A 129,931-nucleotide genomic window follows, 5' to 3' on the forward strand; every position below is an offset into this window, starting at 1 on the left:
TTCCCTTCCCCCACCCCCACAAAAGGCAATCTGGTAGTCTTTACTTTGTTTCCATGATATACATTGATCTAAGTTGAATGTGATGAGAGAGAAATCATATATATAAGGAAAAAAACTAAAGTATAAGAGATAGCAAAATTACATAAGATAATGGGGTTTTCCTAAATTAAAGGTAATAGTTTTTGGTCTTTGTTCAAACTCCAAGATTCTTTCTCTGGATACAGATGGTATTCTCCATCGCAGATACTCCAAAATTGTCCCTGATTGTTGCACTGATAGAATGAGCAAGTCCATCAAGTTTGATCATCATCCCCATATTGCTGTTAGGGTATACAATCTTTTTTCTGGTTCTGTTCACCTCCCTCAGCCTCAGTTCATGCAAATCCTTCCAGGGTTCCCATCCCTCCTGGTTTCTAATAGAACAATAGTGTTCCATAACATACATATACCACAATTTGCTAAACCATTCGCCTATTGAAGGACATTTACTTAATTTCCAATTCTTTGCCACCACAAAAAGAACTGCTATTAATATTTTTGTGTAAGCGATGTTTTTACCCTTTTTCATAATCTCTTTAGTATATAGCCCCAGTAGTGGTATTGCTGGATCAAAGGGTATGCGCATTTTTGTTGCCTTTTGGGAATAAATCTAAATTGCTCTCCAGAAAGTTTGGATGAGTTCACAGTTCTACCAACAATGTATTAGTGTTTCAGATTTCCCACATCCCTTCCAACATTGGTCATTGTCCTTTATGGTCATATTGGCCAGTCTTAGAGGTATGAGTGGATACCTCAGAGATGTTTTAATTTTTATTTCTCTAATAATTAATGATTTAGAGCAATTTTTCATATGACTATATGGATTACTTTGATTTCCTCTTCTGTAAATTGCCTTTGCATATCCTTTGACCATTTTTCAATTTGGGAATGGCTAGTTTTTTCTTTAAAAAGTTGACTCAGTTCTCTGTGTATTTTAGAGATGAGTCCTTTGTCAGAAATATTAGTTGTAAAAATTGTTTCCCAATTTACTACATTTCTTTTGATCTTGGTTACAGTGGCTTTGTCTGTGCAAAAGTGTTTTAATTTAATGTAATCAAAATCATCTAATTTGTTTTTAATGATGTTCTCCATCTCTTCTTTGGTCATTCCTTTTCCATAGATCTGACAGGTAAACTACTCCTTGATCTTCTGCAAACTAGACAATTTTGATTGCATTAATTGCATAATTTCTCATCATAAATGGCTCAGAGAGGAAATAACATACACACTTAATAGGGTATAGAAATCTATCTTGCCCTAGAGAAAAATGAGAAGGGAGGGATGGGATAAGGGGCAATGGGGGAAGGGAAGGGGGAATAGGTGATAGAAGAGAGGGAAGATTGTGGGAAGGGGTACTCATACACAACACACTTTTGGACAGGGCCAGGATGAAAGGAGAGAGAGAGAGAGAATAGAATAAATGAGAATGGGGAGGAATAGAGTGGAGGGAAATACAGCTAGCACTAGCAACTGTGGGGAAAGTATTGAAGCAACATCTTTGGTGGACTTAAGATAAAGAAGACAACTCACCCCAGAGACAGAGCCATTGGAATCTGAACATAGATTGAAGTACATTTTTTTCTTTCTCTCACTATTCTTGAGGTTTCTCATCTTCTTGTGGGGGTGGCAGGTTTATGTTTACTCTTATAAAAAAATTAGTGCAATAATATAAAATAAATAAACCAAAATCATACTTTAAAAAACACTATTGTGGCAGCTAGGTGGCATAGTGAATAGAGCACAGGCCCTAGAGTCAGGAGGATCTGAGTTCAAATTTGGCCTCAGACATTTAATAATTACCTATCTGTTTGATCTTGGGCAAGTCATTTAACCTCATTGCCTTGCAAAAAAAAGGAAAAGAAATCCTACTATGGAAGTGTTCAGTCCACCTCTCTAGGATCATGTTCCTATCATTAATTAATATGGATCCATCAGACCTGAAGAGTTGAGATGCATCATAGATCTTTTGCTCATAAATAGTCTTCAGGGCATCATGAAAACATTTTGGTTTGTTATTGACTGCATAAAACTGAATTTCATCTGCCTTCTTTTTTAATCATTTGATGAAAGATTGTATTGATTTTGAGTTTTACAAATTTACCCCTATTCTTCCTTCCCTCTCCCACCCCCCCACAGAAGGCACTAAAATATTCTTGCTTATGAGTAAACATAATGCCCATTCCCCCACAAAAATATAGAACCTCGTGAGAAATAAATGAAAAGAAAGAAAAAAATGTGTTTCAGTCTGTGTTCTGATACCATCAACTCTGTCTTGGTTGGCTCACGTTCTTTATCATGAGTCCATCACAGAAGTTACTTCCATATTTTTCCACAGTTGCTGTTGCTGATTGTAATTCACCTCCACTACCATTTATTATATTTTTTCTCTCCTTTCACTCTGTTCCTCTTCTAAAATGGGCTGTAGGGTAGCTGAGTGGTGCAACAGACAGAGCACAGGCCCTCAGGCTAAGAGGCCCCAAGCTCACATACCACCACAGAGACCCAGCAATCACCCAGCCCTGTGGTCCCAGACAGACCACCCAGTCCCAGCACCTTGCAAAAAGTAAAAAAAGAAAATCTGTTATGTCTGACTATTCTCTCCTATGATTTACCTTCTTCCCTATCACTCATATGCCCCCTGTTCCCCCCCTGACCCCCTTCTCTCCTTTATACTCTAGATGTCTATACCCTATTGAATGTGTATGCTGTTTGCACTCTGAGATACTTCTGATTAGAGTGAAGGTTCCTTCATTTCCCCTCACCTTCCCCCTCCCATATCATTGCAAAAAAAAAATCTTTTATATGAAATATCTTAGACTATTCCCCCTCTCTTTTCTCTTACAGTACATTTCCCTTTTAGCCATTGACTCCATTTTTACAATATATATTTTCAAATTCAGCTCTCTCCTGTGCCTCATCTATAAAAGCTCCTTCTACCTGCTCCATTAAATGAGAAGTTTCATATGATTATTATCAGTATCATTTTTCTATGCAGGAATACATGTAGTTCATCATCATTAAGTCCCTCATAATTTACCCTTCTCCTCCACTCTCTATGCCTCACCTGGGTCCTATACTTGAATGTCAAACTTTCTGTTCAGCTCTGGTTGTTTCAACAGGAACATTTGAAATTCTCCTGTTTCATTGAAAGTCCATCTTTTCCCCCTGGAAGAGGATATTCAGTTTTGCTGGGTAGTTGATTCTCGGTTACATTCCAAACTCTTTTTCTTTCTGGAATATTATATTCCAAGCCCTATGAACCCTTAATGTAGTTGCTGCTAAGTCCTGTGTGAGCCTGACTGCAGCTCCACAATATTTGAATTGTATCCTTCTGGCTGCTTGTAATATTGTCTCTTTGACTTGGGAGTTCTGGAACTTGGCTATAATATTTCTGGGGGTTGTTTATTTTGGCTCTCTTTCCAGGGGAGATTGGTGGATCCTCTCAATTTCTAGTTTGCCCTCTGCTTCTAGGATATCAGGGCAATTTTCCTGCAGAAATATTTTTTAAAATGGGGTCAAGGCTCTTTTTCTGATCATGACTTTCATGTGTCCCTTTAAAGTATCTTTCCTGAATCTGTTTTCCAGATCAATTGTTTTTTCAAGGAGATGTTTCATATTTTCTTCTAATTTTTCATTCCTTTGGTGTTGAAGTATTGTATCTTGATTTCTCATAAAATCACCAACTTCCTTTAGCTCCATTCTATATCTGAAGGATTTGTTTTACTCAGAAGGCTTTCTTATCTCCTTTTCCATCGGGCCAATTCTGCTATTTAAAGTATTCTTCTCCTCAATAACTTTTTGAACTGCTTTATCCATCTGACCTAAGTTGGTTTTTAGCATGTTATTTTCTTCAGCAATATTTGGATCTCTTTGACTAAGTTGTGGATTTCATTTTCATGTTTTTCCTGCATCTCTTTCATTTCTTTCCCCAGTTTTTCTTCTATCTCCCTTACTTCATTTTTGAAATCTTTTTTGAGCTCTGTCATAGCCTGAGCCCAACTTCCATTTTTCTTGGAGTCTTTAGATGCAGAAACTTGGACTTCCTCATCTTCAGAGTAAGTATTTTGATCCTCCTTGGGATCATATACAAAATATTTGACAATGGTCAGGTTCCTTTTTTTCCTCCCTCCTTACTCATTTCCCCAGCCTGTGCCTGGTTTTGGAGTGCTTCCTGAGCTTTTGAGTTTTATTGGGATACCCCCAAAGAGACCTCAATGTGTGAGGCTCTGACTGCTCTCCTGGTCTGTGAATGACCACAAGTCCACCCCTCTGTCAGGGGGCTGGGTGGGGTGGGGGGTGTCCCTGTTCTATGGAGGACCTAGACTGTGATCAGGATCTGAATGTGGTCAAAGTCCTGTTCCAGGGACAGAGGAAGTTTCCCTCCACTCCTTTACCTAACATGGGTTGAGCACTCAGGGCTCAACTGCCTGGAGGTTCCAGCTTGCAGGTTCCATGGGTACTTCCCTTTCCTTGATCTGACCACACTGACTGCTGTGACCACGGGCTTTGTGCTCACTCTGACAGATGTTTCCCTACTGATCTTCCAAGTTGTGCTTTGTGTTCCCTGGGGTGCAGGTCGGGAAACTGCTTCTGCTGCAGGGAGCCATGGCTCCTGGGAGCCCTAGGGCTTTTCCAGGAGACTGAGGTTTCTTCACTCTGAAGGGGCTCCCCCTCTAACCCTGTGGAAAAGCATTTTTCCACTATTTTCCAGGTTACCTTGGGCTGGAGAATTGCCTCACTGGATATTCCTGTGGGTTCTGTCTCTCGAAAATTAGTCAGTCATAATTTTAGGATTTTTGAAATATTTTGGAGAGAGCACCTAGGAAAGGCTCTTTTCTCTTGCTGCCATCTTGGCCCCACCCTCATCTACCTTCTTAACGCAGCCAAGAGTCCTGCATCTCACTAAGCTTCATTTATACTTTACTTTTGATAGAATTAAATACTACCTTCTTAGAAATGGATGAACCTGCTGAAAAACCCTGTGAAATTCTTGTTTTTCAATTAGCAGCTTCTGCATTTCCCCATCATTTTCATCAAATCAGTCTTGTTATTTGTGAGTATTCTTGTTCAGAGGAACAAATACAGTGCTGTGCACCATATCTCTGAAAGCTACCCACTCTTTTTCTGCCCCACTATTTCCAATTGTGTGGCTTAGTTTCTCCTCCAAGTTAGCAACAAACTGATGTGGCTCAGAGAGACACTCTAATCTCTTAACATTAATTCTTCTAATATTCATTTTGCCTTGGTTCCTCTTCTTTGGTTAAATGTGAATATTTAGTTTACAGAGAATGAGTCTGTAGTCAGTCAGGCACTCTGCACCACACATTGCCTTATTCACTCTCACATCCTCTCCATCTCTTTTCCTTATGTTCACATATTTTAGTAGTGATATGGCATTTTCCTGGAAGTGGCAATCTCATTGTCACGAACCTCTCTCATTCACTCTTTTTGGTAGGCATTCAAGAATGTTGAGTAGATTAGTTTTGATTATAAAACCTATTCCAGCTTCATGGCACTGCCCTTCACTGTGGCCACTCCAGAAAAATATGTATCCAGCTCCAATTTCAGTCAGTTGGCCTTCATTTGCCAGTCTCACTTCACTCTGGGCTGCTCTTTGGATATGATACCTAGTGAGTTCTCTCATAAGAGCTGTTCATCTTTCAGGTCTATTGGATCTTCTGTTATCTATGAGTGTGCACACATTCCATGTACCAAAGTTGAGTGGAATCTTCTTTGAAGAAGTTTTTGTAGATTTTTTTTTTCTGTCTTGACTATACTGTGGGATCCCTACCTGCTGTGGTAATAAGGCCAGGGTTGGGTAAGCAGACAATTTTTAGGACACATTTTCTAGCCCCTTCCTCACATCATGGGGTGAGCAGTGTGAACTTTAAAGGGGCTGCACCTGGGGTGTGGCCAGTGGGCATATTACTGCTTCTTGAAGCCATAGGTGAGAGAATTAGGTAGCTCAAGTGAATGTCAAAGGTGGAAATCAGCCTGAAAAGGACTTGGCAGTCCTCACACTAAAGGTCCTAGTCTTCCTTGAACACACCCTACACCCCAGAGGGTAAGAGCCAGGTTCACTAAGCTGCTCGACACAGTCACAGCAAGAAGACCCAAGGCAGTCACATCACCTGATGGAACAACATTCCTTTTTCAATATATATAGGGATTGCATGCATACCAATATTTATAGGTCTATTATTGATTGCAATACTTACTCATCCTAATAGTGGAATGACTATAAAGGAAGGATTTCAGAGAAATTCCTTGAATAAAACAGATTGTAAACTCTGTCCAACAGGACTGCCTCTTCCTGAGGCATACAAAAGGCTTCAACATTATGAAATCTCTGGAGAACCCAACACTGGGAATTCCAAGGAGATGTCAGAATATATACAGGGAAAACAGATACAAGATGGGTTAGATAGAATTCCAGGGAAATTAACAGCTTTGCCCCCCCCCTTACCATACACAGGAATATATGAAAAAGATGGTGAGAGAATAGTTAGTATAGGTGACCAATATGTGAATTCTAACAGCCTTAGTTTCATAGGAAAGAATAAAAAAATCATAGAAACCATGGCATCTACCAACAAAGGCTGAAAGGAAAATTGGTTATTGAAGGAGTCAACGGATGCGTGGACAAACATAACTGCCCTCACTATAGGTTGTCAAAGGAGACTATCTAAAAACATTACATATGCAGCACAAAAACATAAAAGCATTCCATTAAATGAATTATATCAAAGATTATTATCAGGAAAGTTCTGCTTAATTAATAACTTTACTATGCAGCAACAAACTAGGCAACAGACAGGTTGAGGTCATCACGGTCTGAGCAGGGACAAGAAAATTAACTACATGATTAATAATCAAACTTGTAACCACTACATGATTGATAATTAAATTTGTAACCACATGAATTGGATGATTGATAATGAAAATTGTCAATTTTTGTAACCAAGGAAATGAACTTAGCTTGCTTGCTTGATGCATACATGATTCTGAGACTATAAAAATAAATCCAAGAAGCTGACAGTCAGTCAACCTGCTCCTGCCTTTAACCCCTGTGTTGACTCAACTCATTTTGCTGACTCTATCCCTCCTGTCAGGTTCCAAGGACCCTGTGGAGGCTGGACCCCCACAAGATAGAAATGAAAAGAATCCACCAATCACCTCCTGAAAGAAATCCCAAAATGAAAACTGCCAAGAATATTATAGCAAAATTCCAGAACTTCCAAGAAAAGGAGAAAATGTCAGAAGTAGTCAGAAAGAAATTATTAAAATATTGTAGAACTACAATCAAGATAATATAACTTCTACATTAGGGGCTCATATGGTTTAGAATGTGATATTCCAGAAGGCAAAAGAGCTTGGATTACAACAAAGAATCAACTACTCAGAGAAACTAAACATGCTCTTTTAGGGTAAAAAATGGACATTTAATGAAATAGAGGACTTTCAAACTTTCCTGATAAAATGACTGGAACTGAACAGAGAGTTTGATTTAAGTAAAGAACTCAGGTGAAGCATAGAGAGGGTCAATGGGAAGGGCAAATTTATGAGCGACTTGATGCTGAATTTCTTGTATTCTTGCATGGAAAGATGATATTGATAACTCATATGAACCTTCTCATTTATTAGTTCAGTTAGAAGGAGTGTATATAGATAAAGCACAGGAGGGAGTTGAATTTGAAGGTATAATATATTAAGAATATGGAGTTAGTGAACCAGAAAGGAATTTACTGGGAGAATGGGAAAGAAGAAGTAGTAAGAGAAAATAGGGTAATTTATTTCACCGAAAAGAGGCAAGAAAAACCTTTGCTGTGGAGTGGAAAAGGGGGAAGGTGAGAGGGAGTGAGTGAGCCTTACTCTCATCTGAAGTGGCTCAGAGAGGGAATAACTTACACATTCAATTGGATATAGGAGTCTATCTTCCTTTAGAGGAAAATAGGAGAGGAAAGGGGTGGGAGAAAGGGGATGGGGAAGGGATGGGGGTACAGAAGAGAGGGAATATCATGGGTTAGGATAGTCATTTACAACAAATTTTGAGCAGGGACTGGGAAAAGGAGAGAGAGAATAGAATAAATGGGGTGGTGGAGAATAGGATGGAGAAATATAACTAACAGCAGTAACTGTGGGGAAAACATATTGAAGCAAGTTCTCTGATAGACTTATGATAAGGAATGCTGCCCATCCCAAAGACAGAGCTGATGATGTCTGAATACAGACTGAAGCACACTTTTTTTCTTTTTCTTTTATTTTTTGAGGTTTCTCTTTCTTTGTGGGAGGGGGATATGTTTACTTCTACAACATGATTATTGTAGTAATGTTTTTCATGGCTAAATATTTTTAACTAAACCAAATAACTTGCTTTCCTAATAGAGAGAGAAGGTTGGAGTAAGGGAGAGAATTTGGAACTCAAGGTTTTGGAAGCAAATACTACAACTTGCTTTTGCATGTAGCTGGGTTAAAAAAAAAAATGAAAAATAAATAAATAAATAAAATTTTAAAAATAAATTATCCAAGAAAAGTTTATAGATATCCTAGAAGCAGAGGGTAAAATAGACATTAAAATAATATTCCAATCACCCACTGAAAGAGATACCAAAATGGCAACTGGCAGGAATATTCTAGCCAAATTTCAGAACTTCCAAATCAAGAAGAAAATATTACAAGCACTGCACTCAGAAAGAAACAATTCAAATATACTGTAGCTGCTGTCAGGATAATACAAAATTTAGCAGCTTCTGCATTAAGGGATTACAGGTCATGGAATGTGATATTATAGAAGACAAAAGAGTTTAGATTATAACCAAGTATCAACTACCCAGCTAAAGTAAACATATTCTTTCAGGGTAAAGATAAGCATTCAGTGAAGAAGGGGACTTTCAAACGTTCCTGATGAAACAACCAGAATTGAACTGAAAGTTTAGTTTTCAAGTATAGACTCAGGTAGAGCATAGAGAGGGTGGATAGAAAGGACAAATCATGAAGGACTTAATGATGTTGAACTACTTTCATTCCTGCATGGGAATATGATATTGATAACTCATATGAGCCTTATCTATTAGGGCATTTAGAAGGAACATATATAAACAAAATGCATGAGGGAGTTGAATTTGGTAGTACAATAAATTAAAAAGATGAAGTTAGCAGGGGAGAAAAGAATGTACTGGGAGAAAAGAAGAGAAGTAGAAAGGGGTAAGTTATTTCACATAAAAGAGTCAAGAAAAAGTTTTTGCAGTGAAATGGAAGAGGGGTAATGTGAGGGGGAGTGAGTGAGCCTTACTTTCATCAGAATCGACTTAGAGAGGGAAAATATATATAAATTCAATTGGGTGTAGAAATCTATCTTATCCTAGAGGAAAATAGAAAAGGAAAGGCCTGGGAGAAAGGGGATAGGGTACAGTGGGTGGGTGGGTGGGGGGTATAGGAGCTAAAAGAGAGGGAAGATTGTGAGAGAGTGTTGTCAGATGCAACACACTTTTGAAGAGGGACAGGGTGAAGAGAGGGAGAATAGAATAAATGGAGATGGGGGCATTGAATGGAAATACAGCTAGCAATAGCTTCTATGTGAAAAAAATATTGAAAGAATTTCTCTCATAAAGACCTTATTTCTCAAACATTAAGAACTGAGCCAGATTTATGAAAAATAAGAGCTATTTCCCAATTGCTACATGATCAAGAATTATGAATAGTTTTCAGATATTATCAATGCAATCTAAGTATTTTTTTTAAAATGTCCTACCTCACTATTGTTAGGACAAATGAGGTTTAACTGTTGAAAGAGATATAGGGAAATTGAGACATTGATGTACTGTTTGAGGAGTTGTGAAATAATTTAACAGTTAAGTAAAGAAACTTGGGAACTATGTCCAAAGGGCTATAAAACCATATCTACCCTTTGACCTAGCAGTGTACTGCTTGGTCTATATTCTAGAAGAGATGAAATATGGAAAGAAAAGAATCTATATGTTCAAAGATATTTATAGTAGCTCTTTTCTGGTGGCAAGGAGCTGGAGATTGTGAGGATGTCTAGCATTTGGGGAATGACTGAACAGATTGTGATATGTGATTGAAATGAAATGCTCTTCAGTTATGGGAAATGATCAACAGGATGCTATAAGTAAAAAATTTACATAAGCAGATGCAAAAGGAAATGTACCTTATATAAAACAACAGGATTATTGCAAGATGGTCAGCTGTGAATGACCTACCTTTTCTCAGCAATGCCATGACCCAAGATTATCTCTGAAGAACTTATGATAAAGAGTGCGAACTTTCCAAAAGAAAGAGACAATGGTGTCTAAATATAGACTGAACCCTTTGAATCAGCAATACCACTACTGGGTCTATACACTGAAGAGATCATGAAAAAGGTAAAAACATTACTTGTACAAAAATATTCATAGCAGCTTTTTATGTGGTGGGAAAGAATTGAAAATTGAGTTAATTTCCATTAATTGAGGAATGGCTGAACAAATTGTAGTATATGTACGTTATGGAACACTATTGTTTTATTAGGAACCAGGAGGGATGGGAATACAGGGAAGCCTGAAAGGATTTGCATGAACTGATTCTGAACAAGATGAACAGAACCAGAAGACATTGTATACCCTAATAGCAATATGGAGATGATGATCAATCATAATGTACTTGCTCATTCCATCAGTGCAACAATCTGGGACAATTTTGGGGTATCTGCAAAGGAGAATACTATTTGTATATAGAGAAAGAATTGTGGAGTTTGAACAAAGACCAAGGTCTATTACCTTTAGTCTTAAAAAAAGTTATCTTATTATGTAATTTTACTATCTCTTATATTTTATTTTTTTCCTTAAGGATATTATTTCTCTCTTATCACATTCAACTTAGATCAATATATACCATGGAAACAATGTAAAGACTAACAGACTGCCTTCTGTGAGGGGATAGTGGGAGGGAAGTGAGATTAGAGGAAAAATTGTAAAATTCAAAATAAATAAATAAATTTAAAAAACACAGTTGAGGCAAAAATAGACTGTAACATTCTTTTCTTTTTTTTTACTTTATTTTTCTTGACGTTTCTCTTTCTTTGTGGGAAGGGTAGGTTATATTTACTTTCACAACATAATTGTGATAGTATTGTTTTTCATGACTACACATTTTTAACCTACACTAAGTAACTTGCTTTCTCAATGGGGGGAGTCAGGTGGGAGGAAGGAAGAAAATTTGGAACTCAAAAGTTTGGAAGTAATGTTGAAACTTGTTTTACATGTGGCTGAGAAAAAAGTTATTGAGGCAAAGAATGCCTCAAAAAGCTGATTTGGTCAAATAGAAAAAGAGACACCACATCCATTGAAAGAAAAAAAGTCATTAAAAAGTAGAATTGGTCAAATGGAAGAGGAAAGACACAGACTCACTGAAGAAAATAATTCCTTAAGAATTAGAATTGAGGGGGCAGCTAAGTGGAGGAGGACCTGAGTTCTAATCTGGTCCTTGATACTTGACAGTTGATACTTAACTGTGTGACCTTGGGCAAGTCACTTAACCCCATTGCCTCACCAAAAAAACAAACCAAACCATACCAAAAAAGATAAAAAAAATAATCACAGTAATGAAGAATTTCACATCTTTATAAGGTTTGCAAGGAAGAATTAGAATTGAGAAAATGACAGCTAATGACTTTATGAGACAGTAGCAAACAATAAAGCCAAACAAACAAATGAAAAAAATAGAAGATGATTTGAAATATCTCATTAAAAATACAACTAGAAGAGACAAAACTCTCACTCTTTGCAGATGACATGATGGTATACCTAGAGAATCCCCCCAAAATCTTAAAAAACTACTAGAAATAATTAGCAACTTTAGCAAAATCTCAGGATATAAAATAAACCCTCATAAATTCTCAACATTTCTACATATGACCAGCAAGATACAGTAGAAAAACTTCAGACAATATAAAATACTTGGGAGTCTACCTGTCAAGGCAGAAACTCTATGAAAACACCTACAAAACACTTCTCACACAAATGAAATTAGATTTAAATAACTGGGCAAATAGCAACTGCTCATGGATAGGCCAAGCTAATATAATAAAAATGACAATTCTACAAAAACTAAACTACCTCTTTAGTGCCCTACCAATCAAAATTCCAAAAAATTACTTTTAATGAGTTAGAAAAATTGTAAGTAAATTCATATGGAGAAATAAAGTCAAGAATTTCCAGGAATTTAATGAAAAAAGTACAAAAGAAGGTGGCTTAGCCCTACCAGATCTAAAATCATATTATAAAGCCATCAGTCATCAAAACTGTCTGGTATTACCTAAGAAATGTGGAATAAACTAGATGCAATAGCAGGAAATGATTATAGCTATCTGTTGTTTGATAAGCCCAAAGAGTTCAGCTATTGGGATAAAAACTCTCTCTTCAATAAAAACTGTTCAGAAAATTGGAAGTTAGTATGGAAGAACTTTGGATTAGACCAGCACCTCACAGCCTATACCCAGATAAGATGAAAATGGATACAGGATTTAGACATAAAAAACATTATAAGCAAACTAGGGGATCAAGGAATAGTATACCTGTCAGATCTATGGAAAGGGAAGCAGTTTATGACCAAGGAAGAGATGGAAAACATCATTAAAAACTAACTAGATAATTTTGATTATATTAAATTAAATTAAATTTGCACAAATTATATTAAATTAAATTTGCACAGACAAAACCACTGTAACCAAGATCAAAAGAAATGTAGTAAATTGGGAAACAATTTTTACAATTAATATTTCTGACAGAAGACTCATCTCTAAAATATACAGAGAACTGAGTCAACTTGAAAAAAACCAAGCCATTCCCCAATTGACAAAAGGTCAAAAAATATGTAAAGGCAATTTACAGATGAGAAAATCAAAGCAATCCATAGTCATATGAAAAATTGGTCTAAATCACTTATTAGAAAAATGAAAATTAAAGAATCTCTGAGGTACCACCTCACATCTCTCAGACTGACCAATGTGACCAGAAAGGACAATGATCAATGTTGGAAGGGATGTGGGAAATCTGAAACACTAATACATCGTTGGTGGAGCTGTGAACTCATCCAAACTTTCTGGAGAGCAATTTAGATTTATGCCAAAAAAGCAACAAAAATGTGCATACCCTTTGATTCAGCAATACTACTACTACTGGGTCTATATGCTGAAGAGATTATGAAAAAGGGTAAAACATCACTTGTACAAAAATATTCATAGCAGCCCTGTTTGTGGTGGCAAAGAATTGAAAATTGATTGAATGTCCATCAATTGGAGAATGGCTGACTAAACTGTGGTATATATACTTTATGGAACACTATTGTTCTATTAGATACCAGGAGGGATGGGAATTCAGGGAAACCTGGAAGAATTTGGATGAACTGAGGCTAAGAGAGATGAGCAGAACCAGAAGAACACTGTACACCATAACAGCAACATGGGGATGGTGATCAACCTTAATGGACTTGCTCATTCCATCAGTGCTACAATCAGGCACAATTTTGGAATATCTGCAATGGAAAATACAATCTGTATCCAGAGAAAGAATTGTGGAACTTGAGCAAAGACCAAAGATGATTACCTTTAATTTAAAAAAAAACATTATCTTATTATATAATTTTGCTATTTCTTATACTTTATTTTTCTTCCTTAAGGATATGATTTCTCTCTCATCACATGCTACTTAGATTAATGTGTACCATGGAAACAATGTAAAGACTAACAGACTGCCTTCTGTGGGGGGTGGGGGGAGGGAAGTGAGATTAGGGAGAGAAATTGTAAAATTCAAAATAAATAAATAAAATTAAAAGTTAAAAAACCTACTGATTTACTATAAAAAAATACAACAGATCTGGAAAATAGATTCAGGAGAAATAATTTAAAACCTATTGGACCACCTGAAAGTCATTATCAAAAAATAAAAAGAGCCTAGACATCGTCTCTCTAGAAATTATCAAGATATTCTAGAACTGGAGGGTAACACAGAACTTGAAAGAATCCACCTATCATTTCCTGAACCAGGTCTCAAAGTGAAAACTCACAGAAATATTATAGTCAAATTGCAGAACTCCCAGGACAAGATAAAAATTTTGCAAGCATATAGACAATATGGAAATAAAAATAATTCTTCTCTCCTCTCTTAGTCTCAATTTCTGACCTTGATAGGGTTGGAGAGGTAGTAATTGAATAAGGTTCATCTTTGACTCCTTTAAAGTAGATGAAAAGAATTCAAATCAATTAGTATTTTTAATAATTCACTGTATTCTTAGCTCCATTTTCTGAACTTAATAAAGAAGTTATTTTTAGGTAAGACCCTATACTTGTCTTCATGAAACTGATAATTTAAGAGGGAGTGAATTGTGGATACAAAAGTGAGATAAGTCCAAAAAGAAATCCAGGAAATATGCTGTGAGTAGTCTGAGGAGGGGGAAATCATTTTAACTAGTTTTTGGAAGGGGTCAAGAAAGACTCCTGAAATGAGTCTGGAAGGAAATATACACAGACAGAGAGAGAGAGAAAGGAATGGTATAGAAATATTGGGCACAAAACAAAGAAATAAACAGATAGGACAGAAAAGGAGTGAGAGCAACAACTAGTAAAATTTGGATGGAACATGACATGAATCAGTCAATCAATCAACAAGAAGCATTTGTTAAATATCCACTGTATGTCAGACCCTATCCTAGATACTGAGGATAAAAAGAAAAAAGGGAAGTAGTCCTTGCCCTTAAAGAGCTTACATTCTTCTTCTTTCTTTCTTTCTTTCTTTCTTTCTTTCTTTCTTTCTTTCTTTCTTTCTTTCTTTCTTTCTTTCTTTCTTTCTTTCTTTCCTTCTTCCTTCCTCCTGCCTCCCTTCTTCCTTCCTTCCTTCCTTTCTTCTTTCTTTCTTTCTTTCTTTCTTTCTTTCTTTCTTTCTTTCTTTCTTTCTTTCTTTCTTTCAATAGTTTTCAACAATGTAAAGAGTAACAGACTGCCTTCGGGGGGGGGTAGGAGGAGGGAAGTGAGGTTAGGGAAAAATTATCAATTCAAAATTAAATAAAATTTTAAAATAGTTTTCAACATTCATTTTTGTAAATTTTTCGCCCTTCCAGTCATTCCTTCCCCTATCCTAAAATAGCAAGTAATATGACATAGATTCTATATGTACAATCATGTTGGACATATTTCCATATTGTTGTTGGATTGTCATCATTTGTCCTTTGATCTTGAAGAAGACCACGACATAAGGGAGGTGGATGCCTTGACAATCACAGGAACTGGATTTGAGTGATGGTCCTGAATATGAGGCAATCAGGGTTAAATGATTTGCCCAAGGTCACACAGGAAGAGTCAAATGTCAGAATTTTCAATTCAGATTCTCCTGACCCCAGGTCTGGTGCTGTATCCACTTCACCATGCTTTGAAAGTCATGTTTTGAAAGAAGAATCATAACAAAAGGAAAAAAAAACATAAAAAAGACTTCTTTAAATTGAATAAATAATTATTAACCTATAAAAATATAAGGTTTCTTTAACTAAGGTTAACCTCATAACAGTATCTTAATATCTATTACAATTTTGCTTTACATGCTCATTTACCTTTTCTATTTTCAAAAAGAAAATGATTCTCCAAGAATTTACTCTTTTATATATATCATACTTTTGATCTGCATTCAGTCTCCATAGTATTTTTCAACACAAGACTTTTAGCTTGAAGGAGCTTATATTCTATTTGGGGAAATAACTCATGACTTCATAAACCTAAGAATTGCAAGATAATTCTACAAAGATGGTCATAACATCTGGAAGACATGATCTGGAAAAATGAACCTTGAGCTGAGATTTGAAAAAACTTGGAAATCTAAAAGGTAGAATCCAGAACAGAGAGCATTATAGGCAAAGGTGACAGTCCATGCAAAGACAACCCACAGATCTGTACCAAGTTTAATATATAGTTTAAAAATTTCAGAGATCCAAGAGTGAATCATAACTCTTGATATTCCCTCATTCCTTCAAAGTATTTAATCATTAATTCTAGGCTTCAGTACTGTTATAATAGGTCCGAATGGCTTATATTTTCACAACTGATAACCAAATGATTGTATGTACAATCTCTGCAGTTACAAAAGAATATCACATAACTGGTAAAGATGTCTCCACATCTTACTCGCCAATGTTACCCTATTTGGGGGTTACACAATTTTTTTTAATTGCCCAATCATACTTAACCTCCAACTAGCAGAAAGCATCCCCAAGGTCAGGACATGCCTTCCAGTTTCCTGTTCATTAATCCTCTGAATCTACAGTTACCATGAGGGAAGAAATCCATAATCTTGACTTCTTTAAAATCACAATATAATTATTAATCTATATTAAATATAAGACTTCTTTAACTAAAGTTAACATTATAACAATATCTTGATATCTTTTAATAATTTAAAAACATTTTATTTATTTAAGGCAATGAAGTTAAGTGACTTGCCCAAGGCCACACAGCTAGGCAATTATTAAATGTTTGAGGCCAAATTTGAACTCAGGTTTTCCTGACTCCAGGAAAGGTGCTCAACAATTTTATTTTACATGCTTGTTTACCTCTAATACTTATATTTTCAAAAAGAAACTGAGATTCTCCAAGAATTTAATCTTAGACTCATCATACTTTAAAAACCCCAATGTAATTCTTATTTATGCCATGGTTCACGGAACAAAGCTTTACAATGTGATGACAAAGGACTAATCAGGACAAACTAACAGGCCAAGCACTTCACAGTCACAGAGATGAAGCAATAAATTGGCCAGGCCAATTAACAAAAATTTCAAATAGATACATTTTTAAAACAAAGTTTTTCCAAACTTTCTTACTTCACAAATAAAAAGACCTTGTGAAATTGTTGTCAATATATTATCAATATTTGTTTAACATTTAAAACAAATTAACTCACAGATGAGAATTTAATAAACTCACTACATAAATACCTTTTATAAAGCTTTTTCTCTCCTAAAGGTTTTTCTCTTAACCAAATCAGTAAATATTCCTGAAAACATAATTATTATCTTTTTTTCTTCTTTCTAGGTAATATATATAGCTTCCCAAATTTACTTCACATGCAATAAATCCTAATTAACACAAAACTGCATGGCTGGTGACTCAGTGAGGGAGGGGCTGAGCTCCTAGAGGGAGACAGAGAAAAGCTACAGATCTTACTTTCTCCCACCATCCTCCAAAATTCCTCCAGATTACTTCCTAGCCCCCCCCAGTTTAAAACAAAAACAGGATCCCCAGATCTTGAAAAACCCCAAAGCAAGGACTAGCCCAGACATTTTGGAACACAGCTAATTACGGACACAACAGCACACATACAAGTCTAAGATACTGGAGGGAACACACACACACACACACACACACACACACACACACACACACACCCCATATACGGATCCCATCCATCTTCCTTCTGGCACTTCTGGCGCAGTCCTGAGGCTCACTGCTCTCCCAGGTCTGCTAGCAACTTCTTCCCATGGTGGGAGGAATTTGGGGAAAATTCCTGGAGGAGAACGCCTATTCCACTTCCCCATTTCAGGTACCCTATTTCCCATCCTCTGACCTCTCATTTGGGATAGTCCCCCCCCACACACACACTCCCTGGGGTCCTATCCAGCATGAAGACTTCTAAGCCAGTCTTTTAGGGTAAGGTTTTTTGATTTTTTTTTTTTTGCCACCTCACCACCTTGAGGGATCGTCCCTTACCTCTGACAATTTCTCTGGGAAAGGAAGCCAAGAATTTCCTTGAAATCAAGCAGATCTGACCATTCTTATCTCGTGTTCTTCCAGGAAAATCTCAAAAGATTTTGTATCATGATTTCAGACAAAGGCCCCAAAACTGTTGTCAATGGCTCGTAATTATAAATACTTAGTCTAGAGTTATTAAAATAGTTTTTTTTATTAACTTTTTTTTCACAGAAAAACCATTTCTCTTCACAAGAAAGGCAATGAATTATGACAATGTCTAGATTTATATGCAGTTTGAAAGGCTTATTGCTCCCCTTCATGCCAATCACTGTTCAGGTTTACAATGCAAATAAATACATTCTTCCCTATATGTTTTCCCTGCCCTGGTCATTATACTAAAGAGCATAGAGGAGTGGATTATAATATGTTGCTTGTAAAGGACTCTGGGTCACCTTGGAACCAAGATGGGGAAGGCCCTATCTAATCTCAAGTCTGATTAGGTTGGGGTCAATTCTTTTGTTTTATACTCCTGTAGCTGCCTGGAGGCACAACCAGAGGCAGACTTCAGTCTTTGTAATGCATGTATATTTAAACTAACACTCTCCTCTTATATTCTGGGTAAGTCAAACACCCTACATGCCTCACATGGGCCCCAGCCCTTTTCCCCCCAGGAGAACTGGGAAGGAATATTGTCTTTACCCTTAATATCAGCTCATAGGTCCTTTCTGGTTTATAGGGTTTCTTGACAATTGGCTATCGGTTTGCAAGACTGGATATATACACACATAAAATTTCAGGTGAGTTCTGCATTTGACTTAATTACAGGTGGGATATCCCAGGAGGTAGCTTATAAGAGACCTTGTTGAGCCTGGGGGATAGTTCAGGTAGGGGTGGAGATGGGGCTGGTGTAAAAGCAAAAAAGAATGCAAGGGAAGGGAAGAATCACCCTAAAGAAATCAGAGGGAAGCTTAGAAATAAGGTGTTGAGAGCTGCTCTAGGGAGTTTGGGTTAAAAAGTCAGTTACTGACTAAAAGGCCCAAGCTTTAGTGACCCTGGGGCTGAAAGCTTTCCACAGAATCCTGCTGTGATAACACAACTGGGTCATTCTAACCTCACTTGGTGATAGGCCTGTATCAGAACTTCTTTACCTGGGTTACATCCTGCTAGGTTATTTCCTGCATTAGTTTTAGAAACATCATTGTTTTCTCCTGTATGCTAATTTTGTGGTTTTTTGCTATAACTATTTGATACAGTCAATAAACGGCTCTGCTAGTTGTCCTGTTAGTACCCTCATCTGTGTGTATGCATTTCATTTCTCTCTTGAGTCAAACTAATCCTCCTGCTGGTAGGGGTTCTTATTAACAAGGAATAGTCTGAGGAAGACAGTAAACCTATCTCAGACTGGGCTAGGGTGAGACCAGTGTAAGGTGGGGTTTAAAGAGAGGTAAAGTTCCCTCTTCTCCCCATTTCCTACCCCCCTCTCACCTTTTTTTTCCTTTTATGTTGATCCTCAGACTACAGTACCTTATCTCACAGTGATAGCTCTGATTTTATCCATCTCTGGATGCACCTGCTTACCCATGTTAAATCTTTTACTATTTTAGTTCTGACTTTCCTCTATAACTGTGATAAGACCAGCAGTTCCCTGAAGTAGTTTCCCAAACTTCCCAACCTAGCTTCCTTTCCTCTATAAATCTTGAATGACCCAGCTTCCCTGATTCAGCTTCCTGGTCTTAGGGCACAAAAGGCCTCAATCAATGTATGGTTGGCACCTCTCAGACTTGGTGGGTGTCTGAAACCATATGAGTCACCATATCCTGACAACTGACTTCTCAAATGCATTACCAGAGGAGACAAAGGGGACTGAATCCAGAGGATCCAAACGCCACTGTGTCCTTATTGCATATCTTAGTTATATATTAAATGAGTAGTGTTAAATATTCGGTGACTTACAAATACTTCATTTTGTCCCAATATTGAACTTGAAGCCAAGAGAGTAAGTAGGCTGGAGTTAGAATTGTGCTTCTTAAGTGTAAGACTAATAAGCAATGATAAAAGATCTAAGAGGAGCATGATGTAGTGGCCTGGGGGCCAGTCTTGGACTCAGAAAGTCCTCTCTGACACACACCAGCTATGTAACCCTAGACAAATCATTTAACTTTGCATTGCCCCAAGTCACTAAGTTCATTGAATTAGCAAAGGGAGTTTCCATACCAGTTCATTCTCTAAATAGATGAAATCTTAATCAAGGCCAAAGAAGATTCTTCAGTTGACACATGAATAATCTATCTTATTCTTTACTATAAATTTGAAAGGTACCATGTTATAATGGAAAGAAGGTTATATTTTGGAGCAGGAATCTATTTAAGTAAGGTCCAGTGTCCTGAGAAGCGGAGGGATACAAAAAAAGGAACTCACAGTCTAATAAACAGACATAACAATGGAGAAGTACAGTCACTGTACTTAAACCCTGGAAGGAGTGTGTGTGGGTTGGTGAATGGAATAGGAGTAGTCTGAGTTACCTAATACTGACACCTAATGAAGTGTGAAGCAGGTTTCAGAAGGTGGAATGGGAATTGGAGAGCTATGGGATCTGTTGTAGGGGATCTCCAGTTTTGGAAATAAATATGAAGGTTCCTGACTTGCCTGGGGGAAAGTTGCAGATCATTGGGAGTGAACAAAGAAGACTTAAGTGAAATGATGGAGAAGAGATTTGTTTACATCTTGGCTACTAGTCCAGAGAGCAACTAAGAGAAATCCTTTTACTGTGTGAGAATACTTAAAAGAGACACTGCACACAGGTGAACATTCAGAGATATTCAACATTGTTCCTCAGCTTAGCTCAGTACAAGTTAGGAGGTAAGTGTGGCTTTTTTCCTTAGTCTCATTCTACCTCCTGCTTCACTACTACCACTTTTTACCATTCTCAGCTCACATTGGCTCCTTCTCTTTCTGGGTTCCAAAACCTGGGGAAAGGGGCAGGAAATCCCTTCCAGTTGGCATGCCAAGGATCAGTTAGAAATCCTGATCTGTATGGTCTCTGGGCCTGAACAGCTCTTCCAGACAATCAGGTTCTCATAGGTTGGATGAGGACTAAGGAGGCAGAGGTTGAACAGTTCATTAAAAGCTGGCATAATGAGTGGGGTGGCTGAGTGAGGAGTGAATGAAATGGGGGTGGAGCATATGGGGGGTATAGATGGGACAGACTAGAGGAAATACCATGAACATTATAAAATTCAGGGCATAAAGTAGTCAAAAAAGGATGGTGTGGGATAGAGCAAGCAAAATAGAGTGGATGGAGTGGAATCAGGCTGCATTGATCAGTATTGTGCCCAGAGGATAGGAAAGGATTAGGTCATTTTTTGTAAGCTGTCTGACTCAGACAACTTCTAGAGTAACATCACTGATTCTGGGTGCTATTTGCCAGGAAGGCCATAGCTAAGCTAAAAAAACATGCAGAGGAAGATTGGATTGGTGAATATTCTTGAAATTCAGGAATTGGCAATATTCAGTCTTCCCATCCCCAGGCCAGCAAAGAACCTTGCAAATACTACCACATGGGAGTTATATAGAAGAGGGGGTAACAAATAGAATGGAAGCTCCTTGAGGGAAGGAACTGTCTTTCTATTTGTATTTGTAATGCCAGTACTTAGCTGTGTCTGATTAAAAAAAATAAACAATAAATAAATGCTTATTATATGTGAATGAAAATACAAATTAGTTTAAAGCAAAATTGTCATTTTTATTATATTGGCCCTGAATACCCATAAATAATTAAAACTGATTTTATTTGTATAAAAAGTATTTGATAATTTGGTTTATGTAATTCCTTTTATTCTATCTAGATTTATTTTCCTGGAGTATCTGTTACTATCTTTTTTGTAGGGTTATATTTTTTGATATATAGAAATAATGATAATTTATGTGGATTTACTTGATATCTTGCGACTTTGCTAAAATTATTCATGGCTTCAAATAACATTTTAGTTAAGACATATTTTGTTTGACATATATATAGTATAATTTTGTCTGAAAAAAAGACACTTTTAGGGGTGGCTAGGTGGTGCAGTGGATAAAGCACCGGCCTTGGAGTCAGGAGTACCTGGGTTCAAATCTGGTCTCAGACACTTAATAATTACTTAGCTGTGTGGCCTTGGGCAAGCCACTTAACCCCATTTGCCATGCAAAAACCAAAAAAAAAAAAAGAAAAGATACTTTTTTTTATTACCTCATTCCCTATTCTAATTCCTGCTATTTCTTTTTCTTCTCTTATTGCTATTGCTATACTGACAATATTGAACAATATTGATGATAGTGGGCATTCTTATTTCATACCAAATCTTTATGGAAACATTTCTAACTTATCCCCATTACTGATAATACTTGCTGGCAGTTTTAAATAAATACTTTTATCAATTTAATAAAAATCCTTTTATGCATATACTTTCACATGTTTTTAATAAAATTGAGGGTTGAATTTTATTAAAAGCTTTTTTCTGTATCTATTGATATAATCATGATTTTAATAAAAAAAACTTTAACTGTTGATGTAATCTATTATATTAATAGTTTTCCTCATGATAATGCATCCCAGAATTCCTGGTATAAATTGCAGTTGAACATAATTTATAATATAATGTTGGAATCTTTTAGTTAGTATTTTATTTAGGATTTTTGTATCCATATTTACTAATGCAATTGACCTAAAATTTTCTTTCTCTGTTTTTATTCTCCCTAGGTAAGGAATCAGTATCATATTTGTTTCATAAAAGGAATTTAGTAGGATCCATTCTTTGTCTATGATTTCCAAAAGAATTATTTATTTTTTTTAATTTAAGATTATTTTTTAAAGTATTATACTTGATTAGAAAAAATAATAAAATTCACATAGAAGATCAAAAGTCAAGAATATCAAAGGAACTAGTGAAAAAATATAAAGAAAGAAACTTTAGATTACCAAATCTTAAACATAAGGCAGTAGTTATCAAGACTAGCTAATACAGAATAGGATATAGAAAGGTAGTTCAATGGAACAAAATAGACATACAAGTTACAGCAGCAAATAAATATAATAACCTTGTATTTGACAAGTGTTAAGACAAGATTTAGGGATAAGAATTCATTATTTGCTAAAAATTGTTGAGAAATCTGGAATGGCAGAAATCGGGCATAGATGAATATCTTAAATTATTTATCAAGATAAGGTCAAAATGGATATATGATATAAATAAAGAGATATTATAAGAAAATTAGAAGCACATGGAACATATTACCTATCAGGCTTATGGATGGGTGAGCAATTTATGAATATAGAAGATATAAGCAGACAAGTAAGGTATAAAATGGATAATTATGATTATATTAAATTTAAAAAATGAACAAATAAAACAAATGTAGCCAAGCTCAGAAAGAAACTACAGCATTGACAGGAGATGGAGGAGGGCAGGGAAGAAGCCGGGGGTGGGGTTTAGATAGTTTCTCTTTCCATCCTCCTTCACTTTATATTATCTGAGTATGTGTCCTATTTTGTACTAGCCACTTACACACTAGACTCTCCAGGAGCTCTACAGTCATGTATTTTTTGTTTTGCTTTGTTTTCTGTGTGTGTGTGTATGTGTGTGTGTGTGTGTGTGTGTGTGCTCTCTATAGTTTATTTGTTTTCATATTATTACAATAATCTTGTTGCGAAAGTAATCATAAACCCCCCCTCCCCCCAAAAAAAGATAGAGAAACCTCAAGAGAAATGAAGTGAGGGAATAAAAAAGTGTACTTCAGTCTGTGTTCAGATTCCATCTGCTCTGTCTTTGGGATGAATTGCATTCTTTATCATAAGTCCATCAGAGAAGTTGCTTCAATATCTTTTCCCACAGTCACTATGAATAGCTATATTTCCCTCCATTCTATTTTTCCTCACTCCCATTTATTCTCTTCTCTCTCCTTTCACCTGGTCCCTGCTCAGAAGTGTGTTGTTTCTGACTACCCTCTCGAGACTATATTCTTCCCTCCCTCTCTTCTATCATCTACTTCCCCCCTCCCCCTTCCCTGCCTCCTTATCCCATCCTTTTTTTCTCATTTTTCTCTAGGGTAAGATAGATTTCTATACCCTATTGAGTGTGTATGCTATTTCTTCATTGAGCCATTTCTGATGAGAATGAAGACTCACTCATTCCCTCTCACCTTCCCCTTCACTCCATTTCAAAAGCTTTTACTTGACTCTTTTATGTGAAATATCTTAGCCCATTCTACTTCTCCTTTCCCTTCCTCCCAGTATTTTCCTTTATCACTCCTTGACTCCATCTCTATACCATTTTATACCATTATATTCAACTCCCTCCAAGTTCTTTTGTCTTCCAGAATATCATATTCCAAGCCCCATGAGCCCTTAACATAGATGCTGCCAAATCCTATGTAATCCTGACTGTAGCACCATGGTAGTCGAATTGTTTGTTTCTGGCAGTTTGTAGTATTTTCTCTTTGACTTGGGAGTTTTGGAATTTGGCATAACATTCCTGGGAGTTTTCTTTTGGGATCTCTTTCAGGAGGTGATAGGTGGATTCCCTCAATTTCTATTTTACCCTCTGCTTCTAGAATCTCAGGGCAATTTTGCTATTTCTTGAAAGAGGAATCCTAGGCTCTTTTCCAGGTCATGATTTTCAGGTAGCTCAATCTCTCCTGGATCTGTTTTCTAGGTCGGTTGCTTTTCCAATGAGATAGTTCACATTTTCTTCTAATTTTTTTGTCCTTTGGTATTGTTTCATTGTTTCTTGATTTTTTGCAAAGTCATCAACTTCCTTTTAGCTCCACTCTATATTTGAAGGAATTATTTTCTTCCTGGAGCTTTTTATCTCTTTTTTCCAGCTGGCCAATTCTGCTTTATTTTAAGGGATTCTTCTCATTTGCCTTTTGGGTTGCTTTTTCCAATTGGCCTAAAGTGGTTTTTAACATGTTGTTTTCTTCAGAATTTTTTGTATTTCTTTTACCAAGCTGCTGACTTGGTTTTCATGATTTACCTGCTTCACTCTCATTTCTCTTCCCAGTTTTTCCTCTACCTCCCTACTTGCTTTTCTGAGCTTGTCCATAGCCTGAGCTCATTTTCTATTTCTCTTGGAGGCCTGGATACAGAAGTTTTGACTTTGTCATCTTCTGAGTGTATATTTTGATCCTCCATGGGACTAAAGTAATTTTCTATAGTCAGGTTCTTCTTTTTCTGCTGTTTGCTTATTTCTCAGCCTATGACTGATTTATCACACTTCCCAGGTTTTGGGGGTTTTGGGGGGATACCCCACAGGGACCTTAATTCCTTCAATGTCTTATGAGAGGCTCTCACTGCTCTATTGCCCATGCTCTGGTCTGTGGATGACCACAAGCCCTCCCCTCTGCCCTGGAGCTGTGAGGAGGATCCCTGCTCTTCTATGGTAGGAGGGGCCCCAGACTGCTACCTGGATCTGAGTGTGGGCAAACAGCAGAGTCCTGTCCCAGAGACAGTAGAGAAATCTCTGTAGTCTCTCCTCACCCCCATGCTGTCTGTGGGTTGAGAGTTCAGAAAGTGCTGGGTGGCTTCACAGGTTCCCACCAAAGGGCTGCTCTGAGGCCAGCACTGGCCCAGGGTTCTGAGCTCATTCTGGTGTGACAAAGTTCTCTCACCATCCCTTCAAGGCATCCTCGTGATTCCTGGGCCAAGAGGTCTAGAAACCACCCCTCTGCCACAGTCCTAGGCATCCTCAGGGACCCAGGTGCCTCACAGACTGTCCCTGGAAGGCCAGAGCTGGTTTTCTCTGACTGGGTTGCACTGTGTCCAGCTGCACTTCAGCTCTTCCCAATCCCAAGTCCCAGCGAAACAGACCTTTTCCTTGGATCATCTAAGTTGTCTTGGACTGGGAAACTGTATTGCCTAGTCTTTCTGTGGGTTCTACCCCTCTAAATCTTGACTAGAGTCATAATTTGATGGCTTTTGGAGTCTTTTGGGGATGAGTTTCCAGGAATTCCTGCCCTCAAGCCGCGATCTTCTTGTTTTGTTTTTCTCTAATCCTGGCCCACATCTTTCTCTGCTTCTTTCTCTCAGAAGTCTTTCCAACAATCTCTACATAGGCAGCATCACAGGACTATCCTTCAAGGGACTTCCAAACTCACCAAGAAGGAACTATATGGCTCTCTTGGGATGAAATTAAATGTTGAACTTTGGAAAAAATAAGACAGTCTAACTTTGTGACCTGTAACTCTACAGAAGAGACATAATGCCAGAGCATTAAACATAAGGGAAATTTCTGAGGTATCCTTGGATTCTACCAGTATTGTTGAAAGGGTATAAGAAAATAAATTTAAATTAACAGTACTTGCAATAGAATGGTACAAAGTAAAGCATCATAGAGAAATATAAGCAAAACATAATATATGCACCTTAAGAAAACATGAATATTCATATCATAGATTAAATAATCATAAACAATGAAGCAAAGAATGGCTAACAAAATAAACCTTGATTGGTGTAATAATAATGCTACCTGTATATCTATATATAATATATAAATGCACATATATATGTATGTATTTATACATATATACATAAAAATGTATCTTTCTATATTTATACAACTAGATAGATAGATAGATAGATAGATAGATAGATAGATAGATAAAATAAAGGTTGGATGGTATAGAGGACAGAACACTGTTTTTGGAATCATGAGGACCTGAATTTGAATCCTGTCTCAGATATTTGACTTGGGCAGGTCATAACCTCTTTCAGTCTAAATCCCTGATCATAATAATAGCACCTGCTTTACAACATTGTTATGAGAATCAAATGAGATAATAAATGTAAACTACCTACCAAAAACATAAATTGCAAAATATTTGCTAATTATTTTTATTGCTACTAATAATAATACTAAGCTGTAACATATATGCAAATAAAGAATGTTCACCACAACAAATAGTGCAATAGGAACATAACTCAGAAGTCACATTGAATGGAACAGCAAATAATAAGCATATTCAAGCATATAAGAATCAACATGTATAGCAATGAATATATGCATATATATATTATTTATATGTAAGACACATTTCTCATAGGCAATCTCTAATTCATACCTGAATAAGTGTGTAACCATTTCTTTAGGTATACTAGTAACTTAGTATCATGACTGCTGGATCTAGTTCTCTTCTAGTAACTGATCTTGATGCCCCTGTTCCTGAGCTAGCAGATTTTATAAGCTATCAATCATGATCATCACAGACTAGTTTGTCTATTCTCAGGTTAACAGGGGGCAGGTTAGCTGTCAGTGTTTGTATTCTGTAAGGCATTTCTATACCCAATATGTCTCTATAGTGTAGTTATTGCTAAGAAAGGTATTTATTGCCTTTGGAGTTCCCTTTAATTGTCCTATAATAGTATACTGTATAGTATATAGGAATTATATATAGCATAGTATAGTATAGAAATAGTATATAGGAATTGCCCTATAATAGTATATATCTTCTTCATTGGAGCATCAATTTCCCCAAAGAACAATAAAATTGTTCATATTCTTTGACTCAGTAATTCTAATTCTAGGTCTATATCCAGAAGAAATCATAAAAAATTAAGAAAAGTCCCACATGTTCCAAAATATTCATAGTAGCTCTTTTTGCAGTGGCAAATTGAGGGGATGCCCATCAATTGGGGAATGGCTAAACAAGTTATGGTATATGAATATTTTGGAATGTTATTGTTCCATAAGAAACCATAAATGATCAGACTCTAGAAAAGCACAGAATGAATTACAGGATCTGATGCTGAGTGAAAGGAGTAGAACTAAGAGAACAATGTACACATTAACAACAACATTGTGAGATGATCAACCTTGATAGAAGCAGCTCCTCTTAGCAGTTCAGAGAGCTAGGACAATTGTATTAGACTAGCTATGGACAATGTTAACCCCATTATCTGATGAACATTTTATAAAAATTAGCTCTTATGTATCACTTGTCCTTAATCCTAATTCCTCATACTGGAGATGACTGATCTGTAAACATGTTTATAAAAATATATATATGTACAGTGTTAATTTGACTGTTTACTGCTGAGGGGAGTGGGGTGGGAAGGGGGGGGAAGGAAATTTTATAACTTAAAAATATACATGTACATATGGATAAAAATATTTAAAAAAACATACATGCTAAAAAAAAAGAAACATCATTTTCATTCCCATATCTGTGCCAGGCAATCTTTGTACCATTGATGTATAATCTCTTTTGCTCAATGTTCAATGAAATAATTTTTCATCATTTTTCTCCTGCTCATTGAAAATTCAATTACTCTCCTATGGGCAATAGGTAGCTGTGGTCAAGTCTTGATTGTTCTCTATTTTCTGGAGCTATTCTTTTTTTCTGGGGGGAGGCATTCAGGGTTAAGTGACTTTTCCAGAGTCAAACAGCTAGCAAGGTCTACTGTCTGAGGTTGGATTTGTACTCAGGTCTTTCTAATTCCAGGTCCAATGTTCTATTCATTATGCCACCTAGCTACCCCTGAGGCTATCCTTTAAAAAAGTAAATTACCCAGATTCTCATCAACTTAGTATGTAGGAATCAACCTTCCATAAGTCAGCTAACTTGTGAGTCTCTGAAATGTCAAGGTTTTTCAACAGAACTCTCTCACTGTTGGAAGTTTTTCTATCACATATTTTCTGAGTTCCAGTTCATGCCTATTTGGGCATTTACCTTTTCTCTCAAATGAAAGATGTGCTGACTGTAAGTAGTGCAACATTTTTTTATCTAAGGTTCTAAATAAGTCAATAGGTAGGTGCAGTTATCACCTGAACATGAGCAAGGATAGCGTAAAGCCTATAGAATCATTCCTTGTGAAACAACATAGATGTCTAGAAATGATACATATTGATTCACTTAACCTTTCCTTTTGTCTAAGAGTTTCCAAAATTTGCATTGTTCCATAGGATAGAGTGAGTGACTCTACAACCAATAACAGAATGAATTTCCAGGAAATGGTATCATCAGAATGTATTTGGGTCTTAGTGAGAACATGTTGGGAAGAAAAGGAAAAGGTTTAAATGAAAACAAGTTGGGGCAGTTAGGTGGCACACTGGATAGAGAGCACTGGCCCGTGATTCAGGAGGGCTTGAGTTCAAATTTGGCCTCAGACACTTGATACTTACAAGCTGTGTGACCTTGGGTGAGTCATTTCACCCCATGACCCCACAAAAACTAAAAAAAAATAAATAAATGAAAGTAAGATATTAACTATGTTAACTATGGAGCAAGGAATCTAGAGAGCACAGTAGAAAGATATGGAAGATTTGAGGTAGGGCATCTAGGAAATAGAGTTGAAGACAATAGGAATAAGGGAATCAGCAATAAGGGACATGAAATAGAATTTGTATATTGACAGCGTTTCAGAATCACTAGAATGGAGAGAGAAAGGATAGGATTATGCTAATCATAGAAAAATGAGTCTCAGTTGAGTGTCAGCAGCTGAGAGAGATCTTCTGAGGCAGACAGATGATTGCATTTAAGAGCTTTCCTTTAAGTCTAGCCTTAAATAGGTGTAAAGTTTAAGGCTTGTGAGGCTCAGGAGGGATACTCAGAATAGGGAATAACAAGGGAAGGTATGACCTGACAGTCTAGACAGGAAAAAAAAGTTGAAAATATGAGCTGATGTAATCTGAGAAAATTCTCTAAAGCATTGATGAAGGGTTTGGAGAAAAGAATGAAATCACTGGTTTTGGTCTGGGTCCAAGGTTCATGCAGGAATTTTTTGGAGTGAATAATAACAGACAGGAAGACATGGATGAGATTAATAGAGGTCATTGACAATCATTATACTAATGATTCTTTGTGCTATTTTCATAGCTGCTGAAGCCCTGTGTCCTAGTCCAAGTCAATGATCTTCAATTTTCTTGTCAGTCACAGAGTCTTTCTGTGTCCCTATTAGAGATATTATTCACAATTACTAATTCGCTTCCTGTTTCCTTGCCATAAAAAATGTCTCCACTCTCGCTTTTATGGTCATATGCCATCACATGCCTGAATTCATAAGAATCACTAATACTTCCCCCTTTCCTGTATCCTCTTCTAGGTGTGATGGAGATTCTCAATCTCTCAGGCTCCTTTCTCTTTAATTTTGTGATTGTTGACATTCTCCTCAAGAAATCAACAGTGGCCTCAGGTAAAAGTATTTGTTTTTCTTTGACTCTCAGGGGCTAGGAAGAGGTACCTAAGCCCTGAGGATTGAACATATAGAGATTCTATCCCACCCTAATTTTACACTCCCAACCCCTTCCCTAATAATAGTCTCCTAGTCTCTTATGGAGATTTTCTCATTTTTCCCTTTTTTTTCTCTCTCTGCTATGGTCTCATCACTGTCTTGATATACTGTCCCCTCCATTAGTTATTTTCTTAACATTTTTCCCATCCTCCATTACTCTCTTCTGTCCTTGCTTTTTTCATCTCATTATCATGTTCTGTCCTTTACAACTTCTTGCATAAACCTCGTATATCCTGCCATCTTCTGTTTTTCTTTTCTCTCACCCTCTGTCTCTTTTTCCTGCTTGATTGAACAGGAGAGTTCTCAGTAACTGGACCTGCAAGAGCCATCCAGGTCTCATGTGGGGATGAAGCAGAGCTGCCATGTTACCTGTCCCCACCTCAGAGTGTTCAGCATATGGAGGTGGTCTGGTTGTAATCTACTCGGGTGGTACATCTCTATCGAGATGGAGAGGATCATTTTGGAGACCAAGATCCTAATTACCAAGGAAGGACAGTACTGGTGAGTGATGGTATCATAAATGGGAATGCCATCCTGAAGATTCGGAATGTGAGACTCTTAGATGCAGGAAGGTATACATGTCTCTTTGAGGATGGTTTTCATCAAAAGTAAGCTGATATGGAGCTGATGGTCTTAGGTGAGGAACTGGGACATGAATTGCACATGTTCATGCACATATATCTTTCAGAATGAAACTGACTACATCTCCTCTCAGGAGACTATGGTTCCTTCAAAGAACAGTGGGTTATCTTTCTCTAATGCTTTCAGAGCCACTATCCTGTTATATTTCCTGCATTATTATCTGCCAGTGATTAGCATCTCACTTCTATTTAATCAATACATACCATTCTGCTTTTACACAGCAATATTTACTAAAATATTACAAGAATAGAATTCCACACATTTCTTCCTTGGGACACACTCTTCCTCATACCACCTCATTTCGTGGGAACTTCAGGGAGAGTAGGGTCAAACCAATGGAAGTTTCTATGTAGCATTCATTGTTCCTACCAAATTGACATCCAAATGAATGGATGTAAATGTCTGTTTCCTTGCTTCCATTGGACTGAGTGGGAAGCTAGGTGGTGCATTGGATAGAACACTGACCTTGGAGTCAAGAGGACAGGAGTTTGAATACAGCCTCAAACAGTTGCCACTTACTAGCTGTGTGACTATGGACAAGTCACTTAACTCTTCACATCCAGGGCCATCTATACTCATCCTGATTTATATCTAGTCACTAAACTCAGATGGCTCTGGAGGAGAAAGAGAGACTGGTGACTTAGCAAAGAACACCTGTTGTGTCACATGTGTTCCAGGCTAAGAGCTACGAAGGGTCAACACAGAAATAATTATGTGCTTTAACCAGCAAGATGTACTTCAGAGCTTAGATAAGGGAGTAGCTGCATGTCTGAGCTAAGAAGGTATATTCCCAGGCTCAGATAGATAGCACATTCTGAGATAATTACCTTCTGCACTCTGTTTATCAAATCACTGTTTGGTTCTCAAAACAATCTTCTCTCTGTTTATCAGAACACTGTTTGGTTCTCAAAACAATCACCTAAGACATACACAAGGTATGCATGTGAAAAAAATGCTTGCTAAAATGCTTATGTAATTGGTTATGTAAATGTAGAGTATAAAAGTAAGTATCCTGTGATCAATAAACAAATCAGCTTATGCATCATATTGATGTCGGCCTGAGTTCCCTCCTCCGGACTCAACATATGGTGACCCCGACGTGAGGGAAGTGAGTTGAATGCGGAGAAGACATCCCGGTATGAGTTGGTAGGGAAGTGTTAGACACCCCCTCACTCAGTGCTAGAAGAAAAGTGGATGTGGCCATGGCTGACCTGTGAGTCAGGGAATTTGGGATGGGAATGGCTGTATCAGCCACGGAGCACACTGCGCTCAATGCCTTAGAGGACTTATCGAAAAAATATGACCTGCCTGTTAAGAGATCAGAAATTTCCTGGGTGCTACACTGGGGAGGAGATAAGGGCATAATTACTAAGACTGAAAAACTCTTCTCCTTGGAAAAATGGGATAAGCTGGGAAAAAGCTTATGGGAAGCAGTCCAAACTAAGAACAAGGAAGCCCAGAGACTGGCAGAACTGTATGGCACACTGCAAAATTGTCTATGATGACTTTGAAAGTTTGTGGGCTTGCCCCGCTGTGACTGATGTTGAAAGGACTGCTATTGGAGGAAGTTCGGATGTGCCTCCTCTAGCAGAAAAAGTGTTAATTAATCCCCACCACCACCTGGCCGGGAAGAGGGCGGGCGGGCGGGCTGCCCCAGAGCCTTCCTGCTGCCACCTTTGTCTCTCACAGGCTTTTCAGATCAGGGGCCCCGGGCCGCCAGCACTCTGCCTGGACTCTGTGGTCTGGGTGGGGGCTGACCGAGGGGAGGAAAGCCGATCCTGCTCCTCTGCCTCCGCCTCTGCCTCCGCCTCCCCTCCGCCCCTGGCCAGCCCCTCCCCCTCCACTCCGTTAATCTGGCCATGCTTCCGCTCTCCCCCCCTGCTGCATCCTGCTCATCTCAGCCAAGGCTTTGGCGAAAACCTTCAACCTGCCCCTGACACAGATGAGAATGATTGTTGCCTCCTGCCCTGACTGCAGTTCAATGACTCTCCTGCTTAATGAGGACTTGACTCGGCAGCCGCCGTGAATCATCCCTGGGCTGGCAGAGGAGGGAGGAGGATTCAACCCCCTCCCACCCCGCTTCATGTCTGCGTCTCATTCGCCTCGGTCTACCTAGCACGAACGCCGCTGACAGGGCTCATCAGGATGTTAAGAACTACTTAGCCTTGTTTTTAAAAGAAAAGGGGGAGGTTGGGTGATCGCCGCACAACATAGTGAGCAAAGTGATTTATGTTTTGAACTGGCTTAACCCTAAGCACTCTATCTCAGATAACAAGCCTCTTTACTTTCACTTTTCAAAGAACGTGGCACACTTTGCCAGTGTTGACATTTCTATCTCTGTTTTTGATCCTAAGACTGCCCAATGGGACAATTCCTATTGATTACTAACCTGGGGACAAGGGTATGTGTGTGTTGTTTCAGGTTCATCGAAACCACAGTGGGTTCCTGCAAAGTGGGTAAAACCTCACCTGAAAAATGATACTTCTTCTGCTGGCACTTGCATCCTGCCTTGCTACGGCTCTTGTGACTCATCTGATTCCTAAGTATCTACAGCATCAAATGTGTATCTCCCTGAAATCAGCTGGTGATCCCTGCAAGACATGCTTCATAGGGATCCCCCTGGACCCAGAGAACATCAAACAGAGACTGAAAGGGTACTGTGGACAGTTAAGGGGAATATGTAGGAGTTTTCAGCAATATAGTTTTTGTGCATGTATGTGTGATAAGCAGCAAAATTATACCTGACCATCCCTGAAAAATAGTTGTAGATTACGAGTTATATTAAAGGCTTTAAATAAACCAACTACACAGGAGCCACAGGAAATAAATCTCTTGTGGAGCGTTCCCCCTGGAATAAAAGAGAATATCACTCATCTCCCACATTGTAGTCTTGTGAGCTCCCCACAACTTTAGAATGCTACAGGAGTTTTTATATTTGGAGGTTTAGAGTATTTTAAAGAAAACACACCTTGGGATTCCCCTAAGTGGGAACGATTCACTAATGTATCAGGGCATTCTCATTATTGGAATTTATCAAAAACAGAACGGGGGCCCCTTGAAGTACAAATTGAGGGAGCGAAGTCATTACCCTCTGGAGTATTCTTGATATGTGAAGATAAGGCATACAGCTCTATCCCATGGCGTCCTATAGGAGGACCTTGTTATCTAGGCCAATTAGCATTAGTGTCCACACCATACCTTAATTTCTCCAGAAGCCCTAGGAAAACAAGGAGCATTCCTCTGGCTTCCAACTGTTATAAAAATGTTAATTTTCTATCAGTATCTGAAACAGTAGCCACATCCCTTTTTATCAGTATCAGAAACAGTAGCCACATCCCTTTTTCACACCAGGGGTAATGGCATCTATTAATTATAATACCATGAAAAAACTTGCATGTTGGGAAAAAGCTCAGGCTGACATTACATCCATGACTTTAATGGATATAATTACAAATGTACAGAGCATTCACAAGGCTACACTACAAAATAGAGCTGCAATAGATTTCTTGCTTTTATTACATAATCATGGTTGTGAGGAATTTGAAGGCATGTGTTGCTTTAATATTTCAGATAATAGTGCTTCAGTCTATGCTAAAATCAAAAAAAATACAATAAAATCTTGATAAAATAACTGTACATGAAGATTTCTTTAAGGATTGGTTAAAATCTTTAGTATTACCTGCTTGGCTTTTGGCAATTGTAAAACCTATAATTGTAATTTGCTTAATACTTGTTATATTCTTGTTGTTTGGACCATGCATCCTTTTGTGTTGTCAGAGATCTCTAGAAAACATGCTCTCCCAGGCCTTTAAATGTCACATATGTTCCAGGCTAAGAGCTATGAAGGGTTAACACGGAAATAGTTATGTGCTTTAACCAGCAAGATGTACTTCAGAGCTTAGATAAGGGAGTAGCTGCATGTCTGAGCTAAGGAGGTATATTCCCAGGCTCAGCGCATTCTGAGATAATTACCTTCTGCACTCTGTTTATCAAATCACTGTTTGGTCCTCAAAACAATCTTCTCTCTGTTTATCAGAACACTGTTTGGTTCTCAAAACAATCACCTAAGATATACACAAGGTATGCATGTGAAAAAAATGCTTGCTAAAACGCTTATGTAATTGGTTATGTAAATGTAGAGTATAAAAGTATGTATCCTGTGATCAATAAACGAATCAGCTTATGCATCATATTGATGTCGGCCTGAGTTCCCTCCTCCGGACTCAACAAACACCCTCACTCAAATCCAATTCATGTGCTTGTCATGACATTTCCTCTCCTGATGTCATGGCCTTCTTTGAGAATGAAGAACAAATATCATCATCATCATCATCATCATCATTGGACTGAGTCCTTTCAATTCCTCGGGACTTTACTTTTTGATGTTTAGCTTCCAGCAAATTCTTGCAAGGACTCCAACACTCAGATACTTTGATAGTATCTTTTGAATCTCAAAATATCATAGTTATCTCAAACACTCTTTACAAGAAGTCAGGAAAAAGGCCTATATTAGCGATAGAAGTAATAACACAGCCATGTCTTTTAAGTTTCAACCTGGATTTGGGTGAAAGTCAATTCAAAAACATACCTCTTGCCACTCAGAGGTCCACAGAAGCTGGGTTTCATCACAGCTTCTCCTCTTTGAACACCAAGTTCAGAAGAAAAAGTTTAGACTTGATGTGTGAAAAAAATGTCTAATAATTAGAGCAATGCCAAAGTGAAAAGTGTCCCCATAAGATTTAGTTGGCTAACTCTCCTTGTGAGACTAAGCAAAGACTGCATGACCACTTATAGAGAGAATCTCAAGGCAGAGTCTGATTCAAGTGTTTGTTGAACAGTTATAGACCTCCCTATTGCCTTCTAATTCTGAGAACTTTTGAGTATAAGAACCATCCAAAAGTAGAAAAAAAATTGGCCCCCCAATCCTCCATGTACTCCCTACTATTATAAATGAAGCTAATATTTACTTCTCAGATAGATAGGGCTAAAACTAGGTGATGTGGCCTGTACTGGGGGGGGGGGGGGTTGGAGAAAGGGCATCTAGGTATATTGGTTGAAGGGGGAAGGAATGTCTCTTGTGGGGTTCTAAACTGGGCAGATAACAGTATGAGCCAGAGGGGCCCAGTATTTGGCCATATAGATGGACTATGTTTAATTGGAGTATGAAGGTGGCAGGTAGGGAGGGAAGAGGATTGAGCAATTACTACTTTGGTTCTGAGACTTATGTGCAATTGTGTTTTAGGTGAAGAAACCGTGTCACAGAATTTGCCACCAAAATACTTTTTGCCTGTCATTATGTTTTTGGTGGAGATATATTTATATTTTTTATCTGATATGCTGTGAATCCAAGGTAATTATGAGGGGGAAACTGGGGCAAGGGCTTCCTTTCTGACTCATCAGGTATATCTTGTTAGAAAGAGAACAAGGATTTTGGACCCCAGAATCTTGGGAGTCTGACTTTTTACTTAGTACCCCATTTACTTGCCAAGGGTTATTTATCCCTTTCTCCTCTTACCCCATGACACTCTATGTTTTATGTTCTTCAGTATCCAGTCATAGAACCCATCTCCTCCCACCAATATTTGTAGTTATATGACTCCACCCTATCATCTATTCTGGGGTGCACCTCTGAAAGGGGCTAGTCCTGTCTATTCATGACTTTCTTTTTACAATCATTCATTCATCATGTTTGTCAATTTATGCAAAGACTTTAATCAGTTTTATGGGATTAAAGAAAACTATTTCCTCCCTTTCTCTCAATCCAAATCCTTGCCCCCTCAGTAGGATAGACAAGTTAAAATTCTGAATAAAGATAATCTTTGACTTTTAGAGCAATTGAAAGAAGTTTAAATTAACCACCATTTTTATAAGCTGGTTTATACTTTGTTTTGTGGTATAGTCTGAAGAAAGAAGTTGATAGTTTCATAACTTGGGAAAAGCTTTGGTACCTACCTTCAGAGAGCTAACAATCTCTTTGAGAGTTAGGCCTGGATATAAAACTGAGATAAGTACAAAGGGGAGATCTGGGTAATATACTCTGAGAAATCTGAAGAAGGAAAAGTAAATTTTGCCTGGTGATAGGAAGGGGTCAAGAAAGATGGTAATGAGGAGGTGGACCTTGAGAAGAGTCTTGAAGGAAAAATGGACTTAGAAGTGGGGGTGGGTTATATATAATTCTTACCTTGTGAATGAAGCAAGGAAAGGTGAGAAGACAGGATGAGTAGAAGACTTTATCAAAATTTGTCATAATTGAATCGAAATAAGAAGCATTTATTAAGAATCTACTGTATACTAGACACTGTAGTTGGTACTGGGGATAAAAAAAACAAAAGGAGAAAATCCTTGCTCTCAAGGAAGTTGCATTCTATCAAGAGTCAAAAATATATCTATAAACCTAAACAAACAAACAAACAAACAAACAAACAAACAAATAAATAAATAAATACAAGATAATTAGAGAGGTTAGACACCAGCACCTGTTAGATGTCATCCAGAAAGAAGATATATAGAAAGAGATGACTGAACTGATATCTGAAGGAAAAACCTATGGATTCTAAGTAAAATTTAGAAGAGAATGTATTACAAGCAAAGTTGCAGTCTGTGGAAAGGCATGGAGTTGGAAAATTGATTGGTAGAACAGTAAGGTGAATAGAGTAGACCTTAGAATGTTTGAAGTTACCTAAATGTGGGGTTTGATGCCAAACAAAAGAGTTTATATTTGATCCTCAAGGGAACAGAGAGTCACTGAAATTTGCTGTACAGAAAAGAAACATAGCTAGACCTGATCTTTAGCAAAATCACCACAGCAGATAAGTGGACAATTGATTTGAGAGAGGAGATCTTTGAAAAAAGGATATCAATTGAGAAGTCATTGTAATCATTCAAGCAAGAACTAACTAAAGGTCATTTTAGAAGGTAGCCATGTGAGCAGAGAAGGAGACTAATAACATTAAAGCCATATTGGAAGTAGAATTAACAAAATTTTGCAAATAATTGCATAATTTGGGTGAGGGAAAGAAAACGGGCTAGGATTTACATTATAATTTTGAATTTGTTTGCTAGGAAGACTAATAATATTATTGAGATCCTTAGGGCACTTTGAAAGTTAGTTTTATTTTGAGGGTACAACAGCAATTTCATATTTAAAGTGGTTAAGTATAAAGTCAATATTAGAAACAGAGGAGAGTAAAGTCATGTCAGGGATAATGGTCTGAAAAAAGTATTTAAAGATGAAAAGATGGGAGATCATGGTGAAGATAAAGATTAGATTTAGAAAAAATGAGATACAAAGAAAGAGAGTATGGAAGAAATTTTTGGATGATAGGAGTCAAGGGTGTAACTATCTGACTGAGTTGGAGTAGAGGAATAAGTCATGGTCCTAGAAGAGATTAAGAGACTGAGAAGCTAAAGTTTTTGAAGGATATCAAGACAGAAATAGATATGTTCTTGTATGACAAGATTTTGGAGCAGAAAGAAATACTAGGAGCCAGATACTTTCTCACTGAGAAAGGAAAAATGATCTGGAGACAAATAGTAAACTGTCAACTAATTGGGTTGTGTATTTAAGATAGAGTGAACCTCAAAGGAAGAAAGGGTTACTGAGTGATAACAATAGAAATAGAGTCTGGAGATGAAAATGGAAGTGAATAGCTTTCTGTGACCCTCTCAAAGACTACTGTGTTGAGGGACATGAGCAAAGGCAAAACAAATCAACAAATATTGGAAAGGATAAAGTATCCCTGAGCGGCAACCAAGTCTCACTGAGTATCAAAAAATGAAAGTAGAAGGAATAAGAGAGAGAAAGGTCTAAAATGAAAGTAATTTTGTGAATTATTTAAGGAGGAGGAAGCAAGGAAGAGATTTAAAATTAAGGACTGTTTGTTAAAAAATTGGAATGGGGTGGGGGGCGAAGCCAAGATGACAGTGTGAAGGCAGCATTTCCTGGGAACTCCTTACCCTCCAAAGTCCAAAAGTCAACAAATTTTGACTCTAGCCAAAATTTAGAGGGGCAGAATCCACCCAGAAAGACTGAGTGATAAATTTTCCCAGTGCAAGATAACTTAGAAGTTCCATGGGAAAGCTGTGTTTCACCAGGACAGGGTTGGAAAAAAGCCGTGACTTCAGCACAGCACAGCACAGCCCAGCCTAGAAATAACTGGCAACAGCTTGAAAGGGTAGTGAGAGAATTCTGCTGCACCTGGATGAGTGTAGAGTGAGGAGCACAAATCGCAGAAATTGCAGAGAGAATCAGGAGAAAGTAGCCTGTACCCCAACAGATAGTAAGGGAAGTTGGCAGAGATTTCTCTACTCCCCCTTGGGGTAGAACTCTACTGTTTGCCTACACTCAGATCCAAGTTGCAGTTTGGGCTTCCATACTAAGTAACCAAGCTGGATCCCTACTTATAGTTCCAGGGCAGAGGGAAGTTATAGGGGGGCCATCTACATATCAAAGCATAGGCAAGAGAGCATAAAACATTGGAGTTATAAAGGTCTCAGAGGGATGACCCCCTCCAAAAAAACCCACCCAAAGCCTTGGAAATGCTGTCTTGGGCTGAGGAAATGAGTAAACAACAGAAAAAGAAGAATCTGATCATAGAGAATTACTTTGTTCCATGGAAGTTCAAAACACATACTTAGATGATGACAAATCAAAGCTTCCATATCCAAAACCTCCAAGAGAAATAGAAAATGGGCTCAGACAATGTATGAGCTCAAAAAAGACTTTGGGGGTGGCTAGGTGGCACAGCGGATAGAGCACAGGCCCTAGAGTCAGGAGTTCAAATCTGGCCTCAGATACTTAATAATTACCTAGCTGTGTGGCCTTGGGCAAGGCACAAAACTCCATTTGCCTTGCAAAATCCTTTAAAAAAAAGACTTTGAAAAGCAATTAAGGGAGGTGGAGGAAAAATTGGGAGGAGAAATGAGAGCAATGCAGAAAAATCATGAAAACCAAATCAAGAGCTTGGTGAAAGATATACAAAAAAAAAATACTGAAGAAAATAATATGTTAAAAACCAGTTTAGGCCTAATGGAAAAAGCAAAACAAAACACAAATGAGGAGAAGAATGCCTTAAAAAGCAGAATTGGCCAGCTGGAAAAGGAGATAAAAAAATACTCTCTGAAGAAAATAACTCCTTCAAATGCAGAATGGAACTAGAGGAAGAAACAATAAACCAGGAAGAAATAAATCTCTTCCAAAAAACCCCCCAAATTAGAAGACAATGTGAAATATCTCATTGGAAAAACAACTGACCTTGAAAACAGATCCAGAAGAAATAATTTAAAAAATTATTGGGCTATCTGAAAGCCATGATCAGGAGATGAGCCTAGACCTCATTTTTAAAGAAATAATACAGCAAAATTGCCCTGAGATCCTAGAAGCAGAGGGTAAACTAGAAATTGAGAGAATTCACCAGTCACCTTCTGAAAGGGATCCCAAAAGAAAAACTTCCAGGAATATTATAACCAAATTCCAAAACTCCCAAATCAAAGAGAAAATTCTAAAAGCTGCCAGAAACAAACAATTCAACTACCATAACTCCATAGTCAGGATTACATAATATATGGCATCATCTACATTAAGGGCTCATAGGGACTGGAATATGATATTCTGGAAAGCAAAAGATCTTGGTTTGCAACTGAGAATCAACTACCCAGCAAAACTGAACATCCCCTTTCAGGGGAAAAGATGGATTTCAATGAAACAGGAGAGTTTCAAACTTTCCTACTGAAACAACTAGAGCTGAACAGAAAGTTTGATCTCCAAGTACAGGACTCTGGTAAACCATAGAGAGGGTGGAAGAGAAGAACTATGAGGAACTTGATATTGAACTGTTTGTATTCCTGCATGGGAAGAAGATATTGATAACTCATATGAACTTTCTCATTTATAAGAGCTGTTAGTGGGTGGAGCCAAGATGGTGACAAGAGAGGATTGTCTCTTAGGCGCTCTCTCATAAAACTTACAAACTAAGGACTCTAACTAAATGTTCAAGAGACAGAACCCACAGAGAGACCCAGTGAGGCAGTTCTCCTACTCAAGGTAACCTGGAAAAGAGCAGAAAGGCTCTGCTCCCTGGAGTTGGAGTGGTGGCCTGCCAGAGGGGTGGCCCACCAGAATGAAAGAACTTCAGCCTCCTGGAGGCAGCTGCAGGGTGCTGGGAGCCGGGGCTCACAGCATTGGGGGAGTTTCCTGACCTACAGCCCAAGGAACACTGAGCACAACTTGGGGGAAAAGCGGGGAACCTTTACCAGAGCGAGCACGTGAAGCCCAGCCCTCAGGGTACACAGTGAGCAGTGTGGCCAAGTAAGTCCAGATCCAGGAAACAGAAGCAGGCAGAGCTGGTAAGCAGGAGCCCCCAAGGCATGAGCCCACTGAACCTAGGGAGGGGAGTGGAGACAGAATGCCGAGCTCTGCTGCTGGAACAGGACTCTGGTGTTCAGATCCTGATCGAAGTCTAGGTGCCCCCAAAGAACATCAGGCCCCCCCCACCTCAACCCTGTGGCAGAGGGAGGCGCTTATGGTCATTCACAGACCAGGAGGGAGGACAGAGCCTCACACACTGAGACCCTTGTGGGAGTGTCCCAAAAGCTCAGGAAGCACCCCAAAACCAGGCCCAGGCTGGGAAAATGAGCAAGCAAAGAAACAAAAGGAAGACTATTGAGAAATATTTTGCAAATGAGCCCAAGAAGGATCAAAATACTCAGTCTGAAGATGAGGAAGCACAAGCTCCTGCATCTAAAGATTCCAAGAAAAACAGAAATTGGGCTCAGGCTATGACAGAGCTCAAAAAAGACTTTGAAAATCAAATGAGGGAGTTAGAAGAAAAACTGGGAAAAGAAAGGAGAGGGATGCAGGAAAAACATGAAAATGAAGTCAGCAGCTTGGTCAAGGAAATCCAAAAAAATGCTGAAGAAAATAGCATGCTAAAAACTAGCTTAGGTCAAATGGATAGAAAAGTTCAAAAAGTTATTGAGGAGAAGAATGCTTTATAAAGCAAAATTGGCCAGATAGAAAAAGAGATAAGAAAACTCTCTGAGGAGAACAAATCCTTCAGACAAAGAATAGAATTCAGGGAGATTGATGAATTTAACAGAAATCAGGAATCAATACTTCAAAAACAAAAAATGAAAGATTAGAAGAAAATGTGAAATATCTCATTGAAAAAACAACTGATATGGAAAACAGACTTAGGAAAGATAATTTAAAAATTATTGGAATACCTGAAAGTCATGATCAGGAAAAGAGTCTTGACATCATTTTCAAAGAATTACTACAGGAAAATTGCCCTGGTATTCTAGAAGCAGAGGGCAAAATAGAAATGGAGAGAATCCACCGATCCCCCAGAGAAAGAGATCCCAAAAAACCAACCCCTAGGAATATTATAGCCAAGTTCCAGAACTCCCAAGTCAAAGAGAAAATATTATAAGCAGCCAGAAGGACACAGTTCAGATATCGTGGAGCTGCACTCATGATCACACAGGACTTAGCAGCAGCTACATTGGAAGCTCGTAGGGCTTGGAATACAATATACTGGAAGACAAAAGAGCTTAGAATGCACCCAAGAATGAACTACCCAGCAAGGCTGAATGTCCTCTTCCAGGGAAAAAAGATGGACTTTCAATGAACCAGGGGAATTTCAAATGTTCCTTTTGGAATGGCCAGAGCTGAACAGAAGGTTTGATCTTCAGATACAGGACTCCGGTGAAGCATGGAGATTGGGGGAGAGGGGGGAAATATGAGGGACTTAATGAGGATGAACTGCATGTATTCCTGCATAGAAAAATGACACTGATAATACTCATATGAACCTTCTCAGTTAATAGAGCATGTAGAAAGAGCTTTTATAGTTGAAGCAAAGGAGAAAGCTGAACTCGAAGATAAAATATGGTGTAAAAATGGAGTCAATAGAAAAAAAGGGAAATGGAATGAGAGAAAGAAAAAGGAGAGGGGGAATAGTCCAAGATATTTCACATAAGATTTTTTTTATTACGATGAGCTATTGCAATGATATGGAAGTGGGGAGGCAAGGGGGAATGAGGGAACCTTTGCTTTCATCAGAGATGGCTAGGAGAGGAAACAGCATATATACTCAATGGGGTATAGACATCTGGAGTAAGAAGGAGGGGGGGGGGAGCAGGGGGAAGGGGTAGGGATGTGAATAAAGGAGGAGAGGATGGACCATGGGGGGAGAGTGGCCAGATATAACACATTTTCTTGCTTACTTCTTGTGAGGGGCTGGGATTGGAAGGCCTGCCCAGGACCACAGGGCCAGGTGGATTCTGGGCCTAAGGGGTGTTATGGGGGCTCAAGGCTTCTTGGCCCCAGGACCAGGGATCTGTCTGCTGCACCACTCAGCGACCCTACAGCAGAGTCAGAGTGAAAGGAGAGAGAAAATAGAGTACATGGTAGTGGAGAAATAAGAAAGGAGGGAGTTGTGATCAGCAATGGCAATTGTGGAAAAATATGGAAATAACTTTTGTGATGGACTTATCATAGAGAATGAGATCCACCCATGACAGAGTTGTTGGTGTTGGAGCAAAGACTCAAGCACATTTTTTGTTATTGTTATTTGGGGGAGGGTGCAGGGCACGTGGGGCTGGGTGGATCGCCTGGGGCCACATAGCTGGGTGATCTTTGGGTGTCTGGGGCCGGATTTGGACCCAGGTGCTCCTGGCTCAAGGGCCAGTGCTCTGTCTGCCACCCAGCCACCCCTACTATTGTTGCTATTTTGTTTTATTTTGGGTCTTTTTTTCCTTTCCTTTTTTTGGTTTTTGCAGGGCAGTGGGGATCGGGTGGCTTGCATGTCACAGGGCTGGGTGATTGTTGGGTTTACGAGGCTGGATGTGGATTCAGGTGCTCATGGCTCCAGGGCTGTTGCTTCGTCCATTGCGCCACCTGGCCATACCTACAATTATTACTATTATTTTTTTTATTTTAATTTTTTTCTCTCCCCTTTACTTTTTTCCCCCAAGCAAGTCTATCTATATTCATGGGGGAGGAGGGGTATTTTGTTTACTTGTAAACAAGAATATTTTATTAATGTAAAAAAATTGTACAAAATGAGCATAAAAAATAAATTAAAAAATAAAAATAAAAATAAAAAGCAGAACTGGTTAGATGAAAAAAGAGATAAGAAAGCTGAGGAAAATAATTCCTTCAGACAAAGAATAGAACTCAGAGAGATCGATGAATTTATAAGAAATCGGGACTCAATACTTCAAAACCAAAAGAATGAAAAATTAGAAGAAAATGTGAAACATCTCATTGAAAAAAAAACAACTGATATGATAAACAGATTTAGGAAACATAATTTTAAAATTTTTGGAATACCTGAAAGTCATGATCAGGAAAAGAGCCTTGACATCAATTTCAAAGAATTATTACAGGAAAATTGCCCTGATATCCTAGAAGCAGAGGGCAAAATAGAAATGGAGAGAATCCACCGATCCCCCCCCGAGAAAGAGATCCCAAAAAACCAACCCGCAGGAATATTATATCCAAGTTCCAGAACTCCCAAGTCAAAGAGAAAATATTACAAGCAGCCAGAAGTACACAATTCAAATACCGTGGAGCTGCAGTCAGGATCACACAGGACTTAGCAGCAACTAGATTAAAAACTTGTCAGGCTTGGAATATAATATACCAGAAGGCAAAAGAGCTTAGAATGCAACTGAGAATCAGCTACCCAGAAAAACTGAATGTCTTCTTCCAGGGAAAAAGATGGACTTTCAATGAACTAGAGGAATTTCAAATGTTCCTGTTGGAATGGCCAGAGCTGAACAGAAGGTTTGATTTTCAAATACAGGACTCAGGTGAATCATAGAGATTGGAGGAGAATGGGAAAATATAAGGGACTTAATGATTATGAACTGCATGTATTCCTATATAGAAAAATGACACTGATAATACTCATATGAGTTAACAGAGCAGGTAGAAGGAGAGTCTATAGATGAAGCACAGGAGAAAGCTGAATTGAAGATAAAATATGGTGTAAAAATGGAGTCAATAGATAAAAGGGAAATGTAATGGGAGAACGAAAAAGGAGAGGGGGAATAGGCCAAGATATTTCATATAATAAGATTTTTCCTTATTCCAATGAGCTATTGCAATGATATGGAAGGGGGGAAGGCAAGGGGGAATGAGGGAATCTTTGCTCTCATCAGAGGTGGCTAGGAGAGGAAACAGCATATACACTCAATAGGGTATAGACATCTGGAGTAAGAAGGAGGGGGGGACAGGGGGAAGGGGTGGGGATGTGAATGAAGGAGGAGAGGATGGACCATGGGGGGAGAGTGGTCAGATATAACACATTTTCTTTTTTACTTCTTGGAAGTGGCTGGGATTGGAAGGCCTGTCTGAGACCATAGGGCCAGGTGGATGCTGGGCCTAAGGGGTAGTATGGGGGCTCAGGGCCTCTTGGCCCCAGAGCCAGGGACCTGTCTGCTGTGCCACTCAGCTACCCTAGCAGAGTCATAGTGAAAGGAGAGAGAAAATATAGTATATGGTAGTGGAGAAATATGAAAGGAGGGAGTTGCAATCAGTAATGGCAACGGTGGAAAAATATAGAAGTAACTTTTGTGATGGACTTATCATCAAGAATGTGATCTACCCACAACAGAGTTGGTAGTGTTGGAACACAGACTGAAGCACATTTTTTATTATTATTATTTGGGGGGGGGGTGTGCAAGGCAAATGGGGCTGGGTGGCCTGCCTGGGGCCGCATAGCAGGATGATTGTTGGGTGTCTGAGGCCAGATTTGGACCTGGGTGCTCCTGGCTCAAGGGCCAGTGCTCTGTCCACCACCCAGCCACCCCTACTATTATTACTATTTTATGTTATTTTGGGTCTTTTTTTTTCTTTTTTTGTTTTTTGCAGGGCAGTGGGGTTCTGGTGACTTGCATGTCACATAGCTGGGTGATTGTTGGGTGTATGGGGCCGGATATGGGCTCCAGTGCTTCTGACTCCAGGGCTGGTGCTCTGTCCACTACACCACCTGGCCATACCTACAATTATTACTATTATTTTTTTAATTTTAATTTTAATTTTTTTCTCTCCCCTTTACTTTATCACTCAAGCGAGTCTATATTTTTTTGGGGGGAGGGGGTATTTTATTTACTCTTAAACAAGAATATTTTATTAATGTATAAAAAACATTATTTGTACAAAATGAGAATAAATAAAGATTAAATTTTAAAAAGCCGTTAGAAGGAGCATATATATAGTCGGGACATAGGAAGGAGCAGAATATAATGGTATAATAAAGTAAAAAGATGGAGTCAATGGGTGATAAAGGAAAGTACTTGGAGGAAGGGAAAGGAGATGAAGAAGAAAAAGCTAAGAAATTTCACATAAGAGTCAAGAAAAAGCTTTTTCAATGGAATGGAAAGGGGGAACGCAAGGGGGAATGAGTGAGCCTTCATTCTCATCAGAAATGGCTCAGAGAGGAAACAACATACACATTTATTAGGGTGAGAAAATCTATCTTCCCCTAGAGAAAAAAATGAGAAGAAAGGGATAGATAGAATGGGGGGGATGGAAGAGGGGGATAGGTGATAAAAGAGAGGGAAGATTGAGAGAGAAGGTTCTCAGATACAAAACACTTGGACAGGGCCAGGATGAAAGAAGAGAGAGAATAGAATAAAAGAGAGTGGGGAGGAATAGAGTGGAAGTACAGCTATTAATAGCAACTGAGGGAAAAATATTGAAGCAACTTCTCTGGTGGACTTATGATAAAGAAAGCAATTCACCCCAGAGACAGAGACAGAGCCATTGGAATCTGAACACAGACTGAAGTACATTTTTTTTTCTGTCTATTAAGGTTTCTTATCTCCTTGGGGGGGGGGGGGGTTATGTTTACCCTTATATCACTTTCAGTTTTGATCAATGTATAGCATGGAAACAATGTAAAGACTAAAGGGAGGGAAGGGAGGTGGGGGGAAAACTGTAAAATTCAAAACCTTACAAAAAATGATAGGTAGCTATTACTATTGTATTTAATAAGATATTTAAAAAAAGAATTTGGAATTTCAGAGGGCATAGTGGAAAGGTGAATAGACCACTCATATTTGAAATTTTGTTTTGGGTGCCACTTGGACCATATTTCAACCTTTATACTAAGCATGGTACAGTTGTTAAGGATATTATATCCATGTGAACAAATAAGTTATACTTGAACCTCGCTATGGGGTAGAGGCAACAGAAAAAAACCCAATTCATAATCATGCTCTCAGAGTTGGAGGATTCTGTCAGTTTATTTTCGCAGGTCAAGTTCCTGGATGGGTCATATTAGTGGGATTCTGATTCTGACTTGTTCATTTGAAAATGAAATGTGTATTTTCTACTTATGGATAAGGCACAGATGCAGAGGTAAGAAGGGAGGGGGAATGCAATAACATTTTCAAATCATAGGTTAATAATAAAGCTCCAATTGTGCAATCTTTAAGCAACCTAGAAACTGAGTATTCCTCAGTCTTTGTGTATTGCTCCTCCTTGATTAGTATAGTATACTCCTCCTAGTATTAGTCTATTAAATCTGTACTTAACCTCTCAGCTCCCAACTTTTAGTATTTCTCATTTATATATATCCTTCAGGCTGTGTACTACCCTGACCCCTTACTGGACCCCCATGTCTGCAAATGCTCTGACCTCTTTGTGTCCCCCAGTCCATATGCAATCATCTTTATGAGTCTGTCATGAATTCTATGACCCAATTTGTTTTCAGGCTAGATTCTGAATTTTTCCTCACTCTTTTTCAAAAATGATCCAATTCTCCTTTTCTCCACCCAGTCTTACTACAACTCTTTTCTCCACCCAGTCTTGACACCCATTTCCACTATGTGGCTTCTTCCTATTTAACTTGAGTGCTAGGTCTCCCCTACCCTCTTCTATGTCCTTATCTAAAGTAAAGAGGCTTAGGACCCATGTGAGTATGGTTTAACCAAAATAGAGTGTGGTACATAAGGCACATTTGTATCACATATGGAGCTGACTGAGGGTCCAAGGGCTGCTAAGGGAACAGAAAGAAATAGTCCTTGCCCTTCTTCCCCAGGAAACCTGGTAAGATATATCTTGTTTCTCCTCAATATCAGCTCATAGCTCCTTTCTCATATGCAGGATTTGTTTTTGATGAAACATCATATTGGAAAGAATGGAAATTTTGGCTAGCAATCATTTTTCTGGTAATTACAAAGATTATTTCCTATGTACTTCGAAAAATGCACTTCTACCAACAAAAGCACTATCACAACACCCAGCCAATCCCCAGAGCTGACAATAAGGTAATTTCCAACAATGTGCTTTTGACTCAATGACAGGAAAGGTTAACTTTACAACCAGTTAGTGAATGATAAAACAAGGGACACTAACTCTGAGTTGAGGGTGGTAAAGCAGTGGAAGAGGATGAAAGGAAAGGGAAGACTTATAACAATGATATTGATGGGATACTAGGGATATAAGACAGACTGAGGCAGCCAATAGAACTGTCTCATTCTGGGCTGGGAGGAAGACAGTATAAGGAAGTCTTTTCTTCCCATTCTCCTTCCCTCCTTATCAACTCACTCATATGTCTTTTGCTTCCATTTCCTCTTTAATTCCTTTCTCATATATTAAAGTGGCCTTTTCTTTGCCAACACCAGTTCTTCTTGTTTGTTTTTTTTTTAGGTTTTTTGCAAGGCAAATGGGATTAAGTGGCTTGCCCAAGGCCACACAGCTAGGTAATTATTAAGTGTCTGAGACTGGATTTGAACCCAGGTACTTCTGACTCCAAGGCCAGTGCTTTATCCACTACGCCACCTAGCCGCCCCAACACCAGTTCTTCTTCATGCACAATGATCTCATTCCATCCTGTCCCATCTGATGTATTACCCCTCTGATCACTATTCTTAATGATCTTCAATCTTTCCATGTCTGTTGGCTGCTTCCTTACTGTCTACAACTATGCTCATAAAAACATGTTCATGTTCACTTTATCCTCAAAAATCTCTCACTTCATTTTTCCATCCCTGTTAGTAATTGTTCCATGTCCTGCCTTCTTTTAGTTACTAAAATCCTTGAGCAGGTCACCTACAAGAGGTACCTCCACATCTTTTACTTTCATTCATTCATTTACTTCATTTCAATCTGACTTCTGATTTTATGATTCAACTGAAACTATTTATTCTAAATTTACTAATGTTCTTTCAATGGACAAATCTAATGACTTTTTAAAACATTCTCATCCTGATTGAACTCTCTGTAGCCTTTGACACTACCATTAGACTCTTCACCTTGATATTCATTTTTTTCTACACTTTCAGGATACTACTCTTTCCTGGTTCTCCTCTTACCTACTAGAATGTTCCTTCTCCATTGCTATTGCTGGATCTTCATTCAGGCTATGTCCAATTGCTATGGATATCTCACAAAGATATAGCAGAAGGTTCTGTTATGAGTCTTTGACCTTTTCTTCTTCCTCTTTTTTATTTCACTTGATCTCATCAAGTGGATTGTGGATTCAATTAACAACTCTATACTAATGATTCTTAAATCTATTTATCCAGCCCTAGCCAATTCACCCCTAATCTACTTCACTTCCAGTTACCTATTGACATCTATAATGTGTATGTGCTTTAGTCATCTTAATCTCAACATGTGCTAAATAATACTCATTGACTTTGCACTAAAATCCTTCCCTATTCCTATTACTTGGAGTTACTGCCATGCTCCCAGTCATCCAATCTCATAGACTAAATGTCATCATCTCCTTTCTCTCTCTTATCCCTCTAAACACCAGCATATCTGTTTTGTTGTCAAGACTTATCTTTTTTTACATTCATAACACTGTCCTATTTTAATCTCTTCTCTCCTCTGACAAGGCCACTATCCTGGATCAGATCCTGATTATCTCACACCAGTATTATTGTAATAACCTGCTATTTGTTCTTTTTGCTACAACTCTTTTCCCACTTCATTACATTCCCCCCCCACTCAGATGAAAATGACCTTCAGAATAGTTTATATTCTTTCACAGGAAAGTCAGATTTCAGAATATTTTGGTCTATTGTTGACTTCATATGCCCAAGATAGGTCAGACTGTGTGCTTATATTGACCTTGCCAAAGACCTAGGGTAAAAAAAAGAAAAAAGAAAACAGAGGTTACATGTCACTACACATTGGAGGCATATTCTAGCCTTCACTTATATAAAAAAAAATCAAAAATATAGAATTCCTTTCATCTCTGTTCATTGTACAGATTAATGAAATTTGAGAGGGAGAGCATTAAGCATTAGAAGGAATCAGAATGTCACCGAATGTGAGCAAGGTATAGAGAAGAAGTGGATGTGTTCCAGTCATAGGGGACAGATTGAATAAAGTCTTGGAAATGTGAATAGGAATGTCAGGTTCAGGGAGCAGGCGGTAGTCCAATTTATGAAGGGGAGTGTGAAACATAAGATTCATTTGCTTGCAGGTTATCTTTGTTTTGTATATCTGTCATATTTTCTGTTCTTCTTGCCCATTCCAGATAACTTATTCAGATTTATGCTTTATATTTAATTTCACCATTTCTATGCCATTAGCCAATAGCTAGGTAACAGGGGTCCTTTGTGTTCCCACCATGTAGCATGCTGAGTAATTATTCCTGTTTCTAGGAGATTACATGGAAATTTGGGAAGCAGTGCTGCATCAAGTTTTAGATGACTCATCTTTGAAGGTCTTGAAATGGTAAATAAGGATGGAAGTGGTCTGACTAATGAGTCAGAAGAGCTGAGCCCTCACTGGGTGAACAAAAGCAAGCTAGTGATCTTCCTGACTGTCTCTCCCATTGTAATTTTGAAATATGAGGACTTCACTTTCATTTTGTATTGGGAGAGACAGATCAGAAAAGAGGTGACTGCCTCTTTCCCACCTAGATTCCATGATCAAAGGGTTACCTCTGCATCTTATATGTTTATTCTTTCTTGATCATAGGCCATCAAATGTCCTTTTTTGAACTTCTCAAGGAATCCTACATAAAAAGTCTCAAAGAAATATATGGATTGGTTCCAGGCCATAGAAGACCTAAAAAAATGTTTTTAATTAAATAAGAGATATAGAGGAAAAAAGAGGGAAGTGAAATGACTGCTATGCAGGAAATCATAAAAAAGGGGTCAACAGCTTAGAAAGAAGGCACAAAAAAATACTGATCAACATGTTAAAAACTAGAAAATAAAGGGGCAGCTAGGTGGCACAGTGGATAAAGCACTGGCCTTGGAGTCAGGAGTACCTGGGTTCAAATCCTGTCTCAGACACTTAATAATTATCTAGCTGTGTGGCCTTGGGCAAGCCACTTAACCCTGTTGGCCTTGCAAAAACAACAACAAAAAAAAAAACCTAGAAAATACCAGAAGGTAAAAGAGACCAAATAGAAAAAGAAGTTCAAAAATTCACTGAAAGGAGAATTCCTTAAAAAAGCAGAATTCCAAATGGAAAAATAGGTTTAAAAGCTCAACAAAGAAAATAATTCCTTAAATATTAGAATTGATCGAGTGGAACTAAATGACTTTATTATCATAAGGAAACCAAAAACACCATAAAAAGAATTAAAATAGAAAACAAAATGTGAAATATCTCGTTGGAAAAGCAACTGACTTTGAAAACCATATCCAGGTCATACAATTTAAGAATTATTGGCCAATTTAAAAACCTTGATCAAAAAAATAGCCTGGGCATCATCTTTAAAGAAATTTTTAAGGAAACTGCCTTGATATTCTAGAACCAGAGGAGAAAATAAATACAGAAAGAATCTACTGATCACCTCCTGAAAGAGATATCCAAAATGCAAACTTCCTAGGAACATTATAACCAAATTTCTGACCCCCGATATCAAAGAGGAAATATTTAGTAAAAAAGAAACCATTAAAATATCATTGAACCATAGTCAGGATAACACAAAATTTAGCACTCTAGATTAATGGATTCAGAGGATTGGAATATGATATTCTGAAGAGCAAAAAAGATTACAACCCAGAATCACCTACCCAGAAAAAACAGTTTAATCCTCATGGGGAAACATAGACATTCAGTGAGAGAATGAACTTTCAAACAGTCCAGATGAGAAAACAAGAGATGAATAGAAAATTTCATTTTCAAATACAAGACATGAAGGAAGCATAAAAAGATAAAAGAGTAAGCAGAATCATGAGAAATTCAATAGGGATAAACTGTTTAAACCAAATGGGAAAATAATATTTCTAACTCCTAAAAACTTTCTCATTATTAGTTCAATTAGAAGGAGAATACATAGAGAAAAAAAAAACACAGGTATGAGTTGAATATGATTGGTTGCTTATCTAAAAAAGTAAAATTAAGGGGTAAAAAGAAGGATGTCCTAGGAGAAAAGGAAAGGTAGGATAGTATGGGAGAATTTTCTGGCATAAAATACACCAGAAAGAATTTTACAGTGGAGGGAAAAATAGGAGAAGTATTTGGAGGAAGAACTCATGAACCCTACTTGCATCAGAACTTGTTCAAAGTGAAAATAAAATACACATCCAGTTGGGTATAGAAATCTATCCTACCAGGGGAGCAGTGGATAGAGCACCAGCCCTGGAGTCAGGAATACCGAGTTCAAATCCGGCCTCAGACGCTTAATAATTACCTAGCCGTGTGGCCTTGGGCAATCCACTTAACTCCATTTGCCTTGCAAAACTCCCCCCAAATTTTTTTAAAAAATCTATCCTACCAGAAAGAAAACTGGGTGGGGGGAGTTGGAGAGAAAAGATAAGAAAAGTGGTAGGGCAGATAGAAAGGAAGGTAAATGGGGGGGGGGAGTAAAAGTCAAAAGCGAAATAAAAAGGAGAGTAAAACGTTTAGGGAAAATAGAATGAAGAAAATAAATATTTAATAATCATTACTGTGAAAAAAATTATGGGAAGAATCTCTGATAAAAACCTCATTTCTCAGATATATAGAACGATGAATTAAATTTATAGAAACATGAACCCTCAATTGATAAATGGTCAAAACATTTGAACAGTTTTCAAATGAAATAATTAAAGTTATCTACAGTCATATGAAAAAATACTCTAAATGATCATTGCTTAGGGAAATGCAATTTAAAATAATTCTGAGGAACTACCTCTCATCTATTAGACTAGCTAAAATGACAGAAAAGAAAAATGACAAATGTTGGAGGAGATGTTGGAAAATTAAAATATTAATACGTTTGTTGGTGGAGTTGTGAACTGCATCAAACATTCTGCAGAGCAATTTGGAACTATGCCTATAAAAACCATGCATACACTTTGACCAAGCAATATCATGCCTAGGCCTGTATGCTAAAGAGATAAAAACAAAAAGGAAAAGGACCTAAATGCTTAAAAAATTTTTATAGCAGCTCTTGAGGGGATGTCCAATAATTGGGGAATAAGCAAGCAAGTTGTTGTGTATAATTTTGATGGAATACTATTGTTCTTTAAGAAATGAATTTTAGGTTGTTCTCAGAAAAATAGGGAAGACTTACATGAACTGATGTGAAGTGAAATGTGCAGAACCTGAAGAACATTGTATGTAGTAATAGCAATATTGTATGATGATCTATTGTGAAAAATTTAATATAATAATCCAAGACAATTCTTTTCTATCATGCACATTATGCCTTCATCAGAGAAACAGTTGCTTGTTTTATTCTAATTTTTACTACACTAGCTTTCTTTTTTACAAAATACTTTAATTTTATTTCATTAAAATTGTCCATTTTAATCTTCCCTTTTGTCACTTATTTAATCCAGAACTCTTATCCTAATCATAAGTAATAATGGTTGTCTTTCATTCTTGAAGAAGTCCATAAAGAGAGATCAAAGATATTTTTACTTAACTTTATTCTTCTTGATTTTATTTTGTCTATGTTTCTTTCACACAGACTTAAATTGAAATGTGTTTTGTATGACTACATGTGTCATTATCAATTACAATGTCAACTACACCATGTCAAAATATGTGGGACATTCTTAATGGGAAAGGAAGAATTTGGTTCTCAAAATTTGAAAAAAATAATGTTTAAATTACTTTTACATATAATTGGGAGAAATTAAATATTAATTAAGAAAAAGAGAATGTTAAAAGTGTCTTTGGGGGTGGCACAGTGGATAGAGCACTGGCCCTGGAGTCAGAAGTACCTGAGTTCAAATTCAGTCTCAGATACTTAAATTACCTAGCTGTGTGGCCTTGGGCAAGCCACTCAACCCCATTTTCCTTGCAAAAACTAAAAAAAAAATGTCATTGCATCTTTGCATGCAATTGGGAAAAAGATAAATATTTATAAAAGAAATTAATTTCTTAAAAATAAATATTAGCCTCCCAGCCTATTGTACTACTAAAATGTTACTGAATTTTGTATGCATAGTCCAAAAAAAGAAACTACATTTTGGCAATTGTCTAGGAATAATTTCAAATTGTTTTTCATAATGACTGGGTCAAATTATAACCTTCTCAAAGTGTACTCATGCACCTGTTGATTCCACAGCCCATCCTACATTTGTGATTTTCTTCTTTTGTTCTTATTATTCCATTCTAATAAGTGTCAAATGAGATCCCCAAATTGACTATTTGCACTTTTCTTTTGTTAGAAATTTATAATTTTTTAGATGATTGTTAGAATTTTTTTTCTTTTGAAAACTGCTTTATATAATTGTTGGAAAATGATTCAGCCCAACAAATTTTAAAATGTTTCTATTCTATCACACCTATTATGCCTTCAAAAAGAAACTTGTTACAAATTTCCCCCAATTGCCTATTTTCTTTCTAATTTTTACTACAGTAGTTTTTTATAAAATTTTATTTTTATTTTCCTAAAATTGTCCACTTTATCTTCTTCCTTATCACTTATTTAATCTAGAACTCTTATCCTAGTCATAAGCAATAATGTTTGTCTTTCAATCACAAAGAAGTCCATGATATCAAAGATGCTTGTGAATTGGATTTGAGTGAGGATATATTGTGCAAAGTCACCAGCCTCACTTTCTCCTCTGGAGTCAACTGGGTCCAGTGGCCAGGTATGAATTAGAATGACTAAAGATAGGCCAGGAAATGAGAAACTCAGGATTAAATCACTTGCTCAAGGTCACACAACTAGTAAGAGTCTGAGACCAGAATTGAACTGAGATCCTCCTGACTTCAGGCCAACACTCTACCCATGATGCCATCAAGCTGCTCCCATACATGTGTAATAAGGTTGTGACAGATGGCCAGATCATATAATGGTATCATCCATATGGAAGATGCCAGTGGTCTTCTTCTTGGAACACTGGAAGACAGGAACATTCTATCTTGACTGACATCATTGGAAGCAGCTTTTTTTTTTACATATCTAGGAATTCCTTGAAGAGCTAAAGAGCAATAATTTTTAAAGAGCAATAATTGATTTTTAAAACTAAATAAGAGTAAAAGAGGAAAAATAGAGGGATGAGGGAAATGCAAGAAAATTATTAACTTTATAAAAGTGGCACAAAAAATACTGACCAAAATAATTCCTTTAAAAATCGGTATTGACCAATTTATATTTAAAAAAGTTATTCCCCAATTGATAAATGACCAAAGAATATGGAAAGACAGTTCTGAAAGAAATCATAGCTATCTATTGTTGTATGAAAAATTACTCTAAATCATTATGGATTAGATAAATGAAAATTAAAACATCTCTGAGGTACCACCTCACACCTCTCAGATTGACCAATATAACTGGAAAGGATAATGATCAGTGTTGACAGGTATGTGCAAAAATCTGGGGCACTAATGCCTGGTTGGTAGAACTGTGAACTCCAACCTTTGTGGAGACCAATTTGAAATTATATCCAAGGGACATACCCTTTGATCCAGCAATACCCTTGCTGGGTCTATATCCTGAAGAGATAATGAAAAAAGGTAAAAATCCCACATGTACAAAGACATTCATAGCAACTCTTTTTGTAGTAGCAAAGAATTGGAAATTGAGGGGATGTCCGTCAACTGGGGAATGGCTAAACAAATTGAGATACATGTATGTAATGGAATATGATTGTTCTACAAGAAATCATGGAGGGGGTGGAGCCAAGATGGCGACAAGAAGGGATGGAGTCTTAGGAGCTCTCTGATAAAATTCATCAGCTAAGGACTCTAACCAAACTTTCGAGAGACAGAACCCACAAAGGGACCTAGTGAGGCAGTTCTCCTACTCAAGGTAACCTGGAAAAGAGCAGAAAGGCTCTGCTCCCCGGGGTCGGAGAGGCGGCCTGCCAGAGGGGTGGCCCACCAGAGCCAAAGAACCTCAGCCTCCCAGAGGCAGCCCCAGGGCACTGGGGGTCTCAGCTCACAGCATTGGGGGAGTCTCCTGAGCTGCACCCCAGGGAGCACTGGGCACAAAGTGGGGGAACAGCAGGGGACCTCTGCCAGAGGGAGCACGTGGAGCCCAGCCCTCAGGGCACACAGCAAGCAGCATCATCTTTCCCCAGCCCTGATCCAGGAAACAGAAGCAGGCGGAGCCTGTAAGCAGGAGCCCCCAGGGCATGAGCCCATTGAGCTGAGGGAGGGGAGTGAAGAGAGAAAGACTGCCTATCTCTGTCCTCTGCCACTGAAACAGGACTCTGGGGTTCTGACCACATTCAGATCCTGACCAAAGTCTAGGCCCCCGCATAGAACAGCAGCACCCTCCCCACATCAGCCCCTTGGCAGAGGGGGGCGCTTGTGGTCATTCACAGACCAGGAGGGAGGACAGAACCTCACACACTGAGACCCTTGTGGGAGTGTCCCAAAAGCTCAAGAAACATCCCAAACCAGGCCCAGGCTGGGAAAATGAGCAAGCAGAGAAACAAAAAGAAGACTACTGAGAAATATTTTGCAAATGAGCCCAAGAAGGACCAAAATACTCAGTCTGAAGATGAGGAAGCACAAGCTCCTGCATCTAAAGACTCCAAGAAAAACAGAAATTGGGCTCAGGCTATGATAGAGCTCAAAAAAGACTTTGAAAATCAAATGAGGGAGTTGGAAGAAAAACTGGGAAAAGAAAGGAGAGAGATGCAGGAAAAACATGAAAATGAAGTCAGCAGCTTAGTCAAGGAAATCCAAAAAAATGCTGAAGAAAATAGCATGCTAAAAACCAGCTTAGGTCAAATGGATAGAACAGTTCAAAAAGTTATTGAGGAGAAGAATGCTTTAAAAAGCAAAATTAGCCAGATGGAAAAAGAGATAAGAAAACTCTCTGAGGAGAACAAATCCTTCAGACAAAGAATAGAATTCAGGGAGATTGATGAATTTAACAGAAATCAGGAATCAATACTTCAAAACAAAAAAAATGAAAAATTAGAAGAAAATGTGAAATATCTCATTGAAAAAACAACTGATATGGAAAACAGACTTAGGAAAGATAATTTTAAAATTATTGGAATACCTGAAAGTCATGATCAGGAAAAGAGTCTTGACATCATTTTCAAAGAATTACTACAGGAAAATTGCCCTGATATTTTAGAAGCAGAGGGCAAAATAGAAATGGAGAGAATCCACCGATCCCCCAGAGAAAGAGATCCCAAAAAACCAACCCCTAGGAATATTATAGCCAAGTTCCAGAACTCCCAAGTCAAAGAGAAAATATTACAAGCAGCCATAAGGACACAATTCAAATATCGTGGAGCTGCAGTCAGGATCACACAGGACTTAGCAGCAGCTACACTGGAAGCTCGTAGGGCTTGGAATATAATATACGGGAAGGCAAGAGAGCTTATAATGCAGCCAAGAATGAACTACCCAGCAAGGCTGAATGTCCTCTTCCAGGGAAAAAGATGGACTTTCAATGAACCAGGGGAATTTCAAAGGTTCATTTTGGAATGGCCAGAGCTGAACAGAAGGTTTGATCTTCAGATACAGGACCCAGGTGAAGCATGGAGATTGGAGGAGAGGGGGGAAATATGAGGCCCTTAATGAGGATGAACTGCATGTATTCCGGCATAGAAAAATGACACTGATAATACTCATATGAACCTTCTCAGTTAATAGAGCAGGTAGAGAGAGCTTTTATAGTTGAAGCACAGGAGAAAGCTGAATTTGAAGATAAAATATGGTGTAAAAATGGAGTCAATAGAAAAAAAAGGGAAATGGAATGGGAGAAAGAAAAAGGAGAGGAGGAATAGTCCAAGATATTTCACATAAGATTTTTTTTTTATTACAATGAGCTATTGCAATGATATGGAAGTGGGGAGGCAAGGGGGAATGAGGGAAACTTTGCTCTCATCAGAGATGGCTAGGAGAGGAAACAGCAAATATACTCAATGGGGTATAGACATCTGGAGTAAGAAGGAGGGGGGGACAGGGGGAAGGGGTGGGGATGTGAATAAAGGAAGAGAGGATGGACCATGGGGGGGAGAGTGGCCAGATATAACACATTTTCTTTCTTACTTCTTGTGAGGGGCTGGGATTGGAAGGCCTGCCCAGGACCACAGGGCCAGGTGGATTCTGGGCCTAAGGGGTGGTATGGGGGCTCAAGGCTTCTTGGTCCCAGGACCAGGGATCTGTCTGCTGCGCCACTCAGCGACCCTACAGCAGAGTCAGAGTGAAAGGAGAGAGAAAATAGAGTACATGGTAGTGGAGAAATAAGAAAGGAGGGAGTTGCGATCAGCAATGGCAATGGTGGAAAAATATGGAAATAACTTTTGTGATGGACTTATCATAAAGAATGAGATCCACCCATGACAGAGTTGTTGGTGTTGGAACAAAGACTCAAGCACATTTTTTGTTATGATTTTTGGGGGAGGGTGCAGGGCAAGTAGGGCTGGATGGCCTGCCTGGGGCCACATAGCGGGGTGATCTTTGGGTGTCTGGGGCTGGATTTGGACCCAGGTGCTCCTGGCTCAAGGGCCAATGCTCTGTCTGTCACCCAGCCACCCCTACTATTATTACTATTTTATTTTATTTTGGGTCTTTTTTTTCTTTCTTTCTTTCTTTTTTTTTGCAGGGCAGTGGGGATTGGGTGGCTTGCATGTCACACAGCTGGGTGACACACAGTGTTGGGTTTACGAGGTTGGATGTGGACTCGGGTGCTCGTGGCTCCAGGGCTGTTGCTTCGTCCATTGCGCCACCTGGCCATACCTACAATTATTACTATTATTATTTTTTTATTTTAATTTTTTTCCTCTCCCCTTTACTTTTTTCGCCCAAACAAGTCTATCTATATTCATGGGGGAGGAGGAGGGGTATTTTGTTTACTTGTAAACAAGAATATTTTATTAATGTAAAAAAAACATATGTACAAAATGAGAATAAAAAAAATTAAAAAAAAAAAAAGAAAGAAATCATGAGGGACAGGATTTCAGAAAAGCCTGGAAAGACTTGCATGAATTGTTGCTAAATGAAATTCGCAGAACCAGAAGAACATTATGTATACTAATAACATGGGGTGACAAACAACTATGATGGGCTTGTTTATTTCAGCAGAACAATAATCAAATAAAACTTTAGGGGATTTGTGACAGAGAATAACACCTATATCCAGAGAAGGAACTGTGGAGTTTAAACGAAGACCAAAGCTCATTATCTTCAATTTCTAAAAGTTGTCTTTTATATTATGTAATTTTGTTATCTCTAAGGGTTTTTTTCTTCCTTTTGGATCTACTTCTTCTCTCAAAACATGTTCAGTTTTAGTCTGTGTTTAGCATGGTTACAAATGTAAAGCCTGTATCAGATTGCTTTCTTTTGGAGGGGGGTGGGGGAAGGAACTGACAGAGAGAAATGTTTAAATTCAAAGCCTTGCCAAAAAGAAAAAGATTGGTAAAAACTATCATTGTATGTAGTTGGAAAAATAAATGAAATATTTTATAATAATAATTAAAAAAAACAGGATTGACCAAATGGTAAAACAGGTAAAAATCTCACTGAAGAAAATAATTCCTTAAACATTGGAATTGAACAGATGGAAAATGATGACTCCACAAATTATTAGAGAAATAATAAAACCAATTTTTAAAAATGAAAAATAGAAGAAAGTGAAATATCTCACTGAAAAACAAACAAATAACTTAGAAAAATAGATTTAGGAGACATAATTTAAGAATTATTCAATGGTAGTCCATCAAAGCCTGAAAGTAAATAAATAATTAAATAAACAAACAAACTAATTAATTAATTAGTGAGAAATAAATAAATAGCCTAAAGCATATTTCAATAAATTATAAAGGCTAATTGCTTATATATCTTAGAATTAGAGGGTAAAATAGAAATTGAAAGAATCCACTAATCTCCATCTCAAAGAGATGCCACAATGAAAGCTCCCAGGAATATTGTAGCCAAATTCCCAAACTCTTGGGACAAGGGGAAAATGTTATAAGCAATCAGACAGAAATACTTCAGATGCCATGGATCTACATTCAGAATCACACAAGATTTAGCAGCTACCATGTTAAAGGAAAAGAGGGTTTAGAATATGGGATTCCAACAGAATATGGAGTTAGGATTACCATGAAGAGTAGCCTACCAAACAAAAATGAATATTGTCCTTCAGGGAAAAATGGATATTTAATGAAATAGAGGACATCCAAGTCTATGAAAAGACCGGAACTGAAAAGAAAATTTGATATCAAACACAAGATTCAAGAGAGGCATAAAAAAGAATATATTGTAGAACTGGAAACAATATGGAAAGGTTAAAAACCTTTGTAAAGTGACCCTTGTGGTTTACCTTTATGGAGATGACCCTAGTTTTCTTCTTTCTGATGATAGCTCTTTCATGCTAGAATACATATCCAGAGATTAATCATGTAAAATAAAACATGTTCCCATTAATAGCAGCTATCTGCTATTTGTGTATGTAACTATAGAGAAAAGGAGACCATTTGACAATGTTCCTTTGTGGCCCAGAATATTAACATGCACAAGTGTATTAGATAATATTGTACTATGATTATAGAAGCACCAGGAAAGTGCATTCCCCATAAATATTACCTATATTTTGGTTTTTATTTTCCTTTTGTTTTTTTACCATTAGATACCCATTCATTTAATTAGAAAATAACTGTTTCCTTTAATAAATGATCCTATGAGAATATTGTTAATAAAACAACATTCATTTATAGCTTAATGTGAATTGACTTATTCAGCCAGATATTTTCTTAATAAATAACTGCAATGGATATCTAAGAAATCAGATATTTTGTTGTGGTAAGGAAACTCAAAGAAAGGATAAATTTTTTAGAACATGAGGAAGTATTGCCTTAGTAATATTGTGAATATTTGAGTGGGGCTATTGAGCAGTCAAAAAGACCATTTGAAAATGCAAGGTGTCTAAGATGTCATCAAAGACAAAGTTTACCTTCCCTCTGCATTTTCCATAATTCTGTAAAGTTTTTTGGCACATAAAATAATAGATACATAATCCCAAGTAGAGGAATATATTGACTAAAAAGGAAACATGAAAAGGCAGAGGGGAAATATCATTAGCATGTAGATTCCATAACTAAATTTTTTGTTTGATGATCTCAAAACCCAAGATGCTGAATTCTCATAAAAATCAAGTATGGATCACTGTCATTTTGGGAATGGAAAAGGAAAATTTGGGAGATGGAGCCAAGATAGCAAAGTAGAGGCAGCAACTCAGTCGAACTCTCCTAATATTTCCCTACAAATAAATTTAAAATAATAGTCAAGCTGAATTCTGGAATGACAAAACCAATAAAACTTCAGGGTGAGATATTTTTCCAGTCCTAAATAATTTAGGAGATTGACAAGAAAGGTCAGTAACAGAGAGATAGGATTCTAGCCTGAAACATTCTTTGCAACAACACTGGCAGTGGTCCTTAGAGGTAAAAACAATAGCAGCAGCAGCATTCAGAATCCTCAGCACAGCGCAGAAAAGACGTTAGACAGTCAGAAGGAGATGAAAGGGAAGTATTTGTTGGCACCAGACATAGGACCTCACCTTGTATAGCAACTTCATTGCTTATAATTGTTTTCCTTCATTCTTAAAAAGAACAAAACATGATATTGATATGTTGGGAACAAGATATAATGGATCCAAGCTTGTAAGACTTTATTAAAGGTCAGGCAATAATAGTCCATATAAATATTTGAAGTAGAGATATGTTTAAATTTGCACATTCATATTTCTTTTGATCTACTGCTACTTTGCTCAGAGTATAGCACCTTCTTTGATACAGGCACATCATGCAGGATTGTCTTCCCTTAATGTGTCCCATGTCTTGCAATCAATTCCAAAGTTCCTCAGAAACATCTTGAGAGTGTCCTTCTATCACTTCTTCTGAACTCTATTTAAGTGCTTGCCTTGTGTGAGTTCTCTGTAAAATAGGTTTTTAGGCAAATAAATTTTCAGCATTCAAACAACATGACCAGTCTGTCAGAGTTGTGATCTCTGCAGTAGAGTTTGAGTAACAGTTTAACTCAAGGAAGGACTTCAGTGTCCAAGATCTTATCTTGCCAGATGATCTCATAATTTTCCTAAGACAATTCAAATGGAAATGATTCAGTTTTCTGGCATGGCACTGATATACTATTTGGATATACATACAACAATGAGGTCAGCACCGTGGCTGCCCAATATCTCTTCTCTACCACACTTTCTTTCAGAGGCTCATAAACACTGAGCTAGCTTTGGAATTGGGTGTATCATTCTCATCATCTACATGGACATTCCTGCAGGTATATTGTCACAGTAAGTGAACTTATTCAAAGCATTCAAATTATCTCCACAGCACCTGCCTCAACAACTTTATGGCCATTGGAACAAATTGTTCTCATCCGCCAATTCTGTTGGAGGGAGAATATATATAAACTCAGTTAGGTGTAGAAAGTTATCTTATGGGGCAGCTAGATAGCACAGTGAATAGAGCATTGGCCCTATAGTCAGGAGGATCTGAGTTCAAATTTAGTCTCAGACACTTAATAATTACCTAGCTATCTTTACCTTGGGCAAGTCACTTAACCCCATTGCCTTGTAAAAATGAAGAAGGAGGAGGAGGAGGAGGAGGAGGAAAAGGAGAAGGAGAAGAAAGAAGAAGAAAGAAGAAGAAGAAATCTATCATCCCTTTTTTGTCAAAGCAACTTTAAATGAAGCCTCAAAACAAAACCTAAAGTGACAGAATCCCAACAAAAGCAGTGAAAAAAGTTTTCAACTCAAGATGACAAGGAGATACTTTAGTAAAAGTCTTTCTCATGTGGGTACAGGGAGAGTTTAGCCAGCATATACAGGAGAGTTGGAAGCTCTCCTAGCCACAGCACAGATTGGATCTGGACCCAGCAACCTAGGTATAGCAGGCCAACAGTGAGGGTCCCAACCCCAGTTCAGGAGACAAAGTTTGGATCCCAGGGATATTGAGGCAACAAGTTTGACTGGGTTGGGATATCCTAAAGCAGGAAACAAACCACTAACACCTGAACCAACATTGACAGCACTATAGGCAAGTGATAAGTCAAGAATCAGAGTCCCAGCCCCAGCACAATAAGCTTGGGACTGTGCCCTCTTTGCCCAGGAGCAGAGTTCAACTATCAAAATGAACCAAAAAAAAAAAAAACCTTACAAAAAAGTGTAAACCATAACAGTCTACTTTTCTGATAGGGACAATAAAAACATCATCTCAGAAGAGGAAAACAGTGACAAAATTATGTGTGAAGCCTCAAAGGGGTTTCTGAATTAGTCTCAAATCCAAAAAGATGTCTTCAAAGAGTTCAAAAACAACAAAACCAAAGAAGAGAAGAAGAAAAATAGAGAAAAGAAATGAGATTCCTGCAGGAAAGTTTTGAAAAGATGACTGTTAAAAATAATACCTTTAAAAGTAAAACTGGCCAAATGGAAAAAGAAATCAACTCCTTTAAAAGTTAAAATGGTTGAGCAGCTAGGGAATAATTCACAGACTTCCGGGCAAGATGGCTAAGAGAAACTAGGCACTGTGCTAAGCTTTCTGGTTTCCCCTCAGAATTAATATGAATCAAGTCTCTTAACAGAATTCAAATCCACAAAATCCAGAAAGAGCAAAAGAGAAGAACATCTACCAACAAGGTCTTTCTCAGGGAAACATGGTTGAACCAGAGGCAGAAAGCCAGAGCAGGTGGCTTGGAACAGCATGGAAGCTTTGGCTTTGTGAGAAAGCAGGAGAGCTCCAGCAAGGCAGCTAGACATCAATCTGGTCAGCTCCATTGACCTGGAAGACCAGGACCTTGAGCCCCTTGCCTTCAGTGGAGTCCCTGTGTTCCCAGTTGAGCCCCCCCCCCCTCCTCCCATCCCTATGAGAGAAAGGGACTCTTCCCAGAACAAATACAGTAACCACCTCACTACCCCCACGCCCAGGCTCAAGTGTGGGCAGCAGTTCTCTTTTAGTACTGAGATAAACTAAATAGCCCAAGGACCTAGCCCACATTTTTTTTATTATTTAGTTGTTTTTCTTTTAGTTTTTGCAAGGCAATGGGGTTAAGTGGCTTGCCCAAGTCTACACAGCTAGGTAATTATTAAGTATCTGAGGCTGGATTTGAACTCAGGTACTCCTGACTCCAAGGCCACTGTGCCACCTAGCCACGCCCCCAGCCCACATTTTTCAAGGATAATTCAGAACCTGCTGCTTCCCCCACCCCCCAAGCCTACGGTGTAGACAACAAATCAAGCTCACAGACATTCTGGAGAAAGCCTCTAACAACCTTCATCCCATTTGGAGTTACTAAACCCAGTCAGTAAAGCCTCTGGAGTTTTCAAAACTAAAGGTCTGTCAACCAGTCCCTCCCCCAACCTAAGATCCTAGGAAAATGAAGAAAGGAGGTAAATAGAATGTTAGAAAACCTAGACATGATAGACCTTGGAGAAAGTTAAATGGGGATAGAAAGGAATATACTTTTTTTCCTGCAATACATGGCACTTACACAAAAATCGACCATTGTAATAGGGTATAAAAACCTTATAATCAAATTCAGAAAGGCAGAAATAGTGAATATATCTTTCTCAGATCATAGTACAATAAAAATCACATGCAATAATGGAGAGAAAGACCTACAAACTAATTGGAAACCAAATAATCTCATGTTAAAGAATGGATGGATCAATCAACAAATTGTAGAAAGAATTAATGAGTACATTCTAGATAATGACAATAATGAGACAACATACCAAAACCTATGGGATAACCCAAGGCAGTTGTCAGGGAATATATTTTATCTTTAAATGCTTACATGAATAAATTAGAGAAAGAGGAAATCAATGAACTTAACATGCAACTAAAAAAATAGAGAAAGAACAAATTAAAAACCGCCAATTAAATAACAAATTAGAAACTCTAAGAATTAAAGGAGAAATTAACAAAATCAAAAGCAAGAAAACTATTTAACTAATAAATAAAACCAAGAGTTGGTTTTATGAAAAAACCAATAAAATTGATAAATCTCTGGTTAATTTGATCTAAAAAAAGAAAAAAGAAAACCAAATTGCTAGTATTGTAAATGAAAAAGGTGAACTCATCACCAATGAAGAGGAAATTAAAGTAATAATTCACAATTATTTTACCCAACTGTATACCAATAAATTTGATAATCTAAGTGAATGAATATTTACAATAATATAAGTTGCCCAGGTTAAATGAAGAGGAAATTAAATATCTAAATAACCTGATCTCAGAAAAAGAAATTCAACAATTGAACTCCCTAAGAAAAAAATCTCCAGGGCCAGATGGATTCACAAGTGAATTCTATTAAACATTTAAGGAACAATTGGTTCCAATTCTATGTAAACTCTTTGGAAAAATAGGTGAAGACGGAACTCTGCCTAACTCTTTCTATGACACCAATATGGTGCTGATACCTAAACCAGGAAGAGTCAGAACAGAGAAAGAAAATTATAGACCTATCTCCCTAATAAATATAGATGCAAAAATCTTAAATAAAATCTTAGCTAAGTAATTACAGCAAGTTATCACTAGGATAACACACTATGGCCAAGCAGGATTTATTCCAGGAATGCAAGGTTGGTTCAGTATTAGGAAAACTATTAGTATAATTAACTGTATCAATAACAAACCTATCAGAAACCATTTGATTATCTCAATAGATGCTGAAAAAGCTTTTGACAAAATATAGCAACCATTTCTACTAAAAACATTAGAGAATATAAGCATAAATGGATTGTTCCTTAGAATGATAAGCAGTATCTGAAACCACCAACAAGCATTATATGCAATGGGGATAAACTAGAGCCATTCCCAGTAAGATCAAGGGTGAAACAAGGATACCTTTATCACCTCTACTATTCAATATTGTGTTAGAAGTGTTGACTCTAGCAATAAAAGAAGAAAAAGAAATTAAAGAAATTGAAGCAATTAGAATTGGGAGGAAAGAAACAAAACTCTCACTCTGCTGATGATGTGTTGGTATACCTAGAGAATCTTTAAAAAATCATCTAAAAAACTGCTAGAAACAATCAGCAACTTTAGCAAAGTTGCAGGATATAAAATAAACCCTCCATAAATCCTCAGTATTTCTATATATTTCTAGCAAGATACATCAGCAAGAGCTAGAAAGAGAATTCCCATTCAAAGTATCTTCAGATAATGTAAAATACTTGGGAATCTACCTGACAAGGCAGATTCATAAACCTCTATGAAAACAACTACAAAACACTTCTCAGACAAATAAAATCAGTTTTAAATAACTGAGAAAAGATCAATTGCTCATGGTTAGGCCAAACTAATATAATAAAAATGACAATTCTACCTAAATTAAACCACTTGTTTAGTGCCCTACCAATCAAAATTCCAAAAAATTACTTTAATGACTTAAAAAAAATTGTAAGTAAATTCATATGGAGAAATAAAAAGTCAAGAATTTCCAGGGATTTAATGAAAAAAAGCACAATAAAAGGTGGTTTAGCCCTACCAGATCTAAAACTATATTAGAAAGAATCAGTCATCAAAACTGTCTGGTATTGATTAAGAAATAGAGTGGTGGACCAGTGGACTAGATTAGGTGCAATAGCAGGACATGTTATAGTAATCTGCTCTTTGATAAACACAAAGAATACAGCTTTAGGGATAAAAAAAACTCTCTCTTTTTGATAAAAACTGTTGGGAAAATTGTAAGTTAGTATGGCAGAAACTTTGATTAGACCAACACCTCACACTCTATACCAAGATAAGATCAAAATGGGTACAAGATTTAGACATAAAAAACAATATTATAAGCAAACTAGAAGATCAAGGAATAGTTTACCTGTCAGATCTATGGAAAGGGAAGCAGTCTATGACCAAGAAAGAGATGAGGAGCATCATTAAACACAAACTAGATAATTTTAATTACATTAAATTAAAAAGCTTTTGCACCACTGTAATTAAGATAAAAAGAAATGTAATAAATTGTGTAACAATTTTTACAGCTAGTATTTCAAAGGATTCATTTTTAAAATATATAGAGAACTGAGTCAAATTTATTAAAAAGCAAACCATTCAGCAATCAAAAAATAGTGAAAAGGGTATGAAGAGGCAATTTACAGATGAGGAAATCAAAGCAATCCATAGTCATATGAAATATTGCTCTAAATCTTTACTGACTAGAGAAATGTAAAGAAAGCATCTCTGAGGTACCATCTCATAACTCTCAGACTGGCCAGAAAGGACAATAATCAATGTTGGAAGGGATGTGGGAAATCTGGGACACTAATGCATTGCTGGTGGAGCTGTGAACTCAACCAACCTTTCTGGAGAGCAATTTTGAATCTTGCCCAAAGGGCAATAAAAATGTGCAATAGAGATCATGAAAAAGGGTAAAAGCATCACTCTAACAAAAACATTCATAGCAGCTTTGTTTGTAGTAGCAAAGAAATGGAAATTGAGTGAATGTCCATCAACTGGAGAATGGCTGAACAAATTGTGGTTTATGTACATTATAGAAGACTATTATTCTATTAGAAACCAGTAAGGATGGGAACTCAGGGAAGCCTGGAAGGATTTTCTTGAACTGATGCTGAGTGAGATGAGTAGATACAGAAGAACACTGTACATTATAACAGCAACATGAGATTGATGATCAATCTTAGTGGACTTACTGATTTCATCAGTGGAACAATCAGGGACAATTTGGAGGTATCTGTGATGGAGAATACCCTTTTTATCCAGAGAAAGAATTGTGGAGTCTGAACAAAAACCAAAGACTATTACCTTTAATTAAAAAAAAACGCATTATCTTATTATGTGATCTTGCTATCTCTTATATTTTGTTTTTTCCCTTAAGGATATGATTTCTCTCTCAATACATTCAATTTTGATCAATATATAGCATGTAAGCAATGTAAAGACTATCAGACTGCCTTCTGGAGTGAGGAATAGCGAGGGGAGGAAGCAAGATTGGGGGGAGATTGTAAAATTCAAAAATAAATAATTTTTTTTAAAAAAAAGTAAAAATGCTCAACTGGAAAAGGAATCAACTCATCAAAATGTAAAATTGAGCCACTGGAAAAGGAATGCCATTTATCAAAAAAGTAAAAATAACAAACTGGAAAAGAAAACACAAAAGCTCACTGAAGAAAATAAAATGTTAAAAACTAGAATTGAACAAATGGAAACTAATAACTCAATGAGACATCAAGATTCCTTCAAAGAAAACCAAAAGCCTGAAAAAAAGAGAAGAAAATATAAAATAACACTTAGGAAAAAATGAACAACTTGGACAATAGATCCAGGAGAAATAATTAATGAATTATTGGTCTACCAAAAACCACAATCAGAAAAAAGAACCAAGACAATACCATGCAGGAAATTGTCATGGAAAACTGTCCTAATATCCTAGAACAAGAAGACAAAATATTCCTTGAAATAATCCATTGATCAACCCCAGAAAGAGATCTCAGAATAAAACCTCCAATGAATATTGTAACCAAATTCAGAATAATCAGTTAAAAGAGAAAATACTGTTGCTGCCAAAACAAAGAAAAAAACCCAAACAATTAAAATGCCAAGGAGCCACATTCAGAATTACACAGGATTTACCAGCTTCAACATTAAAGGATCAGAGGACCTGGATTATGACATTCCAGAGGACAAAGGAGTTTGGATAACAATCAAGAATCAACTCCCAGCAAAATTCGGATTATTCTTTCAGGTTTTTTGAAAAGATGGATTTCAGGGCAGCTAGGTGGCTCAGTATGGGGCAGCCAGGTGGTACAGAGGATAGAGCACTGGCCCTGGAGTCAGGAGTACCTGAGTTCAAATCTAGCCTCAGACACTTAATAATTACCTAGCCGTGTGGCCTTGGGCAAGCCACTTAACCCTATTGCCTTGCAAAAAAAAAAATAAATAAACAAAAAAAAAAAAAAAGAAAAGATGGATTTTCAACAAAATAGAAGACTTTCAAACTTTAAAAGACAAGAACTGAGCAGAAAATTATTTAATCTTCAAATACAAGACTTAAAAGATGCATAAAAAGGAAAACAAAAAGAAAAAAGTTATTTAATAAGACTAAATGGAAAGATAATAGCTGTAGCTCTTGAAAATTGTATTTCTCTTAGGACAGTTGAAAGGAATATAATTGGATAGAGCATGAGGTGATGATTTACTTTAGTTCACATTCTATTGAGACAACTGGAGGATGAATATTTGGACATAGGGTATGGATAAGAAATTGAACATTATGTGATGATACTTTAGCTCATGAGAATTATATTTCTATTGGAACAACTGGAAGGAGGTTCCTTGGAGAGGGTGTGGGTATAAATTGATTATGATGTGATGACATTTATGGCTCTTGCAAATTGCACTTCTATCAAGAACAGTTGCAAAAAGTGTACTTTTAGAGAGGGTGTGGGTACAAGATACATAAAAAAGCAATTAAGACAAGGAAAAAGGGTTATGCTAGAAAAGAATATGAAATCATCAGAAGATAATTAATACTACATGAAGAGGCACAAAGGACCTATTATAGTAGAGGAAAAATAGAGAGAGTATAAATACTGAGTAAATCTTACTCTCAACAAATTTGACTCAAAGAGGAATTGATATATATGCCCAATTTGGTTTAGAAATGTATCCTACCATACTGAGAAATAGGAGAGAATAAGGCAAAGAACACTGAGAGACAGGCGGTAGTCTAAAGCAAAACTTTGATGAGATAGGATAAGAGGAAAGAAGAAAGAAAAGTACAAATGGGGGAAGATAGGCTAGAGGTAAAGAAAATTTTCTGAACAAAGAAAACCAATGCAACCAAGATTAGAAGGACTGCAGAAAGCTGGGAAGCAATTTTTTACAGCATATGTCTCTGAAAAAAGATTCATTTCTAAAATATATAAAATATTTTATGAGTCAAATTTATAAGACTGTAAGTCATTCCCCAATTGATAATTGATCAAAGGATATGAGAAGACAAATTTCAGATGAAGATACTATCTATAATTATATGGTAAAAATGCTCCAAATCATTAGTGATCAGAGAAATGCAAATTAAAATAACTCTGAGCTACTACTTCACACCAATCACATTGGCTAAAATGACAAAAAAAAGTAAAATCACCAATATTGGATAGGATATGGAAAAACTGGGACATTAATATATGGTTGGTGGAGTTGTGAACTGAATCAACTATTCTGGAGAGAAATTTGGAACTATGTTTAAAGGAAATAAAGCTGTGAATACCTTTTGATCCAATAATACCCCTACTAAGTCTATATCCCAGAGATATCATTAAAAAGGGAGGAAAGGTCCACATGTACAAAAATATTTAAAGTAGTTCTTTTTGTGTTAGCAAAGAATTGGAAATGAGAGAAATACCCATCAATTGGGGAATGACTGAACAAGTTATGGTATATGAATGCTATTAAGACCACTGTTCTGTAAGAAAATTTAGCAAAGTTTGGAAAGGTTTGCATGAACTGATGCTGAGTGAAATGAATAGAAACAAGAGAATTTTGTACATATTAATAGCAACATTGTGAGATGATCAACTATGTTGGGCATAGTGCCTCTCAGCAGTTCAGTGATCAAGGACAGTCCTGAGAGACTTGTTATGGAAAATGCCATTCTTATCCAGAAATAAAATCATGGAGCCTAAATTCAAAGAAAAGCTTCTCATGTTCACTTTTAAGAATGACTTTTATATTGTCTTTCTCTCTCATGATCTTTTTTCCCCTCAGTTATAATTTTTCTTTCTCAATATACCTAATATGTCAAACATGATTGCACATGTACAACCTAGATCATAATGTTCACTGCCATGGGGAGGGGGAGGGAATGAAATAAGAGAGAAAAATATGGAACTCAAAAGTTTGCAAAAGGATGAATGTTGAAACTTACCTTTGTATGCAATTTGAAAAATAAATGAATGAATAAAAATAGAAAGAGAGAGAGACAAAAAGAAAAAAAAAAGATAAAAGAAAGATCTATTTTACCCAACAGGAAAGCAGGAGGAAAATGGGATTAAAGAAAGATTGAGGTTTTAAAAAGGGGCAAATAAAAGGAGGCAGCACTAAGAAGCAAAACAGACATTTACAGAAGGGTAAAATGAGAGAGATGGAGAAAACATATATTTAAGAATAATAATTATGAATATGAAAAACTCACTTGTAAAAGGGAAATGGACAGCAAAAATGGATTAAAAAACAGAATCCAATAATATTTTCTTTACAAAAAAATTCACTTGAAACAGTAAGACAGAGTTAAAATAAGGGGCTGGAGCAAGGATATTATCCTGCTAAAAGATACCATAGACAATGAAATAATATTAATAGTAACCATATATATGCACCAAATGATATAACATTCAAGTTTTTAAAAGAAACATTAAATGAATTGCATGAGGAAATTAACTGTAAAATTATACTCATGGGAACCTCAACTTCACCCTCTAGCTGGATAAGTTTATTCATATATTTAATAATAAAAAATTCAAGTGTATGAATAGAATTATAGAAAAGTTAGACATGATATACTTCTAGCAAAAAACTGAATTAAGAATAGAAAGGAGTATATCTTTTGTCAGTTGTATGTGAACCTTCACAAAATTGACAAAATATGAGAGCATTAAAAACTTTATTAAAATTCAGAAAAACAGAAATATGAATGCACTCTTTTCTGACAACAATGTAATAGAAATTATATTCAATGAAGGACCTTGGAATCATTGATTAAAATTAATTAGAAACTAAATAATCTAATGATAAGGATAAATGGATCAAAGAACAAATCATAGAAACAAAACTTTATTAAAGATAATAACAATGAAGGGCAGCTAGGTGGCTCAATGGATAGAACACCGGCCCTGGAGTTAGGAGTACCTGAGTTCAAATCCGGCCTCAGACACTTAATAACTACCTAGCTGTGTGGCCTTGGGCAAGCCACTTAACTCCATTTGCCTTGCAAAAACATTAAAAAAAAAGACAATAACAATGTGACAATATGCTAAAATTTGTGGGAAGTAGCCTAAGCACTACTTGGAAAAAAAATGTGTCTTTAAATGTTCACATCAATAAAAGAAAAAAAGAGCAAATCAATGAATTAATCATGGGCTTTAAAAAAAACACAGAAAAATAACAAATTAAAAGTTCCCAATTAAACACCAAACTAAAGATCCTGAAAATCGAAGTAGAAATTAATAAAACAATGGAAAAAGTCATTATTGAAGTAAAATTAGTGTCTGGTTTTATGGGGGAAAATAATAACAGAAAAACCTTTGGTTTATTTTATTGAAAAAAAAAGAATGAAGAAAACCAAATTACCAGCATTAAAAACGAAAAAGTTAAATGACCAATGAAGATGAAATGAGAAAAAATCAGTAGTTCTTTTGTCCAATTACATGTTAATAAAATTAACAATTTAAAGGGAATAGATGAATTTTTACAAAAATTAAAATTGCTTAGATTAAGAGAAAAGGATTAAAAAAGAAATTGAACAAGACATCAGTGATCTCCCTAAAATACCCCGCTCTAGACCAGATGGATTTGAACTGAATTCTATATAACCTTTAAAGAATAATTAATTCCAATGCTATGTATACAATTTTAAAAATAAATAAAGAAGGAGCATTATAAAATTCTTCTGACACAAATATGCTTTGATACCAAGGAAAACAAAAATAGGGGATGGGGAAGCTGTAGGGCAATTTCCCCAATGAATATTGATGCAAAAAAAATTACTAGAAAAAATTGCAGTACTATTTCACTAAGATCTTGCACTATGATCATGTAGGACATATTAGGAATGCAGGGCTAGTTAAATATTCTGAAAACTATAAGCGTAATTGACCAAATCAATAATAAAAACAGTAAAAGTCATATGATTATCTCAATAAATGCAGAAAAAGCTTTTGACAAAATTCACACTCATTCCTATTAAAAAAAAATGCTAGAAAGCTTAAGTGGAAATTTTCTAAAAATGGTAAGTAGGGGTGGCTAGGTGGTGCAGTGGATAGAGCACTGGCCCTGGAATCAGAGTACCTGGGTTCAAATCCAGCCTCAGACATTTAATAATTACCTAGCTATGTGGCCTTGGGCAAGTCACTTAACCCCATTTTCCTTGCAGAAAAACTAAACAAAAACAAATAAAAATGATAAGTAGCATCTATCTAAAAGCAAGAGTGTTTTTTTTCTATAATGGGAATAAATTGGAAGCCTTCTCAATAAAACCAGAGGGTGTATATTAGCACCACTATTATACAGTATTGTATTAGTAATGCTAAATCTAGCAATAAGATCAAAAAGAAGAAAAAAATTGAAGGAATAAGAATAGGCAATAAGGAAATAAAGCCATCATTCTTTGGAATGATATGATAATATACTTAGAGGGTCCAAGAAAATAAATCAAAAAAATTGTCAAAGCATTAACAACTTTAGCAAAGTTGCAGAATATAAAATGAACTCACATAAATCACCAACAATTTTATATACCATCAACAATATCCTGCAGCAAAAGACAGAGAAATTCTATTTAAAACAATTTATGCAACATAAAATATTTAAGCCTACTTGTCAAAACTCAGAAAATATATGAACAATTACAAAACACTTTTCACACAAATAGTTAGATCTGCAAAATTAGAGAAATGTTAATTGTTCATGGGTAGAGTGAATGAATATAATAAAAATATATATAATATAATATAATAAAAATGTATAATATACCTAAATTAATTTACTTCTTCAATGCCTTACCAATCAAACTACTAAAGGATTATTTTATAGATCTAGGAAAAAATAACAAAAATTCATCTGGAAGAAAAATGTTAAGAATATCAAGGGAATCTATTTTTTTAATAAGTGAAAATCACCCAGTTAATATCAAATTTCAAACTTTATTTCAAAGTGATAAACAAAAATAATCTGATACTGGTTAAGAAATAGAGTGATAGATCTGTAGAATAGATTAAGCTCACAATAAACAAGAATAAATGCCTATAGTAATTTAGTGTTTGATAATCCCAAAGATCCAAGTATTTAGGGGGAGAACTTAAGATTTAGCAAAAAATTACTAAGAAAACTAGAAAGTAGAAACTAGAAGCTAGAAACAGATCAGCCACTCATTCCATATATCAATGTAAGATCAAAATGGGCATATAATTTAGACATAAAAGATGATGCAAAGGCAAATTAGGGGAGCATGGAAATTTTTACCCTTCATATCTATGGAAAAGGAAGAGCTTGTGAACAAACAAGAGATTGAGAGGATCAAAGGAAGTTTTAAAAGGATAATTTTGAATGCTGTTGTTCAGGTATTCAATCATGTTCAATGCTTTGTGACTCAATGGTCCACAGTATATCAGGCTCTCCTATCTTCCACTATATCCCAACATTGGTCCAAGCTCATGTTCATCGCTTCCATGAGACTATTCATCTTCACCTCTGCTGTCCCCTTCTCCTTTTGCCTTCAATGGTTCCCAATATTAGGGTCTTTTCCAATGAGCTCTATCTTTTCATAGGATGGTCAAAGTATTTAAGTTTTATATTCAGTATTTGACCCTCCAGTGAATAGTCTGAAATAGTTTCTTTAAATATTGACCAATTTGATCTTGCTGTTCAAGGGACTCTCAAAATCTTCTCCAGTTCCACAATTTGGAAGCAACAATTCTCTGATGCCCAACATTCTTTATAGTTCAACTCTCAGAGCCATACTTTACTATCAGAAAAGCAATCATGGCTTTGATTTTATGGACCTTTGTTGCAAAAGAAGATGTCTTTGCTTTTTAATATACTGTCCAGATTTTCCAGTTTTCCTTCAGCAGCAAGTATCATTTAATATCATGACTGCAGTCATTATATGCAGTGATCTTTAAGCCCACAAATATAAAATCTGACAATGTTTCAATTTCTTCTTCTATTTTCCAGGAAATGAGGGGACTAGTTCCCAAGATTTTAGAGTTTTTTTATGTTTACCTGCAAAGCACTCTTTCACTCTTATCAAGAGGATTCTTAATTCTTCTTCATTTTCTGCTATCAGAGGAGTATCATCTACATTATTTCTCCCAGAAATCTTAATTCTGGTTTTTGAATCATCTAGCCCAGCATGTCATGTGATGTATTCTGCATATAAGTTGTCTATAAAGTGACAATATACAGGCAGGTTAATACTCTTTTTCCAATCTCAAACCAATTGGTTGTTCCAGGTTCAGTTCTATTTGTTGTTTCTTGTCCTCCCATACAGGTTCCTGAGGAGATAAGATAATCTGTTACTCCTATTTCTTTGATAACTTGCCACATTTGTTGATCTACACAATCAAGGATTTTAATGTAGTTAATGAAGCAGAAATAGATTTTCCCCCCCAGAACTCCTTGGCTTTCTCCATAATCCAGAGAATGATCTAGTTTCTCTACCTCTTCAAAAACCAACCTGCTTGTACAATAATCAAAGACAATTCTAAAAGATTAGTAATGGAAAATACTGCCCGCATCCAGAGAAGGAACTATGGGATTTAAATATAGACCAAAACTTACTAACTTCAATTTTTAAAAATTGTCTTATTTATAATGTTTTTATGTTTATTGGCTGACCAAATTGTTTTACATAATTGTGATGGAATGATGAGCAGGATGCTCTCAGAAAAAAAAATAGATAGGCTTACATGAACTGATGCAAAGTAAAATGAGCAAAACCAGGAGAATATTATATGCAGTAACAGCAATAACAGCAGTTTGGTGATCAAATGTGAACAACATCTATGAAAAAATACAATGATCTAAAGACAGTTTTGAAGAACTTGTGATGAAAATACTTTCTCCAGAGAAAGAACTGATAAGAGACTCCTTGCGGGGTACTTTTTTTTTAACATTCTTTTCTTGGGATTTTTTTGTTTATATTTTCTGTCACCCCATGACTTATAGTGAAATATGTTTTGCATGACATCACATCTATCAAATTGGCTGCCTTCTCAATAATGAGGATGGGGAAGGAGGAAATTTGAAAACTGAAAAAAATAGAATGTTAAAAATTTTTTTTTCACATGTGATCTGGGGAAAATTAAAAAATCAAAAAATTTCAAAAGGATGTTAAAAATAAATAATATTTTTTAAATTAAGAAAAGTACAGTTTATATTTTTAAAACACCATTATCAATTCTTAACCACCCTTTTATAATTTATGCTGTCTGTGACAACAAAGTAACAACTAAAACAAAGTTTGTCCTTGTTTCATACTTTTTTCTATAGATCTTCCCCAGCATGCAAAGTGAGGCAGAAACATCAGCTATTTCAACCTATGAATGTGAAACTCAAATTTGACAGCATATTTGTCTATGTGTCTTTTCCTCTGTTGCCCCTCTCAGTTCTCTTGAGTCCCAGAAGTTTTCAATTAAGCACCTTTGCTGTTTCCTTGGTACTTTATTTCATTACAGCATTTTTAATATATCTTTTTTTTAAAGGTTATATAACTATTTACAAAGGGACATTTTCCATTGATTTACCCTCAATACTGAATTCCCTTGGACTTAGAAAAGTTGTTGCGGTTGAATCTTGATGATAGTCATAGGTCCTTATAATAATGCCTTGTCTCATGTGTTCTAACTTGTTAGGACTCATCATACTATTATGAAACACAGGGAGTGAGATAGATCATTAGGACAGGACACTCTGCATATGAGGAACTGTGTAGCACTCCATCAAGCCTGAGGGAAGAGTACAGTATACATCAGAGGCCATTTTTGACCACCCAAAAGTCAGTTGAGACAGAGACTTAGGCTGGTGAACCATGAAATTTCCCAATGTGGGAGGAGGCTGAAACACATTGAGATCTAACCACCAAGGAAACCACCATCAGAAGGGAGGGAATCAAAATTGAGCAAAAAGGAAAATAAGGGGGAGATGTAGATTGAAAATACTAAAGATTCCAAGAGGATGTCTCAAATCTCATGTAGTGACTTGAATATAAACAAACAAATAAACAAATGAATAAATAAATAAATACATAAATAGGAAAAACAGCAACAACAAAAAGAAATATAGCCTTCACATAAGGCAAATGAGTTCAGACATCTAGGAATAAATACTCCAAAGGAAGGAAAATGATCCAACACTTAAAGAGATAGAGAACTTTGAGGAGGAAAACATAAAGAAAACATGGAATCACCACATACTATTCCCTAAGTGGTTTAAAAAAGAACAGGGTATGAAAGCAGAATTTGTGTCTTGTACAGCAAAAAAAAAAAAAAATGAATAGAATAGATTACTGGAATGTCAACCAAGGAGGATCAACTGAGTACATGAGGCTATGTAGAATTAAACATATTACAACTTTGAAGTATTCTTTGAGTTTATTTAGGACCCAATGTAAAGTATTTTCAATGCTGGTGTTAGAGTAGAAATTGACTCCTAAATGCAAAGAAGGAAAAAGTATGATTTTTTTGGTCAGTGATTAAATCAATACAGAAAACAATAGTATGAATGACAATCAAGTTAAAGAGTATGAAGGGAGTATTATGAGCTTGGGAATTGAAACATTCATTGTATAAATATATTCATATTTTTCTTGGAGTCTTTGGAAACAAAAGTTTTGACTTTGTTATCTTTTGGGTTGTGTTTTGTCTTTGGTCATTTTTTCCCCTTCTGTTGTTTGCTCATTTCCCTAGTTTATAAACTGATTTTGTCTTTGTCTTTAAATATAGACCAAAACTTACTAACTTCAATTTTTAAAAATTGGCGGGGGTTCTGCTTTTGGGAGAACATACTATGTCAAGTTTTTGAGGATTTTTGTAGTTGTTTTCAGAGATACCTCCAGTGACCTGCAAATTTTCCCTTCCATGAATATATAAAGTAGGAATTAGGAGCTTATATAAAGTAGAATTCTGTTTAATAATTTTAGCAATGACTCTGATGTTGGCATCATAGATTTAATAGCATAAAAACATCATAGATTTAATAAGTGGAGAGGACTTTAGAAGTCATCTAGTCAAGGAATCACAGTATTTGAGACTTGGGAAAGATCTTGATGCCATTTAATACAAGCCACAGTCAAAAGAAATCCCTATTATAACATACTTTGGCAACCAGTCTCTGCTAAAAGTACACCAAGGAGGGGGAACTCCACTACTTCTTTTCAACCTCACTCTTTCCAGTTTGAAAAGCTCTAATTATTAGGCATTTTTTCCTGAAATCTAAAGTAGAATTTCTTCTTTGCAGTTTCTCCTATTTGGTTCCTGTTTGGTGCCAAACAAAAGATATCAAATCAACAAGCGTTTATTAAGTACCTGTGACATGACAGGCATTTTTCTGAGAAGGTACAGAGAATGACCAAAAAAAAAGGAGACAACTTGCAAACACCTGCATACAAATTCTCTCTCTCTCTCTCTCTCTCTCTCTCTCTCTCTCTCTCTCTCTCTCTATATATATATATATATATATATATATATATATATATATATATATGACTTATTGTTTATATTATCAGAAAGAAAAAATCTCTTAGGTGTTTTTTAATAATCATATCCTTAAACAGCCACCTCAGTATCACTGAGCTGGGAATCTCCACCCAAAATTACCCCACCCTCATTTACTGTGAGATCTCTCATCTGATAACTTCAGTGGTTCTGCTATGCTATTCTTTAGAAGTAAGCAGATCCTTCCTCCAGAGAACTTATTGTTCCCTTCCCTTCTATCAATCAATTTTGCTACTTAGCTCTAATTGTATAGCTGCTCCTTTTTCTTACCTCATTCCTCTTTGTAACATTTTTCTACTCTCTAATCTCTAAATAAGGGTCAAGTCTCCCTTCCTTTACTTCAGATCTTTAATTAATTTAATGAAGCATAGTCTCTACATTTTGCAATTGAATAACTGAGGCTCTTGAATAATAAATATGCCTAAAAAATCATTTAGTGAGGGAATGAACTCTCCATTTCTGCAGTTGTTCTTGTAGAGACTGAAAACTGACAAGAAAGTATCATATATTCTTGGCCTCATAGTAAGGCAGCAATGAGTGACTTCTATGGATCCTTCTGATTTTACATGTCTGTGGTGCCACCTGAAACATGATAGACTCACTGATTCCATCAATGCCTAATATTCTTCTCATTGTACTCATTGGAACTTCCCACCCACCCAAAAAAAAACCCTTTGGGAATCAAATATATATAAGAATAAACTAAAAGGTCACTGCTCTATTCCCTCTATCTACTTCTCTGTCTTCTGCTGCCCTAACTCCAGACCCTTGGGTTCTGTCTTTCCTCTCCTGCCCTGATCTTTCCCATGATTATCTACTGTCAGTTATTTTAGAAAAAGATAGAGAATTTGTCAATGGGAAAATGAAGAACATTGAAGCTGGACAATGTTATAAATGGCTCATGAATACTTAGTACACAGTGATTAAAATGGCTTCTTATTAAGACATCTTAATAAATGGCACACCTCTCTTAAGTGGAAAGGGCTCCCAAAATCCAGAATTACTAGGTGTAGTATACACTTTGAAAGGCTTTGTTCCTGTGTCTTAGTGCCAGTCATTGGCTGGGGTCACAATCTAATTTATATAATTCACCCCCATACTTCTCCCCCCCATTATTATTCTAATAAGAACAGCTATCTCCTTGAACATGCACAAAGGAGAAGGACCTAGACCCTAGTTAACTCAGAGCTAGGTGGAGCAGATCTGACCTAATCTCAGATTTTGATAAGATTAAGGCTGTCTTTTGTCTTAACTCACATACCTGCCCATAGGCAACAATACAGGTAGGCCCCAGTCTTTGTAATGTAAACTAACAATTCTCCCTTCACATTCTTGTGGAATCTAAACACCTCCAAATTCCTCACAATTCTTCCTTTTCTTTTTTAATAAGAATTTGAGTTCCACACCTTATTAATGATTTCTTTCCTAAATCACAATCCTTGTAATTGACATGACTATTGACTTTTTCTTCTGTCAAGATTTTTACTTCCTCTTCATCAGACATGGACCCATCCTATTTTCCACTAGAGCACATGCCAACTTCCTGATGTCTTTTACTACTGGCCTAGATAGATTCAGTTTATCACAAACTCCTTCTTCAACCGATTGTTTAATACAACTCTGTGATGAATAACCCTCTCTCTTATTTGCATGGCTTAGCCAGTCAGCCAGTCCAGGGCCCTAGTTGTCTAATTGGTTATTATTTCCCCTATAACTTAGAATCTAATCAGGATATAAATTGGGGATCCGTACTCTAACTCCCATCCTATGCCCAGGTAGCAAGCCCATAAGCCTAGATAACAACTCCCTGACCAGTCCTTGGCAGATGGGTATATGCAATGGTAATCACAATTTTCTTTACCATAATGGATTCTGATAAGGGATCCAGATACTATCATTACATCTCATATGAGTCTTAGTCCACCAATCTCTATAAATTGTACAGTTTAGAATATGTGTATTCTGCTTCTGGACATAAGTCCAGAGATATTTGCTATTCCCCAGGAAAATATCTAATTGGTAGAAACAATAGTCACCCTAAACTGACTCAGTCATATGCCATTGGTGTTTCTCTTCTCTGAACCAGAATCCTGTGCCACGATGCTCCTCTGACCAAGAACTGAGAATCTAAGCTGGATTCAGGGGGACTGGCACCCAAGGCCAATTCTCACACTTCTGTGGACTGCCATAAGTCTAACAGCCACAAAACAAGACTGAGCAACAACTTCAGTCAGATAAATTCTCCTCCCAACATTACTAATGCCCCATTCTCTAAATCAGAGATAAGACTCTCCCTGGATAAGCTATACAGACTCATGTAGGCTATAATCATGCCACCCAATAATCTCAACCTCATTTTTTCTCAATGGAGAATATCTTCACCCTTCCTTTCCTCCTTACCATAAGGAGAAAGGCATAAGTAGGGGTTTCACACGTACAGAATCATGGGAAAGTTACAGATATCAAAAGGGACAGATAGATGAGAGCTGATGGACATGAATTGGTTCAGTATCTCTCCATCTCTCTTTTCTCCTACCCTGGAGACATCTGATGATCTTTCAATATCTACTGAATCTGTTCAAAAAAGGTCCTCTCCAACTCAGGTGACTTATTGAACCCTTCTCTTCTGGTGAAGAAACTGCTTAACATTTTACTCAGATCAAAACACATACTTTCATCACAAGACATTAAGATTCTGGAGCTTATTACAATTTATATTTTGCCTTGATCACTGTCATGTTAACACACTTACTTCATTTCAAAATAATAAACTTCTATAATTGTTTCACTACTTGAGTAAACTACATTGAGAATTACAACATTAACTTAAGCTTGTAGAATATACATTTCTTAACTTTTTGCTCTCATTACAATAATGATTCAAATATCCTTAACCAAAATGAATTTTTTTCCATAATGTACCCAAATATACCATAGATTTTCCTTTTCCTGATGTTTGTATTTGGCTCACATTTCTTTCCTTAAAATAGACCTTAGGGGGCAGCTAGGTGGCACAGTGGATGGAGCACCAGCCCTGGAGTCAGGAGTACCTGAGATCAAATCGGGCCTCAGACACTTAATAATTACCAAGCTGTGTGGCCTTGGGGAAGCCACTTAACCCTATTTGCCTTGCAAAAAGCTAAAAACAAAACAAAAAAACCAAACAGACCTTAAAACTATAGATATCCTAAAACTTTCCCAATCTTTTATTCATTCATTCATTTATTTGTTTGTTTATTTAAGGCAATGGGTGACAGGGATATATAGTTGATGGGGTGACTTTTCAGTATGGCTTGAAGTTGGACCCTTTTGACTTGATTTCCCCAAAGTGACATTTGGATGATGTCTCATCTGGTAGAATAAATCTGGCCTAAGATATCTGACTACCCACATGTGCGGGGGTCCAGCCTCCATGGGGTCTCTGGAACCTGACAGGAGGGATAGAGTCGGCGAAAAGAATTGAGTCAACACAAGGGTTAAAGGCAGAAGCAGGTTGACTGACTGTCATCTGCTCAGGTTTATTTTTATAGTCTCAGAATTATGTAAGCATCAAGCAAGCAAGCCAAGATCATTTCCTTGGTTACAAAAATTTACAAGTTTCTTTATCAATCATATGGTTAATTTCAGTTACAAGTTTCATTATCAATCATGTAGTTCGTGTGGTTACAAGTTTCATTAACAATCATATAGTTAATTAGATTTTTTTATCCCTGCTGAGACCGTGATGACCTAGTCTGTTGCTGCATTGTATAGTTATTAAAGTGAAACTTTCCTAATTAATAATCTCTGATACAATTTGCTTAATAGAATGCTTCTATGTTTTTGTGCCGCATATGTAATGTTTTTCTGCACACTCCCTTGACAACCTACAGTGAAGGCAGTTACATTTGTCCACCCATCCGTTGACTCCTTCAGTAACCAATTTCCTTTCAGCCCTTGTTGATAGAAACCACAGTTTCTGTGACTTTTTTATTCTTTCCTAATAAACTAAGGCTGTTAAAGTTCACATATTGGTCACCTATACTAACTAATCTTTTACCATCTTTATCATATGTTCCTGTGTATGGAAAAGGCAGGAAAAACTGTTGATTACCCAGGAATGCTACCTAACCCATCTTGTATCTGTTTTTCCTGTACATATTCTGACGTCTCCTTGGAATTCCCAGTGTTGGGTTTTCCAGAGATTTCATAATGTTGGAACCTTTTGTATGCCTCAGGGAGAGGCAATCCTGTTAAATTTGGACAGAGTTCACAATCTGTTTTATTCAAGGAATTTCTCTGGAATCCTTCCTTTATAGTCATTCCACTATTAGGATGAGTAAATTTTGCAATCAATATTAGTCCTACAAGCCCATTGGCTTCCTTGGCTCCAAGAATACATTGACTTGGTAACACTTCTTTTTTGCTGACCCTCCTGGTATCTGACATAAAAAGAGAAAAATTGATTAAAGTCCCATGATCTAAAATAGTTGTTTTACCTAATTAGAATTTCAAGTGAGTCCAATTCACTAAATTCCAATTATAGTCTTAATGGGGTTCCAATTAATAACTCCCCTACTTAAAGCTCTGAGAGTCCTTCCTGGGTCCTTGCTAAAAACCAGAAATTCTAACTAATGACTGGCCCTATTTGCCTCATCTCCTACCTCTTACTTGGGGCCTTTGATCTCCAGACTCACATCTCTTTGTTTGAAATCATATCTGTTCTATCTCTATATAAAGATGTTATATCAAATCCCCCTTGACTAGAAAACCCTCCTTCAAGTCTCTTGTATTTTAAAACAAATAAACACCTCTTTTTGGCTAGGAGATTGCCTATCATCCCCTAAATTCGCTTATAACAATTAAACTAAATATTGTCACAGAAAAATCTCAAATTATCATTTTTACTACAAAGCAAACAACCACAGGATATATATATATATATATGTATATATATATATATACATATATATATGTATATATATATACATACACATGTATGTGCCCCAAATAGTTCCATTTTACATGTCTAACTGGAAAATTTCTATACATTAGAACAAGATGACTTTAAATTTCCCACCATGTGTTATTAATTCCAATGTAACATAACAGTAGTATGACTATCACATAAATTACTAGATTGTACAAAACAATCCTTCCATTATTATATTATACATGAACCACAGATCTATCTCAAAAAGGGTCATAACTTTTGGTATTTCCCTTATTACCCCTTAAGGCAATCACATGTTAATTCCAGGATTTAATATTTCAGTATTCAAATTGCTTATATGTTCACAAGAGATAATATAATCTCTCTGCAGATACAAAAAAATATCACATAACTGACAAATATATTTTACTCATCAATAAGTTACCTTATACAATTGCTATTTGTTCAATCATCAGTCAGACCCCCCCCCCACATCAGTTGAAACCAGATCCTCCAAGAATCTAATCTCATACATATGATACATTTAAAACCCCAATATAATTCTTATTTGTGTCGTGGTTAATCCAATGGCAAAGGACTAAATCAACAGGTGAAACCTCAGTTCATTTAGTTTGTTATCAACTATACAACTAAACTTCCCCAACAGTTTAGCTTGATAAAAGCTTTAGAGTACCTTGTACAGAGAATCCAGCATTCACATTCCAAAAATTCCATACAACTGTTATCATTATTAGGCTTAACATTAAAACCAATTAGAGCTTTTTCCCCAAAGAAATCAGTAAATATCCCTCATAACATAATTATGTATTTTCTTCTTAGTAACACAATACCACTTTCCTTTAACTCAAAGGTGTTACAATAGAGTTTAAAATCTCAAACTACTTTAACAATCTAGATTATTTAATTCCTCCCATTCTGTAGAAATTTCATCAGAATGTAACAATACTAATTCCCTTCTTCTAAAAATTCTCAGAATGATTCCAAAACTCTAGTTCAAAAATGGGTCAACCTTAAAAATGGAGTTAGAGTCAGCACTTTTAGGTCATGTGGCCAGAGCAGAGCCATTTATTAAATATGACTTTCTTTCAATCAATATGTCTTCCAATCTCTGGTTTTTATATTTTCTTTCTTTCACATCACCTGTGGCTGGGTCTTTCCCTTTAAGGCTTAAACACTTGAAGTCTTCTGTCTGACTCCCCCACCACCCCTCTTTTCCCTGGGTGAGGCACTCCACAGCTGAACTCAGTTTAGAGTTCAAGTGTTAGCAGGATGATGGATGGGATCAAAACTGCTACAAGTTCAACCTACTACCCCCTTCCCCTAACCCAGGGAGAAACCTGGATCTTTTCTAGTCATAAGAATAAGAAATCTTCCCGCCTATAACTTCTCAATCTTTCTCTTAAAAGTTTTTCTCTCTTAAAGTCTTCCGGAACTACAGATTTTTCTCTTTAAGAGCCGCCCCCCCCATCTCTCTAACTTCACAAACCAGCACTGGCCCAGTGTGGGAAGGGCTGAGTTCCCTGAGGGAGATGATGCAGATCTATTTCCCTCTCCCCCATTTTTGGATATTCCTCAGTCTTAATTCCCAGCTCCCAGTTTAAAACTTAAGTTGAGTCCTCAGACCCAGAAATACATAACCCAGACCATTTGCACAAGACAGAATGTAGAACATATGGACACAAGAAACACACACATACTCTTCAAGGGAACATTCAAACTCACTTATAAACCAAAGTGGATCTAATTGGCTTCCTTCCTTCAGGCTTTGCACTTCTGGCCATGAGGCTCCCTGATCCCCAAGTCTGCTGACAACCTTCCTCATAGTAGGCTTTAAGATTTTGTAGAAATTCCTGGAGAGGGATTCCCCAAATCCCCTCTCTCTGTCTCTCTTCAAGAACCCTATTATCGTCTGGCCTCTCCTTCAGGACAGATCTCCTTCCTGGAGGACTTCTCAGCCAGCCAGGGAGGTTCTGGAGATCACCCCTTAACTCGGTTCTTATCCCCAGACATTTTAATCACTCTTGGCTCCAAACCCCTCATCAGTCTTCCCAGGAATATCTGAGATATTTCTCTTGTAGAGAAAACCAAGAGAGTGTGCTTGAAATCAAGCCATTTGCATGAATTATTTCCTTGTGTTCTTCCTGGAAAATACTGAAAAGATTTAAATTATATCCCGGTAGAGTCCCCAAATTATTATAAATAACTCATGAATACTTAGTCCAGAATGATTAAAATGGTTTTTTTATTAAGACATCTTAATAAATGACATACCTCTCTCAAGCAGAGAAGGTCCCCAAAATCTGGAACTACTAGCTGTTATATCCACTTTAAAAAATTTTGCTCCTGCCCCTTAGTGTCAATCATTAGCTGGGGTCACAACCTAATTGATATAATTTCCCCACCACCAGCCCTCCTCCCTACTAATGAGCAAGAACAGCTACCTCCTAGAACATGCACAAAGGAAAAGGAAGCAGACTCTAGTAACTCAGAATTAGGTAGGGCAGACCTGAACTAATTTCAGGTTTTGGTAAGATTGAGGCTAAATCTTTTGTCTTAACTTACATGCCTACCCATAGACAACAGTAGAGGCAGACCCAGTCTTTGTAATGTAAACTAACAATTCTCCCTTCAAATTCTTGTGGAACCCAAACACCCCCATATTCCTCACAGGCAAATATCCTGATTTTGAAAAGGGAGAAAAAGGGAAAGTCTTCAAGTTACAGGCTTATCACAGTTTACTGCCTGGTAAATTCAAGATATGTTATTAAAGAGATAGTTTGTGACTATTTAGGAAAGGATGTGGAAATGATAGAAATGAGAAAATACAACAAAATTTGTAGAATGCAGTTAATTACTTCTAAATGTTTTCATAAACTAAAAAGGAAAAGAACAGATCAATAAAGTGGATAGTCTACTAAAAATCTAGGAAAACAACAAACTGAATATCCCAACTGAAGACCAAAGAAGATATTCTGGAATTCAGAATAAATGCTGATAAAATTGAAAGCAAAAAAAAAATAGTTAATGAATAATATTAGTGATAAAGGAGAAACATTAGGGAAATATGTCTGGCCTTTCCTGTAAATATTAAGGAACAATTATCTCTGCTTGTCTGGAATTTTCTGTGGGCCTCTGACTTCCTCCCCATTGTTCAGCTTAATCCTCTTCTTCCTTCACCCTTTTGGGTGAAGATGTATGCCTGACTCCAGTCATGTCCAGGTGGGTTGCTCCTTGACCCTATTAACCTCCTTAGGAAAATTTATCTGATCAACACAGTATATTGCTTATTATCTTGCAGTAACCTTTATAAGGAAGGGTTTTTTATTCTTACATTCCTGGGACAGAGACCCTTGTAATTTCTTACCTTATGAACAAATCCCCATTCATTCTTACAGTCCATCCACCTCCAGCTGACCTCTGGACTCAACTACTCTACATCTTTGGAGAGATCATGCAGCCTCTTTTGCAAGAATTTCACTCTGATAGCTAAGGAAAAATCCAAACAGAAGACTCTAATCTCCAGCAAGTCAAACTTGAATTAGATTAAGAGTCTCTTTCAACCTTTAGTTCTAACCATTCATCTGGTCATCTAGTCATTATCTGGTCCTTTTCCAAGGAAGGTTGGAGAAACATATGCTGAGCCTAATGTCCCTCAGAGAGGGATAGATACCATGTCTGGGTTTTTTAAATATGAACTTCTCAGGTATAAGATGGTTTAGGAATCATCAAGTTTAACTGAAAAAAAGATCTAGAGATTTGAGTGGACTGCAAGTTATAGATAAATCACTAATGTTTCAGACTAATGTGATCTTTCTATTTTTAATTTTATTTATTAAGAAAATGGAGTTAGGTGACTTACACAGCCAGACAATTATTAAATATCTGAGGCTGGATTTGAACTCCGGTCCTCCTGACTCCAAGGCTGGTGCTCTGCCCCAAATTAATGTAGTCTTAATCTGTATTTAGTGATGTATGGCTTGCAGAAATAGGGAGTCCTCTTCCTGCTCTACCCTGGTTAGATCTCATCTGACATATCATATGTTCAACTATGGGCAATGTGGATTAAAATTGACACTGAAAAGAGGTAGAATGTCTAGGAAAAAAAGCAATCAGGATAGTAAAGAGCCTTAAATCTATATTATGAGATAATTACTTGAAGACATTGATAGTGTATATCTTGAAGAAGACCTCAGGACACATGATGCCATATTTCAATTTTCCTGGAGGTTGATGCTTAAACTTAATCAAATGGGTTCATTTCTATTTTTTTACATGCACAGCATGAGAACTTGTTTTTCTTGACTATGTATATTTGTTATGAAGTTCCCCCCCCTTTTATATTGGGAAAAGGTGAGAGAGAAAGAAAACTTCTTGAATTTACAAGGTTACCTCCAAGACAGAACATGTCCCTCTAGTGATAGAAAATATCTCATGTGAGATAGGGAAAAAACAGACACAAAGCAGAAAAAAGAGCCAAAAGCCTAGGTAGAAACTCAGTTGAGTGAGCCCTCTTTCACTAATTTCTATGTAGATAAAGGTGCCAGGACTCTGGAGTGGAAAAGAACAGGTCCTTCCCCACCACTCCCTGGAAATTTTGGAGTTACCTGATACTATGTGTAGTCTAGCAAGAAGACTGAGCTAGAATCTGTTTTCCTCTTTTAAAAGATTGACTGAATCACCGGCAACTCTGCCTCAGCAACTAATGAAGATGTTGTTTTGTCATTGCAAAACACCACATTATTTAGCATTAAACCTACATACGGCTGGAAGAAATCAGGAGTTTCATCGCTGATTTGCCCAAATGTTTAATTGTAGTGTCTCTGGAGTTCTCAGAAGTCTTCTTCCTTAACTTTGCTTTCTTCTCCCTCTAAACATTTATTGGAATGACCCCTAAAGGCTAATTCAATCAAAGTGCTACACATACATGACCATGAACTTTTGAAAACTGATTCACACCCAAAATTTCCTTCCCTGATCCAAGGTTCCCATTACCACTCAACCAGTCTAAAGGACAGGTTTGCTTCTCTTCTGCCAATGGGATTCTTCCTCTTGAAGAGCAATGAAGAATAGGGTCTAAGCTACCATCATCTGTCTCCTGGTTTTCATTCCTAAATCACTTTAACGCAATTCACTGAGTTGAATTCCTTCCTCAAAGTGGGAAGATAAAAAAGAGTCAAAATGCCTCACAAGGGAAAATTACAGACTCTAAACATTCCCCAGAGTTCCCTTGGAGTCTTTGAGGATATCAAAAGTGATTGACCTGATCTCCCTCACCTTCCACTGTAATTAGGGTCTTTTGAACCTCTTCTTTATATTCTCAGAGAAGTCTTCCACAAACATTCATTTCCTTGATCCATAAAATGATCCCATCTTCCCTACCCACCAATATCTCTAGCATGAGTAGAGCAAGAAGTTGATGATGATGGTGATTGATGTTTGACCTTCATTCTTGAAGAAAATCATGACATCAGGGAGGTGATGCTATGACATGCAAGTGAACTACATTTAAGTGAGGGGTGCTGTGCAAAGTCAATAGCCTCACTTTCTCCCATTTGGCTCCAGTGACCAGATAGGTATCTGGATAGCTGATGACCCTGAACATAGTAAAAAAAAATAATAATCTAGGAGGGGAACCCTCAGAATTCTGGTCAAAGCTAATTACATTTACTTTGGACCAATAAGGGTCCAAGCAATGACAACTGGGCTTAGAAAGAGGCAATGGGCTTAGAATGTTGGCCAATCAAGGAGAGCCAAAGTGATTTGGGCAAGTAAATCCCAAGAAATTTTATTAAGCCTTTGAGTAGAGCAAAAAGCTCACATTAAATCCATTCATAACTGGGCTCCTAACTAAGGTTGACATTTTTTCCATGAGACTATATTTATGAGAAAAGATGTAATTCATAATTGATTAACAGGAGCTGATCATTAGGGAAACACTGCATAAGAATTGGTTTCAGAGCTTCTGGGGGCAGAATCTCAAGGACACCTCAAGAGGAAAGAAAGACCTTGCGAATGCCAGATATATGGAAAAAGCCATCTCCTCAATATATTCCTGATTTCTAGCTTGCTTCTCTAAAATGCTGGAGGGAGAACTTATCCTTGAGTGGACTTCAGGCTTGACCTGAGATCTCCCCTCAAGTCCAGCTAAAAAGTTGATTCACTCATGACAATTCTTTAGCATATTCTAAGACGAATGATTTCTGTTTTTTGGGTTATTTTTTTTGAGCATGGTTTACTTGCTACTCTCTATAGGTGTTGTTGTTTCTTATTGTAACCAATATTTGATGAGAAGAAGCTAAACTGAAGAGTGTACAATAAGGAAGGATCCCCTTTCCCAGATAAGAGTGAGCAAGGACAAAGCTTTCCTTTTGTCCCCTTTTGTCCCCTTAACTATCCTAATTCTAACTCAATGAAAAAAGAGCATCCAGTTTTGAATTATTCAGGGTCCTGCTTGTCCCTCACAGCTTATTTGTTGGCAATACAAGTGGGGTCCATGGATCTCCTCTTCTGTACAGAAGTGAGCCAGATTCCAGGGATCACTATCAGTGTAGCCTGAGCCATACATGTGGACATACACTTGTATGGGAACAAATCAATCTTAACTTCTAATAGTCTAGAATTCCAAATATGGAAAGGACCACCAATTTAATTCAGTGAACACTTATTAAATACTTGTTATAGGCTGTGTTAGTCATAAAGACAAAGAAAGGGAAAAAAACAGTCCTTGCCCTCAAGAAGTTTGAATTCCAATGCAAATCGAAAGGAGATAGCAAGATGTTTCCAGAAATATCATATGACTGTAAGACTTTAACAATAAGGAAAGTTGAATACTGCAAAATTGGTTTTGAATTGTGGTGCTAGAGAAGACTTTTGAGAGTCCTTGTTCTGCAGAGATCAAGACACCTAATGAAAAGATATAGACACTGGGAAAGATTGAAGGCAAAAGGAGAAAGGGTCAACAGAGGATGAGATAGAATTCATGGAAGCAACAAACATGAACTTGGACAGACTTTGGAAAATAGTGAGGACAGAAGGACCTGATATGCTATTATTGTCCATGGGGTCAAAAAGGATTGGACATAACTAAGCAACTGAAAAAGGGAAGAAAGGTTTTTCACAAAACAATATACAACACTAAAGCCAGAGGATTTTGCTGCTGTCAGATATACATAACAAAGAAATAGGGGTATGGGATGAGGAGTATAAAGGAAAGCAATATTGCCTTCTTTCCTTAACTTAAAGTCTAACTCATTCATTTGCATGCCAAAGCAGAGAGGAGTTTCTGAAGATCTAACTCTAACTTTTGTATAAATAACAATGATTCAGCACCAGACACAGGGAATTAAAATTCAAAACAATCTTAGTTTGCAGGTACTACTCACAACCTTTCCCTTCAGTTGTACATAGTGGCTTATGGACTCTGGCTATGACTAAAAAATTTTTAGTCTTCCATAGCAAATGTGAGCAAAGATGACTATCAGGTTGACCTAAGATAAAGCTCAGAAACTGGTTATAGAAGACTAATAACCATATGACCAATGGAGAAAACATGCATAGATGAGGTTAAACATAACAATGAAACCAGCAAGGATTCTGAAACTAATAGAACAAAAGTTATTACCTGGTCACTTATCTGTCCCAATTTTGAATGTGTGAGATTGGGGATGGGAGGGAAGGAAGAGCAGAGGATGACAGAGTGAGACCAAGTCATCTTGGGAAGGCAAGGGAACATTGTATTGATAATTTTCTTTCTCTATATTTTTCTTTATTTTATTCTGAATTTAAGAAACAAAACAAGCATTTCCATAACATATTAGAATAGGAAAAAATGAATGCACATGAAACTGCAAATCTATTATGTACAGCTTGCTATTCATTTTAAATATATGATATAGTTATCATGTAACTTTCTTTTTTTTTCCCCCTCTCCCCAGAGATGTCTGTTGGACACAAATAAGTATTTGTATTTATGTATGTGTGTGTATGTTTGTGTAAAATCATTTTATTCATACTTTTCTTTATCAGTTTTCTCAATGCAGATAATGTTTTCCTTCATAGATCTTTTGTAGTTAATTTGGGTGACTATAATGTCAAAATGGCTTAGTCATTTAAAACTGTTCTTAAAACAATATTGATGTTATTGCTTACAATGTCTTCTTGGTCCTGCTCATTTCGTTTTGTATTATTTTATGTAAATCTATCCATTTTTAAAAGATTATTGAGCTCATCATTTCTTATAATAGTTTTCCATCACAATCATATACCACAACATTGTTCAGCCATTTCCCTATTGACAGGCAACCCTGCAACTCCTAGTTCTTTGTCATTATAAAGAGAGCTCTATAAATACGTTAGAACATATTTTCCCCTAATCATCTTTAGAACCAGAGCTATTTGTGGTATCACTGGGTCAAATAGTATAGGTAATTTATTGGTTAATATGGTTATTTAAAAAAAAGAAAAGAAAACCAAATTACTAGAATTAAAAATGAAAAGTGAATATGCCACTTTTAAAGATGAAATCAAAGCAAGTATAAGTTATTTTGTGCAATTATACAACAATGAATTTAACAATTCAAGTGAAATGCAAACTGCCTGGATTAGCAGAAGAGGAAATAGAATATCTCAATAGACTTATATGAGAAAAAAATTGAACAGGCTATAAATGAACTTCCTAAGAAAAAAAGACCAAAACCAATCAGATGTACAAATGAATTCTATCAAACTTTAAAGACCTACTGATTTGACATTAAATAAATTATTTAGAATAATAGGCAAAGAAGGGATACTACCAAATTTCCTTTATGAAATAAATAGGATACTGACACCTCACTTAGGAAGAGTTAAAAAGAAAATTATAGAGCATTTTCATTAATGAAAATGAATACAAAAATGCAAAATAAAATACTGAATAAAAGATTATTATAGATTTATACTAGTAATGCAGGGATGGTTTAACATAAGAAAAGCTATTACCATAATTGATTATATCAATAATAAAAGTAACAAAGATTATATGATTATATCAATGAATGCAGGAAAAAGTTTTGATAAAGGATAACATACATTTCCATTAAAAACACTTGGAAGTACTGAAATAAATGATATTTTCCTTAAATTGATAAAAGGCATTTACCTAAAAGCAGCAGCAAGCATCATTTGTAAGCCTTCTCAGTAAAATCAAGTGTGAGGAAGCTGTCCCTAATATTCATTATTGCACTGGAAATGCTAGCAATAGTAAGTAATAAGAGAAGAAAAAGAAATAGAAGAAATCAAAACAGCAGATGAGATAATAAAACTATTTCTTTTTTTGAACCGATGATGATATACTTCAAAATTCCAAAGACTCAACTGAAAAAGTTATTTGAAACAGTAATTTTAGTAAAATAGCAGGATGTAAATTCATATAAATCATCAATATTTCTATATATGACAAATAAAAACTTTCAAGAAGAGATAGAAAGAGATATCCCATTTAAATTAACTCTAGACAGTATAAAATAGCTAGTGAAAAAGGAGAAAGATCATAATATTTCTTTCCCCTGCTTCACTAGAATATAGCTGCCAAAATAATTCCAGGAGTTATATGAAAAAAATATTTTAAAACTATTCAAATAAATCAGATTTAAATAATCAGAGAAATATTAATTAATAATGGATAGGCAGGGCTAATATAAGGAAAAAACAATTTTACCTGAACTGATTTACATATTCAATGCCATCCCAACTAAAATATTAATTAATTATTTTAATGAGTTGAAATAAAACTTGTAAATTTCATTTGAAAAAACAAAAGGTCAAGGAAGAAAGTTTAGGACTGCCAGATCTTAAACTATATTTATAAAGCTGTAATTATTGAAACTATCTGGTACTGGTTAAGAAATAGCAAGGTGAATCAGTGGAATAGAGGAGAGATACAATTTTCAGCAGCAAATGACTATAGTAAATTTGTTTTTAACAAGTTTAAAGACTTAAATTTTGGGAAAAGTAATTCATTATTTGGTTAAAAAATTGTTGAGAAAACTAGAAAGCAGTCTGGCAGAAATTGAGCATAGACTATATACTCTTTTTACCAAATGCCTTTGCTTTGAATTATATATTCTGGTTAGCCATAAAAGTAAGCCCATGAATAAGGACTTAATAGTCTATGGTTTTGCATTTATGCAGACTCACAATTTTCCATAAACTATGGAAACATTTCTTGGGGTCCCACATATGAGAATAGAGTTACCTCAAGTTCTACAGATGAAAATGCACATACAGAGTAATTTGAAGAGAAAGAGATAACAAAAAAATAGTACCTATTGCATGAAGCCCCTTTACAATATCCCCAACATCCAATTTTTGTTTAATAAGGCATGGGTGTATGAAGGAAGGATAGGAGTGAGGAGAGTCTAAGCTAGAATGATGGAGACAGGGAAGGGTACTAAATCCTTTCCATTAGAATGATATCAGTCAATAATTGTTGCTCTTTCTTATTTATTTTCTCTTTGCTGGTCCAAAGGTATGTTTTCTGCACAATAACAAAACAAAATAAAAATTTAGTTAGTTTTAGTCAAGTGTTGATCCTATTCTTTTTAGTTTTGAACTGAACCTCTACCCACAGTGCAAACCATCCTCATCAAAGAATTATTTTTTTTTAATTTTATTTATTTAAGGCAATGGGGTTAAGTGATTTGCCCAAGGTCACACAGCTAGGTCATTATTAAGCATATAAGGTCAAATTTGAACTCAGGTCCTTCTGACTTCAGGGCCAGTACTCTATCCCCTGTGCCACCTAGCTGCCCCCAAAAATTCTTTTGTCATGTGAAAAACATGCTTAGACTTGGGAAGCCAAAAAAGATATTAGCTAATCTATAACAATATAAAGGACAAAGCAGGTGTGACTCTGGATCAAGAATAAAGTACTATGTTTTGGTAAAGAATCATCAGCGCCATCTTCACAAGGTGCTGGACTCTGAGCAGACAGTGTGTTGAAGATATGGAAAACTGGTAATTAATGGACAATTTAACTCAGTGACCATTTATGTCTTGATCCTGTTTCTTTCTGAGTTTTGTTACAGTGCTCTCACATAGGTACCTTTCCTCTTTTCCCTGGCCCTACTTTTCAGATTCCTTTTATAAGTAGTCTTTTCTCAGTAGAATGCAAGCTCCTTGAGGGAAAGAAGCATCTTCCTTCTTGATTAATTTTGTATCCCCAGAACTCAGTACAATAAGATCTTAATAAATGTTTGTTGCTGCCTGCATAGGGTTTGGGATAGACTCTGAAATAATCCCTGCCTCTTATAGTCTGATTGTCAGCCCTGGTTACTCATAAGAGAATACAGCCAGAAAAAAGGAAGGTAACACAATAGGCGTGTCTAGAGTTAATTTAAATGGGATATCTCTTACTATCTCTTCTTGAAAGTTTTTATTTCCCATATATAGAAATATTGATGATTTATATGAATTTACATGAACTACCCAAGGTCATAAAGGTGGTAAATATCAAATGCAGGATTTAAGCTCAGGTCTATTGTTTTTCAGAGCTGAAATTCCCTACAAGTGATACAAAGGTCAGGTTAGAGGAAACATCAGAGGAAGGACCAGGCTTTTGTAGGAAATGAAAATCTAGTATGACTCCTTCCTTTTTCTGAAAACTTCTTTAAGAATATCACTAACAAAGGGGCAGCTAGGTGGTACAGTAGATAGAACACTGGCCCTGGAGTCAGGAGGATCTGAGTTCAAATCCAGCCTCAGACACTCAATAATTACCTAGCTGTGTGACCTTGGGCAAGTTACTTTAAAAAAAGTCACTTAAAAAAAAGAATGTCACTGACTTGAAATCAGAACTCAGAATTACTTACCTTCAGGGTGCTGGGGATGGTCTTGAACAGTGTTCACTGAAAAAGGACAAAACATAGGAAGATAGCAGTGAGAATGGGTAAGGAAAAGATATCAAAGTGAAGAGTTATGCAGAGACCTCAGTTTAGGGATCATCTTGGGTCTGCTACCCATAGCACTGAGGGAATTTTGGTCATGAGTGGCAGAGTATCATATTTAATACCATATGTCTATGTATAGTTCAATTGTGACTGAACTTGAGAAATGGGGCAAGGGAGGTGGAAACAGAAGAGAGAACCTTATTGAGTCCATAGATCCTTGAATCAACTGAAGAATGAGGGAAAATACTGAGGTCCAGTTTCACCAGAACCTGAACTGTGAGGCCAACTTGGTCTTTTGTACCATGTCTAAGGGGCAGTTGCAGGGAAGGCGGCTTGCAGTAATTTCCGTGTGATCTTTCCTCAGGGAGTCTGAACCCCAAGTCATCCCCTGGTTGATCCTATTCACCTCTTTGTAAGTTGCACTTCCCATGGGCATCAACAGACACAAACAGGATTGTTGGCAGTAGAGGAAGGAATGTCAACAGTCCCAAATATATCTGGTCCTTCTGTGCCCATTCATCCAGGTCTTCCATGCCTGAAAATCAGAGTAATCCCAAAGACTCAGGCCTCCTACACCAAATCAAAGCTTCCACCGCCTTCATCTATCCATGCTCCCAACCAAAACAAGAGGACCTCTTACCTCTTCTCCCCAACTTGAGTAAAGACCCATCCCAGAGCCTCATACCAATATCACCCTTTCATTGTGACTCTCCACAAACACACAGGCCCAGAAATAGCATTAGGGACATAGGACTCCCTTTTCCTTTCATAATATTCATGGTGAGACTAAGAGGTTGGGTGAGGAATCTGTGCTCTGACCTTGTCTGTTATGCCCCAGGTCTGATGAACCACAGAGGGATAAATACCCCCAACATCCAGTAGCGTCTTACCTCTACAGCCAGACATATTCACAATGTAATAAATCAGGAAGCTCATCAGCAAAATCCAAAAAACTGCCAGGATCACCACTCCTAGCTTATGTTTCCAATTGAGTAGAAATTCCTCTGAAAAACAATGGCCAGACCCAGAACCCCTCAGTGAACTTCTTGCCAGGGCCCCTAATAGCCCCACCTCTTACCTCACTCAAGGCAAGGGTACCATTAAATTCACAGTGACCTACATGGAACACTATTGTTCTGTTAGAAACCAGGAAGGATGGGAATTCAGGGAAGCATGGAAGGATTTGCACGAATTGATGCTGAGCGAGATGAGCAGAACCAGAAAAACACTGTCCACCTTAACAGCAACATGGGGGTGATGATCCAACTTTGATGGACTTACTCATTCCATCAGTGCAACAATCAGGGACAATTTTGGGCTATCTGTGATGGAGAATACCATCTGTATCCAGATAAAGAGCCATGGAGTTTGAACAAAGACCAAGGACTATTACCTTCAATTTTGGGGGGGAACCCCTTATCTCATTATGTAATTTTGCTATTTTTATACTTTATTTTTCTTCCTTAAGGATATGATTTTTCTCTCTCATCACATTTGACTTAGATCAATTATACCATGGAAACAATGTAAAGACTAACAGAATGCCTTCTGTGGGGGTGGGAGGGTGGGGGGAGGGAAGCAAGAATAGGGAAAAAATTATAAAACTCAAAATAAATAAAATATTTCTTTAAAAAAATTCAGGGAGGGGTGTCTAGGTGGCATAGTGGATAAAGCACAGGCCCTGGAGTCAGGAGTACCTGGGTTCAAATCCAGTCTCAGACACTTAATAATTACCTAGTTGTGTGGCCTTGGGCAAACCACTGAACCCTTGCAAAAAAAAAAACAAAACGTCAGTGACCTAGCTACCTCCTTCCCTAGGCCTGGGACACTAAACTAACTGGCCCTGAATCAGTTTATAGAACTGATTGATTGACCAACTAGTGCCTGTCTCCTCTTCTGCATCTCTGGAGTCCCTGATCAAGTCTGAAGGTCACACTATTCATTGCTTGAGAATCTCTAGAAAAGATTAAGGATATTTGGGATAAAGAATATGAGGGTTCATATCTTCTCCAAGCTAAACTCTGGATGTCCTTCACCATGCCCCAGATTTTCATTCTGAAGCATCACACCAAGCTTGGAATTCATACATTGAATAGGCCCCATCCCTGTGGCCTCTCCTTCTAATTGGATTATTCTTCCTAGACCCTCCATTTAAGGAGCTGCCTAGAGGCCAGTAGAGTCTCATTCCTCTCCAGTTTGAGCTGGATTTTTTCTGTGCAAGGTCTCTTACTTCTTCCTTTTAAGGGCTATCTTCCCCATTAGAATGCAAGCTCCTTGAGGGCAGGGACTGCCTATTTTTTTCTACAAATATTTGAATTCCCAGTACCCAACAATTAGAAAACCCTTAATAATTACTACTTGACTGTCTGACCACCCTGTCCCCTACCTCCCCCATAGGAAGTTACCTCTGAACTTGTAGGCTTTCCAGCAGTAGTAAATGAGGATGCTGAACTGCATACTTGCAAAGATGCCAATCATACTCCACCAGCCAGGATAGGTCTCAAACAGGGATGATGCCTCTGGAATACAAACCCAACCTTAGACTTCCAGGGAATTAGGGCCTCTCTCATTTAGACTTTCCCTGAATTCATCTTTTCTTTCTCTTCTTTCTACCAAAGAGAACAGTTCCCTTTCTGTTGTGAAAATTATGAGCTTCAATGAAACAGCATAAGGGGCAGTAGAAAATATGTGATGTGAGGAATATGAGGTGCTGTTGGTCTCCACAGGGTGGAGGGTGTCTAAGCAATATAAAAAGGAGTAACCCCAGTAAATCACAGAACTAGGAAAGAGCTACTAATCTCATTTAAAGATGATGGGCTCCAGATTAGGAAGAACCTATCTCCAACCAGCCAAGGTTGACTAGAGATTTTGACCTAACACAACTGAGCTTGCACAAGTGGGTTCGTGCATGCTAATCTACATGCCCCCAACAAAATATGAGTCACATGATCAAGGGGGGGATCACATTAGAGGTATATCATGGGTTTGACAGATCTCTTAGATTTTTAACTCAAATGATGACAAAATATGAAAATTCAGATGGGAAGGGAGTTTCCAAAACTGTATAATACCAGATGTTACTGTATCTCAGTGTGCCTTATTGGGGACTCACTCCTGTGTCTTGCAAGATCTGTTAATAAAAAGTCCAATTCTTCCCTCATTCTAACAAATTTATTTCTTTTATAGATAACCTGCGAGTTGCAAGTGTAATGGTAGGGGGTGGAAGGTGGGGCTTGGCAAATGAAAGTTCAATCCTTTAGAGGCCTTGAAGAAATCTCTTATCCTCAAGGCCAGAGGATTGGTGCATGTGTGAATTGAGAGTAAGCCCAGAATGTCTGATGAATGATGTCCATAAAAAGTGAAAATTCACCTTTGTTATAGATTTGTTTATTCTCCCTTTCCTGAAAAACCAATGTGAAGTGGGCCTTCCTTTTCTTTGTCCTGAACTTATGCACTCCAATTTTCAAAGATGGCTCCCTCAATATGTTATTTAGTGAATGGGTTCCACAAACTAACCAATAAGTATTAATAAATGCTTAAGATATATCATAGGGGGCAGCTAAATAGCACAGTACATAGAGTTATTGGCCAGAAGTCAGGAAAAATTTTCTTCCTGAGTTCAAACTGACCTCAGATACTTACTAGCTGTATGACCCTGAGCAAGTCACTTAACCCTACTTGCCTCAGTTTCCTCACCTGTAAAATGAGCTGGAGAAAGAAATGGCAAACCATTCCACTGTCTTTGTCAAAAACAAACCAAAGCAAAAACACCAAAAAAGGAAAACCCAGATGAGATCACAAAGAGTTGGACATGACAGACAAAAGACTGGACAACAACAATGTACAACAAAAATATATATAGAAAAAATAAAAACAAGCCCTGTTCTCAAGGAGTTTACAGTCTAACAGGACTGAAAGCATTGAATATGACCAGGTTTACACACGATCCATACAGAAGAGATGGAGGATAATCTTGAAAGAGAAGGCTCTAGCCTATGATAGTCCTAGTTAGCATTTCTAATTGCACAGTAGTTTTCAGCAGTAGCTTTCATCAAAGTACCTTTGATCTTCATAACAACTCCAGTGGGGAGTGGAGTGGAGGTAGGGTGAGGTGTTGTTTTTATCCCCATTTTACAGAGAAGGAAACTTATGCTACAAAAGGTTAAGTGATTTGCCCAGGGTCTTACAGCTAGCCAGTATCTAAGCCAAGATGTGAAATGGGGTCTTCCTGATCCCAAGTCCAGTCACAACACCTCTCAACTGGCCTTCCAGAGATTTAGACTTAGTCCAAGTTGAAGATTTATCCAATTCACAAAGCATTTATTTTATCTCCTTATGTATAACCAGAGGTAAATTCATCTTCAGTTGGAGAATTTGGGAATCACACAGAATCCAATAAGACTATTAATCAGGCTAAGGCAAAACAAAGTAGCCAGGGAGCTGAAGTGTTGATCCAGGGGCATGGAAGGCAGGTTAAGGGAAGGACTGAGAAACTACTTGACCAAGAGATAGGGTTCGCTCAAGTTACTTCTCAAATCTAGAGGCCAGAGAGTCTAATTATTTTTAATTTCATTTTTTTTTGGCAAGGCAATGGGGTTAAGTGACTTGCCCAAGGTGATAGATACAGCTAGGTAATGATTAAATGTCTGAGTCTGGATTTGAACTCAGATCCTCCTGACTACAGGGTTGGTGCACTGTGACACCTGGCTGACTCAAGCCAGAGAGTTTAATCCAAGATCTACCACAAATAAGTAAGAAGAAAGTGAAAAATGTGAGATGAGTCATTCATGTTCAGCTAGACCAGGTTTTAGTTATCTCAAGGTAAGCAATTGTTATACATTTCTGAGTTAAAATTTCCCTGGAAAATTCCCCTAACTTGTGTCACATAGACTAACAGAAAAAGGAATTTTTCCACCCTAGAATCACAATAGAGAAATAGTGAAAAGCAAAAACCCAGTAGCCAAAGGCAAGCTGAGGACACTCTGGATCATTCCCAAGGTGTTTGGACTCAGAAAGGTTAATGAAATTCATTGAGGTCTAGGGCTCAGGGCTGGATGCTGTACACCCCCAATAGTTTAAGAAGAGAATACACCACCACCACCCAAATGCTCCCAAACAGGTCCTTTGGTTGGAAGAGTCAATAACAGATGAGACCCTACTTCCAAGAGAAGGAAAGTGAAAATACCAGACTAGGATGAGGATTGAACATGGAACAATGACAGAGCAAAGGCTCCTCCTGATGAAGGCAATATGCAATAAGGGAAGAACTTTCTGCCTTGTGCCATAGATATTTATGGACATGATGGAACCCTTTATTAGACAGTTGGTTCCTTGAAGGTAGGGGGCTCCTCCCTTTATCTATCGCCTTTGTATTCCCTGTCCCTATCAGAAGTCCAGGCAGGAAAAAAGTCCCTTGTAAATGTCTGTTGTTGAATAGAATGAGAAGGCATTCTATTCTTTTCTTGATGCATTATAACAATCCCAGGAAAATAAACCTGTTTGGAGATTTACCTATGACCTTCAGCTCCATGAATGCTTCTGCTGAATGAGAAGAATCTTTAAAAATACACTTATATTGTCCTGCATCTGAAGGTTTCACATCCAATATTCTCAGTGTGACATCCCCTACAGTGATGGCATCTTTCACCAGTTTGGTCCTCCCTTGGTAATTCGGTGCCTGATCTTCGAAATGATCCCCTCCATTTTGATAGCGATGCACTATATTCTGGGATTTGGACCAGACCACTTGCATGTGCTGGGCAGTCTGAGCAGGGGACAGGTGACATGGTAATACTGCTTCTCTTCCCACTGAAGTCTGAATAGGTGCTTTTGGTCCAATGACTGAGAAATACCCTGTTTAACAAGGGACAAAATAGAGACATGGGGTCAGTGAGGAGCACAGAAAAGGATGGGAGGAGTTGGAGCAGAACAGTTCAAAACCTCATGGATAGATCCAGAAGGAGGGAGACAGTTTAGGGAAGGAAAGGGACAGGATGATGAATACATTGAGAATGTATCTGACTGTATCAGAATGTATCAGAAAGAAATGGCTTGGTTTCTAAGGAGAGAAGAGGTCAGAATCTACTTGGGCTCTGCCTTTAGGATTTTATGGCACAGCCTTGGGAGCTAGGAAAAAGGTAGTCATACCTGAGAGCTGAGTAGCCATGTCAATGAGGAGGAAGGAGATAAGGAATTTGAAGAGTAAGACTCCAGACGAATTGATAGTCTCCATTATACCTGTGAGGAAAAGACACAAGAGGTCAGTAATATCTTGAGAGAGTCATTCCCCCCCTTTTTTTTTCTATCTACATGGCTACTTCCCTAGAACAAGTTCTTACCCCCTCTTATCTGGACTATTGCAATAGACTCCTAGTGGGTCTTCTGACCTCAAGTCTTTCACCTTTCCAATGCATCCTCTGAATAGCTATGAATTTTGCAACCTTAAAACACAAATCTCATCATGTTACTTCCCTGATCAATAGACTACTTCTGGGACGAAATTCAGACGCCTCTAATTGGCATACAAAATCCTTCACAGTTTGGCTCCCATCCAAGTTTTCACATTACCCTCTTCACATTCTCTGTGTCTCAGCCAAATGGGTCTATTGACTGCTTCTCCTAGACGACATTCTTTCTTCCAGTCTTATACCTTTGTGCAAGCTGTTGCCTGTGTCTCGAATATATTCCCTCCCACCTCCTGCTTCTTAAAATTCATTGAAGGTTCAGATAAGCTTATGCCTCCTCATAATGAGGCCTATCCTGATCCCTGAATATGCTAATTTCCTGCAAAACCAAGATTATTTTGCTTATTTATAGAATTCTGTATTTATTTATGTGTCCTCCAAAAAAACCACAAGATCCTTGAGAGAAGGGACATTTCTACTTGTCTTTCTATTCCCAGGATCTAGCAGTAAGTGGCACTGGATCAATGTTTAATAAATGTTTGTTGATTGATTGAAAGGGGGAATCAGTTGAATGGTAAGAGTGGGATTGGGGTTGGGGCAGGGAATGTCATGCAGGGCAAGAACTAAGGCAAACTAAGTGACCAGAGGTTTTTTGTTTTTTTTTTTAATCAGATTGCCAACATGGTGGGAGTTGGGATGGGAGCAGATTTTTTTCTTGCCACTCTCGGGCTTACCACCTGCAGCCTTCTGCCAGAGTAGGTTCTCTTGCTGGTGGTGGGGGGGGCTGTTAACACCTTGCCTCTCCAACTGCCTTCCACTTATCCCAGCTGCAAAGGAGGATGTTTAAGACAGTCAGTAATCAGAAGGGCTGCCTTCTGGAGAGGAGGGAGGAAAATAGGGACTAATAGCAATTAGGACTCTCTAGGGCATGAATTTCTTAACCTGGGGTTCATGAGGGGCGGCTAGGTGGTGTAGTGGATAAAGCACCGGCCTTGGAGTCAGGAGTACCTGGGTTCAAATCTGGTCTCAGACACTTAATAATTACCTAGCTGTGTGGCCTTGGGCAAGCCACTTAACCCCATTTGCCTTGCAAAAACCTAAAAAAAAAACCCCTGGGGTTCATGGATCTCTTAAGGAGCTTCTAAGATAAATCTTAGAAGGGAAAAACCTTGAATAGGAAAAAAATAATACCTTTATTTCAATATAATTGGTTTCCTTGTGAGCTTATGCATTTTATTTTTATGAATTTAAAGATATTCTGTAAAGGGATTGATTGGTATCAAAAGGATGCTAAAGGGGTTCATGACCTAAAAGAAAAAAAGGCTTAAGAACCTCTGTTCTATGGATGGGTTACTCCTTTTCTAGCAGGATTCTATTTGAGGAAGGAAGGAAGGTAAGAAGGAAGGAGCATCATTGCCCAACTGGAACTGATCAGTTGGGTCCCCAGTAAGACAGCTACTACTACTCATAGATTGTCCTTCCTTTTCTTTCTATATCTTGCTTTTGGATCTAGATGGCTCTGGAAAAGAAACTGAGACAGGTGATTTTGTACAGCTCTGGAATTTATGATTAGAAGTTACACCCAATTGGAGTATAAAATGGAAAAAAAAACCCTCCTCCTCCTTTCTCCAACCCACACACTGCACCTCTCCCTGAAACACAGTCATTTAGCCACACTATTTCTTTCACTGAAGATCAAAGCACCTGATTAAGTTATTCTGTTCAGAACCATGTTGCCATCCTCTGATGAGCACCACTCTCTCTCAGGATCCCAGAATTTCTGAACAAGAATTCCGTCTGCAAACACCTCTGACAAATGGGTTAGCTTTCATTGCTTAGCTCAGTGCCTGACCATTAATGAATGCCTGTTGACCAAACTTGTTGACTTCTATGAAGGAATAATCTTTTTTTTGATATGTGACTCCTTTTTGTTTTTGTTTTTGCAAGGCAGTCAGGGTTAAATGACTCACCCATGGTCTCACAGCTAGTAAGTACCAAATGTCTGAGACTGGATTTAAATTCAGGTCCTCCTAACTAGAGGACTAGTGTTCTTTACACTACCCTACGTAGATGCCCCCTCTTTTTTTGTAAATGTTGAAGAAATATAAGATTTTGAGACATAACCATTTTTATAATTAGCAATTGGAGAGTCTATTTTCCTTATTAAAAAGTCAGGCAAGGGGTGGCTAGGTGGCACAGTGGATAGAGCATCAGCCCTGGAGTCAGGAGTACCTGAGGTCAAATCCTGCCTCAGACACTTAATAATTGCCTAGCTGTGTGGCCTTGGGCAAGCCACTTAACCCCACTGCCTTGCAAAAACTAAAAAAAAAAAAAAAAAAAAAGTAGGAAAATCGGTATGGCAGGTAAATGATGGGGATTGTTGAAATCTCTTTGTCATCTTCCAATAGGAGAAAGCTGGTCAATGTGCCAGAACTATTTATTTTGTCTCAAGCTGACAATTAATGAAAATATTCTACATCATTGCATTGCTGCTTAATTTGCATCATTGTTTGTCAACCCGGTAGTTTCCAAGGGATGGCAGTGGAGAAAGAAAAGATTAGAAAAAGGTAGGGGGTAAACAAAAAGAGTCAGAGAAAGAGAGAGAGAGAGAGAGAGAGAGAGAGACAGAGACAGAGACAGAGAGACAGAGAGACAGAGAGACAGACAGAGAGAGAGAGAGAGAGAGAGAGAGAGACAGAGACAGAGACAGAGAGACAGAGAGACAGAGAGACAGAGACAGAGAGACAGAAAAACAGAGAAAAGGGGTAAGGGAATCTAAAGATAATGTCGGAAACAGAGAGAGAGAGCAGATTTAGACTATTTTTTCTTTCTCCATTGATGAGCTGGTTGTTGATTTGAAACTGAAAATGTGAAAAACTGCTATCAGTGTCATCACTCTTAATATTATTACTAGCTTTTACATAGTGCACAAGGTTTGCAAAACAGTTTGCAAATATCTCATTTGAGCAATTTAGAACTATGCCCAAAGGACAATCAAATTGTGGATAGCCTTTGATGCAGCAATAGCACTGGGGAAGTCTAAGAGATCATAAAAAACAAACATAATATACATGTACAATATTTATAGCAGCTCTTTTTTTCTGGTGGTTAAGAAATAGAAACTGAGGGAGTGCCCATCTAATGGGATCAGGCTAAACAAGTTTTGGTTAAAGAATTTAATGGAATGTTATTATGCTATTTAAAAAAAAAAGACAAGCAGATAAATTTCAGAAAAACCTGAATTTATATGCAGAAACAGGACAACAGCAATTGTGTAATGATCAACTATGATAGACATAGTTTCCTCTTCTTAACACTACAATGACCTAAGACAATTCCAGAAGAGTTATAATGGAAAATGCTATCCACATCCGGGAAAGAACTATGGAGTCTGAAGATTGAAGCATGCTATTTTCACTTTTTAAAAATCTTCATGGTTTTTCCCTTTTCTTCTTTCTTCTTTTACCACAACTAATGTGGAAATATATTTAATATAATTGCACAAGCACAATATATATCAGATTGCTTGTCATCTTGGGAAGTAGGGAAAAAGAAAAATTTTAAACTCAAAATCTTATAAAAAGTGAATGTTGCAAACTATATGTAATTGGGAAAAAAATAAAATTCTATTTAAAAACAGCAATAACAAATATCTCATTTGAGACTCTGAATGATTAATCAATGGAGTTCTTTCATGTCCCTAGTATAACCTGCAAAAATAGTAAAACAAGTCAGGGGCATAATATTAACCATAATTCCTCCTTGGCTAAAACAAAACAACAAAGTTAGTTTAATGAATGGAGTCTAACTCTCTAGGATCTTACCAGAACTCATGGGTGGAGTGCATCCTTACTACAAATGCTAATGTCTTCCCAATATTTTGGGGAGTTTTTATACAATTTAGATAAAAGCAGTAAAACTTTTGGCAGCCAGCCAATGAGATTTCACATAGATGACATGGTTTTACAAATACAATTCTTTCAAATCTTATAATATTTACTGAAAATTCCTATTGACAAGAATTGCACTTATGCTGAAGAGTTAATGTTACAAACAACAACAGGATTTTCTCTCTGCTCATCCTGGATGTCTCTTATCTTAAAATTTGTTGATCAAGGTACTAACATTGTGATAACCAGATAGATACTGACACAAGTGAAGTCAACATTTTTAGGAGACAGACTTTACAAAGCACACTGCATTTTACAACCCTTAGTTAAAAGCTTAAACAAAAAACTTCTGATTAGAAAATATATATTACTTAAGAAATTTAACTTCCATCCTAAAGAATATCAGGTTATACATTTGTTTATCATTGATTCAACCAGAACAGTTTTCCCTCTTTCAAGAATAACTCTTCATCTAATACACAATTTGAAAGGAATCCTTTGAGATGTCCATTTGAATAGCTCTTACAGACAAGACCTTTTTCCCTTTGATCTATTTAAAAAGGACAAGCCCTGTGGGGAGACAGAGATAATCATATCTGAACCTACTTTCCTTAGTTAAAGCTAACAGGAGAATTATTTTATTTTTAATCAGAACTATAGAGATAAAGAAATATTAATAAACTATTTAAGGATATGAAAGCAGACAATAGTGAACTTGTGGTAAAACACTCAAATAATTGGGAGCCTAGCCAGTCCCTGATAAGGAGCGGAGCCTTTATTGGGAACTTGGTCAGTTTTGTAAGAGCATCCCCCCTTTCTTCAATTATCTGGAGAAGAAACATCCCTCCTGAAACTTGACCAGTTTCAGCATGGATCTTCTGAGTCTAGAGTTATGTAGTTACTTGGCACTATGCCTTCTTTGTTTAAAATCCTATATTTACTGAGCCTTGCTCGGATCTTTTTGGAATCTCACCCATGGAAAGGACACTCTGCCTAGGACCCTCCTGACCCCGACTATGAAAGTGGTTGTTGAAATTCGGGGATACCTAACCTGAGGGCTCCTGTCTGTTTGTCTGATTGGTAAAAACTTTCTATCTTGATTGATTATCTTTGATAAAACTTTCTATCTCTTTTGATTATCTTTGGTAATGTTTCCTATCTCATTCATTATCTTAATTGTAACTGTCATTCTTACAATCCTTTTAGGAATCATTAGTTATTGTTGTTGAAGCTTTCTTTGACTTTACTTTTGTTATATTAATAATAAACTACTTCATGTTTCCCTCCTTTTTGAAGTGTGTCTTACTGTAGGTGCAAATCCGAACTAAAACCATTAATCACACAAATTGGCATCAGGAATAGGATTCATGTACTGTATGCCACTCCTAAAAAGAAATCGAAGAATTAAGGCCCTTGAACAAGATATCCCAGGGTAGGAAGATTTGCCTTACACCTCTTTAGCAAAGGAGCAGGCTAAAGGCGCTGGTGTTTTTCAAGAATGGGGCGGCAGGATTTAGACACGTTTACAAGTTATAATTTGTTTGCAAAACATTCCTATAGGGAAAGTGAAGGAAGTGGCAGAAGTTTGTAAGAAATAAAAAAGGGTGGGCACCATTAACAGTCTATCATAAAATGCAGGACCAGAGATAAGGCTGTGGAAGAAAACACGATTTTGGAAAAGGAAGGAAATGAATTCCAAAGTAAATTTCCTTGCTACAATGTTAGAACTTTATTTATCAGAGTGTGGTTGTAAAAGCTACTAAGAGTGGCACAATTAAAATAAAGAAAGAGAAAAGGGAAGCCTGATAAAAAGAAACTTCATATTATGGTGGGGGGTGCAGACACATATGATTGACTTCTGTTGGAGCTGTCTGCCGTAATACCTTAGTTCAGTGGGCACCCCATGGATACAAAAATTTGATAATGATATTGTTGCTTAGTGAAGCAGGCAAGTCTCTGACAGAAGTTTTGGATAAAATATCCCAATTAGAGAACCTAGGCAACTGGGAGTATACTGATGGAAGTAAATCTTGAATAGGAGCAGTGACTGATCAATCTCAAGATAAGTACAAAAATAGAATGTCTCAAAAAGATTTGCTCATTGCCCTGCTACGAGTAGAAATGGATAGGAATAAGATTGATAGGCTCCCTACTTCTGACTTGTTCAGGATGAATAAGAAAAAAGGAGGACAAGAAATTAAGGCCACTCCATTGGCACCCTCCCTATACCCATATCTGAAGTGTCTTTAAGGAGAATAGTAGATAGGGGCCAGTAAGGGAGGTCAGATGGAGGAATTACTGTCCTCACATAAAGTCAATTAATTATATATTGGGAAAATGGATATACAATTGTTACTAAAGTGTTTATGCAATCCTACTAAATTTAGAATTGGAATGTTCATTAAAATTACAGGTTTGGGAGGAAAAAAAATTTAGGCTGAACAAGTTTAAAATAATGATGAAGATAGGTCAATTATCCAAAAAGGATACTCAGTGGTGATTGTTTCCCTTCCCCCAAGAACACATTAGTAATTGACATTTTAAGGGGATGACTATAAATTTTCTTCATGGGAAATTAATCTTGCTAAAGTAGGAGGACCATCACAATCTGTAAAATTTTAGGTATACAGTAGAATCAAGGACAGAAAAATCTTGCCCAAGGACTTGTAAATAGAACTATGTCTATATAGCTGTAAAAATAGTTTTAAAAAAGTCATTGGATTTGGTTTAGAAGAGTATGTGCTAAAATAAAGGGAAAAAGGAGGTGAATACAGTCTGAAATATGCTTATACAGTATATTAAGGAAAAATACAAGTTGTGCTGGGTTTAAAAGACCTGTGATAGAATAATGAAAGGGTTGCAAGGAAAAATGAAGAGGCATAGAGAAGATTGGGTTTTGGGAAGAATACCAAATTTATGAAAGTTAGTTAAAGCAGGTAGAAAGAAGGTATGAGCAGGTTTGACTTTGTATAAATAAAAATATTGGTTTTGGAAGTTTTGAAAATTGATTTAAAATCAATGTAAAAATAGAACAGACTATAGAGAGCTAGGAATCAACTGATAAGCTATGGAATTTCTTCTGGGATTGTATAACTGAGATCTATACTAAATTGAGATGCATCCTTAAAAGTAACTGGGGCAGAGCAGCTAGGTGGCACAGTGGATACAACACCAGCCCTGGAGTCAGGAGGACCTGAATTCAAATTTGACCTCAGACATTTAATAATTGCCTAACTGTGTGACCTTGGGCAAGTCACTTAACTCCACTGCCTAAAATTTTAAAAAAAGTGACTGGGGCAATTTTAAGAATGTTGCATTAGACTGCTATCTGTAGGGAAGAATTATACTCCTTTTGAACAACAATTGCTAGCTACATATGGGACATTAGTAGAAACCGAATAGCTCACTTTAAATCATGAAGTTCTGCTAAGACCACAAATACCTATTATGTGCTGGATAATAGAAACTCCAGCCTCTCATAAGATAGGACATTCACAAGAGTCCAGAATAATTCAATGGAAATGGTATATAGAGAACTAAACCAGGAAATTCTGGCAACTCCACCCAGCATGAGAAATTGTCTGTGTTTACTTTAGTGCAGTCTCCACTGACCACTCCCCTCAAAAGGCTGTTTCACCAGTCCAACGGAATCAAGGATTTGAGACCTTGAGTCCTTAAGAAAAGAAAACACTTGGTTCACAAATGGCTCTACTAAATATTTAGGACAAATTAGGCATTGGAAGGCCATAGTATATAATCCACTGATTAAGGGTACTTTGGAAAGTACAGACAAGAGAGGCAGCAGGCCGTGGGCAGAACTGAGGGCTGCATATCTAACACTGAAACAGGAGAAAAGGAGACAATGTCAAATCTTTACAGATTCATGGGTCATAGCTAATTTGGATGCCAATTTGGCATTCCAAAAATTGGAAAATTCACGGAAGGGAACTCTGGGGAAAACAAATGTGGATGGATATATGGAATATTGTACAAAATACTAATGTTTCAATTTTCCATGTAAATGCCTATTTATCTGTGAACACTAAGGAATGTGAATATAATGCACATATGGTTGGCACTGCCAAAATTTTTAATGCACAAAAAGAAGATTCTATTCAAATAAGTGATGATGAAATAGCCTTAGACCAATGGATTCTCATCACAGCTGGACATGTAGGCCCCAAGTTACACAAAGGTGGGCATTTATAGAGGAGTTTCATTGTCCTTTCTAATAAGACAAGTTACTGGAAAATGTGAATTATGTTAGTTATTTAAAGAAAAATAGGTCCTAGGGACCATTGTGGGGGAGTTGGGAAAAGGGTCAATACTAGCCTGGATTTGACAAATTGATTATATTTGGCCTCTCTGTATTAGTAAAGGATATCAATACATATGTGCTTAGGAATTTTGATAGCTTGCCCATACAAATGGGCTACCCTATATAATACTTGTAGGAGCTTAGACATCATTAGACATCATTATTTTATATTATGGACCTCCTTTGCAAATACAAAGTGATAATGGATCACATTTGGAGTTTCATGGGCAATCCACAGAACTGATTCACTGTTTTATCCTAGACACTAGTGCACACAGTCAATGAACTTAACGAAAAAGATGGGAGAAGGCTAAAATGTGTCTGAGAAATTATGAAGCTCTTTGACTTAATCAATCAAGAAGGATTCACTAAGCACCTACTTTGTGCCAAACAGTTTTTGATGGCAGAAATACAAATATAAAAAGGAAATAGTTTGTGCCCTCAAGGAGTTTATGTTCCAATGATCCCAAGCTTTTCCCTAAATAAAGGCCCAATTTCCTTTTTATCAGTAATATTCCATTGGTGATATTGTTCATAGTAAATCATGAAATAAACTTCTGAAGCAATGAAGTTGAGTGTTACTCAAAAGTTAATAGAGAGGCACCTGGAGGATGAGTAGTGATTTGATTATCACATTAAAAATGAGAAATTATGTAGAAGCAATATAATAAATGCCATGCAAAAGAAACATTTATGACTGAAAAGAATGGCTGGTCTTCTGGTGAGTACAAAGTATAGAAGTGTTGTTATCCAAGTAAAGGATCTAATGATTTGGGCAGGGTTGTCACTCCCTTTTACACACCCTTCTTTTGAATGGGTGGAACTACTCCTACAGAACTCGAACTCTCACCCGTTTACTATCTCAGTTCCTCCCAACTCAGTAAGAGTGGGGTTTTTTCCCCCTTTCTATTTTGTTGGTTTTCAGACCTGGGAGTATCTGTATTGTGTTACTAAAGGTGAAATTCTTATATCAGGGCAAGATGAGCCAAAGAGGAAGCATTTATCAAAAATGTTTTCATAATCAAGAATAAAAGTTGGAATTTATAAGATAAGATACTGTCTTAACTACAAGCACAAAAGATGCTGACTGGTGATCTGGTGGTGTTATTTCCATGATCTGCTGGGCAGCTTCCAGGAGGCCAAAGTCATTGGGTTCCAGGGGCAGTAGAGTTGAAGGTCTGAACAGAAAGGCTGTATTGAAGATTAGTCCATTTAGAGACAGGTTTGCAGTAACTCTGTTGAAGTAGCCCAAAGTGGTGGAAACATCTCGTTGCTTCATATACCATATTTCGTTGCCAGATATCATATACTGGCTCTTTGCCCAGCATTGCTGGAGTGCCTAGCTGATGCCTAGCTGATACAGGAGGAGAGATCATGTTCAAAGGCTAAGGACTCCTGCAGCGTCCGGCCATCCCCAGGAGTCCTAATTCCTATCAAATCAGACCATGGGGTGAAAAGGTTCTGGAAAGGCAAATGAGAAGGATGTCTTTGCACAACATACCCTCACTATAATAAACATAATTTGCAAGTTGTGTCACCATTAATTTGGTCTGTATGGGCTTCTTCGAATCAAAGGACAGCTATTATTATTCTTCCTAAGTGGCCATGGAAAACAATGGGAAGGAAGCTGGTGAGAGTCCCGCTTGCAACCCTGGCAACCCTATCTACCACTTTTGATTCATTCATTTATTTTCTAAAATAATGTAGTTACATCTTCTCTCTCTGCATTGGGAAACTATAAAAATGAATCAGAAATAACTAGGTTGGTAGGACTTGGACCCGGAGTCAGGAAGACTTGAGTTCAAATTAATCCCCAGATACTCCTTTTTTGTATGAACCTGGGAGAGTCATCTGACCTCAAACTTCCTCAGTCTGCTCATCAGCAAAAGGAGAATAATAATAATCATAATAAGAGTATCTCCTTTCTAAAGTTGTTGTGAGGCTGTGTGATTGACGGTCTTAGTTCAGATTCCCACTTATGGTAAGACACACTCCAGAAAGTGGAAAAACGTGAAGAAGTTTATTAGTATTATAACAAAAGTAAAGTCAAAGAAAGCTTGCAACAACAATTACTAATGATTCCTGAGAGGATTGTAAGAATAGCAGTTACAATTAAGATAATGAAAGAGATGGGAAACATTACCAAAGGTAATCTAAAGAGATAGAAAGTTTTATCAAAGATAATCAATCAAGATAGAAAGTTTTTACCAATCAGACAAGAAAACAGGATCTGGGAAACTCCGACTCATGAAAGATACCTCAGACTGGAGAACCCCAAATTTCAACAATCACTTCATAATCTGGAGTAAGAGGAACCTAGGCAGAGTGTCCTTTCCATGGGTGAGATTCCAAAGGGGTCCATGCAAAGCTTGTGTAATTATAGGATTCTAAACAAAGAAGGCATGGTGCCAAGTATCTACGTGACTGGACTCAGAAGATCTGTGAAACTGGTCAAGTTTCAAGAGGGATGTTTCTTCTCCAGATAACTGAGGAAAGGGGAATGCATTTACAGGATTAGCCAAGTTATCAATAAATGCTGCCCTCCCTATCAGGGACTGGCTAGGTTCCCAATTATACAAGTGTTTTACTACCAGGTCACCATGCCCCTGACTTATTTTTATATTTTGATTCAGGTTGTACCAGGGATATGGAAAAACTTTGATTAATCATTCACTTGGTCTTAAGATCTGACACATTTGTAGTACAGACTGTGAACACTTTAGGGGTAAATTTGTTATATCTTTTACATTTTGCAAAACATATAATAGTTACATACACATAATGGAATTAAAATAATAGTAAAAACAAAGGATTAGCTGATGCTGAAAAATATTTTTGAGCAGGAGATCTAAATAGGAAATCATACCAATGATGATTAGTTTCAGATGTCACTAAATGAGATGCATCTAATACTTTACCAACAGCTTACATGTGTTTGTATTCGATGTTCATTGAGTGCTTTCTGATTATTTTCTAATAGTTGCCACATCTTATCAGATGATTTAAGAATGATTAATGGTTTCAAGGACAGATACACATTAGGTGGAGGTGGAAGTTTGGGTACCCAGGTTAAACTAATATCATCCATGATGTCAGGGGGAAAAGTAAAAATCACCCTGCCAATGTAAAAAACTCACATTACTCAAACAACCAGCAAAAGGAGTTACTTGCCTCACAGATTCCATATCAGTTTGATGATACTATCCAAACAGGCTGAACAGATACTTCACATAACATAGAAAAATTAGATATAGGTTATAAAATTAAGTCATATAGATTAGAGGAATTGTTCATTAAGCAGGGCTCCAACTGCCTTGTAGCCATTCCACATTCAAGCTCATTGTTACAAATCTTATAATCATGCAGAACATGAGTGAAATTATTTAGGTTCTGAATATTGTCCTATAATATGAGACAGAGCAAAATAAGAATACAAAACAAATGTTATAACATCAAAATGACATTTTACTATACTAAATTTTCCTTTATAATGAATTAGTGGTACAGTAAATTACTAGTACATATAAGGTTTTCTGCATGTACCAAGGCCCAATGATCCTTTGGTATATATGCTGAGGTGGTTTTACACAATTCACACTTCCCTGTGACTATAGTCATTGCAGGTTTTCCTTTTGTACATGGTTATAGATATTCTTCAATGAACATTGGGTCCAATTAAACAATGTAGATATGTTAGTATTATTATGTAAGGGGATCAAAGTTGAAACATTAATCAATTTAAGGAATTGTGTTTGGTAGTCTAAGGTTCCTTGGTGAGATAGAATCATCATGGGTAGCCACTGAGCATTTATAGTCAAGGCTTGAGCAACATCTTGGCCAGTTCCTGCTCCACCAGGCTTTTTTCCTTTGACTACACTGGGTCAACTGAGGAAAGCTAATGCTAAAATGTAACATGTACTTTTATGTATTTTGGTTGACATTTTTAGAGCTCTTAGATATTCTGACTATTGTAGGTTCATGGTTTTTTTTTTGAAGAATCTCTTGATATTACTTGTACCTAATCAGCCCACCATGAGTGAATGATTATAGGGTAGAATTAGCATACCATACTATAGGTCCTTGACTGGAGTCAGCAGTTCCATAAAAAAGGGGGTCATTGGATTGTCACTGGATTGGAGTGCATTGTTCTTTAATGAATTCAACTTCCTTTCTAGAATCCCTGAGGGGGAAAAGGAGTTATATTACAATGGATAAGAGAAACATCAGATAAGATCAGTTCCAGCCACCATCTAATGACCATATATTAAATCTTATGCTTTCCACAGTTTTAAATTTGCACTATTCATAGTAATATTGGTAGTGATGCAAGCAATATTACAGGGTAGATATGATTATCTTGCTGTCTGTCTTTAGTGCTGTTCCCCCATCCAAAGTGTAAGGTGTTTTGTTGGTTGATAGCAGGGTAATTCCATGAAAGGTAGCAGGTATGGTAGCAATCATACCTGGAAGTCCAGCTGAATCCAGGGAGGGGAGCCACATTTAGGATCCATAATCTTGGAAAATACTTTATTCATATAAGAAAAACATGGGTTTGAACATATAAGGTATCATCTCCTGAATACAAGAATTGTGTTATTTTTCCCTCAGTCATAATTTCTGTGGCCTTAGGTTTATCTGTAGGTTTACTTTTAACCCATACTTTAGATACCATTTTCATATTAGAATCAAATTCTCCTCCTCTAGTACTAGAGGATCCTAGTTTTAATTTCTTATCCCTACTCGGACCACGATGACCTTAACCTGTCTGTTACCATATTTATTACTACATTGTATAATTGTTAATTCATTTAGGGTTATTAATTAAGCAATTCTTTTAATGGAAAATTTTTTATATTTTTTGTGTAGGTAATGCTTTTTGATACACTTCCTTAACAGTCTGTAGTGAGGGTCTTTATGCTTGTCCACCCATCCGTGGTCCAAGTAGGGATAAGAAATTAATTAACTATATGATTATTACTTAAACTTGTAATCACATGATTAAAACTTGTAACTATATGAACTATGTGATTGTTGATGAAAATTGTACACTCTTGTAACCAAGGAAATGATCTCAGCTTGCTTGTTTGCTTGAAACATACATGATTCTGAAACTATAAAAATAAATCCAAGCAGCTGACAGTCGGTCAACCTGCTCCTGCCTTTACCCCCTTGTTGACTCAACTCATTTTGCCGACTCTATCCCTCTTTTCAGGTTCCAAGGACCCTGCAGAGGCTGGACCCCCGCACTTTGGTTAAACCCAATCAACACAATGTCATTTGCAAATAAAAGAATCAGGAGGACTGATGACCTCTAGAGAATCTTTACACAATCTTCATAATGGTAGACAGTAGTTTATGTCTCTATTCCTAGTTTGAAATAAATAATCAGAGTTTTCAAAATACTTTATGTCCTTCAAGGAATTTTGTATAATTATGTATGTTACATGCATGGGAAATATTTGGGGAGAGAAGAATCTTGAAGGCACCATTTTTCTCCTCTGGGTCAAATGTAACTTTTAAAATAGCCAATAAATGATAGACATAATAGAATTCAATTGTATGACTGTAAAGATGCTGTCTGCTATAGAATATGATTTATGAAAGCCTACCTATTTACTTCTTATACTTTCATCAATGATTTCCTCAATGACTATGCAAATTATTCTTATAAAAAAAATCTTGTGGAATGAGAGGTTAGATAGATGGCTGCATTGATAGTTATTGGTATTCCCCTTGTTTTATTTGGGCAAGGTTGGTAAACCACCTTCCACTTATACTAGTCTATTATGTATGTATGCAAGGGAAAAAGGCTTCCAACAACCAGAATCTATTTCACCCTTTGTCAAATGTGCCTTCTAAATTTGAGCCTAGGATTTTTCTCTGACTTTCCCTGGCATTATGGATGTACTTTGGGAAAAATAAATGTCACAGATGAGTTCTGTTTCTATCTCTCTACAGATGTGAGTTCACCAAGGGAAGAGGAAGATTATGTCACAATAGAGCTGACATGTCTGGACAAGAAAGGGTTTAGGGTGGAGTGTGAGTGCTGAGGACTGCACAGCATGAAATGAAATGCATTATGGTGAGAGTTTGGTCATTAACTTTCTTGTATCTAATCATCTCTTACAATGATGATTGCCTTCAGGTATTATCTCAGTGGATGTGGCTCTCAAGGGTTTCTCAGGAAAAGGAGGAGGAGGAGAGGAGGGGAGATGAGTAAGATGTCCAGAGATAAGAGAAGAATAACTGGAACTCCCTGGTTTAGGGTAGAAGCAGGTGTGAGCAGGCAGGAAAGACTGGGAGAGCAAATATGTCACTTACAGCCTCTCTCTCTCTCTCTCTCTCTCTCTCTCTCTCTCTCTCTCTCTCTCTCTCTCTCTCTCCCCTCTATCTGTCTCTCTCTCTGTCTCTGTCTCTGTCTCTGTCTCTGTCTCTGTCTCTCTCTCTCTCTGTCTCTCTCTCTGGCTCACTATTGTCTAGATCTCCAACAAAGACATACTGGAAGGGAGCATCTGCCTCATATCCAGGCCCTGGGGCAGAATAACTGGAGGAAACTTGGGGAGAGAATACTTGGGAAGCACACTTAGACCACTAGAAAGGGGGTATTGATGTCTGGGGAAAATGGTAGACTCAGTCTCACTCATAGGCCCAAGGTTACTTTCATAACTAGGTACCCAGGCAGAAGTATCTGCCCTTGTAACAAAATAAGTGTTTCAGTCTTACACCCAGAAATGAGAGGAAGAAAACTCAGGGAGTTGGAGTTGAAGGTGAAGACTTACAGCCAAAGGTAGAAAGAGAGATAGAGATAGAGCAGAGAGACACAGAGAGAGAGAGAGAGAAATATTTGAAGGTCAATGGGATGAAGGGCAGATTTGAATAGAAGAGAAGCAAATGGAGAATGATCTATAATAGGCACCTGTAAAGACCTGGAAAAAGTAGTCAAGATATTGACCCAGGGAAGAGGGCTTGAGGGAGAGTCTCATTCACACCCTGCAGATGCTAAAGAAAGGTTTGGAGGATTTTGGTAAGATCCTAGAGAATTAAACTTCATTTATAAACCAACTTTGTTGTTTGTTTTAACTAAAGGGAAATTATGGTTAACAGTTAATGGTATCTGTGACAATGAATCTAGGCTTGACTTTGAAAAAGGATAAACTTTTTTTCTGGACAATTCATTAAAGGGAACCCTTAGGAAAAAACCAGGACAGATTTTAAGCCTGGCATGAGTGAATTGTCTAAAGGTGAGATGGTTATTTTTCAAATTCAAATTGCCCTAATTGTAAACTGTGTTCTTTTCTGAGGTGAAGTTCTCTGGGATTGTTACTGGGGTTTGAGCAAATTTTCACATTTGCCTGGTTTTTGTTTTCCAGCTAAAATGTGGGTGTCAGGGCTCAGTTCTAGATCTAAGGGAGGTATTTTGTTGGTAAGATAGTTCAGTAGTTAGATCTTTGCTAATTTTTTGGTTTGTTTAATAAAAATGTAAAGGAATATTTCTTGGTTTTCTTTTGTCATGTCTAGTGTATATTATGTTATTTGTTTAGTGTCTTGGTTTTGTTGTTTTTGTTTATAGTTATTACTGAATGTTGAAAATATGGGACAGACTAAATCCAAGATAGAGATCCAGTAGAGAGAACTTCTGCTTTTTATATGACTACATATGATCACATATCTTGCTAGAACAGGCAAAAATTAACTATTTACAATCCCTAGCTAAACTGTTCTAGATGGGGGTCAGTTGACAGGATTAAAATAAATTATCTTAAGACAAAATTGAGCTTAAAAGCTAGTAAGACTTCTCAAAAAGAATGGCAATGTTTCTATACCTGGTACAGAGAAATATTAGAAAGAAAAAGGAAATCTGAAAAAGTCTCATTTAGGTCCAGAAGGAAAATTTCTTCTGAGACAAAAAGCCTCATAGCTAAAAAGGTCCTCGACTCTCCTCTAGCAAGGTCTGTGCCCTTCCCCATCCTTTGCCACCAGAGCAGGCTGTGAGCATTGTTCCTATTTCATTTTTTCAACCCTGTCCTGATTTGGTTTGTTATCTCCCTCCTCTTCCTTGGCTGTTCACTCTCCATACTCTCCCAATATTATTTCCTCAGCTCCAGATAGAAACTTGAAGCCTGAATTAGTGGGGATTCAGCCTTTCAAGGTAATAAACACACCATGTCCTCAGGCTGTTCAACCTACTGATGGAGCACAGGCTGTATCTGACTTAAAACTTACAAAATTTAAAACTATTGCTCAGAAGGAAGATGAAACAGTGTTCCAATATTCTGATAGATTTGCAGAAGCCTTTCATGTAACCACAGGTTTGAAGCATGAGAAGGAAGGAGGACAGACTCAGTTTCTCTCTCTCTCTCTCTCTTTAAAACAATCTGCAGCCTATTCTGTCCGGGAATATTGAGCTAAGTGAGCCAAGCTGGCAAGATAAAAACATTCCCAATACATTGTCAAATTGAGTCAGAAATTGAGTCAGAATTTGATAGAATAAAAAGAAAACAATCTCCAAGAAAAGAGGAAATTAAGGGCAAAGAAACATAAGATTCTGAGTCTGCAACTCAAGCAATTGCAAGACTTGCCTATAGTTAGGAGGTAGTCTGAGGATCAGGCAGTCGGGGTTTGTCATAATTGCAAAAAGCCTGGACATCAGAAAAAATAGTGTAGATCCCTTCTCAGAGATTTAGAAAACAGTAGAAACCAAAAATTAAGAAGTCCTTCCCCACAGTCCTTCCAAGTTAAAACTCCTCTTTCTGCTCCTCTTGTACAGAACCACTCTCAGTTACCGTCCTACACCTCCCTCTTCTGTGGCGCCCACTCCTCCCTCTCCTGCAGTATTCACTGTGGCTGACCTATGCAATGGCTATCTTTTCATAGCTGTTTCAGTAAATACGTTTTTGCTTTCAAATGGGAAGGTGAGCAATCTGCATGGATAGACATTTAAAAAACATGCATATGCTTTGGAGTGAAATAAGTGCTTGACTTAATTGTTTGGAAAAGAAATGTTCTCTGGATTTTTACCTCTGGTTTGTCAGAGTTTTGTTTGGTGTTTGCTCTTGTTTGCTGGGAAAGGGTGCTGAAGATTTCATAAAGGAACTGTCTGGCAACCCCTTGTCTTTGTCTGTGTAGTATATAAGAGACCCTCTAGTGTGAGAGCTAGGTGGGGTTTTCTCTGGAGTTCAGGGGCCTGTCTGGTTTGAGTTGCTCTTTTTGTGTTTTATATGTATTTTTGTTAATTTACAGTCAGAGGGAAGCTCTCAGTTCTCTTTCTGCATAGTCAGGTCTGCTGGCATAACTGTGTTCTGATTAGCCAATCTTGCTCTCCATTCTTCCTTTTCAAAAGTAGATTTTTTTTCTTTTCCCCAGAAACTCATGATTGGTGCCACAGGTCAGATTTTCCTGAAAATCATGTTTGTTTTTGGGGGGAGAAGAGGGTTTTGTTATTTTTTATTAGTTCCTATTGTTTTCTATTGTTTCTTTTCTGGTCTGATTGCCTAGTAAGATTTTATTTATTGATTTGGCAAATTACATTGACTGGTCGTAATTAGTATTTTAAAGTTATAATACTACTACTACTACTACTACTAATAATAATAATAATAATAATCAGAAGAAGAAGATGAAGAAGAAGGAGGAGGAGGAGAAGAAGAAAGAAGAAGAAGAAGAAGAATTTGGATTAAAGGTTTCTGTTTTGCTCCACTAGCTGTTCCTCCTTAGTCTCCTCTGTCCCAGAGATCTAAGAAGATGTCACTGGACCTTTTGTGGGATTTGGGAGGGCTAGGGCTCCTAAAATCTCACAACATAAGATGTCAGTTTATAATCTTTGATCTACTAAAATTGTGTCTCTAAACAGTATTGGTTTGGTGAGTTCTCATAAAATAATTAAGTGTTGATTTCAGAATAAAGAATGGAAGCTGAAAATCTTATTCTAATACTGTTTCTCAGAAACTGCAGAAAGAAAAGCTTTTGATTTGTTTAAAAAAATAATAATAGCCCTGTTTGTGGTAGCAAAAAATTGGAAATTAAGTGAATGTCCTTCAATTGGGGAATGACTTAACAAACTCTGGTATATGTATGTCATGGAACACTATTGTTCTGTTAGAAACCAGGAGGGATGGGAATTCAGGGAAGCTTGGAAAGATTTGCATGAACTGATGCTGAGCGAGATGAGCAGAATCAGAAAAACATTGACCACCCTAACAGCACCATGGGGGTGATGATCAACCCTGATGGACTTGCTCATCCCTTTAGTGCAACAAATTAAAATTTTTTTAAATTAATAATAGAAGAGAGGAATATCTATAACTTATATGTATATGTTAAGGACCTGGAAGTCCAGATTTTGGGGTTGATTTAAGAGCAGTTAAAGTTTGCAAATAGAAAAGTTCTTGCTATGTTTTGAAATTATCATGTAGGAGATTACATTCCTGAGAAACCTCATTTTCTTTTTAAGATTGATAAATATATTTGGGTAGAAATTGTGTGGGATAAAAATCCACTTAAAAAATATAGAGACGCCTCTGAGCAAAAAGAAAGTTTATTTTGGCTTTTCTCGAGTAAAGGGCACACTCCAAGTCTCACAAAGGTAGTGAAGATCAAGGAGCTGCCCCGAGGTGACAGTCAAGAAAGATTATATGGTCTAGCAAGATTCCACCCCCCCAGCCCCCTCTCTTCCAATCTGATTGGTTAAGGTTTTCAGAGTTACAATCTTTACATGAAAAATCTACCTGGTAATAAAGAGAAGAATAAAATGTTTTCATAGAATATTACCTCACCATCCTGATGGTGAGGATATCAGAAGATTTCTAATGGTCTTTTGTTAAATATGAATTAATGTTTGAGTATGCAAGGTCTTCTAAGAAACTCTACTATCTTCTTAGTTTAGTACTTACATCAAACAAGAGAAGGCAGTTACTGTTCTCCCAGTCTATCATAAAATAGGTGGCAAACTAAGAATACAAGGTCTCTTCTCTGGAAGTATCCCACTATTTCCCTCCCTAACAGTATCAGGAGGGTGTCTGACTGGGAATGCAAGGTCTCTTCTTCTTTCTTCAAAGAATAATCTAAGAGTAATAGTTTGTCTTTGTTTTAATGATTTTTAATCCTGAGAGGACTTCACTAGGATTATTAACTCTTAAGAGAGAATATTCCACTCAAAGTGAATAAACTACGGAAATTACTAGATGTGGTACTACTATGACAAATAAGATAATGGCATCTGTGGTCATATCACATGGGATGGAAGTGATACATGCCCCTTGGTCATATGAGGAATGTTTAAAAGAACTTCCCCTCACATCCTCTGAGGACATGTAAAGGTGAAAAGATCCTTCCCCCTCCCTCTTTTGGTCTACAGGTGGTATTGTGTGCCCCTTTGACTAAAAAGGGGGGGGAGAGTGATGATGTAATAGTAACATAAGATTTAGTATAATTGATAGTATAATTTTGTAACAGTAGTTTTAAATTTAAAACATGGTAGTAGATATTCTGTAATAATAAAATGTATTACGAATAATGTTCTAAGCTAATATCAGTTGGGATTATTATACTTTAAAATTTTTTTAATTCATTTTTCTTATTTTGTTCTCCAATTCTCCAATATTGTTACACTGTTAATTCAGAACATCTGTTTGTTATATATGCATGTGTTGAAGCATGTTATGGAAAATTTCAGAGGAAATTTTTGTTTCTTTGTGTTATGTTTCAGATCTTTTGCTGTAAAATCACTTGTGCAATATGATTAACATTTTGTGATTGTTACAACAATACAATCATAATCAAAATATGACATTATTTCTGATCCTTTAGTCTATGAAGTTTAGAGATGAATCTCTGTCTTATTGTAGGAAATTGCTATAAAAATGTTGTGGGACTGAAAATGACTTCCTATCTTAAGTCCGAAATTCAGGTATCAAGACTGGTGGACCATAGACCATAGAAACCAGAAAAAGAAAAGAAACCCAAGAGGGGTTTGTTGAAATTTATAGGTGAAAAAAGGTTTTGGGGGGGTAAGAGAGTGGAAGAAGCAGTTTTTCAGGCTGATCTGAGGCTTATTTTCTTTCTGACTCAGTTTCTCATGAATGGGACATTCAGAAAAATGTCCTTACCTGGTACGAGAGCTTTGGCTTGAGACTTGGCTACCCTGGATGACCTCCACCTGGAACAGACATCTAAAATACATAAGGGGCCACTGTCCTCTTTTATATTTCTCTGATTTCTATGGTAAATTGCTATGATCATATCAGACAATCAACATTAAAACCAGGTGTAGAAATTTTAAGTAATTTTGGTCTACATTTTATCTAATATAAAATAATCAGCTCTATTAATGTGTAATTTGACATAACTATTATGAAAGTCTACTTATCAAATGGAAATGTATTCTCCAAATGAGTGAATAACAAAGATAATGATTATAATCTCTGCTTGTAATTAAATTTTCTGTGACTATTAGATCAAATTGTAAATCATCAAAATCTAAGGGGTTTCAGAACTTCATTTTCTAGTAAGAATTTTCAACAGAAAAAGGAAAGAATTTCTACAAGCAACCTGCTTTGAAGAAATCTCTGAAGCCACACCCTAAGCCATAGAATTTCATAAGGTGACTTCAGGAAAAATGGACTTGAATCTTTCCTTGCTATTGTGTGCTTTTATCTATCTATCCACATATATATAAAAATCAAGATTACCCCCTTTTGAAAACTGTAATTTTATTACGTGTGATTGTATTGCTCATTCCTGTTACAGATCTTCCTTGTTCTCAGGAGCATCCATAGTTATCAGGAAATCTAAGGTCCCATTGATATATTATTTCCCCTCCTCTATGCTCACTGTCTTCCTACATTTTTATATGATTGATTTACAGATGACATAAAATATGTCCAACTTGATCAAAATGAGGGCCTATCGAATCTGATATTCTTTAAATTAGAATTAAATATTTCTGATCAAAAGTTGTTCTATCAACCTTTAATTGAGGTCCATAAGTTTGGAATGTTCACCTCTGCTCCTCCACAAGGTCTCTGTCTCTAGTTATAAATCTGAAGGCAGACACTTTCTGTGTGAAAACTGTCTAATGCCCCTCTAATTGCATTTGCAGAAGCTGTGTAAACAATCAGTTAAAGACCATCCTGAGAAGGCAGGAATCTGCCCTGGTTATCTAAATTTTATGACATTTTGGAAAGGAAGAAACTTCAATGTTTTTTATGTCCATAACATAGCTAATAACAACATGAAATATGTCAGAAGAGGAGACAGTAGTCCTGGGGCTAATAGGATCCTTGTCAGTTCTGATAAGGGACAGACCTCATGGATGGGTTAGAGAATCATAAAGTAATAAATACACTTTTGTGTGCAAATGTGTAACCTGATTGGGCCAGAATTTTATGTTCCTTTGTCAAAATTCTATAAAAGTCAATTATTCAGTTAGTTTGCTTGTTGGAATTTGTAAGAATGCCATCCACCCATGGGTTTTGTTAAGATCCTAGTGAATTAATCTATTTATTCCTATGCTCACTAGTATTTTTTAAAAGGAATGGGTACTTTATTTGTCAAAAGCTTTTTCATCATTGATTAAGATAATAATATGATATCTCTTAGTTTTGTTATTGATATGGCTGTTTTTGCTGATTGTTTTCATAAAATTCAACTAACTGTGTACTCCTGCTATAAATTCTACCTAATCATAGTGTATTATGCTGGTGATAAATTACTGTAATCTCTTTGATAATATTTTAATTAAAATTTTTGCATCAATATTCATTAGAGAAATTGGTCTAGAATTTTCTTTCTTAGTTTTGTTTCTTCCTGGCTTAGATATCAGCACTATATTTGTGTTATAAAAGGAATTCTTCTTTGTCTATTTTTCAAAAACATTTATATAGTATTGGAATCAATTGTTCTTTAAATGTTTGGTAGAATTCACTAGTAAATGGATCTGACCATGATGATTTTTTCATAAGGAGTACATTGATGGCTTGTTCAGTTTTTTCCCTAAAATGGGGTTAAGTATTTTATTTCCATTTCTGTTGGGAATTTATAATTTTGAAAATATTCATCCATTTCATTTAGATTATCAGATTTACTAGTATAGAGTTGGGTAAAATAACTCTGAATCATTACTTTAATTGTCTCTTCATTGGGGGTGAAGTCACCCATTTCATTCTTAAATTAGGTAATTTGGTTTTCTTTTTTAAATCAAATTAAGCAAATGTTAATGTGTGTTTTTCATAAAACCAACTCTTATTTGCTAGTTTTATTATGTTCAATGTTATTAATCTGTCTTTTGATTTTCAGAATTTCTAATTTGGTATTTAATTGGGAATTTTTAATTTGTTCCTTTTCTAGCTTTTTTGATTTCATTCCCACTTTATTGATCTCCTCTTTCTCTGTTTTTTCTATAAGGATTTAGAGATATAAAATTTTCCCTAAAGACTTTTTTTGGTTGCATTCCCTAAATTTTGGAATGTTGTCTCATTATTGTCATTCTCTTAGATGAAATTATGATTATTTCTTTCATTTGTTTTCTGATCTCCTAACTCTTTAGGATAGGTTATTCTATTCCCAATTAATTTTTCTTCTTCTTTCCATGTCCCTTTATTACATGTATTTTTTTATTGCTCAATAATATTAGAAAGATGCATTTACCATTTCTGCCTTTCTGCATTTTATTGTGAGGTTTTTACATCCTAATACATGGTCAATTTTTGTGTAGGTACAATGTACCATTATGAAAAAGGTACACTCTTTTCTATCTCTATTCAAGTTTCTTGGGAGGTCTATCATATCTAACTTTTCTACAAATTCCATTCATCTCTTTAACTTCCTTATTTTGTAGTTGAGTTTATCAAATTCTGAGATAGGGATGTTGAAGTTACTATTTTTTTCCTGTAACTCATTTGACTTCTCCTCTAAGAATATGGATGCTATACACTTGATGAATATAGATTTAATATTGATAATACTTTATTATCTATGGTACCTGTTAGAAATACATAGTTTCTTTCCTTATCTCTTTTAATTAGGTCTAATTTGCTTTTTTTTGTCATAAATCATCAGGATTGCTGCCCCTGGTTTTTTTTTTTATGTCAGGTAAAGCAAAATATAATGTCCAGTCTTTTACCTTTACTGTGTGTGTATCTGTCTGCTTTAAGTATTTCTTATAAAGTATATATTGTAGGACTTTGGTTTTTAATACTCTGCTATTTTTTCTGTTTTATGTGAGACTTCATTCTATTAACATTCACAATTATGACTACTAACTATATTTTCCTCCTTCTTTTTCCCCTCATTTATGCTTTTCTCTCTCTTTTTACCCAATCCCTTTCTATTGGTATTGTGACCACCACTTCCCTTAATCTTTCCTCCCTTCTGTCCTTCCCCCTTTTTCCCTATCCCTTTACTACTTTTGCTCTCTCTTCTATCAACCCCTTCCACTCATATCTCTCCCCTTTCCTTGCTTACTTCAATGTAGGTAAGATATATTTCTAAACCCATTTGGGAGTGTGTTATTCCCCCTTTACTGAGTAAATTTGTCTCAAAGAGACAAAGTTAGTTTTTCTATCTCCTTTCCCATTTAGCCAATTTTTCTTTTAATGGTGCTATTTCCTTCATTGGATTTTTTCCCCATTTGTTCTATTCTATTTTTTTAATGATTTATTTCTTTAGTCAATATTTGTGCTTTTTTTCAAGTTGTTGATGCTTTATTTTTAATTTTCCTGCATAACTCTTATTTCTTTTCTCATTTTTTCTTCTACTACTTTTACTTGATTTTTATAAGTCCTTTTTGAATTCTCCCAAGAAGACTTTTTAGATTTGAGTTCAAATTATATTCCACTTTGAGGTTTCACATATAGGCATTTTGCCATTATTGTCTTCTGAGATTGTATTTTGATTGTTCCTCTTGCTACTTTAGTAGCTTTCTGTGGTTATACCTCTTTTTAGTTTTTTGCTCATTTTTAAAAGTTCAGTTCTGCTCCTGAATCACAGGAGGTATAGTCTCAAGCCTCTTGCTCTGGAGGCCAGCAATCTAGTCATAATTTTTCCATACTGGGGCCTTAAGTGATGACAGTTTGCTCCCTACATTGGAGCAGCCCATCCCAGTCCTGTCTATTGATCTAGCATTCAGGAATTCACAATATGCCTTTGGGGGGGGGGGGGGGTTGGGGACCTCCCTGCTGGCCTGCCATGCTGGGATCCAGAGATCTTGGATATTCATCTTCACAAAGCTTAAGAACCTCCCTCTACTTCTCTATATACCACCTGTGTTGGACTGCACTCTTCTTTTACCCAAGTGAAACAGAATTTTCCTGAAGTCCCTCCAAGATATCTTGAACTAGAAAATATTTCCACTCCGTCTTATTGTGGTTATGTCACTTAAGAATCTGTTTAGAGTCTTTAAATTGTTTCAAAATTTTATATCTCTAAATACTTAAGTGAATAAAATAGAGAAAGAGGAGATCAGTGAATTGAGTAAACAACTAAAAAAACTTTAAATAGAACAAATTAAAGACCCCCCAATTAAATACTAGATTAGAAATTCTGAAAATCAAAGGAGAGATTAATAAAATTGAAAGTAAAAAAATTATTGACCAAATAAATAAAACTGAATTGGTTTTATGAAAATAACTGATAAAATAGATTAATCTTTGGTTAATCCGATTAGAAAAAAAGAAAATAAATTACCAGTATCAAAAATGAAAAAGGGTGAACTAATCACCAATGAATAGGAAACTAAAGAAATATTTCAGAGCTATTTTGCTGAATTTTATGCCAATAAATTTGATAACCTGAGTGAAATGGATGAATATTTATAAAAATACAAACAGCCCAGATTAACAGAAGAGAAATAAAATACTTAAATAACCCCTCTCAGAAAAAGAAATTGAAGAAACCATTAATAAACTCCCTAAGAAAAAGTCTCCAGATGGATTTACAAGTGAATTCAACCAAACATTTAATGAACAATTAATACCAATTCTACATGAACAATTTAAAAAAATAGAAGAAGGAGCTCTGTCAAATTCCTTTTATGACAACAATGTGGTGCTGATACCTAAACCAGAAGAATCAAAACAGACAACGAAAATTATAGACCAAGCTCCCTAACGAACATTGATGCAAAAATCTTAAAATTTTAGCAAAGAGACTACAGTAAGTTTTGACTAGGCCAAATCATCACGATCAGATAAAATTTATACCAGGTAGGCAGGGATGGTTCATACTTTAAGGAACTGAGAAAATCATCTAAAAACTACTTGAAAAAAAAACAAATTTAATAAAGAAGCAGGATTTAAAATAAACCCACATAAAACATCAACATTTTTATATTCAAATAACAAAGAGCAAGAAACAGAAAGAGAAAGTCCACTTAAAGTAACTGCGGACAACAATAAATACTTGGGAATCTGTCTCCCAATACAAACCCAGAAACTATATGAACATAATTACAAGGTAATTTCTCATACAAATAAAGCCAGATCTAAACAACTGGGAAAATGTCGATTGCTCTTGGTTAAGTTGAGTTAATATAATAAGAACAACAATTCTACCCAAATTAAATTACCTTTGTCAGGGTCATACCAAATTATCAAATAACTAGTTAACTGAGCTAGAAAAATTAGTAATAAAAATAGTTACAAAAGGTCAAGAATATCAAGGGAACTGATGGAAAAAATGTAAAGGAAGGTGGTCTAGCTCTACCAGATTTAAGACTATACTATAAAGTGGGAGTCATCAAAATTGCCTGGTACTGGTTACGAAACAGAGTAACAGATCAGTGGATTAGTATAGTTTGAAAAAACCCAGTAGTAAATGATTACAGTAATCTACAATTTGACAAACACAAAGACATTAGTTTTTGGGGTAAGAACTCACTATTTGACAAAAGTTGTTTAGGATAACAAAAACTAGGCATAGACCTACATCCCACACCCTATACCAAAATAAGGTCAAAATGGGTTCGGGGGGGGGCAGAGCTAAGATGGCAGCAGGAACTCCTTCCCCCCAAACTCCAAAAACCAACAAATGATGACTCTAGCTAAAATTTAGAGGGGTAGAACCCACAGAAAGACTGAGATACATTTTCCCAGTCCAAGATAACTTAGAAGTTCTGTGGGAAAAGTGTGTTTCACCAGGACCAGGGGTTAGAAAACAAAGCTGAGGCTGCAGTGCAGCATAGCCCAGTCCAGCCTAGAGATCACCAGCAATAGCTTGAAGGGGTGGTGAGAGAATTCTGCTACACCAGAATGAGTGTGGAGTGAGGAGCACAAGCTGAAGAATCTACAGCAAAAATCTGGAGAAAGCAGCCTCTACCCCCAGAGACAGTAAGGGGTCAGGGAAGACTGCAGAGATTTCTCTGCTCTCTGTCAGGGTATGACTCTGCTGTTTGTCTACACTCAGATCCAGGTAACAGTTTGGACTTCCATACTAAGATAGCAGGATCCTCCTTATAACTTCAGGGCAGAGGGAAGTACAGAAGCCATCTATATATCAAAGCACAGGCAAGAAAGCATAAGACCTTGGAGAAATAAAAGTCCCAGTGGTGTGTCCCCCAAAAAACCCCAAAGCCTCGGAAGTGCTGTCTTGGGTTGAGGAAATGAGTAAACAACAGAAAAAGAAGAATCTGATCATAGAGAATTACTTTAGTCCCATGGAAGTTCAAAACACATACTCAGATGATGACAAAATCGAAATTTCCATATCCAAAACCTCCAAGAGAAATGGAAAATGGGTTCAGACTGTGGATGAGCTCAAAAAAACTTTGAAAAGCAATTAAGGGAGATGGAGGAAAAATTGGGAGGAGAAATGCGAGCGATGCAGAAAAATCATGAAAACCAAATCAAAAGCTTGGTGGAAGATATACCAAAAAATACTGAAGAAAATAATATGTTAAAAACCAGTTTAGGTCTAATGGCAAATGAGGAAAAGGATGCCTTAACAAGGAGAATTGGCCAGCTGGAAAAAGGAGATAAAAAAGCTCTCTGAAGAAAATAACTCCTTCAAATGCAGAATGGAGCTAAAGGAAGATAATGACTTTGCAAGAAATCAGGAAGAAATAAAACTCTTCCAAAAATTAGAAGAAAATGTGAAATATCTAATTGGAAAAACAACCGACCTCAAAAACAGATCCAGAAGAAATAATTTAAAAATTATTGGGCTATCTGAAAGCCATGATCAGGAGAAGAGCCTAGACTTCATTTTTCAAGAAATAATACAGCAAAATTGCCCTGAGATCTTAGAAGGTGAGGGTAAAATAGAAATTGAGAAAATTCACCAGTCACCTCCTGAAAGAGATCTCAAAAGAAAAACTTCCAGGAATATCATAGCCAAATTCCAAAACTCCCAAATCAAAGAGAAAATTCTAAAAGCTGCCAAAAACAGACAATTCAACTACCAAGGCTCCATAGTTAGGATTACACAGGATCTGGCAGCATCTACATTAAGGGCTCATAGGGATTGGAATATGATATTCCCGAAGGCAAAAACATCTTGGTTTACAACTGAGAATCAACTACCCAACAAAACTGAACATCCTCTTTCAGGGGAAAAGATGGACTTTCAATGGAACAGGAGGCTTTCAAACTTTCCTAATGAAACAACCAGAGCTAAACAGAAAGTTTGATCTCCAAGTACAGGATTCTGGTGAACCATAGAGGGGGTGTGGAAGAGAAGAACTAACTATGAGGAACTTAATGATATTGAACTGTTTGTGTTCCTGCACAAGAAGAAGATATTGATAGCTCATATTAACTTTCTCGTTTATAAGAGCTATTAGAAGGAGCATATATAGACAGGACATAGGAAGGAGTGGAATATAATTGTATAATATAGTAAAATGATGGAGTCAATGGGTGATAAAGGAAAGTACTGGGAGGAAGGAAAAGGAGATGAAGAAGAAGCTAAGAAATTTCACATAAGAGTCGAGAAAAAGCTTTTTCAGTTGAATAGAAAGGGGAAAGGCAAGGGGGAATGAGTGAGGCTTCATTCTCATCAG

General features: G+C 36.9%; 1 protein-coding gene and 1 pseudogene across 1 annotated transcript; one reads left to right on the plus strand and one right to left on the minus strand.

The window, feature by feature from the left end:
• Nucleotides 1–7,755: 7,755 nt before the first annotated feature.
• LOC141499451 (uncharacterized) lies at nucleotides 7,756–47,984 on the plus strand (annotated as a pseudogene).
• Nucleotides 47,985–91,164: 43,180 nt separating this feature from the next.
• Nucleotides 91,165–101,968, minus strand: LOC141500193 (butyrophilin subfamily 3 member A2-like). Its single transcript, XM_074203182.1, has 8 exons — nucleotides 101,897–101,968; nucleotides 101,477–101,566; nucleotides 100,841–101,182; nucleotides 97,735–97,848; nucleotides 96,220–96,333; nucleotides 95,736–95,864; nucleotides 95,252–95,287; nucleotides 91,165–93,918 (listed from the first exon to the last, which is right to left on the minus strand). Exons 2-8 carry the CDS (start codon nucleotides 101,559–101,561, stop codon nucleotides 93,881–93,883), a joined length of 858 nt encoding a protein of 285 aa, XP_074059283.1. The 5' UTR covers nucleotides 101,562–101,566; nucleotides 101,897–101,968; the 3' UTR covers nucleotides 91,165–93,880.
• Nucleotides 101,969–129,931: the final 27,963 nt, after the last annotated feature.

Source organism: Macrotis lagotis, chromosome X, assembly GCF_037893015.1.
Source record: "Macrotis lagotis isolate mMagLag1 chromosome X, bilby.v1.9.chrom.fasta, whole genome shotgun sequence".
NCBI classification, from domain to species: domain Eukaryota; kingdom Metazoa; phylum Chordata; class Mammalia; order Peramelemorphia; family Peramelidae; genus Macrotis; species Macrotis lagotis.

Bases quoted from the DNA above. Each gene is read 5' to 3' on its own strand.
- LOC141500193 (XM_074203182.1), bottom strand. From the start codon at position 101,561: ATGGAGACTATCAATTCGTCTGGAGTCTTACTCTTCAAATTCCTTATC. The intron at 101,183-101,476 runs GTATGACTACCT...CTTGTTAAACAG, and splicing joins CATGGCTACTCAGCTCTCAG to GGTATTTCTCAGTCATTGGA. The intron at 95,288-95,735 runs GTGAATAGGATC...GTCCTTTTTCAG, and splicing joins GAAGTGCAACTTACAAAGAG to TGAACACTGTTCAAGACCAT.